The 144,179-nt window shown below is 37.7% G+C and overlaps 3 protein-coding genes across 4 annotated transcripts; 1 reads left to right on the top strand and 2 right to left on the bottom strand.

Moving 5' to 3' along the window:
• Positions 1 to 23,112: 23,112 nt before the first annotated feature.
• On the bottom strand, positions 23,113 to 32,377 carry LOC100890913. 2 transcript variants are annotated; one of them, XM_030991665.1, is made up of 4 exons: positions 32,255 to 32,377; positions 30,957 to 31,056; positions 28,497 to 30,595; positions 23,113 to 27,798 (listed from the first exon to the last, which is right to left on the bottom strand). In XM_030991665.1, the coding sequence occupies exons 3-4, from the start codon at positions 30,385 to 30,387 to the stop codon at positions 24,662 to 24,664; spliced, it is 5,028 nt and encodes a 1,675-aa protein (XP_030847525.1). In that variant the 5' UTR covers positions 30,388 to 30,595; positions 30,957 to 31,056; positions 32,255 to 32,377; the 3' UTR covers positions 23,113 to 24,661. The 2 variants fall into 2 exon arrangements, with proteins under 2 accessions (XP_030847525.1, XP_003725679.2); XM_003725631.3 differs by having other exon boundaries at positions 28,497 to 30,568.
• An 8,057-nt stretch (positions 32,378 to 40,434) lies between these two features.
• LOC752218 (transmembrane protein 132E) lies at positions 40,435 to 94,423 on the bottom strand. Its single transcript, XM_030991664.1, has 11 exons — positions 93,957 to 94,423; positions 64,533 to 65,418; positions 52,256 to 52,405; positions 47,424 to 47,622; positions 46,830 to 46,973; positions 46,125 to 46,330; positions 44,932 to 45,062; positions 44,136 to 44,296; positions 43,167 to 43,361; positions 42,298 to 42,435; positions 40,435 to 41,731 (listed from the first exon to the last, which is right to left on the bottom strand). The coding sequence occupies exons 1-11, from the start codon at positions 94,018 to 94,020 to the stop codon at positions 40,520 to 40,522; spliced, it is 3,486 nt and encodes a 1,161-aa protein (XP_030847524.1). The 5' UTR covers positions 94,021 to 94,423; the 3' UTR covers positions 40,435 to 40,519.
• Positions 94,424 to 102,441: 8,018 nt separating this feature from the next.
• On the top strand, positions 102,442 to 120,558 carry LOC590598 (acetoacetyl-CoA synthetase). The gene is made up of 18 exons (XM_790196.5): positions 102,442 to 102,627; positions 104,745 to 104,848; positions 106,408 to 106,525; positions 107,209 to 107,322; positions 108,132 to 108,229; positions 108,967 to 109,163; positions 109,719 to 109,872; positions 110,419 to 110,499; positions 110,948 to 111,072; positions 112,017 to 112,081; positions 112,516 to 112,638; positions 113,059 to 113,172; positions 114,072 to 114,197; positions 114,944 to 115,013; positions 115,194 to 115,252; positions 116,032 to 116,234; positions 116,701 to 116,830; positions 117,766 to 120,558. Exons 1-18 carry the CDS (start codon positions 102,522 to 102,524, stop codon positions 117,888 to 117,890), a joined length of 2,112 nt encoding a protein of 703 aa, XP_795289.2. The 5' UTR covers positions 102,442 to 102,521; the 3' UTR covers positions 117,891 to 120,558.
• Positions 120,559 to 144,179: the final 23,621 nt, after the last annotated feature.

The following is a 144,179-nucleotide window of genomic DNA, read 5'->3' as shown; positions in this document are numbered from 1 at the left end:
ACGACTCCACCCAACAACCCCCTTCTCTCTTTTACTCCCACTCCTCCTCTCTCAGACTCTTTCCTCCCCTCTCTCTCCACTCTTTCATCCCCGTTTCTTTTGTTTCCCTTTCACATTTCTTTCTTCTTTTTTCTTTTTTTTCCTTTTCTTTCTTTTCTTTCTTTTCTTTCTTTTCCTTTCTTTCCTCTCCTCCCTCTTTTTCTTTTTTCTCTTTCTTTCTTCTCTTTTCTTTCCTTTCTTTCCTTTCTTTTCCTTTCTTTCTTTTCTTTTCCTTTTCTTTTTTTCTTTTCTTTCCCTTTCCCTCTCTTTTTTCCCTTTCTTTTTTCCCCTCTCTTTTTTTTCCCTCCCCCTTTTCTCTTTTTCTCTTTTCCCTCCCCCTTTTCTCTTTTTCCCGACGGCAGCGCAATTTTACCGACAATATCCTGACAGGTGGGGGGGGGTGTCGCACCCCCCCCCCACACCCCCCTTTGGCGACGCCCCTGTACATATGGCGCTAGGGTGGTGAAAAGTTATCGTAGGGTGGTGAAGAGTTACTTTATCCATAGACAATGTACATGACGCTAGGCTGGTGAAAAGTTAGCGTAGGGTGGTGAAGAATACTCCAGGTTATCCATAGATAATGTACATGACGCTAGGGTGGTGAAAAGTTATCGTATAGGGTGGTGAAGAATAAATATTCCACTTTATCCATCGACAATGTACATGACGCTGATGTGGTAAAGAGTTGAGATCGTGAAAAATTATATCCATAGAAAATATGTACATGACAGTGACATAATGGTGAATAGTTTCTGCGTGTACCACCTTTCAAATATATAACATATGACAAATAACATTCATGCATGACTTATAATTATGGTGCGGGGATATATTGCAATTCAAAAGAAGATAATAACTTTTTAATTTCTAACATACATGAGGTGAGGTCTTAGTATAATTCTTTGATTTGCCCCTAAGTACTGCGCTTTAACCCCCCCCCCCCCCCCCCCCCCCCCCCCCCTCCATCATCTACTCTCATTATATCCGATCACCATGCCTATTTTAATTGGTAGCCAGCCATCGTTGCACTGATAATGCCTGGCGGATACAATACACAAAGAATATATTGCGTGTGTGTAGTATAGCGGTTGTACGTGTACAATGCGATCCTTACACTTATCAAATTGGCAATTTTTACACATTGGATGGGCTACCTTCATCTCCGATTAGGTGTGTGAAGAAAAGCTTCACCCGATCTGAACTTGCCAGGTTATTCTCGCATTCTTGACGTTATATTTATGTCATAATCTGCCATGGAAGACATTACGCAAACAACGCTTCCTGATCCATTGCAGGTATGTAAATGAAAAATTTGAAATAAAAAAACGTTTTATCATATGTCTCACAGATAGTAGATAGATGTAGACTAGTCCCACATGTGGATTTTTTGTAGTGTAACTGTACTATAGTGTAAGACGATGAAATCACCCAAGAAATCTCCAAAGAAAGTGGAGGGATCAACCAAGAGAGAGAGAGAGAGAGAGATGATAATGTCAAAGGTTATGAAGGGGTCAAAAGGTCATATTACTTGTTTTATTGATCGCAAAATCAGGCGAGACCTGTGGTTCGCGAACCACCTTGGTTTTTTTTTTTCATATTCAGAGAGTATGGTGTACAAGATGTATTTACAGGGTTGAAAAGAACCAGAAAGAGATCTACCATGTCATGTCTTACATTTGGTTAACAATGAACACAGAAAAAAACCAAGCCTGAGCAAATAATCAAATAATAACTTCCTGAATTGTAGATGTTGTTCTCTCCTGTGAAGAATACTGTACTTTAAATACAGTATGCAGTGCATTTGTTGTCCAATGTAATGTTTTCTAAATTGGGTAGTGATATATAATTATTAAATTATTGAATTTGACTGGAGAGGGCCAAGCCATCCTGATGGCATCAGGATGGCTTGGCCCTCTCCAGTCATCTGAGCCCACAGCTGAGGATGTGCCCGAGCCTGATGTAGATGAGCCCGAGCCTGATGTAGATGAGCCAATGTCTAGTAGCCATCTTGATGACCATGCTTCAATCGAAGATCCTCAACACCTTGTCTATTAATGATTGGATACAGATGTAGCAAACAAGTAAGTATAATACAGTTTTATTTCATTTTCAGCATATTCCATTTTATATCTAGTTTGTAAATGAATGTCGCCAAGGCGCACATTTCAGCACTCCCTGCTTACAGTAGTAAACAAGTGGATACTGCCATCAACAAAAGTTGACGATGTGTGCTCCTCTTATGTTATATGTTTTTGGACATATTTCTTACCATTGTTATTATAACATTTAAGGGCTAACATGTTTACAGAGAAAAATTATAATTGAAACAAAACTCAAGCAAAATAGAATTGAGTTGTATTTACATCTTGTTTGTAGATACCTCTTTGACAGTGGCCAGTCACTTTAAATTAATGAAGGAAAGTGTAAAATGCTAGTTAACTGATAGTGAGTATGTAACCAAATAGAACTGTTATGTGAGATTTTGTCTTACTAGGTAATTTTTCTTGCTTTTTGTTTTCAGCTCCACAGAGAGGCAACAGGATTTTGGAGGATGTCCATCATATGTTCGTTTAAAAACAGACAGTGCCCTTGTATCAGCAATCCGAATGTTTGGCAGGTATAGCGGAGTAAATCTTGCTAAAAAGGAAGGTGAAGTCGAAGGTAGGAGTCTCGGGTGGACTGCTACAGTCATCTGGCCCCAGCATCCCTGTTCAGCCCTCTGCCATATCACGCCGTCGACTGAAACTCGGAGGGAGGAGGAAACTAAATAAGGGACGTCCAACCAAACAGTCTGCCATGAAAGAGCAAGCCTTTTCTAGACCTTCTTCATCAGCCATAATTCCATCCAAGAAAAAGCGTGTTGCTGCACCACATTCCCTTGGACATGCAGTGACTATGTGCCAATCTTTAGGGAAGACTCATAGTGCAAAATAATTGAGTATGCTCAACCAAACACCTTCATCTTCAGGCGAAGATACCAGAAGATTATATACCAGAAGCCGTGGCCCGCTGCATGAATAAGGCACAGCGGGATTATATGCCAGATATACTGATCCTCTATAATTCTTCCAATGACTTAGGAGGGGATTAGTACATCCGGTATAAAATGCTGTTTTGCGGTTTTCCCGCAGTGGGCCGCAGCTTTATCTTTTGGTAAGTCACCTAGGCTGTCATTATGCACTGGATGTGTCCCAAAAAAGTATTATTTGGACTATATTTGGGATAGTTATGACTTTTGTTTTTCAATTCTGCTGATGTCATATCTTTGCAAACAAATTACCACCTTGAAAGCTATTTCTTATTTGCTAACAATTGCCTGATTTTGTGATACTTTTTCCCTTTTTAGTCTCACTTTCATGATAATCAACATCCATAAAAAAATACAAATTAAAAGGTTTAAATGCTAATGAACCTTACCTAATAACAAGGCATAGCGATGTTGTGTCTCGACCACTTGTGAAAATGACTAGAAATATCGCGATCTCCCTTGCCATCCATGAGAATTGTATATGAGAGTCATACAGGTAAACTTTAAACGTTTTACCTGAAATGACTATGACTTCACCATGTGACCTCTGAAGGCACGAATATATCCTAAATTTTGTTTGCCATTGCAGCAACATGTGCAGAGTTATTTATTTTGATTTATTTATTTATTCATATATTCATATTCCACAAATCATCAAAGTACATTTCATAATAAAACATTTCCATTGAAAAAAATACATCAACTGCATAACATATGCAGATTTGAAACGTACCAATAAAATGAAAAAATGTGGAGGGGCCTACTGAAAAGCATAGCTTGTAAGATGTAGACCCCCTATCGAGATTTTATACAAGGGTTATATGATATAAATTTAGCAAAATAATCAGCAAAATTCTATAAATTTATATAGATATAAACATTGTAACATGAATGTATATAAACTATATACAAAATTATGTAGATATTGACTTTAAAATAATCAACACTACCGTGGATAAGTATAAAGTTCACGAGATATTTGATTAAATCAATAAGAATTCAGAAGAAATTTTTTGATGAGTATTCTAAATCGGTTCAGATTTTGGGTCCTGTGAAAAATACAGTTTTGCTAGAAAATACTGTTCTGCTTTTAGGTATTAAGTGATAGTCATTTGATTGTCTAGTATTATAGGAATGCAAAGTATTATTTCTCATAAATTTTATTTTGTAGGACATAAGGTATACTATCTGTATCTAGCTGATACATGAATTGGAATAGTTGAAGAGGTCACTGACTTTAAGGATACGTTTCTGACGAAACTATTCATCCGTATGAGCTCTAAAGGGCTTATTGCATATCATTCTCAGTACTTTTTTCTGAAGTAGAATGACTTTGTTGAGTCTCGTGTGAGAGGCATTTCCCATGCCAGAATCTCATAATTAAGATATGGTAAATTTATTGCACAATACCACATGGATAGTGCCTGTGCTGGAAGAAAGCTTTTAAGCTTGTTGATGACTCCAATATTTCTTGCCACAAGAGAGTCTTGCAGGTAAATTTTAACATATGACCTCAAACGACCTTTGAACTCACCATGTGACCTCTGACAGCACTGCAACATGGTGTTATCCCTATTACAGGGAAACTGAAACATTGTGAGAAAATAAGTACTTGTTTTGCTACTTAGTAACATAATAATTACGGTATGCATTGAGTAGTGAATTAGTGGGCCTATATCATAAGACTACACTGCTCAGAATGTTGCATTATGGATTAGTAACCGGGCCAGATTTGAGTAGTTGAGGAATTGAGGTGGTGCTATACAAGGCTGCTGGTTCGTATTGGGTTTAAAAGGCGACGTACAGAAATTAGAGCCAATCCTAGATGAGATCTGTAATCTCGAAGATTAGATAATCAGATTTGTGTAAAATGTTATGTTTATATTATTCAGTTGAGCTACTCACCGTTCATGGGCATGTGTATTGGGGTTAATTCATTAATTGATGTAACTTGATTGTTATGCCATGCTACTGTACTTTGTGCAGAAAATGGACTCAGTAACTCAGCTTGCAAGCGTCCTAATATATATATATATATTGATTGCTCTTGCATGAAACTGCCAGTAGCCATGATCAACTGAAGTATTCCATCTTCACAGGATATATATATATATATTTTTTTTAAATCTAAATCACTTAATACTAATGTATCTTGTTCAGATATTCTATGTACTATTTGGCAAAATTGTTTGAAAGGTTCATGTCTTAAACCATGTTAAAGTTGCTTGAAACTTTGAGAAAACAACTTGTGAAATTGTGTGATAAGGCCATTGCACAATGCATAACTATTGTGCAAAACATTGATGATCAATGGTCGAACCCCCCTCCGTCAGTTACAATAGGGTTAAAATATGCATGCATTTACTACGTTTTTTTTGTTTTTTGTTTTTGTTTGTTTTTGGTATTGAGTCTAAGTTCTGATTATAAGATGTTGAAAAGTCTGTCATACATTTTGAGATGAGATTGTGTGTCCGCGTAAATAAAAATTGAGGTTCAATGAAGTGAGTTTCTGTTGATAAATCATTTGCTGGTTTCATCTCTTTTTTTTCATTTTGTCACTGTTAATTCAGATTGTGCTGTTCCTATAAAAGCACTGTCCTTGATTTTTGTGTGTATATTTTAGGCAATAATTTACAGGGTTATTGTGTATCATGGCACCGTGACATTGTATAGTTTCATGAACTCTACATGCATGCCAAATATGAAGATAATAAAAGGACTTAGTGAGGGGGACACTGTGAAGCCAAATATATGTCCCCCCCCCCCCCCCCCCTTCTTTGGGCCTGTGAATGGACAAAATGCCTTGGGCTGAATATAGTTAATTACTCACAAATAAATACATGCAATTGAAAACTTGTGAAAGGAGTTAAGAGCACTGTGTTTTTCATGTGATAATTTCTTTGTTTTTTCTACCCTGATATGATATAACAGGGTTCTTGGAATAATAACAATTTACATAATAATATAATCATAAATTTAGAAATTATGGTTAAGATATAGATCAACATTACTCAGAATATAAATTCCGAGTTGGTATGAGCTGTAGCCTTTATGACTAGACTATTAGCAAAACAGTTTTTGATCTCATAAATGTACATGCTTAATATAAGATGACAAAAAGGGCTGGGGTCACTTCTTGTATAATATGGGAAAATCATTGATTGTTTTTTTTAATATACCTGGCTGAATGAAGTTTTATGATTTTATGGTCAGTTATTCAGAAATAACTCGCCCTAAAATTATAAAACTTCATTCAGCCTGGTATTTACTTTTTACCATCCTTAATTTGCAACAAAAAAAGTGTTATAACAAAAGCTAGAGAATGAACTTTTGTGATTGCTATTTCCATTGTGATCCATAGTTTGCGTATATTAGATGTGAAGTAACTGGATTTTTGGGGGACACCCTGAATGTTATACGGAAAATAATACAGAACAGGCACGTCAATCAAAATATTAACATTCCGGTTAAATGTCAATTGTGTATGAATTCAATTAACATGTATATGTGCACTTTGTGTACTTGGCAATTCCGATGTAATGTGGGCTAGATATTGATTATTTCAGTCATTTAAAGACCATGTGCAACCAATAACAAGTTAACTGCTTTTGAACCATATGATCGTCCACATTTGTAACATTCTGAATGTAATAAAGGAATTATACATTTATTCAGTGATTTGCAAAGTTGATATATGTGTGTCGCTTATTGTGGAATTGCCATGTACTATTTGTGAATGTTACGATTGTGTCATAGATGCTTGCTTTTGTTTGCAAACTCATTTATTTAGGGGGAGGGGGTGGGGTACTCAGATTTGTCACCAATGGGGTGTATGGAGCCTCTCAACCCATACGATTTTATTAAGACTCAGTTGCCCCCCCCCCCCCTCCCCCCCCCCCCCCCCCAAAAAAAAGTAGGCCTAACATTTATTAGGGATTCTAGATCATATTTACAAATAGAAATTTACAGATTTTTACATAAAAACAAAAATGTGGAAAATGGGGGGCATGTTTTTTGTGTGCGTGCTTTCGTGTGTGTGTGAGGGTGTGTGTGTGTGTGGTTGTCGGCCAATATGTGCCAAATTGCAATACCAATTAAATATTTTGACAGCCACACTGTCACAGATCAAAAAGAGACTATGAATGATATCATTAATAGCCTCACACACCGCCCCCACCATGCACCCCTCCAAATGCAGAATAGTAATTTTCTAGGGTTTTTTTTTTGTTGTATATTTTTTATCTTATTTTTTTTTTCTTTCTTTTGAGCAGCTAGTTGGGTATACAGCGTCGATATCTACACACACACACACAAGAAAACTGGAGAGAAAAAAAAAACGGCTTCGTATTTAGGGTGGGGGTCGATCTCCCCTTTATTATTCTTAATATTTTGGTTAGATGGGCTGCTATTGCCACCCCCACTCCCCTCCCCCTTCCCATGCAAGCCCCAAAACAAAAATAAGGAAGTAATTATTTCGTCTTAGCTCTGTGTGATTATTGTGCTCCTTTTATATATTATCCGTAAACTGATCATATTTACTGTTTGAAAGTTTAGTTTGAAAGTTTATTTATTTACTTATCGACAACCCATTCTGGGTATCGGAGTCCATTACAAATACATTAGAATAATTTACATAACAGCATTTGAATAATACATATTCAAACAAGCAAATCGAAAGTACATTAAAAAAAGCAATATGTACAAAATAACATTAAATAAACAAATTATTTGAGTGATATAAAATTAAGAAAAAAAGGAAAGAAAGAAAGAATGAAGTATGGAAATATATTACAAGAAAGGAAATTTGAAGGGAGTGAGAGTGAAGGTGGTGGGGTGAAATGTGACTCTTGATTGTAAGTCCATATATCTGATGTTCACATTATGTCAATTGTTATGACATGGCAGGAAATAAATGAATGAAATAAAATAATAATAATGAAGAATAATCTCTGCGTACCGAAAAATATAACAGTAGTGGCGCATGCGCAAAGCTATCTTCCGCATGTCCATAGTGACGCAGCTTGGATTACAGGCGCACGCCACAACGCCCAGTTGTACATGTAGTCTTTGCTGCAGCCCGGTTTTACTCACTTATCGTAAAAATGACGGAACTACAGTGTAAAACGTAAAGTCGCCCCCCGGACAACTATCCTAGGGGTAGTTGTATGGGGGTAGTTGTCTGAGGTGTAGTTGCCCGGGGGAAGTTGTCCTAGGGGGTAGTTACCCGGGGAGTAGTTGTCCGGGGGTGGACGCTTCTAATTTATAAATTGTATGATTTTAATATACTTTGCACAATATTTTGTCAGAATGGGGAGGGGAGACAAACTTTTTCCTTATTACTGTATCATAATTACTCAACCCGCATACAATTCAAGAGAATGTTGAGTTTTGTTAAAATTGGAAACTAATTTGTGAGTTTTCATATTCTTTTCATGCCAATCTGGAACAGAAATCCTAGAAGAAAAGTCTCCTGAAAAGGATGGCTTAACGAAAGTGGGATATTTAGGGGAGGAGGGGAATTTCGTGTGCAGGGTAGTTGGGTGTGCTTGTGCATGTAGAACTGTGTGTGTCGATCTTAATGTCTTTTCAATGCACGTGACAGAAAACGAGCGATGTCAAGGTACATCAATTTATGATATTCACTCTGTTATTTCATTTTAAGTTACAAGTTACAAATATGATACAGTAAATATAAGATGTAGACTTTGAAAGTGTGCGTGCAAAGACATCATGAGCGGGTGATAATTCTTTTTTTTTTAAAGGTTCATCGTTTGTCTAGATAATCTTTATCAAGCAGATGAAGTAGGTCATCAGTGGCGTTTCTGGATCTTGGCGTCAGGGAGGGGGTGATTAAGGGCGAATGAGATTCGTAGCCTGTAAGCGCTTGTCGGTTGTATCTGGCAAAGCACTTTATCATTATTTTTAATAGCAGTAGTATATAGTAGTAGACAGAAGTAGCAGTAAAAGTATTAGTAGAATTAATCATTAATTGTATTTCTCAATGTCTTTCAACGCAAGTTACAGGAAGCGCGAGATGTCAAGGTACATCAATTTATGATGTTCAATATATATATCAAACTAAGTTATAAGTTATAAATATGATACAGTAAATATAAGATGTAGACTTTGGAGGTGTGCGTGCAAAGACGCCACGGTCGGATGATAATGAAAGAACGTTCATCGTTTGTCTGGATAATCTTTATCAAGCAGGTGAGGTAGGTGATCAGTGGAGTATCTGGATACATTTAAGCATCAGGGGGGGGGGGGGGGATGAGAGCGAAGGAGTTTCGTTAATCCTGTTTACGCTTTCGGGTTGTAGCTGGCAAATAACTTTATCATTATTGTTTATAGCAGTAGTATAGTAGTGGTAGTGGCAGTAGTAGTATTCATGGTAGTAGTATTCATGGTAGTAGTAGAAGTAGTAGTAGTAGTAGTAATAGTAGTGGTAATAGTAGTAGTAGTAGTAGTAGTAGTAGTAGTAGTAGTAGTAGTAGTAGTAGAAGTAGTAGTAGTAGTAGTAGTAGTAGTAGTAGTAGTAGTAGTAGTAGTAGTAGGAGTAGTAGTTGTGAAGATGTTAGTATTAGTAGTAGTTTTGTAGTAGATTTAGTAAAGGAGTGAGAGGGGGGTAGGGAGGAGAGTAGAAGGGAGTAAAAGGAGGGCAAGGAGGCAAGCAGAGTGTCAGGAATGACATGAAGGGTGAGGGAAGGGGTGATTGGCAGAGGGGAAATGGGGCGGGAGGGGAAATGAATTGGAGTGAGTGGGAGCGAGAAAGAGAGGGAGGTAATGAAGGGTGAGGGAGGGGGGGGGAGAAGATTGATGGTACATTGCGCGTTTGAGGTAGGAATCCAACTTTGTCCTAACAAAGCCTTCTCTACCATACTCGCTAATTGGGGATGCGGGTAGTTGAAAGAAAACATAACCCCGTACCCTGGGGTTTTGTTTCCTTTACTCCTATTCCCTTTTTCTTCTTTTCTAAAATTGGGGCGGCATCCATTTCACTATTTTGTTAGATGGGTCAGATCAAACCATAAGGTCCTATAATTACTAATATTACAAAACTGTTCTCATTTTTTCTTAATGGTACTCGCCCCTTTTCTGACATCCTACACTGAGTACATAACCACATGTAAATGTGATTAATATACGCTTAAAGCGCCGGGTCTTGTATACCAAACTAGAACGAAGTCTTAATCTAAAATCTCTCCCAAACGACCAATATTTATCATGTCGTAAAGTGTCAGTGATTGGAAGTTCTGGACCTCTATCATCGTCAAATAGGTCTTTGATATATTCTTCCCATCTTTGTTTAATATCATTCTTTTCAAAGAGGGAAGATGTTCCATCCTTGTTCTTGATACATCCGCTTGCTGTCTTGTTTTTCTTCTTCTTAAAATGCTTGATTTCTCTGTGCATTTCATTTGTTTGGTTTGTCTTGGAGAAATGCTCAATTCTAACACATTTTTGAGTTAGCCATTCTCCTTTTGCTCTTTTACATTCATTATCAATTTCCTTATTGATGTCTCTGTATGATTTGGAGTTTCTAACTTGCTTTTGCCTCTCCTGCATCAAGTTCAGAATCTTTTCTGTCATCCATGGTTGTTTTGCTGGTTTCTTTTTAGTTGGTAGTGTCTTATTTATATGCTGAATGCTTTTTTTCAAGCAATTCCATTCCACTTCTAGTTTCTCAATGTTATTTACCTCATTATTTGTTTGTTCTATTTCTTCGGTGACTAGACAATTATACCTATTTCTAACTTCCATAAGATATTTTCCTGCTATGTCTGTTTTATTTAGAGCTGTGACATCCGGAAGAGGGTTTCTTTTTGTTCTGGGGAGTGTATTCTTTAGCTTCATTTCAACTTCTGCAATCACCGGTTTGTGATCAGAATCTATGTCAGCCCCTGAGCATGTCTTTACCTGCTTGATACAATTCTTGAACCTGTTCTATATTAAAATGTAGTCGATTTGATTTATATTTACATCTCCTGGGCTTTTCCAGTTGTAGGTTCTTCTTTTATGTTGTTGGTAAAAGGGGTTGGTTATCACTCGATCATGTTCCTTAAAGAACTGAGTCGATCACCCCGTTCATTACGATGGCCTAGTACATATTATCCAACAATCTTTCCATCCTGACCTTCTCCGACTTTAGCATTCCAATCACCTATCACGATAACAACTCCTGTTGATTTACAATGCTTTAGCATTTCATCTATTTGATCGTAATATTTTCCTACTTGTTCATCACTGTAATCACTGGTTGGGGCATACACTTGAATTACTGCTAGTTTAAACGGTTTAGCTTTCAGCTTCATTAACATCATTCTGTCATTTAATGTCCAGTAACCTAGAATGTGTTTCTCGAGATTGTTCTTGATTAACATTCCAACACCATGTTGGTGTTTTTCTCCTCCAGAGTATATAAAGGTGTAATCATCTCTCTTCACACATCCATTATCAGTCCACCTAGTTTCCGCAATACCTATAATATCTAGTTTCATCCTATTAGCCTCTTGAATGAGGCAATCTAATTTCTCTGCCTTAAACAACGTTCTAACGTTCCATGTCGCAATGCGCAGTCGCTTTCCTCTTGTTTTCAGGGACAGAGCATCACAACCTAATCTTCCCGAAGGCTTTGAATGTACCTTATTTGCAAAAGGCAGCAACTCTTCCCGAAGGCTACTTACAGCAGGACTAATTGTTCGGGGACCAGTCAGCCTTGCATCTCGTTTTTCTTTATGTTTGTACTTGTTCATGATGTACGCTCTTCCTGATAATTAATACTTTAGGCCCCCCCCCCCCCCATACACACACACTTTGAAAAACGTTCCGCGGGATTGCACTATAGTATACAAGAGTGGTAGTGATGGGGATTTTTTTCCTTCTGCCCCCCCCCAATCTTTTTACACATAACGCTACTGGTCCCTCGCATTTCGTCCCCTCTCCCCCCCCCCCCCTCCCCCGGTCATGAAAAGAAATTGACGCCCCTGGATACAACGTACAACTATTTATGATATTTACTCTGCAATCTTGTTTCCTGATTAGGTTATTTGATCTTTTGTTTTTTCTTGTCTGCTGTACTTCATTAACTTAATGACACTATATGATTCTATTCTCTACGTCAGGCCTTCTCAACTTCTAAATAAATAAATAAATAAATAAATAAATAAATAAATAAATAAATATAAAACAATAACAAAAATTATATTTTGAAATAAAAAACTCGGCAAAATCAAATAGTCGCAATCGAAGTTGAGCCCAAAATGTAAGCAAGCCATTTTGTTTGTTTGATTTTCACTTCATTCTGACATTTTCCGTGTTTATTGCACCAAAATAACTACATATAAATTAACTTCCAGAGTAGATTTTAGCCAGGAATTGTACTAATTATTTCACATCAATATGAAATTATGATTGATGTTTTATGGAACAAAAAGGTGTTAAAAATGCCACATCTGGGCCTTAAAAAAGCCCTAAAATCCACTAGCTTCCGGGGGCTTTGCCCCCTGGACCCCACCCGGTATCGGCTCGGTCGCTACGCTCACTCGCAACACAGTCACCAAACATACAGGTTGGCACGTCAACCTCAATAAATTTTTGTTTTGGCGCTTCTAATAAACTAGTTGAGAAGGCCTGCTCTAGGTCATGTTACAAGAATTGTGTCTTATCAGAGCCTTCCCTCTTTACCCATTTCCTCTGGCAAAGAACTTTATCATCATTGTTATTAATAGCAGTAGTAGTATATTTGTAGTAGTAGCTGTTATTATAGTAGTAGTCATAGTAGTCGTAGTAGTAGTTTTATTAGTAGTTTAGTATTAATTAAGGGAGTGCAAGGAGAGTGAGCAGGGAGGAGTAGGAGGAGGAAAGGCGGGGCCGGGAGAAATCAAGTGGAGGGGAATGGGAATGAGGAAGAGAGGGAAGGTAGGAGGGGGAGCATTGGAGTGTGCGGAACTGAAGCCGAGTTGGTCAATCTATGCGTATAATTGAACCTGTACAAGCTTATATGAATTGGAAAATGAGTTTTGGTATTTTGCAACACTTTCCAATACTTGGATTCCTGAAAACATTTTGCATTCATCATACTACAGGTATAACAGTTGAAAGTGTGTATGTTGCAACAAGTGGGGTGTTCATTCCTCTTTTCATGAAATGACGGAAATATAAGTCAATCTACAGCTTTATTGCCATTTGAGAAGGTTTTGAGAGCTCATAGAACAAACACATAAAAATAAATGCATCTTAAAAGCTATGGTTAAGACATAAAATGGTACGCCAGCATTACAACAAATATTAACGTTATTAGGCTCATTTCCATGGCGGGCTAAACGTATCATAAACATGACAACATCCGTACGTCGAATGGCTGTATAGATTTAACTAATCAGAACACAGGAATCCCCCCTCTCCACCCCGCTCAGTCGCTTCGATCGCTCACTCGCAATGTCTTACTCTCACCTCTGGCTCAAAGTTGGCAACCCTAGGAACCCCCCTACCTTAACAAACTGTTACGGGCTTGTATGAATTACGCCCTTACCAAAAGATAGCAGTGGCGGTGTCTGTAAAATACCCTACCTTTAATTTAAAATACAAATGTTTTATCAATATACGTAAATACCATGTAAAAGAGTCATCTATTTTTTAATAAGACAGTGGTTAAATTAAAGGCTTAGTTATACTAGGGTGATCACAATGCCTGTGCACAAAGTATGCCCCATGCACACACACACACACAACAGCAGTCAGTTGGTAGAAATAGCAATTTTTTTAAAAAATTTATTTAAAAAAAACTGAACAATATTTTACAAAATTATTTCACAAAATTTCAAGCATACCTTTAACTACAATTCTGTGTAGTTTCAATATAATAGGCATGTGGGAAATATGTTCAATTATTTAATTAGAATATTGTCTTTTCAGCCATGTGTGACATGGCCCGCTGATCGCCCATTCACTCGCATTGTTATTCTGCGTGGTGAAAATGCACCTCAATGTATAAAACTCCCCTACAAAAAATGCAATATCCTCATATGTTTCACTCATTGAATCAAATTGTTGTTTAAACTCAAGGTAGTCACAACTGTACTGGGGTCATCAAATTTTTTGTTATTCTAAAATTCAGTCCCTGGAGAATGTTATGGCCTGTTGAATGGTTTCTCGGAAAATCGTCATAAATCCTCAAATCTGACATATTTAAAAAAAAAAATATATACTGTGATTTAGCTGAAAGTCTGCAAATTCTTATCATATGATCGGTTTTTCTGAATAACTTGTGAAACACATGAGGAAATAGTTGTGACGGTGATCCAAGTAATTTCCATCGCGATATTGTATTGGCATTGCAAAAATATTTGGAATTTAAGGTTAATATTTGGTGTAAATATGATCTATGAATATATGATTTTAAAAATGCCCCAAAAATGAACGGTTTGACTTTCCTAATTTGCATAATGAGTGCGCGAATATATATTTAGCTGAAATGACCTAATTTGCATACTGATGAATATTCATGATTTTTTTGATTTATTTAATAAAATATATATTTCCATACCTGTCTGATATACATAGGTTTCACTGATATATCATGTTCGGTATTGATTTGATTACATATGCGCATATTAATTAGGCGGACTTAGTTATTTTCACAACTTTTTCATATCTGCAGATTCGCAAAAATGGCAAAAATGACTTTTTTTGTTGGCTTCTGTTTTCAAACGGTAATAGGTATATGAATTTTCTTTTTGTATATTTTACCAAAAAGATGATATTTTAGTGTCTGATAATTTAATTTATTATTTGTGTCCAAGAAAGTGATGAATTAAGTTGTCAACTTTGTCGAATTTTGCCATTTTTGCCAATTTGACCATTTCTGGCAGGTTTTTCGGTAATTTTGCGATATCAAAAAAATGATATAAAATCACAACGCATTGACCGATTCCAATTCTGTATTTTGTTTTTTGAAGCTTTCATAAAGCTTGATCATTTGCAATCATCACATAACATGTGTTTGTTGTACTTATTTTTGGTGTGCTATACCTAGTTATACTACATTCCAAATGGTTTATGTCAGGCGCGCCGGAAGCAGTTTGGAATTTGGGGGGGGGGGGGGGTGGGGGGGGGGGAGGCAAACATTCCAGGGGGCTCACCTTCCAGTAGCAGTGGAGTATAGCAAAAACGTTGGGGGGGGGAAGAAAAAATCTGCATCACCACCACTCTTACAAGTCATGTTACATGCAGGCCCCGCGGAACGTTTTTCAAAGTGAAGTATTGACGATCAGGTAGAGCGTAGCGAGTGAAGCGTAAATTTGCGTGGGGTCCAAGGGATTTGCTCAGGCGGGGGTGAAAGGACTGAGCCCCGGAAGCTCAGGGTTTTTAAGAATTAAATTACGGTCAGATGAGCATCCAGGGGCCGCCTTTGGGTCGTTGTTGGGGTCCAGGGGCAGAGCCCCTGGAAGCCAAGAGGTTTTAGGTATTTTATTACGGTCAGATGAGCATCCAAGAGCCCGCCTAAGGGCCGTTGGTGGGGTCCAGGGGGTAAAGCCCCCGAAAGCTCAGGGGTTTTAGGTTTTAATTACGGTCAGATGAGCATTCAGGACCCCGCCTTAGGGCCCTAGGTTGGGTCCAGGGGCGGAGCCCCCGTAAGCTCTGGGGTTTTAGGCAAATAATAACGGTCGGATGAGCATATTTTGATACATCATTCGTGATATTGGCATGTCACTTATTTTTTCTCTCTCTCTTTAACATTCTTTTTCAAAAAAGTGAGGGGGCCCAAGCCCCCGAGCCCCGCCGTTATGCAGGCCATGACATGAAGGCTTCTCAATATAAAGCATATTATTTCGCCCGACTGTAAATTTGGAAAATTTCTAATTTTCCAACCAACGCCTTAATAAAAGTATAATTTACAACAACAAAAATGAGAAAAAATACCGGAAAAGCATGTCATTCCAGTAACATTTGTAAATCACTGCTATCGAATTAGAATGACGGTCGGATGAGCATCCAGGGGCCGCCTTTGGGTCGTTATTGGGGTCCAGTGGCAGAGCCCCCGGAAGCCAGAGGTTTTAGGTATTTAATTACGGTCAGATGAGCATCCAAGAGCCCGCCTAAGGTAACATTTGTAAATCACTGCTATCGAATTAGAATTACTTGCCCCCCTCCCCCATCAGTACGCCCGTGTTCAGAGGCTGATGTCTTCTCACCCCTATAATAAAAAACACACACACGCTTTCCCATTCTCTCACAATATTTCCGCGATATATGCGCGTATCGCTATTATAAAAACCTTCATTGATAGATGTAGGGGCATGCGGAATATTTAGGAAATTCAATTCCTGTTAACCTTCCTTTTCTTTGAATGTAATATAATTTATATGTGAGTCAATTCAGGTTTTATTTTATTTTTCATGTTCTTTTTGGTTAAAAAATACAAACCATCTTTACTCCTTTACTTTTTGGGGGGCAAAAATGCATGTGTACTTGTCATAATCAGTTTACAAAAGGATAGAAATATGACCAGTTTTTGGTCTTTATTTTAACATTTTCATACTCACTGCGTATTTCACTAAGAACTGCAAACAAAATCGATTCCCGCGGTTGTCACTTTCCTCACTTCGAATCCTTGTTTTATGTTAAACCACTAACGCTTATAGGCAAAAATGCATGCTAATCATGAATGATCCTTCATGAAAATTTAAATTTATCAATCTTTCACAAGCAGACAAAGTCGGAGATTAGCAAACAGTCCGTCGACAAAGAGACTAAGTTTACGGTCTAATGGTGGTCAAAGCGGTCCGTTGGATAGCATTCCATAAGAACTTCAATTACTTGCGCTTCGTAAAGTCAGCGAGGTACCTGAGACGAATTGGGATAGCGCGGCTGTGGAATAGTTAATGTTTAACTGATTATTTACTCTGTAAATTCATTTCTGTAAACTATTGTTAGAGCAAAGTGCATAAAAACTGAATACTGAATAAACATAGATATTAACTATATACTTGAGTTTAGTGGCGTCAATCCCGCGAAGATGGGGGTATACATCTCTCGCCAATTTCGAGGGATGGGATGGCCTACAATATGTCCTCCCCACTTTTCAACGAAAACAAATAAAATCAATTAGTTGTTGAAAATCTTGACAAAATTTATAGGAGTCTTATAATCGTGAAAATCTATCTTTCAAAATAAAAGATTAAAATGCTCTCAGAGAGTTTAGAACTACCTACAATCATTTAAAAAAAAGCACCAATAGTTTGTTTTGCCCAATTTGTGAGAAAAAATTCCAGTCGGTGAATAAGCGGGAGTGGAGGGGGGGGGGGGAGAAACACAATTTGTTTGCAAAGGGGGGCCGCTTTATGTTTGTTCTTATAAAAAAAGGTACAATATACGTTACCATCTTTTTTTATTTACCCGTTTTGGAGGCTAGGGGCCCGCCGCCCCCCCCCCCCCCCCCCCCCCCCCGTGGATCCGCGTCTGCGTAGGATTGTATGGCGCAATAGTCTCAACCGGGAGCTTGACTATGATTGAGTGATATTAAGTTTGTATGCCCATGTATATTTGTTGATACAATGTATTTGTTTTTGTATGTGTTTGCACTTTAGAACCTGAAGAAGGCCTCACAAGCCGAAAGCTCGTAATAAAATTGTAAAGTACAGCTACGTCTCACGTTCCTAGACCATTTTCTTTACGCCTATATATATACAAATATATACAGTATATATAAAACTAACATTAAGAACAATATTAGAGTATAAATCCTAAATCATGTTTACAAAATATGACAGTACAAGTCAATGCGATATATGTATACGACTGGATAAAAATGACGTCTCAGAATGCTAATCGTACGTACGCATCTTCTTAAATATTAAACTCCAGTCACGTTTACAATAGTCACCTGTCTTTTAAAACTACGGTGTGTTACTGAAAAGAATAAACCTAAGTTTATACATGAATTAAACATGAATTAAAAATGACATCATTAGAAAGCTCATTTCATCCGCATGACATCAAACATGTCAAAAACTAGTGAAGTTGTAAAGCCACTTTGGTCCGTCCTAGAAAATTATCTATCTTTAAAACTTTAAAAAGAAGTTATTTTCTCGGATTTTAAGGAATGTTTGGTTGTTCCAAGGACTACCAAAATTCAATATGTATAAACTTCTTCTTATTGTGTACCAGATTCTACATACACTGCTGCAAATTTAAAAAAGAGAAACCAAACTTTCATGGTCTTATATCTTTGATAAAAATTAAGTCTAAATGTGAATATGTAATTGACTAGTTAAGCCTCCTTAAACAAAAATTGTATTTGAGTTGTAGTGGACTACATGATGTTATTGTCATTTCATATTCCTGTACATGATTGTAAATAGCCAGTTGGCTTTTATGTTATCCTTGAGAACCCAATAAAAAATTAAAATTAAAAAATGTAAAAAACTATGCATGATCAATGATTCGCACATGAGTCTGATTTCAGACAGTCTGAAGCGTTTCTGCCGAATTAATTGTTGAAATAAGATAAACATATTTTGATTTATTATTTATAAATAGAAGAATTAATTCAGAATTATTGGAAAAAAGAATCATCGTTGACCTCGTATTCTCATTTTTTTATGAGACAAAATCAAACCACACTTTATTTGATCAGTGAATAGTATAGTATTAATGACTGCTTTGAGAGAAATAGTTGTTTTATTACGCTCAAGGGAAGGTTAGAATTGTGCTATTCCCCGAGGCTTGCCGAGGGGAATAGCCCAATTGTAACCTTCCCGAGAGCGTATGAAAACAACTATTTCTCGAATATTAAAGCAGTCATTAATACTTTTATATGCCGAAAAAAAATAGACTAAAAAATGAAAAATTAAAAATATTTATCACTTTTGTCGAAGACGGGATTCGAACTCTTGCGTACAACAAGAGGTGTACTACAAACCAACGCTTAGACCACTCGGCTATGGCCCGCCGTTAACATGTCTGGCAGTTTTCTTCAATATATACATTAAAATGGATTGAAACCGGCTTCGCGTGTGATGAATGCTTCGCAAAAGCTCCATATACGGACTCTTCTTTTACTTTTGCAATGCATATTGGCACGAACTTAGATCAAGATCTATCCGCAGATGTTGTTTTTAATACTAGCAGTCATTAATACTTTTATATGCCGAAAAAAATAGACTAAAAAATGAAAAATTAAAAATATTTATCAATTTTGTCGAAGACGGGATTCGAACTCTTGCGTACAACAAAAGGTGTACCGAAAACCAACGCTTAGACCACTCGGCTATGGCCCGCCGTTAACATGCTTGGCAGTTTTCTCCAATATATACATTAAAATGGATTGAAACCGGCTTCGCGTGTGATGAATGCTTCGCAAAAGCTCCATATACGGACTCTTCTTTTACTTTTGCAATGCATATTGGCACGAACTTAGATCAAGATCTATCGGCAGATGTTGTTTTTTTGTTTTTGGAAGTTTATTTTCGTCTTCATGTCAACAATGCAAGATAAAATTGTCGGTAAGATCGATCGAGATTCAATTGTATTGAAATTACCGACCAATCCTTCGCACACATACGGCATCCTCCATCGCTCAAATCATTTTTTAACATGTAAACCTATGGGGTAACCATGGACGCTGACCAACTTTTTTTAATAACCATGGTTATTAAAAATATTGAAATGTTTTATGCATGGTTACCGAGAATTTTACAGGAACAGTTGAAGTTTATGAATGCAATTCGACCAATCAGATGGCTGGATTTCTTAAGTGAGGTATATAAAAATCGATACAAGTCATGGGAGTATTCTCTTCGCATGTACGTTTATACTGGCTTATAAAATTATGCCGAAAGGGTGGGTAGCATCGCGTCGCGGCGCGTTGACTTTAACGCGACCATTCGTCCAAAGCCCCCCCCCCCCCCACCCCCGTTTGGCCGAAAGGGTGCGTTGGGAGTGTCGCGTCGAACGCGACTATTCGTCCAAAGCCCCCCCCCCCCCCCCCACCCCCCGGTTTGGCCGAAAGGGTGCGTGACTAGTCTTCAACATCAGTCGTTTATAATAGAACTTACGGAATAGTTTAAGTCGTTTAAATTCAAATAATCAAAATAGAAACAGATTAAAAATTAAATCAAACTAGTTTTTACGTAGTCCTGCAGATCAGGCGTTTATAAGAATTAAATCAATAAATAACAAGAAACACAATCAAATAATTTACTATGATATCTAAAATGTCTAATAAAGGTGTTTACCTAGTCTTGCATATCAGTCATTTGGACGAATAGTCGCGTTCAAGTCAACGCGCCGCGACGCGACGCTGCCCACTCTTTCGGCATAAGCCAGTATAAACGTACATGCGAAGAGAATACTCCCATGACTTGTGTCGATTTCTATTCACTGATCAAATTAAGTGTGGTTTGATTTTGTCTCATAAAAAAATGAGAATGTGGATTACTGACCTGTGACACACTTGACCGCACATCCCTTATTACACTTCCACATATATCACATCAACTGAATAAACACACCGACATCCCAACGCACAAGCAAGGTAAAACATTTTGAATTTGCATAATCATTTCTAAGTTTATTCCGAAAGTATTTCTCGTACTAATTTTAGCTATGTTCATGATGCTTGACTATGATTGAGTGATATTAAGTTTGTATGCCATGTATATTTGTTCATAATATAATGTATTTGTTTTTGTACGTGTTTGCACTTCAGAACCTGAAGAAGGCCTCACAAGTCGAAAGCTCGTAATAAAATTGTAAAGTACAGCTACGTCTCACGTTCCTAGACCATTTTCTTTACGCCTATATATATACATTTATATACAGTATATATAAAACTAACATTAAGAACAATATTAGAGTACAAATCCTAAATCATGTTTACAAAATATGACAGTACAAGTCAATGCGATAAATGTATACGACTGGATAGAAATGACGTCTCAGAATGCTAATCGTACGTACGCATCTTCTTAAATATTAAACTCCAGTCACGTTTACAATAGTCACCTGTCTTTTAAAACTACGGTGTGTTACTGAAAAGAATAAACCTAAGTTTATACATGAATTAAACATGAATTAAAAATGACATCATTAGAAAGCTCATTTCATCCGCATGACATCAAACATGTCAAAAACTAGTGAAGTTGTAAAGCCACTTTGGTCCGTCCTAGAAAATTATCTATCTTCAAAACTTTAAAAAGAAGTTATTTTCTCGGATTTTAAGGAATGTTTGGTTGTCCCAAGGACTACCAAAATTCAATATGTATAAACTTCTTCTTATTGTGTACCAGATTCTACATACACTGCTGCAAATTTAAAAAAGAGAAACCAAACTTTCATGGTCTTATATCTTTGATAAAAATTAAGTCTAAATGTGAATATGTAATTGACTAGTTAAGCCTCCTTAAACAAAAATTGTATTTGAGTTGTAGTGGACTACATGATGTTATTGTCATTTCATATTCCTGTACATGATTGTAAATAGCCAGTTGGCTTTTATGTTATCCTTGAGAACCCAATAAAAAAATAAAATTAAACCATTTTCTTCACGCCTACATATTCTGGAACACCCGTTGTCATGTCAGAGTTGAGAATTGTCGCACTTATATATACATATATATATATATATATAAAGTGCGTATAATAGACTATGTGACCTTGAATCAATGGTAAAGGGTAACTCGTCTTGTACCAAGTTTAGGCGGAAGTAATGAATGGGGGTCAACAATCGTTTTATGTGTTTTATCTTTTCCAGCAATTACTCACTTTTTTACTTGGACTATTAGGCAGTTGAAAAGAAAAGGTGTTAATATCAACTCAAACTCAATTAAATGCTTATTATAAGTAAGATTTATGATATTCACTTCGTTATGATGATTACAATCTTGACTTCAGTCGCACCCTTGTTTAAGGTAACCCTTCTCATTGATTGAATAATACTAAATGGATCATTTTTTTAACTCGGTTGCTTTTTTTTGTTTTCAAATGAAAGTCTGCTGTCGATTTCTTTGAGACTAAAACATGTGTTCTTTCTTGCATGTAGGATTAGTAACCTTGGTTTTTCATTCGCTATTCGAGATAAACACCGTATAGTATGCTCCTTACGCGTGTGAAATGGCACAACGGACAAGTGAGCAGAGAGAACTTGGATATCATGACACAAGAAGTTAATTAGGCTGTTCAAAATAATTAAGGTTATCCTATGGATTGAAACAAGGTTCTGTGAATGCGTAGATACATTGCATCATTTAAAACAATGAAGCACTGAAGCACAAGGCATAATTAAACTTTTAAAATGATTTAAGACCAAAGAAGCACATGCATAATTATGGCCTGACCCACATTCGTTCCATCAGCCCAAACTTAGTACAAAGCAATGTTAACACTTTTAAAAGACCCTGGTACTCAGTCACCCGTGGCACAAATATTATGAATAGGGTATCATTGGACAGAAAACATATTAATCTACTTCCAAAGTCATATTGGTTATGACTTTATCATTAGGAGCTACCGAAGTTTGGTACAATTTTTTGATACACACTGTATATCTTCGATCATTTTATTTCAAAATATTTCATGAAAGCGGTTGTCTTTACTGAATAATGATGATGTAAGGATGATAAAGCTATTTAATGATGATGTACATAAAGCTGGTGATGATGATAACGATAATGGTGATGTGATACTGGCAGAGGTTCAGGTGATGTGAGGATGATAAAGCTTTGATGATAATGACTATCATGATGATGATGACAATGACGACGTCGTTGGTGATGATGATTGTGATGTGTCTTTGGTTTGTCCTCGTCGCCAATATGATATTTGGAGCTAAATAAATTACACGATGACATTTAAAGATGTCCAGTGACTGCTCTGATGCAGCACATTTTTTATTTGTGTATTAACTGTTTACAACGCAACTGTCTCTGTGTATTGTGTGTGAGTATACTATTAAAGCCAAATGGCGATACGTACTACAATAATCATGATGGCGCAGATGATGAAAGTAATGAAGATTCCGGTGAAGACAATGATGACAAAGCTGCTGATGATGATGATGAAAGAGGTGATGATGACAACCTTCATCTTCATTATTTCAAATACAAGGACAACTGATACAATTTTTAAAACAACTGATACAGTAACAACGGAGATGTTTTTATCATATATAATTCAGGAATTGTACGGTTATAGGGAAATTCAATCTTAATAGTAAAATACATGTACTCTACAAGTATGCAGATATAACAAAGAAGCAGATTGGTGAAAGTAGAGAAAAAAATCAATGACAATTTTTTGCAATCACTATACGTATGGGCACTTTAAATTGGCTGAATCGGCAGTGTCAATGTAACAAAGTGCCAGACAACCTTCCTAATAGTTCCAACACAAAAAATTACCCAAAAAATAGATTTTTCAAAATTCATTACTCAGGAGGGTCTTTTCTTTATATAGAACCTTTGATGATATATGGAAACCACAATAAATTTTGAGACAAAACAGAAGTCTATATTTTGAACACGATAAACAAGAGAGTTGTCCGCGAATTACGTCTGAATCCAGTGACCAAATTGTCAATTCGTGATTCAGAATAAAAAATAGTGATCTCGTATTTCAAATGCTCATAACTTTCTTATTATTGGTTCGATTTACTTCAAACTTTCGCCATTCTGTTTCTCTTATCTTTCCCTTCTCATACAAATGAAATAATTAAAAAAGGTTGGATTGCCCTTTAAGAAAAGAGAGTATGCCACAACGATCCAGACTCCAATAATTTGGAATTACAATTCATTGAACCTAATGTAAATTTGAAAGAAAGTAAGGCTCATCTAAAATCATATCGATTCCTTTACAAAGAAACCCTCTTGCCTTGAACATTTTATGCTCTTGAAACATTTAATTGAGTTCCAAACAGGCCGTAATTGTGCATTAAAATTAAAAGAAACCCCCCGTTTTATTCCCAAATTCAGTACAGTTCTTGCTGAAATGAATCACAAACTACATGAACATGAACATGTACTTCAAATAATGCAGATATCCATGGCAATTTATACACCAATACAGTGAAGAAAAAACCTGCCTCATTTATTATTATGATTCACGTGGTCCTATTACAACTGGAGACAAATAAAATGACCACCAAAACCAAGGTATAAACCTAACTGCACCTGTCATCACGTTTGCAGATACCCGAGACATTCAATCAGCTTCATGATGTGAAGTTTGATGACCCTACCCCTGCCGTAAACCAGCCCTTCCCCAACTGCCCTTGTCCCATTGAAAATAAAAAGGAAGATGAAGAAACTTTTAAACTAATAAAGCCAAGCACAAACTATCTTGGATAAATTTCACCATTCGGGTAAGAGCATTCCCAAGTTTAATTCAATTACATCCTCTGTTAAATACCCCCAATTCAGCTTGCCAAATTGCTATTGACAGTTGTGAAATTCAACTGCATAGAGGTGGAAGAGCAAACACGTGACATGTGCATGAAATGTCCTAGAAATACAACATCCATGTACCTTTACATTTACATGAAATACAGCACTGTGCAAGCATACACATTAGTTTTTGGTACGAGATGGATCAGCATGTTCAGTTACCGACACAGCCTGCTAATGACATTAGTAGGTCTGTAGCTCCATCCTCATCTGACAGATTGTCCATCATTTCTATTCCTTCCAAGGGTAATACATTCGAAGAAACATTAGAAGGTACATTTTCCTGAGCAGCGACAGTGAGGGCAGCAGAGGCAGCAAGGTCGGTAGGGGAAGAACTCTTGTAGGAGCATTTGGATCTGTTCGAGACACGAGATGGATGTCTATGTGTCATGTGTTTTGAGGATTTGCCAGTACTAAGAGGATCACCACAGTCATCATTTGTGTCGAGATGTTCTATCAAAAGGTCCATCTTTTCAAAGGTTAGACCACACTTCTTGCAGGTACAATGTCTCCTAGAGTGACGTTCCAACTGCCAGGGTGCTTGGAAACGCTTTGGGCAGACACTGCACTTGTAATAAAGCTGCTCTGGGTGTTCATGAGTGTTTCTCAAGTGATTCCCATAATCTTCATAGGACGGCAACAGGGCATCACATTTTCCACATTGGAATGCAACTCCTTTGTGTCGTCCCTCATGACTAATCTTTAACTTCACTGACCTAAAATATGTCTTGCAGAAAACACACTTGTGCATCAATCTTGATTTTCTCTTGTGTTTCCTTTGGCGCTTGTCTCCTTTGGGCTGCTGCAGAACAGATCCTCTCTCAGTAATGTTTGTGTCTAGGTGAGTAGTATCCTTTGGCTGTGATGATGTAAGATTCTCTGGCTCAATGAAGGTGCTATTCATATGGGCACGCTTTTTATGAAGGTCAAGCTGGGACTGTTGTTTGAACCAGCATCCACACTGCTTACAGGTAAATACATCTTGGTGTGTCAAAACATGCAGCCTGAGATAGCTAGCGCTCTTCAGTTTCATACCACAGTGGTCACACAGGTAGTCACTGTTGTTTTCAGGATCATATGGGGTATGGACATTCTGAATATGCAACAGGTACTTGTATTTGAAGTGAAATGTCTTGCCACACTCACCACATTCATAACTGTCCTTCTCTCCTACATGGTGCTTGGTGATTTTGTGGCGTTTGAGGTTCTGTAGATTGCCGATGGTCACATGACAAATGTCACATTGCAGCTCCTTCTTATGTTGCAGCACATGGTTCAGCCATGAGTTGGTGTTATAGAATGTCTTTCCGCATTCATCACAGGGAAGGGGTCCGCAGTTATGACTGTGGACATGCATGGAGAGAGCTGTAAACGAAGAGAAATCCTGGTGGCACATCCGACAAACATATTCGGTATGGCATGATGGGTGCTTATCAAAATGCATTCTGTATCGGAAGCCATCACCACAGACTACGCATTCAAAGTAATGTTCAATCTTTTCAGCTCCGCCCTTTTTCTTGAATCCCCTACTAAGGATGTCTTCCTTTACAGCTGTAATCTCCTCCAGAATGCTCCTGTACTTTTCTTCTGCAGGAGTGGATGCATACTGTGCACATTTCTGGCACTTCAGGCTACTTACGCCACAGTGCTTTCCACTGATGTGCTTATCTAATTGGAAGGCACTGTTGAAGATTTCAGAACACTCAGAGCACTGGAATGGTGAAGCCTTTTCGAGGTGACTTTGATCTTGATTTTTACGCCTCCTTTGTTCTTGGTTTGCTTTTTGCACTCTTTTCCTTTTTTGGACATTTTGCTTTACACTGCTTAACTTAACATCCTTTGACCGCAGATTCCTTAGATTATGTTTCATCTTCTGTGGAGAGGGCTCTTCAAGACTTGCTGCTTCATCATCTACTACTGTACTAATATCATCATGTAGTTTATGCCTTCTTAACTCCCCATCACCTGTCTCATCTTTGGTGGGTCCATGTAACTGCTCTGATGCCTTCTCCTTATTACAAAAAGTGCTATTGTGTCTTCTCTCTCCACTTTTTGAGGAGCCTACAGTCATAGGGCTTTTAGGACTTTGATCCTGATTTTTACGTTTCCTTTGTTCCTGGTTTGCTTTTTGCACTCTTTTCCTTTTATGGACCACCTTTTGCTTTACACTGCTTAACTTGACATCCTTTGACCGCAGATTCCTTAGATTATGTTTCATCTTCTGTGGAGAGGGCTCTTCAAGACTTGCTGCTTCATCATCTACTACTGTACTAATATCATCATGTAGTTTCTGCCTTCTTAACTCCCCATCACCTGTCCCATCTTTGGTGGGTCCATGTAACTGCTCTGATGCCTTCTCCTTATTAGAAAAAGTGCTTTTGTGTCTTCTTTCTCCACTTTTTGAGGAGCCTACAGTCATAGGGCTTTTAGGACTTTGATCCTGATTTTTACGTTTCCTTTGTTCCTGGTTTCCTTTTTGCACTCTTTTCCTTTTTTGGACCACCTTTTGCTTTACACTGCTTAACTTGACATCCTTTGACCGCAGGTTCCTTAGATTATGTTTCATCTTCTTTGGAGAGGGCTCTTCAAGATTTGCTGCTCCATCATCTACTACTGTACCAATATCATCAGGTAGTCTCTGCCTTCTTAACTCCCCATCACCTGTCTCATCTTTGGTGGGTCCATGTAACTGCTCTGATGCCTTCTCCTTATTTGAAGAAGTGCTTTTGTGTCTTCTCTCTCCACTTGTTGTGGCACTTTCATTCAGGGTGTGCTCTCCTAAAAGCCCTTTGTCTGTAGGCTCCTCAAGATGTTCATTTACCTGATACATATTCTTAAGTTGATCAAGTGTTGTTTGGTGTGAGCCTAGCACCTCTTCCCACTTCTCTTCATCTTCTGCATGCTTGTTAATCATATGTCTCCCACAATCCCTGAAAGATGGAAAACGTTCAGGACAGACAAAACAATGATACATCAATGATGTTGGCTCCGTCGACAGTTCATCATTGTTATGTAGTGCGTCCTCGGGATTTACTTCTGATGAAACTGAATCATCAACGTGATCTATGGCTTCAAAATCTTCCTCAGCTGCACACTGTAAATCTCTCAAGCAACCTGTAGCACTATCTCCTACTATGCTATCACCTGTCACTTGACCATCTGTTTCCGAGCCATCATCATCATCATCTGTCTGTTCGTTAGATTTGTACCTTGCCAGGATAATTTGAGTCAGTTTCAGTAAGAGGTCCATTGTTATCTCTCTGTCATGCTCCTCTCTCTTCATGAGTTGAACTGCATGATAAGAAATTGTAATGAAAATCAAAAAAACAAAATTAAAGACAAAGTTAATTAAAGGAACCAACCGAATGTGTGATTAACACTATTTTTTCCATAAGTCATCGGTAAGAAAAAATTCCATAGACTCACAACTTTTACATGGATGATATTTTTGTGACTTTCGTAAGACTCTTCAAGATGTACAAAATATATTTTTTCAAAACAATACGTACATATTTTCACAACTTGATAACACTGATAGATGAATAATGTGGAAATTCATTATCAAGATATAGCGAGGTCATTATCATGGTCCCAATATCCTTATTACAACAAGTTTCTACTAAACTGCGATTTAAGCTTTATGATCATGGCACTGTGGTGACCACCACTGATTCTTTCCATAACCAATTGAAACAAATTCCTGATTATGAAGCGAAAATAGTGACTTTGATCAAATCAAAAAGTATTTTTTTAAATTAAAGTTATAGTTAACTAAACAAATTCGGATAAACTTTGATACTTCTCACAAGCACATTGGAATGTAATGTTTGAGTATAACATCTGTATCTTATTCACTACCACATTATTTTCTCACAAATTTTCCCAATTAAACGATAGAGACTATTCAAATCTGATATAATATTTTAAACATTAAAAAACTATAAAAACATTTTTAAAAGAACTGCTATTCTTAAGTTCTCAGTTATTACCTTTTCCTAAACCATTCCAAGTGCTTTCATCGATCTGTTCATCTCTCTCTGTTCCCCTGGCGTCAGTCTCTGAACTACATTGTGGAAGGTGCTCCTCCTTAATATGCTTGCTGCAGTATCGTAAAGACAAAAACTGGTCTCCACAAAGTGAACAAATGAAGATACGCTTGGGGCCATTCCTGGAACATGTGTCAGAAACTTTGGGCAAGATAGCGAAAGAGAAAGATTGCTCTATCTGCTTCACATTGGAATCCTGCAGTGCTGCAGGCAGCATAGGTGTTTTCTTATGTTTAGTTCTCATATGAAGGCTGCAAGTGTCAAAAGATGCAAAATTCAATTCACATAGTTCACAAAGATACCGAAGATCATTTTGTATGGAAACCAAGCTGTCTGAAAATTGCCTACGTCCTTTATCATCTCTCCTGCAACTGATTGCACTTGATGTCCTGGTGTTGGAATCCATCCTGACGTTACTACCGCATCCATCTTTCTCCCAAGTACCACCAGAAGAGACATATCTATCGTTAGTAATGGTATGGGCATTAATTGTTGCAATGCCTGTATAAACATCATCAACACTGTTGGAATGTGGACCATGCGCATAGTCATCAGGATTAGAAGTCAAGTAAGTACCAACAGTAGCTAGATGTGTGACATCACATGTTCTGGTAGTGGGATGTTCATCATTCACAGTTTTCATGGTAAGTACCTGATCCTCTTTATCAGCAAGGTCTGCAGAAGGAGACCCTCTTAGAAATTTGTCAATGTCATTAAAGTCAGGAAGAAAGAAAGTTGCCTTGCCACTCACACTCGGAAGTTCAATCAAATCAGAAATTGGACATTCCTGGTCATCTTCTCCATGATTCTCCTGCCTATACTCATTTGAGGACCATCTGTAATGTGTGATCTTAATGTGCTTTGATACTTCTATCCTTGATGAGAAACTGGCATTACATATTCCACACCTACAGCATGGCATCGGTAACATAGAATCATCCAGTTCAGTTATCAATGCATCTTCCCTGCTTTGTTTAGATGATGAATATCGAAGAGAAGCACTCTCTGCAGCTGTACTTGGGTTTGTGTTTGTATCATCAAATGTCATGTCTGTAATCCTTTCTAAGACAGAAACTGGACTTTCTTTAGTAGACTCTTGATGAGTCTCTTGCAATTTTCTACACATCCCTACCCCATCAGTTTCCGACATCCGATCCTTTGGCAGGATGGCCTCACCATCGAGAGGACCAGTATCACTGGTGGCATGGCAATTTGGTTCATTTGAAGCTACATCGTAAGAAGCAGGATTAATGTCCCTGATGACCGTGGGTATGAAAGGTTTAGGCAGAAAGGGTTGCGGCTGTATCTTATCATTGGATAGCACTGGCTCAGGGTTCGACCCATCAGTCCTTCTAGAAAGCATCACAGGCTTTTGGATAGCAAGGGGTGAATTCATGATACTATCACCCAGCTTACATGCATTGTTTGCTCCATGCATGCTGGTTAATGTCGCACTGTCCACACCGCCTATAGGTTTTTTCACACTCTTTAAGTAGGAATCATCATTTCTAACCAATTCAACAACCTTCCGTGACTGCTGTGACGGTCTTTCCTTCTTGTGTGTCTTTACATGTGATTTTATGTCCTCTGCAGAAGTAAATAATGCACTGCAGCTCAGGCATTTGAAAGACCGCACCATGAAGAAAGATGTTGCTTGCTGGCAGTTTGTATTCGAAAGATCAAAGGTTGACTTTGTATTTAAAGAATTTAGATTTAATGTTATTGCGTTTTCAGTACGACCTCCAAAGTTGAAATGGACTGTAGATACATTTTGTTCTTTCTTTCCACCCTCATTATGTTGGCTCTCCGCGATTGGATCAGTTTCACCTTCCATGCTGCCTGGTGTTACCTCTTCACTTTGAAAATGGAAACTTGTGATACAGCTCAGTTGCTCAAACTTTCTATGGCACGTGGGGTTTCCAAGATCCTATTGCAACCTGTTTCGTCATTGTCATGGGTTTGGGTTTGAATGTCGCATGAATATCTCAGGACATAAGATGTACTTGTGAAGTATCCTGGAGTGTTAAAGATAAAGGTGAGTTCTGGTTAAAAAAAAAGAAAATGAATTCTCACAGAATCAAACGAAACTTACACTGAATGTTCAAGATTACAAATAAATGTCATTTGCCACACAATTTTAGTAGAAGGTGTATACTGGCTGAGTAATGAGCACAGAAAGATTAGGAAATCAAGGTTAGTAGCCCAACACCATTTATGTAGTCCCATATACATCTTTCTGTAAATGGTGCTTGTTACTTTACCAAGACTGGGCCAAATTTATTATTATTTTGATGACTCCAGAACCTTGCAGTACACACCAATACTTACATGCTACATGACCAACTTTTTCTGATCCATTCCACACCTTTTCTTTCACAATGCAATCGGATGACCAGAACTCACCTTTATCTTTAAGTGTCCTAATGGAAGCCAAGAGAAACAGTCTATGTTGGCTTTGTCATTTCTTGGCTAATCACTTCCTGTATGGCCATAATTCAGTGAACTGAAAGAAAGTAAGAAAAAGTGATAGGTGTATTGATGTATTGAGGTTAGGGAGAATGGTTAACCCACTTATCCAATGTAATTTTGTAATCCTATGTGAGAGCTTTAGAAGTACAATTTTATCAAAGCAAAGTGGTTGTAACGATGTCTTACTTTACCATTCCATTCTTTTAGATATTAATCTATACATTCTATTTTCAATACTTTAAATTCATGGAATGAACAAAAAAAATAATTTACATTTAAGCATTATATTATAATTTGTCATTTGAATTTGAATGCAATTTTTAATTGTACAGCGAATGTTATATGATGATAGAGAAATTGTTGTGAACATGTGCAATTCAGCATTTGGCTGCAAGGCGTGCAAGCATAGTCAAATAACACAATTACAGAATTGAAATGAAAATAATGTTATAACAGAGTTGCCAATTTCTGTTTGATTGATCCCAATTTTTTCGGAAAAACATTGATATTAGTATACACATTTTCACAGGTTTCACGGCAAACCGCTGCACAATACAAGTGCATGCTGATGGTCGGTTGCGGGCGAGCGCGCACCTGTGTGAAGTTATCTACCATAATGAGGATCTGAGACATTACTGTAGATAACTTCACACAGGCGTGCGCTCGCCCGCAACCCACCATCAGTATAGTGCAGTGGTTTGCCGTGAAACCTGTGAAAATGTAATAGCAACGTTTTTCAAAAAAATACCCCCCAAATAACAAGAAAATTGACACGAAACAGGTAATAAACATAACAAATTTTGATTTATGATCTTTATTTAAACATTTGATGAATATTTACTTCCTTTTGGGTATGTTTTAGTGGGGCATCTCCACGCCGGAGTTAAATTTTGGATAGGTTTCTGAACAATTAGCGCCAAATAATTTAGTTTTGACTGCATTTTATTTTATTGATTGTCACTAAAGTAGTAAGTTCGATTACCGTATGAGTGAAATTTGTTAAGTTCTATACACTAAGACATATTTATCGGTCTAACTTTTTAGGAAGAACTCGGTTATCCTAGACCCGTCGACAAAACAATAAAAGAGCGATTTGATTTGATCCCATCAACATACACAAAAGTTAAGGAATGGGACAATACAAAAAATTGAACAGCGCACTTTCTGCAGGAGAGATAAAAAATCTTGAGATATCCAAGACAAATCATGGCTTAAATTCATCGAATACTTACAATCATGGCTTAAAATGTCCTGGACGTTCTCAAAATAAGCTATGAATGCCGTGTTCTAGATGAAAAATTATCATTCTAACAGCGACGAAAAATAGTTCATGGTGTCTTTACACAAGCAACTAAATAAGAAAAAATATACTTCTATTTCTACTTCTACGACGTTCAGGATGTATAGTGCTGAGGAATCAACTTAGGTGCTCATTTGCAGTGCATGCTTGTTAGTGCATTTAAAATGTATAACGTTAACGACGTGGACTGTCCATGCAGCTATGACGGGAGCTATGACAACCCACTTTTCCAATATTGTCTGGGATTCCCAAAATACATGTACTGATGTAGATTATTATGTAGGCCAGTGGCGGATCCATGCAGGGGCCAGTTTTTCGAAACCGTCATGTAAAGTCTAACTTCTTAGACACCCTATTGAAACATGTGTTATAGAATTAACACACGTTTCTATGGGATGTTCACGATTTTTTTATTTTTGCTCAGGGGGGGGGGGGGGGGGGGGGGGGGGGGGGGGGGGGGGGGGGGGGGGGGGGGGGGGGGGGGGGGTTGAATAAAAAATCATCATGGCAGACAAAGTTTCTGTTCGGCTTAGAGCCCAAAACGTGTCTCTAAAATGGGCGCTAGATCAAACGATCGAACTGAAGGTATACTAAAAGTGTCAAACAAATACTATAACAATTTATCTACATGACTGTCGTTTCGTACAAGTACAACTACGGTTCCCCTTCCTTTTCCTTTTCTTTCAATCCGGGCTTTCCACCTCCCCGTATTTATATACATATACTCCACCGTATCCACCTTTCGCCCCCCCCCCCCTCTCTCTCCCCCTCTCCCCCCCCCCCCCCTCTCTCTCTTTCTCTTTCTCTCTCTAACTATCTCTCCATCCGAGTCCCCCTCTCTCTCTCTCTCTCTCTCCCTGTCTCTCTCTCCCTCTCTCTCTCTCTGTCTCTCTATCTATCTCTCTCCCCTCCCCAGTCTCCCTCTGTCCTCTCTGTGTGTCGATCTCTCTCTCCTCTTAATATTTCGCTCTTCAATCTTATCTCCTTTCGACCTCTTTCTCTCTTCTCAATCTTTAAATGTCGACTCCTTTCTTAGAATTTCTCTATTATTACGTAATTTATATTTATGCTTTTTTCGAATGTCACTACTCTCGTGTGAATTTATGTACATTTTGTGACGTATACACCTAAGTGTTTATCAATTGAGGCCAATTTTCTATATTTTGAAAATGGATCAATAAAATAATCTATTTATCTATCTATCTATAATATAACAAATTTTGTATAAGACGTAAAATCAATATGCAGATTAAATGACTTTTTCAATATTTTTATAAAGCCTATGGACTTATTGGTCGACAAAGAAAAACGTATATCTTGCCTTTAGGTTTATTTGCAAAAATTGAATAACAACTTCCATTCGGGAAGAAAACAGATTTTTGTAAAGATATTACGTATATCTTTCATTAGACGTCAAAATAAAGGAAAGCATGAATTATTAGGAAATTCTCAGTAAGATTAAAAAACTGTTGAACTGTTGGAACCCCCCCCCCCCCCCCCCACTCCGAGAACGGACGGACCCCATGCGTGTACCACAATGTCCGGTAAAGGGGTACTTTTCGTGCGACAAAGTCCGGCCCCAGAATTGTAAAAAAAAAAAGGGGTGTTTTTTCACCCGGATATTTCTTTAAAAAGGAGGAGTTTTTTTTTTCTTTCTCATCTCTTCGGACTCCTGAGAAATTATTCCGAATTTAGGGGTGTATATTGAGCATTTTTCATGATTTAGGGGGGTCTCCAAGGCAGGAAAAGCCCGCGAAAAGCCCGCGAAAGGGGGGGGGGGGGGTTGGAAATGTTGGCAGTCCCCAGATAGGAGCTGCTTTCAAAAAGAGGGAACAAGCATATGCGTACCCTAAATAATACTGAGTTGGGGGGGGGGGGGGGTGGAAACAACGTGATCTAACCTTAGTGTGGAAAATTCATTTATTAAAGGTATTTGCACTATCTAAATTGCACTATGTTTGTTCAGTCATTTTAGTGTTCCGGAAAGGGTGTTTCAAGAAGTTGAAGTATCCTGTTTTAACTTTTTATGGAAAGGGAGGGATAAATTAAAATTACGACGATGTATCAAGAATACGAGAAAGGGGGACTCGAAATAATGAATTTCAAGCTAGGCGTGAAAGTACAATGAGTCATGTGGATTAAAAGACTTGTGACAGGGGATCAAAGTATGAAATGGAAGCAATATTTTAGATTCTTAATGAGACCATTTGGAGGTAGTCTTATGTTATTGCCATTATAACCCAAATTTCATTAAGTTAGTATTACCTAAATACTATAAAGATATGTTCTTACTTTGGTTGGATATGGACAATTTTAGGGGAAAAGATGAGTATTACAAAGTTAACGATTTTTTTTTATTAACAAATATATTATGTAGGCCTATAATGGGACAACTTTCTTTGATGAGAACTTGTTTTTGAACAATATATATAAAATTCACCATATCGTGGATAGTGATGGTAATTTGAAGCCAAACAAATATTTTGAAACTTCACAAAAGGGACAGAAAAGGATAGGCTCGTTATCTCCCGGCCAGCCGTACGCCTAGTCATTTTAACTTTTCTATTGTTCTCATGCTGAAAGTGAAATAAAATGAATAAATGGATGTGACACGAAGAATTTAATTTCCTCCTTCTATACTTTCACATGCGTTTTCAGAAATGTTCATACAAATTCTCAACTCTTTATTCGACATTACAGAAATGGGAAATATCTCCTTTTTTTTACATCACGAACTCGAGCATTTAGATTAAGTTGAGTTCTGGTCATGCGATTGCATTGTGAAAGTAACGGTGTGGAATCGATCAGCAAAGGTTGATCATCTAGCATATAAAATATAAGTATTGGTGTTAACTGGAAGGTTCTGGAATCATCAAATTGATAAGAAATTTTACCTAGTCTTGCTCAATTTACGAGCACTGTACACAGATTATGTATAATATTGGACTGCACGAACATGTGGCGTAAAAATCCGTCCCGATTGTTATGCCGTTACATGCCATATTGAGAATATTAAGGCATTTGAAGAGCCATGCTTTTCAGGGAACATTTTTTAACTGATGTTTTTCCACACTTGCATAGCTAACAACGATAACGCTCACAAATTATGTTTCACCTCTTCCCAGAACTTAACCTTCTCTTTAAGATCATAAAAAGTGTTTGGATGGGGTCATGAATTTGGTTCAAATGAACATATTTCCCGTTTAGGAAATTATATATCACAACTATTGTGAGATTTTCATGATCGCAGCTATCATTGTACGGCCGTATGCGCTATTTGAAATTTTATATTCAATTTATCTCAAAAACAGAAGTGTGTCAGGGTCTAGATTTTTTAGTGCTTATATTACATCTACAGGGGCATCCAAATTTATTCGAATTATAAAGAATCACTATCCACCCACATTTCAGAATTTCCCCAAACTTTGTATTACCTTTAATACTCGATGCACCAGCGATGAATAATATGTATATTTTTGCACTATATTTCGTTCATTCCTTTCTTCTCAGGGGCGGCCGAGCGACTTCCAAAGTGGGGGGGGGGGGGGCACCAACAAAAAAGGGCACTTTCTGGATAAAAAGGGCACCTACAGTGGGAAATCTCAAAGCGAAAATATACAATTTTTTAGACATTGGCATATACCCCTACATTGTGATTACATTATCAGGGATGATTTCAATATTTGTTTCTCTTCATACATCATACAAGATATCGCTTAAGCATCATACTTTACAGTTGGGTGTGATGTCTGAATATGCATTTACGAGCGAGCGAAGCGAGCGAGAAAAATTTTAAAGATCTGTGAGGTCGCAGTGCGAAAAATTACATCTTATAAAGAGGAAAAAAGCCAATCGTGATGGGGTTATAAGCACATTCTCATAACGGAAGACTGAAAAGACCTTTGATAAGTAACATAATTATATCATCTATAAATGCGAGCGAGCGCAGCGAGTGAACTTTGGGGGAAATTGCTCTTAGTCGCTTTAAATAAGGGGCACGTTTAATGATTACATGAAAAGGGGACAATCATCGAAAGGGAGTATTAGACACTTATTAGAAAAGAAAAGGAGCACGTGTCAAATTACAAAGGATAATTATAAGAGGTGAAAATGAGGCATTTTTTCACCTGAAAAGAGGTACTCACCAGTGATTAAAAAGAGGCGTTTATGAAAATGGGAAAAAGGCATTTGTTGACGGAAAAGGGGCACCCATCAGATTTTGATAGGGGCATTTATAAGAGGTGAAAAGTGGATAGGTCCCTTATTAGAAAGGAAAAGGGGCACTTATCATTATTAAAAGGGGAATTATCAGAGTTGAAAAGGGGCACTGACCAGATATGAAAAGGGGCACTTATGAAAATGTAAAAGGGGCACTTATAATAAAGGAAATATGCATTTGTTGAATGAAAAGGGGGCACCGTTCAGAGTTTTAAAAGGGGCAGTTATGAGAAGGGGAAGGAGCTCTTTCTTTTTAATGGGGGCACTTATCATAAGGAAAAGGGGCACTTATTAGAAAGGGAAAGGGGTAGTTATGAGAAGGGGAAGGAGCTCTCTCTTTTTAATGGAGGCACTTATCATAAGGAAAAGGGGCACTTATTAGAAAATAAGAGGGGCACATGTTAAAATGAAAGGTGTGCTCATCCGAGTTTAAAAAAGGGGTAGTTATTAAAAGGATAAGGGCACTTCTTACAAAGGAAAAAAGGGGAAGTTGTCAAAGTAAAAGGAGCACCTCTCAGTTTTGAAAAGGGCAATTATCAGAGGTGAAGGGGGCACTTATTAAAAGTGAAAAGGGGCACTTCTCGTACCTGAAAAGAGGCACTTACTAGAGAATAAAAAGGGCACTTATTCAAGATAATTTCAAGATTTATGAGAATGGAACATGGATACTTATTGCAAAGGAAAATGGGAACACGTCGAAGGAAAAGGGGCACGTGTCAAAAATAAAAAGGGTACTCGTCAGAGGTGAAAAGGGGGAAGGGGCACTTGTCAAAGTAAAAGAGGAACTTCTTACAAAATAAAAGGGGCACTTTTTCTATGTAAAAAGGGGCACTTTTGGGGTATCTGAAAAAGTGGGGGACACTGTGCCCCCTGCCCCCCCCCCCCCGGGAGGGCCGCCTCTGTTTCTTCTTAAATTTAATAAAGATTGTGTAATTGGTGAGAAATGTATCCCAACACCTTCACCTCTCTCGCTTTTTTTCTTCTGTCTGCCTGCAACTATCTCCCTTTCTGTCTCTAATTTTCTTCCGCATCTCAAGATTTTCTCAATCTCTCTCGCTCTCGGCCACAGTCTGTACTTTTTCCCCTTACACTTACCGTACTCCCCTTCTCAAAAATCGTTTAATTCTCATGCTTGAGAATTGTCACAATTCCTTTCTCTCAATCAATTTGTTAACATTTTGGTCAAGTTTTCACTTGTTCTTTTAGGATGATGAAATTAGTCAATATTTAACCTCCCCCTGTCTCTCTCTCTCTCTCTCACCCCATTTTTTCTCCCCTCACTATTTCTTCTATTGACCTCTTCCCCTTTTGCTGTCTATCTTTCTCTCCTACACTCTCTTACTCAAATGATCCCTTTCTGTCCATCTCTCTCTCTCTCTCTCTGTCTCTCCCTCATTTTTGACGCTCCATTCATTAATGATACTGGTAAGCTTATAGTTTCATAGTTTTATTTCATATTCCATTTTCTCTCCGTTAAGAGATACAATATGGTGGATAAGTCATCTTTATCATTCTTGATAATATATAAAGTTTAGATTGGCAATATGTATCTACATTTACGCAATAGTCCTGTACAAATAACTTTACGTGGGCGTAAATAAAAACAATACATTTACATCTTCTCTTCCCATGAGCGAAAACAAACAAAACACACACACACATGCCCCCCAAAAGCAAAAATACATTTCTTGCTACTGTGTGCATTTCATGTTGACACTTCATATAGTTCATACAGTGCTTAATTACACAGAAAACAAATTAATAAATTGACTTGTCACATTGGTCTTTTCAAGACTGCGTTATCAATAAAATTCATGTTTTTAAACAAATATTATGAATATTAATACCATTTGAAGGAAAAATTGTTGTAGTTCGAATAATTTAACACAAAACAGCTATGCACAAAAGCCTGAATCATTTGTACATAATATTGAAGTACATAATGGTACATGTATTTGTCATAGGAAAACAGTGACGTGATTAATTAAGAGTAATTTCAGATTGAAGAATTCATGGAGAAAAAAATGTCTGCTTACAAACAAGTTACATTAATCTGGTATGATTTCATAATACATGTAGCATGGTATCGATAAAATCCAAAGCACATTCTGCAGTTTGGAATTCCTGTCATTACCTCATCTAAAGAATGTCTAGTAGATATACATGAAGAAGCTGGAAATACATGAACAAAGTTATTCTTATTTCGTTATGTCAGTATATGAGACTGCAGATTTTGAAAAAATTCACTTGTTTTCGTACCAAGCGAGTTACAGAAAAAATATATACCCTTGAACATTCTCATTTTTTAAACATATAGGGTGGTATTCTCGAAAGCGGAATAACTTTAGTCCATGGTTTAATCCACCGACTAAGTATGGAATGCCAAGTGTCAATATGAATATATTTTTTATTAATTTGATATGTCCCTAAATTACCATGATTACATAATTATATCATAGTTATATTGTTGTTTATTAATTATTTTCTTACATTTTATTTTAATTTAGTGAAAGATTAAATTATTCAAAAACATATACATATGAACACTTGGCATTCCATACTTAGTCAGTGGATTACACCATGGACCAAAGTTAGTCCACTTTCAAGAATACCACCCATACATACTGTATTAAAAAACAAGGCTCTATTCTGATGTTCAAGTTCTTCCACCTTCTATACAATTTATCAATGAGTAAAAATATGATTAGAAAAAAAGAAAATCATCTGAATTGGCTCTTGAATTTGAAGACTCTAGCATGATCCATCTTTTCACAAGTGTTGTCATTACACCCATTAAATTATTATTTCAATTAAAAAAAATCATTCATCGGTGGGAATGTCCATCGGCATAAATAGAGATGAAAATAAATACTGCTCTTTATACATACATAGGTGGTGGTTAGCTATTATGTTTACATGTACATTATCAAGTGAAATGTAGCACACTAGAATGAAATATAGCCTTATAATTTGCATAGTATAATAAAGGTTCCAAACTGTCAATGTCCATGAAGGGTCGTCCAGATTTAAATCTATGTATTCTTGAAGCACGTATAAAAAGCCACAAACTTCCCGCATGCCTATCTAATGCTTTTCATGGGATTAATGTATATTTTGTTATTAATTTGGCATTCAGAAAAATCACAATAACTGAGATGATGTTCACATTGCCTCTCTAAACAAGTTGCCTCAATAACTTTTCTAGGTTGAGCAATCTATATCATATTATATTTTACAGGATGCCAAGGAAAAACTGGCTAGAGGCAGCATTCATCTCAACATTTAGACAAAAGAGGGGGTATCTAAATTACAAATTCAGAATGAAAAAGTTAGGTGAATAAAACGACAAAACAAATGCACTAGGTGCTGAATACAAAATATACATATATCTTTGTTTTATCACAGAAAAATGATAAATATAGATTTCGGTCGATCACATCACATGTATTGTTTGAGACTCGACTGCATTGGCAAATATGTGTATGTTACACTTTCTTTTTAGTTTATGACATTTCATGAAATCTTAATGTACAATGTATGACACAGAGAGTCCTGCACACGTGGCTTACTGTACCCATAAAATGTACATATGAACATACAACACACAGACACACATGCGCACACATACACACTGACACATACAAACATGAATATGATAATGTCTGTGAAAAGCAAAAGCAATGAAATCTTCCAATTCTTTCTCAATGAACATTATGCGTAGATGTCTATTATCAGAATGTCGTTATTTTATCCTGTCACTTTTATTTAAGTACATTGGTGCTCTTTTTCACTCCTTCCTCTCCTGTTTCATTACTAACACCCAAAGACAACATATTAGGTGGGTTGAATTTTTACAGGGCTCGTAATTTTACAAATTCAATCTCATCTTGTGGCTTTTAGGTGTTTGTTGCTTTGAGAAATGACAAGGATGTATGGATCATTGCTTTCAGCTAACGCGACATTACCATTAACACAAGTGCTACGTGCAACTCTCTTTCAAGTTATCAAGATAATTTAAGATCTGACTAATTTCCATCCCTTCTAATCCGGATTTGAGCTGCATGCTGTCATCCGATGGGTTCAGAGTTATTCTCACATCACAAGAACTGTTCGACTGGTTGGTGTTTAACGGCGGCGAAGTGTCCCTTGGCATGGGTTCTAAATTATTTTCGAATGCATTTGCAGCGACTGTGTTTGTATCATCACTGGTATTGGTATTTTCACTACTTGCTGAAGTGGATTCTTCTTTTGAAGACTCCCCTGCATTTTGAGATGCCTCTTCGAGCCCCTCCAATGAATCTTCCTCATTATCATCACCATCCATCACCACACCGCAATCCACATCCTGCGACTCGCTGCTGGCGCGATGTTCCCGCGGGACTTGCATCAGCGACGTCTCCTCCGTGCCGCGGCTGCGTAACCTGTGGCCTTCCTCCGAGCTGTGTCTCTCAATGCTGACCTCGCTCTCTGTGCCGATGGCTTCATCGCGGCTGCTTCCTTCCTCTTCGTCCTTGTGTCTTAGAGGGATGTTCTCAGCAGGGTCCATGGGGTAGCGAGGGTGTTCTTCCTGCATGCCAAACATGACCCAGTTCTGAGGGTACGGAACCGGCTGATGTGTCTTCGGCATCCTCTTAGCCCTGCGGTACCTTGCCATGAACATCACACAGTTCACCATGAAGGCGAGAATAGCTAAACTAAACACACTTAGCAGCACATACATCCCGATCTCTATGCCTGACAACGGATCACTGTCATCGCTCAACCCGCCATCATTTCCTCCATCAAGTGGAGCTTCTGTCGAGGCCTCTGCCTTGTCGTTTCGATGTCCGCCCTGTCCCATAGGATATATATTATTGAAATCAATGTCCAGCGGAATTGAAGATATCACGCTTGAATCTTTCTTCCCATTGTTGATATCCACAAGGTCAAAGTTCACCCTTACAATCCCATAATCCACCATACCCGGCGCTCTGGTTAGACTCCTCCAAAGGCTGCCGGTGCCGGATGGCAAAGAGGCAGGATCGGTATTAATCAGACCTGCGTACTTGGGATTATTGAAGGTCACATTGACAGGGATGAGGTCGTAAACGATGGCGTTGCTACGACGGCGCTTCATGCAAGGCTTCGGCAGAGAAACCTCTAGCATGATGGATGTGCTGCCCTCTCCCATGGCGATTAAACCAGGATATGCCTGTAAAGATAACATAAAAAGACAGAGATTTGTCTAAGCTTCTTTATTTTCAACTACCCCTTCAGCTTTTGCAAGTGCTTCCAGATATATTATGTTATAAAATATAAATGGACTCCCTTTAATCAGACTATTATTTTTATTCAATTTAAAGTAATATTTGTAAGATTTTTATTAAAGTACCCTAAAATCATTCAATTCTCCTCTTTAAGCAAACCAGTTCAAAACCATTTTTGATTAATACAATATTTTCAAGTTACATCCATGCCATTCATGTATATTTCCTAAGTGTATATTTATGTCAACTTATTTTTAATTTGTATGGACTGTTTTGTTCTTACTAATATTGTTTGTTTACTCTGCACTGCAATTTGCATCTAAATTATAGTTTACATATTTGAGATACACTCTCAGGCCCACAAGCACTTCTGCGGAATGGATAAGGTGCTTTACACATACTCCTTATTATTATAATCATTATTACCATTTTAATTACTATCATTATCATCATTATTATTATCATTATACTGCAATCAGAAGTCGAATTATGATAGAAATTCCTTCCTTACCTGCATGGAATCTGGGCTTTCTAGGATGATCTGCGGATCTAGGGTTGTCAAAGCAACGGTATAATCATTAACATCAACATCCTGAAGAGCAAGGCTTGTTCCATCGTCAAAGATCATCATCGCATCCAGCACAGCTTCCTAAATATCCACAAAAAAACAAAATTGTTACTCATAAAAACAATTTTTGTTGGGGTTGCGGGGGTTTACTCATGTTTCTATGCGATTCCGCTGTTTTTATGGGTTTACAACAAAACAAAAACGATATTAATTTTTTTTTTTTTTTGGTGAACAAAAAAGATGAAAAATCTTATTTTCAGATTTTAAGATCGTATTTCACTCTTAATATCGTAATAAATATGATTTAATCGTACTGGTTGGCATCTCTGTTAATCTCATAAAAACTACCATAATTGTGAAAGTACATGAGCAAACAAAATCAGTAACAATGAAATCCCATTTCATGCCTGTATTCATTACATCAATCAAATTTGTTACAGTATTTACAGTCATCTGCACAGGTTGCAATTGATTGGAGGACTTGCAATCAATTTATATTAATCACAAGTCTTTAAAAGATAGGGCTACGATTTTATTTTGTCCATCTTTATGGATAAAGATGGACTTGTCGTCTCCAATATATTTACAAGAGATTGTGGAAAACTTAGCACCGGCAATTAATTTCTACAGTACGCCCTACCGGTAATTCCAGTTGGTAATTCACAGGTGCTTGGCTAATAATCTGGAGCAGAATAATGGCAAGAATTAATCTTTTTTTTCTTTCTTATCTCCTTAGAATGTATATTGTCCCCCCCCCCCCCCCCCCACAAAAAAGTAAAAACATTAAATTGACATTAGAACTTCAATTTTACCTGGTGTTCAACAAAGAGGTCACTCAGTGCAGTGATGCTTGCCATTTTTACATTTGACCCTTGACCTATGACATCGTGAACTGCAAGGGCCATACCAGATACCAGGGTGACCTGCATGTTGGCGATGTTGACCTTGTCTGCTGCCACCATCAGAGGAGATTCACCAAGGACCTCTTTCGTTCTTGGGTTCGTCACCTGCATCAAGAAGTGAAGGTGCGATTATATACCAAGGCGATGAACCAGTTTGTAGATGCATGTACGATTTGCACATTTGCAGATAAAGGTCATTTGTACAAAGATTGTAAAACCCACAGACACATTGAAAATTCTGGATACATGCTCATGAAGGTTTGTAATTATCATTCATTTATGCACCAAAAGTACATTCCATGAGACACAGGTAGAAGTATTCTTTTCAAAAAGGGGAATCAAAAGCTATTCAACGAACCACCCCCATCATTTCTGTAGCTGAGGTATATGCAAAGTGGGACCTCTCCATATTTAAAAGATCAGTAGGAATGTGGGGTCTATAAAATGTGCTGCTGATGTACTATATCTATAACTACATCTATATCTAGGACTTCTGATTCAATGATAACTGGTCTCTCATTGTCTCTGCATCAACAATGACAAGAAGGAGACAGTGATCAACTCTTCAATGTCCTGTATGATCTACCACTGTACCCATTTCTTATCTTGGAACGAGTCATGTTCAGAAGCTATGTCCCCCTGTTACCCTGTTGTAGCACTAATGTCCTTTGGCAAGACATTGATCTACATTAGCCACACTTGACCCAGCTCTGATCAATTTTTACCTGGCAGAAAATAATACTTTTAAATGCTTGAGTATTGTACTGGCGGCGTAATGTAAAATCTCATCAATCCATTCATCATGACATCAGTGCTTAAAATGACACGTACTTCATCATTAATAAAATTCAGCTGCAACAGCTACAATAAAAACTTTACCTGAATATGTGTATTTCCCGGAGACTTTGCAATGATCTTGGTCCCCTCTAATCTAGCAATGGAGCGATCCACCACGGTGATTTGATTCTTCACTAGGTTGGTAATGGACTGTTCCATTTCTTCCCCAAATAGGTAAATCCTCTTGCCGTCAGGTCGGGACACTGTCAAAAAAATGTTATTAAGAGTGAGAATAATGTTGGATATTTTTCTTCCACTGTAACATTTGTTTATGTATTTAAAAATGATACACTATGAAACTTTTAGCATTTTTCCCCTTATGCTGTGGGGTTGGATATTTCCTTTTCCTTCCTGTCTTCCGCATCCAATTCGGTGGGGCCTGAGATGTTTTCATGTCTTCTTCTAGCGTCTCCTTCTAGGCTGACAGCCTGGACATTCAATGCTTGCTAAAGCCAATGGCTTTTCTCTCCCTAACCACAAGACCATACCAATCTACTCGATCAACTTGATCTACCCATCATTATCTCCTGTGAGAGTTATGAAAACAAAATTCTGTGATTTTTCCCTGACAGAGCTTCAAATTCCAGGAGGCATTTTAAACTCTAAAATGCCATTACAGCCAATTGTCCTTTGGATACGCTGTTAGGAAACAAGACAAAATACATGACATTACCTACATTTTTTGGAGCCAGTAAAACACCCTTATTTCTCCCTCATTTAGGTGATTTTTCTCAAACATTCCTTGACCTCTCCCCTGACTGATAGAAAAAAAGAGACTCATTTTCCTGATTTCTAAGAGAGCTGGGAACCCTGAAGAGATTAAAAGTTGTCTACTTACTTGAGTTTGCATTGGGTGCATAGAACCTGGTATAGATGGCTATCTTGGCTTGTTGGTATCTGAGATGACAGGCGTTCTTCTTACTGGTCTCCCCATCTCCATTCAGCATCTGCTCTGGCTCCAGAATCCCTCTGATTGATGAGTAAATGAAGTACAAATTAAAAAACGTGTTCAAAAATAAAATTCACTTCTTTTTCTTGCAATTACAACTGAGGAAAATAGAATTTTTGTATTTGTAAAGTAATTGGGAAAAGTTGATTTTGTAGTACATGAGAATTGGTGTATGTACTGTAAGGTTTTGGAAACATCAAATTAAAAAAAAAAATGGTCTCGGTCTTGGTTTAATTCACATGCACTGCACAAGGGAATTAGTATATGGGACTACGCACACACATATGGGATGGTCATTGGACTAAACTTTTCTGCTTTTTCTCATCATTTTTAGAATATGAGGGCATTTTAAGAGCAATCCTGATCAGGAGACATTTTTGTTCGGATTTTCTTCCAAAGTGATATAAAAGGAATGAGAAAGTTCACAATTTGTGGGAAGGGAGGAGAGGGAAAGGGAGGGGAAGGGAGGAGAGGGAAGGGAGGGGAAGGGAGGAGAGGGAAGGGAGGGGAAGGGAGGAGAGGGAAGGGAGGGGAAGGGAGGCGAGGGAAGGGAGGGGAAGGGAGGAGAGGGAAAGGGAGGGGAAGGGAGGAGAGGGAAGGGAGGGGAAGGGAGGAGAGGGAAGGGAGGAAAGGGAAGGGAGGAGAGGGAAGGGAGGAGAGGGAAGGGAGGGGAAGGGAGGAGAGGGAAGGGAGGGGAAAGGAGGAGAGGGAAGGGAGGGGAAGGGAGGAGAGGGAAGGGAGGGGAAGGGAGGAAAGGGAAGGGAGGGGAAGGGAGGAGAGGGAAGGGAGGGGAAGGGAGGAGAGGGAAGGGAGGAGAGGGAAGGGAGGAGAGGGAAGGGAGGGGAAGGGAGGAGAGTGAAGGGAGGAGATTGAGTGTGAGGGATAGAGATGAAGAGGAAAGGGGACAGTAAGAGGAAGGAGGATGGAGAGGGTGAAGGGATAGGGAGGTAAAGGACGAAAAAGGAAAAAGTGGGGAAGGGAAAGAGGGACGAAGGAGGAGGGGAGGGGGAAGGGAAACTGAAAGGGAAGGGGAAGGGAAGAGGAAGGGGACGGCGGAGGGAAAAGGGGGGGGGGTTACTTACCCATCCTGTCTGCCTCCCGCAACTTTCCATCCTCTGATGGTGCTAAGCTTGCTGTCAGAGATGTCCAATCTAATGGGTAGTTCTGGGACCCAGACGCTGAACATGATGGTCGCTTCGTGATCCTGCAGGCTGACATGAACACTGGTGCTCTCTGAACCAGAGGTCTCTGTGCCATCTACGTACACATTGGCGCAGCTTCGACGGACCTGTTAACAAACCAAACGTTATCAGCGTTATATTGAGTTTAACAGTACATGTGAGACAATCCAATTGACACTATAACCATTCTTAACTTTTTTTTCTAGCAAATTACTTAATCATTTCATTGCATTATGTTTTCTCAGGTTTTCAAAATGTTTAAATGACAACAAATTTGCTCAATCCTGCTATAAAAAAAACAGACAATAAAATGCACTGCACACAGATATAGATACATACATGGCACAACATGCACACGTGGAATCGAAATGTTGTCCCAAGTTTTCAGCTACGTTTGGTAATATATTTCATGAGCAGTAATTTTCATGGAGCAATAATAGTATAAGTTCTTCTCCATGAAAGAAGAAAAGAAAAGAAAAAAAAAAGAAGAAAAAGAAAAAAAAAAAAAAAAGGAATGGGAAAGCTGTTTTTCACCTTTATAAGAGGTCAATCAAAAGCATTCAGATAAATATACTAAAAATGAAGAACAGGTTGAATTGTTGATACCTTGAGGATATCTGTGTCTGTACTTCGACATCTGGCAAGGCCTGCAGCATCCATCACATCACCCAGAAAGGTCACGACCCCGATGTCAAGGGTCATTGTGACCTCTTGACCTGTGAGGAAGGCAGTGTTCATGATACTCCTCCCCTGAGACACCAGAAAACGTAAAGAATTGTGAGTGAGAGCAAGAGAGAGGGGGAGAGAAAGAAAAGTAGGGGGAAGAGAGGGGAGGGAGAGAGAGAGAGTGGAAGAGAGAGGGGAAAAGGAGGTAGGAAGAGAGAGAAAGAGAGGGGTATAGTGGGAGTAATGTGAACAAAGTAAGTTAATCATCAAAACCAATTTTGAATAAATGTGTCTTAAGATAAGTTTTTTATTGGTTGACACTTGACAGTCAGACAGTTTTTGTTCCAAAGTTCATTAGAAGCTTTGCAAAAAGAGCAATAAAAGAAAGAGTCAACACCAAAGAAAATAAAGAGGTTTAATTGCAAAGATGACCGTATTGCATGAGGGTTTGTATTCCTGCAATGCTAGTGGACACTAATTTTCTGTGTTGTTTAAACTATGAATCGAGAATCTGAATCTGAATAAACTTTATACCTTTGAAACAGGCACAATAGCTTGTATCCAGTTGTCCGATATAGTGATGTCGGTGCTGAAGCGGGAAGCTCTTGCATCGCCACGGAGACTACAGTCCACTCTCCAGTTGATGACAAGGTGCGTGGCCGGGTTCGTGGCCGCGTCCGTGTCGTTCAGCACTTCAAACTCCATCACAAACACTAGAGGGTTCTCCTCAGGGCTGCAGAGAGAGAGTGAGAGTGAGAGATTGTCAGCGAGATACACATGTAAAGAGATAGAGGGACAAACACACACGCACATGCGTATATACACATACACAGAAAAAGAGAGAGACAGACAGGGAGAGTGAGAGACAGAGTGACAGAGAGGGAGGTGGAGAAAGAGAAAAGACAGAGACAGATAAAGGAAGTGACACATATAAATGTACACAGAGAGAAAAGTTCAAGAGAAATACAACAAGATAGATAAAGATATGATATAGAGATAGAGAAAGAGAGAGAGATAGATTGAGGTAGAGGGAGGAAGGGAGAGAGGGGGGTAAATGAAACACACAAGGGTGGAGAGTTCGATTAAACAAACTCGATTCAGAGCTTGACTATCAGACATGCGAGTAATGGGGTTGTATGAACTTTGTAAGGAACTTTCCCACTGACTAGATTACCACTGTATTATTAGGTCTCCACTTCCCAGCCCCTATTGATATCCCACATCCAACAAGTTCAACATAAGCCAATGTCTTATGAACGTAGCTGCGAGAGAACAGAACTCAATCACATATTGCTGCTTTTAATGCTTGACGAGAAACAGTATGCCATAGCTGGCAATGTGAGTTTAAATGATGAAGCCTGAAAGAACCCATAAAACACCCCAGATATATACATGTAGATGTGAACGTTGAGTTGTGTAGGAATATTTGTGCGTTCACTCGATTCTTGGGCATTCGCATTCCCTCTTGTTTTCTATTTCATCACCCGACACTTAGCAACAGATGGTGGCTGATCTTTTTCTCTTTCTCCTCAGTCAAGAGGATAGGTGTCTACCTGAACTGCAGCCCTTTCACACGAGGGAAAAATTTGTACAAAGAAACATCACTGAAAGAAATATTTAACAGCGGTGAAGCAATAAAGAGACATACAAGCAAGATTAATTTTGCATCAACTTTGTAAAAAAGGACACTCGTTTTTGGAGGGATGTGCAAGGTAGTTTACACAGTTCACTCACACAACAATCAGTATGACATTCATGTGAGTCTAGCTCATTCTACAGCAAGTTTTTATTTAAAATGGTGCCAAAAAAATCTGTTTCATTTTATGTTTTGCGACTTGGTATTCCTGGCCTACCATGTTCACACTAAAAAGTGGATTACCTGTCATATACAGGCAGCAACATGTTGTGTAGATTATTGAACCAAAGACAAGTTTTTTTCTCTTGTCTGACTATTCATATGATCTTATAATCATAACAAATAATCATCATCAAATGATTATTATACCTTATGGATGGTAGATAATATCAAATGTGCATTTAGACTATATTAGACTAACTGATTATTAGACTTAATGAATAATAGACCAAAAGATTATTACACTATGTGGATAGTAGACGGGCTGGGTGTAGACCAAATGGGAATAGGCTAATTGGGTAGTATACCTACTTGTAGACCAAACGGCAATTCACCCTCAATTCTCATCCTCTATCTAAAAACGCATCACAATGCCTGGTTCCCCATAATCCCTTCTCCTCCTGTGACCTTTAATATCTTTCTGAAAGTTCAGTCTCCCTATACTACAAGTTCAGCAAATCAGGAACAGTGCTTCTAGATCTATGACTGACCCAACTCTAACCCCCCCCCCCCCCCCTAACATCAGAAAATAACGACCAAATTCCAAAGTAAATTACTGTAACCACTGCTGCAACTGGAGTCCACAATCAGGTAATTTGTATGACCCCCTTATTTGAGTCAAGTCCTTCAGTCAGAGCATGCAGAACCATCAAATATCCTTTCACTCTGCACCTTGGCAGTGAGTGGAAATGAGAAAACAACAGACTGGGAACTACGAAGGGAAAAGGGGGCAAACTGGTGTATGTCACTATGTGTGTGGGTACGGTATGTGAATCTAAGCGACGGAAAAAGGAAGGAAATAGAAAGTTCAGCTCTTTAATCCCGAACATCATTCAAATAATAGATGAAAGGTACAAAAGATATGAGATTAACAGGAAAAGAGAATTACTTGGTGGGAGAGGGATGGCAAACGAGTGAGAGAATGGAGTGAGAGAAAACAGTAAGAGAGGAGAAAGAGGGAGAGAGAGAGAGAGAGAGAAAGATGGAGAGGTTGGAGAAGGAAATCGAAAAGCAGAGGGGGGGGGGGGACTGACACTAACAGGCACATGTATGAAACTTGCTCCTGCGAACTTGCTCTGCACCAATTTCCTACACTATCCAAATTCCTAACTTCAGTGGTGGATCAAACACATGTATACCTAACCCTAACCTTAAACCTAACACCCATTTGCAACCCTATTAACCCTAACACTATACCTTTGGCAAAATAAAGCTCAGAAATTGGACATAGCAAATGTCTTGATATGTCCAAAGACTGATACGTGGAGACTGGGAGTGAAGAAAGATGGGGAAATTGCAAGGTTCATGGCATTGGACTAGGTCCATGACTAAACCATGCTGTGAGGTCAAGAGTCTCGGGTCAATGTGCGCTCTCTCTCTCTCTCTCTCTCTCTCTCACTCTCTCTCTCTTTTTCTCTCACTCTCTCCGCAGGCTTACATTTAACGAAGGATATACTGACGCAATCTAACCATTTCTCCCCCTTTTCTACCATTGAAAATTTGAAATTATAAATCTCATTTCTTCATATCATATCTTCCCCCATTCCCCAAAATGGGTTCCTACTTCTTAGACATTGGTTTTGTATCAAGACGAAAGTGGTCTCATCCTCCTTTTCCAACTTTCCCTCCTTAATCATCTCTGCATTTAATATGTGGATGTACAATGTACACATAGGTCTTTTATTCCCTCCTTGTTCTTCCCACTCTCTGAATTTTGCACTCTCTCTATCTCTCTCTCTTCCAATCAACTCCCCCCCCTTTCTCTCTCTCTCTCTCTCTCTCTCTCTCTCTCCTTCTCATTCTCTTTCTTCTCACAATGTCCCATTCCTCATCTCCTCTTTCTTCCTTCTTCTTTCCCCTCCATTCCTTCCCTCCTCCATCCTTCCTCCCTGCACTCTCATCCAACCATCTCGTCCCCTCCTCACCCCTCCCCTTTCCCTTCTCACTCCTCTCCTCCTCACCCCTCCTTACCTCACCTTCACCACATCTCCCTCCCCCTCTCTTCTCTCCTCATCTCTCTCATCTCCCAACGGTCATCTTTGATACTGCCTCACAAGCATGGCTCACATGACTCCAATTACGTTCCACTGATTGCGGGGACTTGGGTTACGCCACAGGGAGAAAGCGAGATTTTCCACCTCTTTCTTCTCGGCCTGCTCAGGTCGGCTCGCTATTACTCAAACCCTTCATGGATACAGGTATTTGGTGCGCTTTTGGCAACAAAATAACCACACGACCCCCGTAGTCTGCCAAAACTAGCCCTTTACATTCATTGTGCTCACATCAATCAGCAAACTACAAAAAGCCGGATGAAAAATATTTTACATATTACCTAAAGAGAGAATCACATACGTTTTCAAATAAAAAGCAAATTAGTGAGCAGAAAATTCATAAGCACATACAGTCTAGCCAAGATATATCTTCTTGTTTCTGATACAGTTGCCAATTCAAGAGATACAGCTGGAAGTTTCAGTCATTTTGCATCATGATTGTACAACAAATGTTGTAAGTAGACTGAAATTTTTGTGGTACTGACTGTGACTGGAAGTGGAAGCCCTTCCTTCAAAACAAAATCTACACTTGTAGGAGACTGCACTCAAATTGAGAGTCACTCTACAGCAGAGTTTTTAAGGAAACAAACTTTAACGTTAAATTAATCTTGTACTCGTCAAGTCAATGGTACATCCATTATGGATATGATGATCCTAGAACCAAGTCTAGCGACACGTCTCTTGTCAGGGACTCTCTCCCTCTACGCACTTGGAGACATATGGTTTCAGTTGGGTGTCATTCAGTTTCCAATCTCGTCTTTTTCTTTGCTCCCCATCAAAAAAAAAAGAAATTCAATTTAGGGGCTCAATCGAGAGCTTGGCACACCTTCTCCTTGTCACCCGACCGACCGACCAAGCTGGACTTCTCAGCGGAATCAAGGCAGGATTGATTTCTCTCATTCTGTATCTAATCGTCTGTTCGGACTAGAGGAAATTTCTTAGTATCAACTGAGATGACGGCTGGCCAATCGTCAGTGTGCGTTCATGACAAGCCCTGCCCATTTATTCAGATTTCGTAGGATATGCCCCTTCAAAATAGCAGTGGATCCCGATTCTTTATCCTTAGAAACGATGCTTGAACATCAGTGTAGCTATATGTTTCATTACACAACGTTTCGTTATATGGTGTTTAGAACTGCAGTATGGAAAACAATAAAGTACTCATCATATAGGCCTATAGCTTTGTAGTTTTTGTATAGCAAGAAAACAAATTTTCCTAGCCTGAACAGGGAAAATAGAATCTCAAAGATGTATTCCTCTCACCTTTGCAACTGTCAAAAGCAAATGATGGGGGGGGGGGGGGGTGGGATGTGTAGCAGGGAGGTTTTTTGTTGTAACGTTTCACAGATGCTACTACAATGTCCATGTATACCGATTCCAAACAGACCAGAGGAGGACAACATCCTCTCAGATTTGTTCCACAATATATTCCATTCCTTAAAAGGCAATCAAACCCTTACCTGTCAGTGGTGGAGGCATCTGCAGCGGATCTCAAACCCTCGGCCGTTACCATGGCGAAAGATTCCTGCTTGACCATAGACAGCGTGTTCCACTCTTCCTGATCGGTAGACCTCACTGATACTGCAGCAATGCCCTCTCTAGCTTTAGCTCTGTAAAACAAAATGTAAAAGCACATTAGTAGTAGTAGCAGTAGAAGTAGTAGTAGTAGTAGTAGTAGTAGTAGTAGTAGTAGAAGTAGTAGAAGTAGTAGTAGTATTAGTAATAGTAGTAGAAGTAGTAGAAGTAGTAACATTTAGTAGTAGTAGCGCATAATACTGAATACCGGTACCATCTCTAAGATAAGATTACAGATATTATAACCCCGGTCATAGGATTCATCCACGCACAATTTCCACTCCCTGGGGATTATTTCTACCATATCGTCACCGTGAGGGCATATAGGGTACGTTTATGCTCAAATTTTTCGGGCCAGAATGAGGCATTTGTTACGCGTTTAGTTCAAAACACGGTTGCGTCCTTTCTCATTTTTGTAGAATCACAGAAAAACGCAGATCGAAAACTCAGAAAAAGGTGCGTTTTGGATCGGCAATTCTAGAGAAGCATAAACGCACAATCGTTTGTAAACGTGTTTAAATGGGATCAACGTAGCATGCGCAGTGCAGGTTTGCGAATCCACCTGCAGACTCTGCACTGCCCTGCACTTCTCTGGCTCCTCCAGGCATGATTGTGGCTCTGAGCCAGAATCATGCCTATAGGAGCCAGAATCATGCCTGGAGGAGCCAGAGAAGTGAGCATAAACAGTACACCATGGAACTGCGATTACGATGAGCGTTTCAAATCGCTCATTCTGCCTTCAAAATTGAGCATAAACATACCCAAGTCAGTTCAGAGCCAGAAGGGCATTAACTCTGTTCTGGCTTCAAACAGACGATATGAGGAAACCCTTTATCCATTTTCAATGTGGAAGGAAGTGAAAGTTCCCTGCTTCCAATTGCATTTTACAAGCCATTCATCATCCAACCAAGAAATGAGACATTTTCCCAAAGAATCATGACGGATGCAAAAAACAGGAAATAGAATTTAAATTGCACTTGAAGCTGGAGTGCACCATGTCAGGGTAGATAGATGTAACCTAGTTTATGTGATTGAAATGTATTTTTTTATATCTTTCTTTCTCTCCCTCATATAATATGGTGGAACATATTACCTTATTAATACAGAGATTTAAATATACAGTGTAACACCCTTCTCATTCTGCCTCCGAATAGACAACAAATTTTCTCGTGTTTTTTTTTTTTTTTTTTTGGGGGGGGGGGGGGGGGGCGGGGGTTAGGAGGGTCAGTTGAATAGTGTTCTCTTGTGCATTTTCATGTAATTTCATATCTATGAACCATGTTTCATTGTTTCTTCATATTTAGTCTCGTCTTTTATGGTCCTATAAATGTACATCCCCCTCCCTCCCTCCCTAAATGACAGACTAAACAGGATTAAATTTAGAATGTGAACATATCCCTGAACTCTCCTTCATGTGCTGGCTAATGAGACGTTCAAATGAGGACAAGACTCCGCCTTCGTGTTGGGGTATTCGATCTTCACCACATAATGATCATTCACATTCCGCATGTAACACTGTGCTAATCAGCGTATCACTGCGAGCATTTATTATTATTTCCAGGAAAACTTGGCACCCTTTCAGACAAGAGGAAACATTGTATAAAGAAACATTCTTAAATAATAAGGAAATATCAAAGGGGCATACAAAGAATATCATAAGAAATGTTGTATCCATACATGTAGATAAGCAACTTGGGATATTGTTTTTTAGTGATGTGATTAGGTTGTCGATTGCTTGTCAGTTGCTGGCGTCTACCCATGCAATGTTCTCTTCAATCATTAGGTATTCATGATAAGCCACACCCATTTATACTGTCATTATCATGTGATAAGATGTTCATACAAGTTTTTGTTATCGCTATTAATAGAGTAATGATACATGACATGATCTGAGCAGAAGCAGCAGCAGCAAACTCATTTGATTGGCCTGTTTGGGACTCTCATAATACAGGGACTGCTGGTGTGACCAGCTTTTAACATTTATTTGTTGATGGCTGAACTGGCTATTGTTTCCAATTGCACAGTATACCAGGTATAAAACAAACATTTTCTTGTCTGAATTGGGGGGGGGGGGGGAAGAGGGAGAGGAGGGTGCATGGGCCATCAGACAGGAACATGATGAGTTTGGTAAGAGGATGAGGTGCGGTGGGGATGGTGTGTGTAACCATCTCCTCACACAGAGAACCAAATCTGATTTGATCTGCGGTCAGCTCAAATTGTGTCCCCATATTTTCAAAAATACTCGCTATCTTGCCTGAGAAGAAAGTACAATATACCATGGTGTTGTTATTCACTGCTCCTTTAAGATTTTGACTTTACTAAGAATAATTGATAGATACCAAATAAGGATGATAATAGCTAGTAGCTACTGAATAAAACAGACAATGGAATTACATCCGTGCTATGGTTTTTCACACCACTTGGCCAACAAAAGCACCATGTGCAACGACCAGACAGGGGTCAACTTCTTACAGGGGACGTTCTTTCTCTCGACACGGCTCCACTCATTCTGCAACAATGTGACAAACACATAATGTACAGGTCAAGTCCAGTCTCCCTGGCTATGATGAATTGATGGGACTGAGGCAGAGGGGTGGAAGAGGGGGACATGGAGGGGTGCGGGAGGGCACAGCAGGTCCCCTCCGTGCACCTGCCGTCCCGTGTTAAGGGGCGAGAGAACCAAATCTGATTTGATCTGCGGTCAGCTCAAATTGTGTCCCCATATTTTCAAAAATACTCGCTATCTTGCCTGAGAAGAAAGTACAATATACCATGGTGTTGTTATTCACTGCTCCTTTAAGATTTTGACTTTACTAAGAATAATTGATAGATACCAAATAAGGATGATAATAGCTAGTAGCTACTGAATAAAACAGACAATGGAATTACATCCGTGCTATGGTTTTTCACACCACTTGGCCAACAAAAGCACCATGTGCAACGACCAGACAGGGGTCAACTTCTTACAGGGGACGTTCTTTCTCTCGACACGGCTCCACTCATTCTGCAACAATGTGACAAACACATAATGTACAGGTCAAGTCCAGTCTCCCTGGCTATGATGAATTGATGGGACTGAGGCAGAGGGGTGGAAGAGGGGGACATGGAGGGGTGCGGGAGGGCACAGCAGGTCCCCTCCGTGCACCTGCCGTCCCGTGTTAAGGGGCGAGCTAGCACCCAGCAGAGGCGGTAAGTGGGTTCCAAATTGGGCGAGGAGCTGCCTCGGTGACAAGTCAAGAAGGAAACAAGAGTTTGAAGCGATGTCCCTTTCTCTGGAAAATCCCATGTCGTTCATGTCACCACAAGGAGTTTATAAGATTAATACAAATGTTTTTTATGTACACTTTAAAATAAATGTAGGTGGCAAATGTTTCTCTTCTCTGATAAAGGGTACTTTTAGAATTTTGATTTACCGGTGAGGTCTACTTGAATAAACTATATGTATCAATAAACATAATGTCTTGTCCAATATGAACAAGATTACTGTTGCAGTAGAAAGTATGTATTACCGGTATTTCATGGATTCTCGGCCTGTAATAATTCATTTCTTTCTTCTCCACCTTATGCTGCTGTATGTTGATCCATTATTACGTTCATTTCTCTATTTCTTACACTCAACTTTTAGTATTACTGGGTTGATAGATTTCTGCTAAATAAAAAGATCATATTAATCTGTAAAAAATAAATGCAATGAAAATGCCTGGCAGTACTTGTAATTTCCAAGAGACGAGAAAGAAAAAAAAAAGAGGATAAAATGCTTTCTCTTAAAGGGATCGTTTAACAATGTTAAATCTGAGATACACGGCCCTACGTGTTATCAGTGTCTGTGATATGGTGTAATATTGAAGCCCTAAAAAAATTGCGCTTCAAAATGATCAAAAAGTGCCTCAAAAAAGCAAAAATCTTTGAGTGACCGGTTTTACCATACTCGTTTTCCCCAATAGACTGTAGTGTTATGAAAACCGTCAGGCGAACGGTTTTCAAAATTTGTAATTCCAATCATAAATATCTTGATAATCAGACAGGCGATCGGCTTGTAAAAGTCATGGGGCTCCTGACTGACCTTAAGGTTTATAATTATCATTGCATCATGAGCTAAATCCAGAATTTTATTTCAGAATCTGAGACAAAGTTACCGGATCCCTTTAAGGACATAGCATCAGTGGAGATTACAACCTTCGACCTATCTGAAGGTCAAGCAATAAATACACCACACCATAGTGTTCCAAATCAAGTCTGCATTTTAAATATTGTTTTTCATTATTGTATTCGTTGGAGGTTTTTAATTTTAAAAATGAACTAAAAGTGCAGTTAGTTGGTGATAAAAGGTACTAAATAGAACAACCAAATATGTACAGTTGTGGTGTATAATAGGAAAAGGCAGCTCAAATAAAGAAGAAACTGAGAGAGAGAGAGAGAACCAAACAAACAGCATGATGCATAAATCATGCTCAAATTAAGAATAAGAGAAGACAGAAAGAGAGCATAAAACTAAAACAAGAGGAGGAAAAAAGAAGAAAAAACCTGAGTTGTTTTCACAAAATTGTGGGATCTGGTAAAATGTCACAGAAGGTTAATTCAGTTTAGGGATTTAGGCTTCAGCTATTTGTTAGCCACAATTGCTGCAGTTGTTACACTGACAAACACGTCTCTAACTTGTTTTTAAATTGCCAGAGTGTGTTGGGTTTGGAAATTTATGTATCTCCCCCCCCCCCCCACCTTCTCAACCCCCCCCCCCCCTCCACACACACACACACCAATCCCCTCCTTCTCCTCCTTTTCCTCCATTCCTAGTTAAAAGGCAATCCAAATCTTGTATTAATCCCATTTAAATGAAAGAAGAACAATTAGAGGACCAGAATGGCAAAAGTATGTAATAAATCGGACCAATTATAATAAAATTATGAGTGTTTGAAATATGAGATCACTAAATTTATGCAAATCGCAAATTGACAATCTGGTCACTGAAGGTATTCACAGACCCCTTTTCCGTTTATCTTTTTCAAAAATTTATCATAATTTTTCTGTTTTTTTCCTTAGTGCTTTCTCCCTGGGGGCACGTCTCAAAATATATTGTGGGTAGCACTAGCATATTATTAAAGGTTCTCTAAAGTGAGAATACCCGCCAGAGTTCTACATTTTGAAAAATTTACATTTTAGTACCAGTAATTTTGTGTGCTCGTAACAAATGGGAAAGTTGCCTGGTACTTCCTCACAGCAACCCTGTCAACTTAAAGTGCCCATAGGTATTATGATAACAACAACTTTCTCAATTTGTTTTGACCAATTTCGTTCAAACTTTCACAAATCTGCTTTTCTGTTTTTTTGTTGCTTTCTATTAGACTTCACTTCTAAGGTTAGAATTCCCTTTAAACTTTCCCCAATAACTACAGTTAGTGATGCGATTTCATAAACAGTACCGCAAAAAAGAGTTTAAGAGACATCTCAATATATCTACAGATGTTTCGTCAGGGCTGAGCGCTGTCACTGTATTCTTTGAAAATTATACACACCAACACACTTTCCTCAATCCCTCCCAAACAATTAGCTAAATCTACAGTATATATATACTATCCTGCATGCATGGTCCTTTTGATATATACATATAGTAAGTTTCTTTTCACATTTCTTAATCTTCCCCTCCAGTTATAAAGCTGATATATTTAGAAGATTGGGAAGGGCTATACAACATTATATACTTTTCATTCATAGTAGTCCTATTTGGATTTTAGATTTTCTGAGTCCCCTCCCCTCGCCCCCGCACCCTGATATAATGTCCTCTCCGAGGGACCTGGTAATGAGGGTTAATGCCTTACCAATGGGCACTATCGCATCGACTTGGTTTCGAACCCGGGTCACAGGATCACGAGACCACTGCTCTACCAACTGAGCTATCGCTCCTCCTTTTAAATCATACATTTTAGAAATGCTAAAGAATTTGTTCATTCATTCAAATGTAGTCCTGCAAATGTAATTATCAAACTTACTACCCAGTTATTCAAATTAAAAAGAACACTGATACTAGCAAGTACATGCATGTTTGCAGAGACCTTCAAAAGAAGAAACATTAAGTGTGTTCAATCATCACGTAAGTTGAAACAATAATCATGATTAGTCTTTGTCCTTGCATTTCTAACGTGTCCATTCTTGAACGAAGACCCCACCCTTACCATCCATCCCCCCTCTCCCCCCCCCCCCCTCGGATCACACAAACAAATCACTCCACTAGAGCATCGCGAGGACCCCATACTGCAACCAAATTGGCAATATTTGTTGAGTATGCGCGATTCGTTAGAAGCTAAATTGCAACAGTTTCAATCTCGCATCGCAGCAGCCCACACAGAGAGCTCTGGCCCGGCAGGGAGCCCTCGGTGAAGTTCAAACAAAGAGATACTCTTGGCTACCCTAATGGATTTAAAAGAAAGCATTAAATTCAACTTAATAATAAAAAGCCACATTAAAGATACACGGTGCAATACTGAAGACAGGTCTACCAACTGGCAATGAAATAATGTTTCTATGGAAAACTTCATATTGTCTGTTTGGAGCCAGGACGTTAACTCATGAATTTTGACAAGGAGTGAGCACCCTTCTGGCTCCAAACAGACGATATATTATGTTTGATCACATACATGTATACTTGTGTATTCTGCAAGTAAATACTATCGATTTTTGTCTTCAAAATCTCACAGATTAAACACTTCAACAAAAAGGCTCCAATTTTTAAACCTGGAACTAGCCATTACAAATTGTATATTTATTGTCTCAATAATACTAAAAAAACAATCTATATACAATATCTGAATTAATTATACCATTGTTAATTGTAAAGGAAGGACAATCTTTAGTCGATCTTTCACTAGAGATCTTCAGTATTTGCAGAAAAACAAATGCAGAACTCTCTCTTTAAACATGTTCCCAGAAAGAAATCAATGCTTTTTTGAAAATCCCAACTTAAAATTTAATCAATCAATTTACTTTTTTGGGGTGGAAAATTGAATCTAAATGCTTCATAAATGTTTTAGAATGCCACATGTTCAAATGTTGAACGAGCTAAAATGTCAATAGTGTTTGTGTGCGTGTGTGTGCGTGAGTGTGCGTGTGTGTGTGCATGTGAGATAATGAAAATATCTTATCATATAGTCACACTTTTAGAAAATTTCCTCCTTGAAAAAGTTAAAACAAATTTAGACTTGATGAATATAAGATGTTCTGAACTTAGAAACAAATAAAACCCCAGGAATTGTGCAAGAATTTTCTAAAAACATTGTACTGAAGCATAAAATATGCTTACTACTTGAGAATGGCAGATTACAAATTATCAGCGGAACTTATAGTGTGTCTACAAAATCGCAAAGGTATTGAAGGGGCAATTTCTTGTGGGAATGTATATTGCTACATGCTGTAGCGAGAATCACAGGGACATATCAGTGTAAACAAATAATTACCTTTAGAAGTTTAGATCATAGGAGCTCAGTTTTGATTGGCTACTGTAAAAGTAAAATTATTTTTGTTTCTTGTTCAAGTTTAAATTTGTCCAAAGCAATTATGGAACATCTCTTGAGAGCTCAAATCTCTTTACCTTAGGAAGTGTTATTAAAATGACAATGACACGATACCTAAGAAAGAAAAGAAAATGAAAAATTGAAATAAAAAGCACAGATATATGGAATGGTGTGAAATCTTGTTGATACAGTAAGTCTCTTCTGCAAGTCTCTGAAATTTACCCCCAAAACAAATATTTGCTTTAAAACTTAGCTCTTATAAAAAGATACAAAGAGCATCCTTTGCACAATGAGGCTTCACAAAATTACTGCATGTGTATTAAACAAAAATTGGCAAAATCCTGCACTGTCTGAATTATACATTTCAAATGAATAGAGTGAGCATGTGGTTTTAAAATTTCTTGTTTGTTAAAAGATGAAAAAGCATGCCAGAGCTACATAGCTTCTGAATAGATTGTGATAAAAATCTGCCACCAAGGATTGGCCCTATTAACGCTGGCTTGTGAAAGGATGGAGCCAAATACATGTTTGATTTTTGTAATGCACACAATAATGATACCACAACAAGTAGAAAAGGAGAGGGCGAGAGAGAGAATAGCCCGAAAGCCTACCAAATGTAGAACGACCCCCCCCCTTCCTTTTTGGATATTCAAAGAGATGCTTATCAATGAAATGGTGTATCCCTTATCTGTTTAATCAGACCTATAGGACGACTGGTTTCTGAAAGCTCCATTCATTTCTCCAAAGCTTTGTGTCTGCCCGCTCTTGTTCATAAACACTTAATGTGATTATCCCATCAAAGCGATAAATTAACAAAAGCAACAAAGCTTTTCAACAAAAAATTATGAGCGCACTGCCGAGCGGTGCGTGACACTGCCACATCCAAGGCCAATGAGCAAGACTGTTTATAGTGAGGCAGCCTTACGATTGCAAGGCTGATATAGTTAGCGGAAATCGCAGGAAAAAAGAGCAGTATTAAATAATTCCCCCCTCTCTTTCTCTCTCTCTCTCTCTTCATCCTGTTTTAATCTCAATGACGTTTTGTTATTTCATCAGTTATCTCTCGGTCTCATCTCTCCTGCCCAGGAGCGCTAAACTGCAATGTAGAGGGGTACCGCGGCTGGCTTTTAGCTTCGCCCAGGGCACGAGGGCGATAATTACTGTCACTGCGCGCTCCTCCATGTGCAAAGCTCCCTCGCTTGTAACTGGATTAACAGGCGGGCGTAATTCACCGAGCCAGGTGTATTACTTATCGGAGGTGGATCTGGCTATCTACACCGGTAATACTGCACAATTACATGCTCTACACCGTTGCAGGATGGGAAATGGAGTTTAATACTGTGACAAAACTACCACTTTAATATTACCCGAGAGGACTTTAGGCACAGAGATAATTGAGAGGAAAAAGAAAGTGATACTCTACTCTTTATCAGGGTATGGAGAGATGAAATTACCATCCGTTGTGATACATAAACTAGTAATGGTAGAGTACACATACCTAACACATACTTTCGTAGAGCATCATCATCATTTATTTTTTAAAAAGGTAAATGAACCGAGACTAGAGGCTCATACTTTTGAGCTTGATGGAGAACTGTGTTTAACTCTTTACATGCCACACAAATAATTTTCCTGTGTCACAATGAATTCATAATGAAATAGACATACCACAGGTTTCAAGATTATTGAACTACTTCCAGTGCAAGACTAATGTTATTACTTGAAAGGAATGTCATGGAGCTAATCCAGACCAGAAATTTGTAATTTTGCATTTTAGTTGTTGTTTTGCATAAGGCAATCCTTCCCTCTATTTGAGCCTATTATTTTGTGCAAAAATGCTTGTATAGCAAATGCCCGACCTTGCAGAAAGGCGAGGAAAGCAACTGAAAAGTTAAACTACTGTAAATGTATCATGTGTATATAAAGCGATAAGCATGAGGGAAAATTTATGAGCCGAAAATCCCCAAATGTTCCTCCAGGCCAAGTCACCATATTTCAGATCCATGATCAAACAAACCAATGCTAACAATATTTTTAATATCTGAATGCTATATTTTGGATTCTTTCAATGCAATGAATTTTTTGAACTTTACAATCCACATTGATTAATTTTCATCCAATAAAATAGGAGAGTCAACAATTGATTGTGGAATGCAAACATTTATTTTGATCCTCACAGACTCACAGTTAAACAAAAATGATTATCTCCCATAAAAGTCTGGACTGGAGGCTAGCATAGAAGCTGATTGTCTCACGTGCATGATTCAATTTTGGCGTGCGCCGCGGCAGACTTTCAAGTCTGCGTTCGGCAAGCCGTCTGATCTCGAATGAGACGATACCGCCAGATTTAGGTCGGCCAGAACCAAGCCAATTGTGATCGGGTTCACAGAGGGATCTTTTCATGTTTATTCCATTATAGGTGGGCCTCCAAGTCAAAGCATAGCTAATTAGGCCATAATACTGCATTGCAGGGTAATACAACAAAGCGATAGCATTATTTTATGAATGCCTTTTATACAAGTGCAGTGTATCAATTCATCAAATGATATATGCATGTGCACAGCAATGTCATTGAAAGAGACACAGGAAGAAAAGGTAAAACAGTAGATCATGTTAAGCACTTTAATAAGCTCATTGTTTTTGTTATTTATAAATAAAGATATTCAGTGAGTAAAAGTCACGAAGGATGAGGTAATACGTAAATTAACAAAATGGCAGACATACATGTACATGTACTGTACATGTAAATATAATTGTTGACTTGTATCCCTCCCTTACATCTGTATCATTTTTCATGTGTTATTCCACTATAGTTTCTCTTAAAATTAGGAAAGACCTATTTTCTAATTTATATTTTAAAAGTCAGAAATCCTCATTGTGGGGCTTTAAGTTTAGATAAAATCATACAGAATTTAACCTCTTTAGAATTGTACACATGGAGTGTATCATACAAGAGCACCAATATAGCTAGCACAATGTGTGCACTTCAACAGGAGCACAAAACAAGCAATTTCAAACAGCATTAACAAATTAGGCCATTATTCCTTTATTGAATCTTTGCCCCTAAGGAATGCTAACAAAAGCAGAGGTTTTACGATGCATTGTCTTAAGCCCAGATGAGTGTTACTAGGAGCAAAGGTCGTCTCAAAGTCAACACTACGGTCATTTGGTGATATCTGGGTAACAAAGGCATTTCATGAAGAAAATATCAACAAAAAACAAAGTCAGACTTCAGTTGGAATGTATAGCAACCAGAAAATGTGGCATTGTTTGAATGATATACATGTATGTATGACCCATATGTTACTAAAAAGTATAGGCATTTTTTGGTTTGTAAAGTCTGTATTTTGTCGCCTGGCTGGCAGAAGGGCGTTAGCTCGAACTTCAGGTAAAAAAATGAAGCGTTAAGCAGAAGGGCGTTAGCACTAAATCGCCTCAAACTTTTGTAAAACTGACTTATTTCCACAAAAAAATTGTGGCCGTGTTCTACTTTAACATTTCTAATAGTCTTTTAAATTTTGAATCAATTTTCGGGACAGAAAGCAGTTTAAATATAAAACAAATCTTTAAATGCGAATAATTCAAAAAGTAGTTTTGGAGTCGCTCGTGCGCTAACGCCCTTCTGCCAGCCGGCTGACGATTTCTCAGAACTAAAACAATGCCGACAATTAATTAACCTGCTTGATAAAGTAGGTCTGCAATGTTTTATTGGGGACAACTCTACCATTATTCTAAGCACCTTTTCCCTATAAGCTGTATTTAAGATGTATTTTAATACATCATTTTAGAAATGTACAGACCAAAGAGCATTACTAGTTTAATAACTTTAAAAAAGAATGTTCTTCAATTGGTAGAGTTACCGTATTTGCCGGCGTAAAGGCCGCACCCCCGCATAGGCCGCACCCCTGATTTTGACATTTAAAAAAAAAAAAAAAAAAAAAAAAAAAAAAAAATCTTTTTTGTTTTGTTTTGTTGTTGTTGTTTTGCTGCCGAAAACCCACGCGTGGAAGGACCTTCATTTAACATCGAGGTGCAGTTAAAGGCGCTGATTTGTGCTTGTAAACTTGTCACAAATAAAAGTAACAATGTCGTTTTTAGAAGAATGTGTAAGATCATTAATGTGAATTAAAAAACAATAAAGTACCTATGGTACCAGTGGTGTACCTTGTGGTACACCATTTTTGTTATAGAAAAAAATTTGAGGAAATATTATTATAAACTACATATTGAGATCTATTAGAAAGATTACTTTCAAACCAAGATGACAGTCAAATTTTAGTGTTGTTGTAGTTTCCGAGTGGTGAGTCAACACACTGATTACTGAGCTGGGAGACATTGCCAGGCATAGCGCCATAAATCGAAACTAAAAAAAAAAAAAAAAAAAAAAAAAAAAAAAAAAAAAACTTTTTTTACTCTTTCGCCGCATAGGCCGCACCCCGACTTTTTGATATTTTCTCTTCCAAAAATACTGCGGCCTATACGCCGGCAAATACGGTACTGTATCTCACACTACATCACAATGACATTACTGATTCGCTGATCGCTAATTAATCGCTACTTTGAAATTTGTTACGCATTCTAACCTATTAACAATTTATTACAAAGGTTGAACTGTCCTGAAAGAGAAAGAAATTCAAACTATAAAAGCACAACTTACTTGATTGTACATACTCCGTCAGTGTACATATATTTCTTGTTGATGGTGATCGGGATGACGAAGTGCTCACCGATTCCTAATCTTCTGCTAGGAACATGGAGTCCTACGTACTGGTCCTCTTCTATCAGGTCCATCTGGCCTTCCCAGGACAGGATGGTCACTCTGCCAACCTCTTGCGAGTCAACCATAGAGGGCAGTCCCGCTGCTTTGGGAGTCCTTTCTCTCGACGAGATGGAGTTATCCGCCTGAGGTTCACAAGAGCCCACGCTCGTCGCTGGGAACACCACGTAGGAGATGGCAATGTCGTTGACTGAACCCGTTCGGCTGCGTTCATGCCATGACATAGGGATGGGCACCTTGGCGACACAATGCTCCGATTCTCCCTGCAGAGTGCATGAGCCTACAGATTCTTCGTCACCGAACAGCGCAGCAGCTCTGAAGCAAGGCTGGACATTTCTTGAATTCCCTCGATTTGTCCTGCCGCCGCTGCTGCTAAATAAATTGTCATTCCTAGAGCTAAATAAGACACTAATGCTGCTTGCAAATGGAGGGATTTCTTGCTGTAATAGATGGGCCTGAATGCTCATTTCGTTGAACGGCTCCGGCAGGGTCGGAAAGAGTTCTTTCTGAACCCAAAATGGACCGCTCCCGGCTTTGAACAATGTTCTTCGGACATCAGGGGTCCCTATGACCTGTTCCGCAAACAAACTGTCCCAATGGGTGTGGTTGCTGATAGATTGGCTCTGTGAATTGGCAATGCTGTTGTCTTTTAATAAAAATACATCTGGATTTGCGTAGAATGTGTAGTTGAGGGCATCCCATTGGATGTCTTCGATGGTGGCTTCTCTCCGATGGCGATGCTTGGTGAATTTAGAATTTGCCTCACCTACAAGATAAAAGAAAAAGAAAAACTTTATTTAATGACGAGATGCAATGGGAAAAAAGGCTTTCGTCAGCTTAATAGCAAGAGCTTGATAACTTCTATACTTCCACACTGATCAAGGATATTAGGAAAATTGCTAGAAAACAGTGCTAAATTCAAAATGGAGGTTTTCAATAAACATAAACAAGAAGTGCATTTTGCAGGTTCATATGCACTTGGAAACCTGCATATCTTTTGATTATCCTTTTTCCTTGGGCTACAAGTTTGATGAGTAAGTTCTTTCCTGACAGTCACAGATTATTACTGTTGAAATGTACATATCTGTCACACTAGTAACATTCATATAACACTAGTGTTAGTGTTACACAATATAGGAACATACTGCTTGCTGTATTGAACATACAGGCGTATACACAACAACAACAAAAAAAGGAAAAAAAGAAAAGAGAAATGGAATATCCACAAGACTATTAGAGTAGTGAATGCTCGATTTCATGATTTTGCTTGGGTTTTATCACTTTCATTACAGATCTCTCCATACTAAACAGTCATATAATGTCAAGTTTCACCTCAACCCTATTTTGCCTAGATATGCATTCCAAACATGGTTGAAATAACAAGACCAAACGATCTCTCCCTCCATCCCCTATTCCCTGTGATACTAAACCAAAGCTACATACATGTATCGACACACTCTAGATGCGCTTGGCCCCCAAGTTCAAGAGTGTTTACACAGGGGCAATTAGGTTTGATACATGCAACATCTCAACTGATAAATCTATCTGGTGTAAACACTTCACTTGGCTCGAGTCAAGCTAGGAACAAAGACACACCTTTCATACGATTGTCGTGTCAACTAATTACCGCGGTTCACGATTAATGGAAATACCTTCATGTACATGGGGGCAGTGACTAGATAATCATGTCGAAAGCTACAGCCTGCAATTAAATTGTGAACTGATCACATTCATGACTACTTCAGAATGATTGAATTGAAAGAAGCCTCATATCATAAAACAGTTAAAAAGGATGGTCATTATCATCATATTTTTGTTTTATGCAGTCACATGTCAATTTCATTTCATGTTCACGAAGCTAGGTTGATTGAGCACAATAAGGAGAGACAAAACAAACAACAACAAAAAAAAAACAAGGGAAACGCTCTCGGCGGTCTCGCCTGCATAACGCAATTCAATATGATAAACCAGAACGCCAATGACGTTGCGCTCATCCGCATCTCACAACAAATATCGTAAATTTTATGTGGTACACATTTGAACTGGTCAAAAAATAGAAATTTGATGCCCTGGAAGGGACATAATTTCATTTCATTTGCATAAAGTACCATAAATAATCAATGGAGCAAAATCTCACAATTCTGTGTAGAAGTTTATTGTTCCAAATTTAGCTCTACCAGATAAGGCAAAATCGGTCAGAAATGAGAGAAAAGAAGCAATTTTTGTTATTTTTGGAATAAATTTGCATAAATTACCATAATTCATTAATGGAGAACAATTTCAAATTCTGTGTAGAAGTTTAGTGTACCAAAGTTAGCTCTACGATATAAAGCAAACCAAATCAAAATCGGTCGAGAAATAAAGGAGAAGAAGCCTTTTTTGTGATTTCGAATAAATTTGCATAAATTAGCATAGATAATGAATTTCACGATTCTGTGTAGAAATTTTAAATCCCCTCCTAGCCCTATCATATGAAACAATCAGAATCAAAATCGGTTGAAAAATAACGAAGAAGCATTTTGAAAATCTTAATGTTGATGCCACAACAAAGTCTAAGTTTGTTGACCTGAAATGACCTTTGACCTTAACTTAGTGATCTGAAATTCTACTCACATGATTGGGGATACTTGATTACCCTATAGTCAAAGTTTCATTGACTTAGAACTTATACTTTAAAAATTATACCAAAAATTCAAAAACTTAACCTTAGGTTAAGTTTTTGATGTTGACGCCGTCGCCGTCGCCGTCGCCGTCGCCGTCACCGTCGCCGCCGCCGTCACCGGAAAAGCGGCGCCTATGTCTCGCTTTTTGCTACGCAGGCGAGACAAAAATGAAAAAAATTATGAAATGACCTTTCTGAGGCGGGACTGATTGTATACTATACCATGAATAAATAGTTAGATACATACAGTATGTTTGGATAATTCTGGTAAATTAAATGAATGCCTCCTGGGGAGCAGCACCCGAGATCAAACAACAATAACAACAACAACAATGTGACAAGAACATGCTTCCACACCCTCCCTGCCTTTGAGTATGGATGCCACTTCACGGTGGCCATTGTGCTGCTACGGCCATAAAGACTTCCAGAGGAATCTCTCAGAGTATACACCCCAAAAACCCTCCTCTGTGAGGAGGATAGGTGTCAAAGGTCGTTAGCTGTATACAGCTGGTGGGGGTCGTAGGGTCAAGTATCCTTCCCACATGGCCGTGCATGATAGCCCTCTTTCAAGCTTGGCGGAAAGTGTGAAAGACAGATTCAAGTCAAGTGCACTACCAAGTGCATTAGGCCTGTTTTCATCAGCCTGAACTAGTTGCAATTAGCGGGATATTTGATCGGGATAATCATCCCAAGATATTTTGGGATAGTTTGCAAAATATCCCGCTATTTGTCCGGTGCGTCTTCACCAGCCCGAAGACTAGCACTGAGCAAAATATTTCTAGCTAATTCCTCAAGGTCAAGTTTCAAGTTTTGAGGTCGAATCTCGAGCTGAAGAAGACGTGATTTGTAACTGGGATTATTTCCCAAAACAGAAATAGCGGGCTATTTGGCAATCTCGAGCTGATGAAGACACGCCTATTGACACCTTATCCTAAACTTAGGTTTAATTGTATGCAAAAATTTAAAAGGTAAAATAAATAGAGAAAATTAGAGGTCCTAGGGGCCTACAGCATGTGCTCTACTTCTCTAGCATCAATCTATCTGCAGCTACATTCATACGTACCCGAACAAAGTCCCTAACTAAATCCTGACGTAACAACCACAACCTAACCCTAAACCTAACCTTCTTAAACCAAATCGGATCAGAACCCTTACAAAATCAACCACAGGGCGATAGTTAGACGGGACGAATGTAGGCTCACTAGTTGAAGTTCTACAGCCACAAGCAATGTATTTAGATGGAAATTCTTATACAGCTATCATTTGGACTCGCAATAACTGGATAAGGAAATGGTAGATGAGCAATAAACTTAATACCCACCTGCCCCACATCCAGGGCAGCCAAACTGTCTGAATGGCTGACGGACGAGCTACAATTCGTATTTAGATTTACAATTGTAAGCTACGCAATACTTGTTATTATTCTTTTTCTATTTAGTTATTTTACATCATCCCAATACAAACCAATATCAAAAGGTAAAATACACTTAGAGCGGACATACATGAACGTGTATATTGAATAAATGTAGTTAGCCAATTCAAATCAAATAAATTTGCCAACAAACATTTACAATGTAATTGACAATATGAATCATCGCATAGAAATGTGATTAATAGTTCAATCCATTTCTCAACAAAATGTCACGAATTATTGCTAAAGGAAGATCACCTGTAGATCAAATATGATGTCCTAGTCTACATCCAGCCTCTTCAACAAGTAGGTAAACAACACCTCTGCACATATGATAGGCATACACACACACTGAAACAAAATCTCATTGCAAAAGCCTGTATGCACAAGACTAGCGATCTGGTAGCATGTCAGCTAGCTTTCCCCCTCCACTTCACGTTGTTTACATTCATAAGCCAGAATCAACATCACGCTGCTTCACCCGCAAAAAAGTGTAAAGAAATGAAATATTCTGTCACGAATGTTTGCTCCCCAGTGTGGGCAAAATGGTATCATATCACTCATAAATTTGCTCTCAATGTAACATTTACTGGGCGTCTGTTTGTAAAGAGTAAGCAATGGAATAAGTGTTCTCACTGCGCTTTTTGCAAAGTGTTGTATTGCTGTCATGTTTGCTATGTTAGGATTTGACGTAAATGGTGTATTTTCTGTTCTCTTTTTTCCCCTTCCCCTCTCTCTTTTTCCCTACCCTCTTTATTGATTAAACATCAAATTTGAGAGGTAGTGACGAAGCAATTTCTATGACATTCTGGTGTCATTCGAAGACTTTATTTGTGCCTGTACTTAAAAAATAGGAAAGTCACTTTGGTACATTGTGGGATGGTAAAAGTGAACTACCACTGGGAATCAATTACCTGTACGCGGTAAAATGCACGTACACTATTCACAATTCTTTTTTCTTGATGCAATTAGAATTTGATCTTGTTTTAAAAAACACAAAGGACCTATATTGTCAATATATCAATAATATTTGTTTCAGAATATTGCTAGTTCAACATCTTATGATTAAAAACTAATGTAAACACTACGGCAAAACATGTTATACATTATTATCTCAGTGCCCCCCCCCCCTCTCTCTCTCTCTCTCATTTTCCCTTTCCTTTTAGCCATCAGTCTCTCTTCATGTAATTTACTTTGTGTTTTCATGATCTCCTTTTCTCTCTTTCTCTCTCTCTCTCTCCCCCTCTCTCTTTCTCCCTCTCTCTCTCTCTCTCTCATCCAGTATTCATGGCCATAGACTTCATATAACTACATAAGCCACTTACTCATCGCCCCCTCAAGACACAGGTGTGAATGATGATATCATGTTCTCGCTAACAACTCAATCCAATCCCCTCCCCCCATTCAAAGCCCAAATCCTCTCCCACTAAAAATCCCCACAAACTCTGCCAAACACATTTTCATACAAACAGGGACACGCAGCAAAGTCCCTTCTTTCCGATTTGCAAGCTCGCTCCTTATTTCCTGATCTATATTGCTTTTTATCTTGGTTGCATATTGGCCCTTCTTTCAACCTTCCATCATTTTTCTTGTTAATCATCCTCTTGTTCAATCTGTTTCATTCTCTCCCCCCCCCCCCCCTCTCTCTCTCTCTTTTTTCTCTTTCTCTCTTCTCTAATCATCATATTTTTCGCATTTGCTCCCTTCTCTCTCTCTCTCTCTCTCTCTCTCTCTCTCTCTCTTTCTCTCTCTCTTTCTCCAGCTCCTCTTCTCAACCCAACGTCACTGCTCTAGCTTCTCTATTATTCCATCTTCTTCCCAACATCCTCCTGACCTATTTCTCCACCTTGCTCTAAGTGCAGAGTACATACCCTCCCAATCATGCTTCGGAATACATTCTCGTATCTAAGCATCCTCATTCTCTACTTTCCTTGACAGCGTCTCGGCAACCCTTGGCCAATTCCCTCTCTTCCGCTTTTGACCCATCTCCATCTCTACTACAAGGTAGTACAAAGCGCCAGCCCCCCAAATCATCTACATGTGCATGTACTCCAAGTAGGTAAAGTTGGAAAGTACAGCTAGCCTACTACAGCATGTATGTGTGACTAGTCAGGTTCCTACTGCTGCTAAGTTCTAGAAAGAATGGTCTTCTAAGACTGAGAGTCAAAAAGACTTTAACATCTACACATGACCAATTCAGCCGTTGGGCTGCGACACATGTTTTTAATAAACCTTGAATTGATTGATTGATTGATTGATTGACATCCTTCAAACACTCAACAGAAGAGCATGGGACTGTTAGGCATACCATGTACGCAACCATGGAAACAAATGCGCAAATCTGTGTCTGTTCACTGCCAGGAAGATGTACAACTCTGTGTTCAGGTATTAACGCCATTCTGGCTCCAACAGACAATGTGATACACTCTAGCTGTGGTTAGTGTGAAAGGTAGCATGATTTTAGGTGAGGATAAAGGGGGTAGGTCTCCCTCTGGGCCAAGTACTCGGCCTGTACTCAATTCTCTTATTAAAGCAAGGAATGAAACGGTATAATATGAACAGGGTTGTGAGTCCTTCCTCTAGCATTCCATCTCCATCTCATCCTTTAGGAGAATGAGCCTCAAAGACCGGAGACAAATCCCCATCTTCCCCTTCCTGCCCTAGTTTGTTCTTCCTCTAAGTCCAATCATCATCAAACGTGGATGTCATAATATTCCTTTCATGCCATTTAAATCACAACTTTTATCCAACTAATGTCTTCCTCTTCCTTTTCTGTCACTGCATCTCCCCATCTTCTCCATCAATATATCCCTGCCTCTCCCCGCCCCCTCCCCCTCCCTCTCTCTCTCTCTCTCTCTCTCTTTCTCTCTCCTTCTCTCTCTTACCCACTCCCTTACTTTGCCAATGTCAATGCAGCTGATATCAAAACGAGAATAAAGACAGACAATGTAGGATTTATACGTATAACAAAACTTGTTCAAAGTATCAAATAGGTCTTTATGAGTGATTCACTTGCTGTGAGTGTATATATTGCATATATATGCAATCACTGTACGATCTTTCAGTGCTGGAAATCGCAGAATTCGCTCTTTCTCTGTATGGAGAGCTCCTGGGTATGTTCTTGGCTTATACATCAATCTCTATCCATGTTACAAATCAACCCGCAATCAATCAACACACTTTTGGCATTCCCATTTTCTTTCTTAAAATGGACTTACTGCCAGGCTCTCTCCTTTTTCTTTGGTTCTTTTGTTCTTTTTGTTCTTGCTCCAATACTACTCTAATTCTTGTGAAGTTACAAACACATCCATCATCCATACATAATCGTTAAGGGTAAATCTAACTTTAATAGACAACTTCTCTAAAAGAGAGCATAACAATCATAGAATCATGAAAATTTCAATGGGAAAAAAAAGAAAGATATGAGTTTTTTAAAAGCAATAATCACTATAATTACAGGCACTTCAAATTCCCTGAATTGGTAATGCAACTGTGACGTACTGACAGGCAACTTTATCAATTGTTCGATTACACAAAATGAATACAAATTTGACCCCCCCCCCCTCCCTTCCTCTCTTATTTCCTCCTTGCACCCTTTCTTGTAACCTCCATCATCCCTCTCTCTCTCTCTTTCTCTCCTCTCACTCTTTGATTTTCCTGTCCAATCCTCCATCTTCTCCCTCCTTCCCTCCCTCCCTCTGTCTCTCTCTCCCTCTCTGCCTGTCGGCCTCTTTCTCTCTCAGTCATCTCTCTCTCTCTCTCTCGTTTTCTCTCCTACTTTCTGATTTTCCTGTCCAATCCTCCTTCCTCTCCCCCCCCCCCCCTCTCTCTCTCTCTCTCTCGCTCTCTCAGTCTCTCTCTCTCTCTCTCTCTCTCTCGCTCTCTCAGTCTCTCTCTCTCTCTGTGAGTATTAGCCTGGTAATCATGGCCATCAGGCTTGAGCTTGGCCGTCTAAAGCAGGGGTTGCCTGCCTGCCTGCCGAACAATGGCTTCTCAATCGGGATGAAAACCGGTCAAGTTACAAAGCATTAGCCATTCAATGCACTGGGTAATAAGCCCTTTCCAGACGACCAAAGCAAGAAAACAACCGCACAAATTACAAGTTGGCATGCTCTCCTTTCCCCCTTGACATCCCAAGTATTCTCTGATAACGCTAAGCAGAGGAAAAAAGAAAAAAGGAAGAACTTCTCCAGTACATTATTCCTTGCTAAAGCCATTTCCCCCTGAAATTTCTTTAAATCTTCACATTTTAAAAGAAAATCTTAAAGAGAAGGTTGAGTTCTGGGGAGAGGTGAAAAATAATTTGTGAGCGTTATCATTGTTATTATGTAAGTGTGGAGAATGTCAGATAAAAAATCTTCCATGAAAAGCCTTTAAATTGTAAGCCTTTTAATTCGCGCTGCACGCAATTCAGCCCGTTCAAAACATGCATAATAACTCATGCTTATAAATTTGTGGGTTTTTATAAATCCGCGGAAACCAAATTTAGCGCAAAATCTGTGAATATTACCACGTTTACACTATACATGTACATGTATGCAGAGTGCATGAGCACATCATACTGATCACGAAACCACCCCAAAATTTGCACAAAATTATAAAGCCCCTCACTCTAGGTAACACCATGGAATGGATTTGACTAGTAAAATCCATGGCAACGCCACAAGCCTGTGGATCCAAAGCACCAACAAAATACAACACATCGGCTGCTGTGAGCAAGAAGGCAGATAACTAATATATTTCAACATTGAATTACTGCCTTTCTGACACTTAACAGACGATGTCCACTGTTGATCCTGAATATCTATGTGCACCTTTAAATAATTTTAATGGTCTCTTCAATTCCTGACAAAAAAACCTCTGTTCAAGCTACGCATCATTTTTATTTCTTTCGGCCTTTGTCCCGTTTTATTGAACTTTGTCAGCAAGTCAAACATTGCAAGAGGGTGACTATACAAGATAAGGGTGGTTAAATGACTGCAGAGTTATGTAACAACATTTGCTCAACTTTAAAATATTGCAATCTACTGGTTCTGTGAGGTAAAGCAGGGTTTCAGTCATAATGTACTGTATATGAATAGGAGTAATTGTAGAGGTGTCATGATATAGTGGTTCAATCACTCGAGGTTCTCAATTCGAAGGTTGATGGTTCTAAGCATGGCACGAACACCATTTGGCAAGACATTAATCCTGGTCATGTGATGCTTTGTGATGGAAACTATCTACATGTATCTGGAAGCTATTGGGAAAAGGTTGATTACGTTTACGTGATATCTAAGAAATTATATTCACTGCAAGCTTTAAACACAACAAATAATATACAGAACTACATACATAACTACATGTATGCCATGAAAATCTGATCCAAACGTATCAGGTATATCTTGTCATATTTCACATGTGAGGGAATTTAAAGAGCAATTGTTTCAATGTAATATTAATATTCCTAGTTCCCGACTGACATGATGAAAAAGAATTAGAAATGTTGCAATTTAACTGTCCCCTTTACAAGAACTCAACCTTCTCTTTAAACAATCCACTGGTTTTACACAGCAGCTCACAAACCACCTGTAGGCCGTACATGCTATTGCATGCAGAGATCACTGCACTTTTCGTCATTGCCATATACATGTATACACTGTCTTACATCATTACACCAAAACAAAGCCAGAATCATCTCCTTATTTACAGTTACACCTAGCACAGATAAAAGATCTTTCTTCCCCTCTCCATCATTCTTCATTCTCCTCTCCTACCCAGTAAATTTTATGGTAACATCGCTGGCGCCAGTCGACCAAGGAATCGATCATCGCTATCCTTTTCCTTGTCTGCATCGCTTTGATAGTTTTTTTTCCCTCTCCATCATCTTCTTGCTTTTGTTACTTTTCATCAAGCACGGTTTGCTCTATGTACAGTACAGTAGCAACAGGGAGGAGAATCCCTTCCCAACTTTCTCTCTCTCTCTCTCCATATCTTCCCGCTTTCATTAGTTTTCATCAGGCACTGTTGCTCTTCATAGCAAAGGGGTCCCCCCCCCCCTCCCTCCCCCCCCCCCTCTCTCTCTCTCTCTCTCTCTCTCTCTCTTTGTCTCCCTCACTCATCATCTTTTCCCTGCTTTCCTTAGCCGGTTTTAGAGCACTGCTGTTCTACATGTATGTAGGCCTACATCTACATGTAGCAACAGCAGATATTATCCCCCTCCCTCCTTCCCTCTCCATCATCTTCCTGCTTCCATTTGTTTCATCATGCCCTCCCCCCCCCCCCCACCCCTCTTCTCTTTCTCTTTCTCTCTCTCTCTTTCTCTTCTCTCTCTCTCTCTCTCTCTCTCTCTCTCTCTCTCTTTGGGTGCGTTCAATCAACATTTTTTTCACCTTAGAAACACGTTTTTCAAAGCTTTTAGTTTAAAACATGATTGCGTTTGACAAGCGATTTCAAGGGATTTTTGTTATTGGACGTAAAAATAAACGTGTATAAAAAGCAAACACGAAACGCTGATAAAGATCCGTTTTGATTTGTGATTCTAGCTTCTAAAAATCGCTTGAACGCATCCCCCCCCCCCTCTCTCTCTCTCTCTCTCTCTCTCGCTTTTCTGACATTCACTGAATACCTCCACAAAAATCCAAAAAGTCGCAGCTACATGTACATTTGCATATATGACAGGCAATTCATTTTTCTTGTCTGAAAGTCGTTTCACAAAATGATTTGGGGCATATATATCACTGCAAAACCTAGTTGCACTTGATGCAACAAAATGAAAAAATTGATGGTCACTATCACAAAGATTCTCATAATGATGTTACTTTGAATGCACCCAAGATATAGGCTACATTATTGCTTTTCCGAGCAGTCAAGCCCTGGAGCATGAATATACCATGGCAGAAAAATATATGATCTGCCTGGGGAGTGCTAAAAGGTAGCATCTCCATTATGGTGTTTCCGTGTTTGCATGTAAATACTTATTTTGTGTATGCATGGTATAGGTACATGTTAGTTAGTACAGTACATGTACATGTACACGTAAAGTGCTTGTTGAATAAATGTTTAAGTCTGTATATTTGTATTTCCAATGCCACTTTCAAAAGAGGATGTTATTGAAATCTAACACTATAATTCCTCATGTATGTATTACCGGTAATTTTTTCATTTTGTTGTCTATCAGTATCAAGCTTCTGTACAGGTACTTTCACCTATCAATAATCAGGGGCTTTTGTACATATACGGGTACATAAACCAAAAAAATGTTGTGAATTCATTATAGTTTCATACAATACAAAGTAAGAAATAAATGAATTACAACAAAGAATTTGGCAATTTGTGAGTGTCTCATACAACAAAAACAGCTGCCATTGAGAGTGACACTAACTGCTTGCAACTAACATTAATCATAATGGGGTGGGTCCAACATACAGCCTTTTCACACACAGCTAAAATTCATCGTATCTAGAGATGATTAGTTTAAACGTGTTTAACTCAACAATTTTAAACATGTTTAAACAAAATTTTGCCTGTGTGAACATCGTTTATACGATGTTCGGATAGATACGAAGTCGTGATTCATACGCCCCTAAAAGCAGGCTGCAGATACGAAGTTCGTATCTAGAGAGCTTGACATTTTGAGTGTGAACGGTTATTCGTGTTTAAACGTGTTTAAACTGGATGGAGCGCATTTTAAGAGCAGTAGTTAATCACGAAACGATTAACGAAAGCACCGAAATTTCTGGGTGTGAATGATGTCGTATGTACAGCTGATTAGTTTAAAGCCCTTTAAACTAATCATGTTTATAGAATTTTAGCTGTGTGTGAAAACTGAAAAGGCTGTAAGACCACAGACCTTATAGTTTGTCTCTTTGGAGCTACATGTAGAAGGCTGTTTAAGGTAAAGACCAGTAATGGTCATGCGATTGCATTGTGAAAGAAACGTTGTGGAATCGATCAGAAAAGGTTGATCATCTAGCATCTAGCATCTGCAAGGTTCTGGAATCATCAAAATGATAAGAAATTTGGCCCATTCTTCGTAAAGTTACAAGCACTATACACAGAAAGATGTATATGGGACTACCCTATCTCTCTCACACGACCATGAGAGAAATAAATTTACCAAATATATGAATTAGTAGGCGGTTTCCCGGCAAATTTTTTATCATCATGTATTAGTCAAAACATATTCTTTCACATGATTGGTAATGAGAGCTTCCATTTCATTTTTTGAAATTGGGGCGTTACCAATACTGGTCTTTACCTTTAACTCATATTTCCACACAGAGTGAACTCAATGGCATTCTGGCTTTGTTTGAACAGAGGACTCTTCTTGTCCTACTGGTTCTGACTTTATGGAAGGGTCATAATTTAAGACCATTGTTTATGTTAGATTGTCATTAAAAACCAAAATCCATTCTCATAAATAACCAGGGAATATATCGTTGGGTCTGGGAAGAATTATGGGTAATGTATGTGTCACTTTCAATAATAGTCTTGGAACACAGACTCTTGACATGAACAGTATCTCTGATTGCTTCTGCAATCTGCATAAAACTAAAAGGCCTATACAATGAAAAAAATGTCACATGGTTTAAGAATGTAGCATGTGTAAATTACACATTTGAAATACAAGAATTAAAAGATTGGGGGGGGGGGGGGGGGGGGGGCAGGAAAGTGGTTCAACATAATACCCGTTTTTCGTGTTTACCTATTTAGTGACAATTTTGATAATATCATTTGATCCAGAATTCTAGTAATTACACATTGTACATATGCACAAAAAAAGGCAAAATTCACAGAAAATTCTGTGTCCATTTTTACTGCAGTACATTGTGCTGTTCATGAATAAGAAAAATTTAAGAGTACATTATGTAATCATTACAATCTCTAAACTGGCAATGCAATGTGAAATCTATAATCATAATTTTGTGTACAAATTGGCAGTTTTTTTTGTTGTTGAAGTTAATAATAATGTGTCTAATGTCTTTCATTCTTTCTTCTCTTTTTTTTTAGATGGGGAGGGATAACTGATGAAGTCTGAATCTGAAGACTACTCTGACCCCTAGGGGTTACTCTGTGTCAAGCCATCAAACCCATTACGAGCTTCACAAGGATATGGAAACTAAACAAAAGCCAGTTTATGACTTTTTGTCTCAGAAAATTCATTTACAGTATTTACTTTAGAAGCTCCATTCCAGTTTTATGACATTAGAGTACAATATGCAGGAGAGAATGAAAACCCTGCAAGACGCTCTGGAGATAAAAATCAATGATGATTGGTTTATAAGAAATTCATGCAGCCCCACGTTCAGCCAACCAGAATTTATCATATAGGGATAAAACAATCTTATACATGTAGCTCCACAGAATATAATTACTTTTTCTCTAGTCTGAACGTCAAATAAAGAAGCGTCATATAGTGTAACGCAGGTAAGAGAACGTTTTGAAAGACGATTTGATCAAGAAGCAGGGTCCCATTCTCATCCAAACATCTCCTTGATCATACGAGAAAGGCGCATGTAACTAGGCGGTGCTTGTCGTGAGCGCATACTGATGATAATTGGCCAGCAGAGCTGTCATGTCAATCAACGTCTTCAAAACTTTTTTCTTATTAATACACTGTTTCTTAATTTACACGATACTGTTTCTTGGTCTGTATGCCCCGCAGGCCGCACTATACACATTTCTTTTTAAGAGCTTCATACTTTCTTCATATCAATTCGTTATAGTCTAAACAGGCTTTGCAACTACTCTACTTCACAGATGTGCCAAACTACTTCAGAAAAGATATAAAAATATATGATCAGGGCCCTGCAGAGTTGTGATTGAATCAATCGCAACTCTAAATCAATCAGAAGAGTGTACTTAAGAGATAGGAGTTGTGATTAATTTGAAATAGCAATTGTTTCCATTTAAAGATAAACTTTAATACTGGTAATGCGATTGCATTGTGAAAGAAAAGGTGTGGAATGGATCAGAAAAGTTGATCATGTAGCATGTATTGGTGTGCACTGCAAGGTTCTGGAGTCATCAAAATCATAATAAATTTGACCGAGTCTTGGTAAAGTAACAAGCACTCACATAGAAAGCTAAATATGGGACAACACACATGGTGTCGGGGCTAGTACTACCTTGATTTCCTTGTCTTTCTATGCTCATTATTCAGCCAGTATACATTTTCTTCCAAAATTGTTTGGCACATGTCATTTATTTGTAATCTTGAACATTCAGTGTAAGTTTCGTTTGATTCTGTGAAAATTTTTTTTTTTTTTTTTACCAGTACTGGAGTTTATCTTTAATCGCAACTCTTTATAAAATGTTTTATTTGATACCCTCTGAAAAGGTTCCTTATCGCATTTAACATCTTTTTCCTTCCTGTTTCGTTAAATGTACAGTGTACATCACCATGCACATGTAAATTATTAGCACCAATCTTGAAATCGAAATATTTATCAGAGGAATGTCAGTTATTCAAATTGCAGAGGACACAAAGTTGATTATGGGCAGAGATTAAAGTTATTAGCTGGTGAGTTTTTATGGTTTCATGGAGCCAGCCAGCCAGAGCGCCAGTGCTGCAATGATTCACAAAATTCTTGGGGTTTTTATGATTAAATTTCCTGCCTTGGATCCCTGGTGGGGGCAGTGCTTGCAAAGCAAGCAAACAGAGTCGTAAAACACTGGCCAGAGGAGAAGGCTACCGTAATAATAAAAAAACAGAGTGCTTGGGACTTCACAATGGCTGTATTCATATGTTTCCGTATTTGAAGTTTGTAATGAGATTGAAAAGTAACGCATGAAGGAGTCATGGGGAGGGGAGGGGGGGGGGGGGGGGGGGGGGGGGGGGGGGGGGGGGGGGGGGTGAACATTTTTTGAATTCACAACTCTGGAAATGGAAGATGTATACAGTACATACAGTTGTGTACATGTGTAAAACTAGTGCACAATATTTACCATATTCACACCAACTGTCAATGTTCATGATGTAGATTACTACACTCATCCATTTGTGATACCTACCGTACATTATCTTAATTTTACTTCAATCCTCTTTTAATCCCCCTCTCTCTCTCTCTCTCTCTCTCTCACTCACCCCCCCCCCCCCCCCTCTCCCTCTCTCTCTCTACATGGATGCTACTTCATTCATTCATTCTGTAAGTGTCCTTTATTAATTTTGCCCTTTGCTACATCACTATCCATTCCTATACATGCCTATACGTTTGTTACCATATGCATACATGTAGTATAGGCAGAAATATACATTTGTTAAACCTCCCGAGTCTGAGAAGCAAAAAAAAAGGAATGACTTATGAATACCAAATAGAGAAACACCGCCCACAATAGGGTTTTCCTATGCCCTATTCACCAGCCTCCTTCTCATTATATTGATAGCCTTGCTTTACAACCACAACAATATCAAGAGGAGTCTCAATAGGGGTACCCCTCTCCCCTCCTATACAAAGCCCCAAGATTGCCTGGCATTGTTCCCCTCGGCCCTTTGGTAGCGCCTCCCTTTCAGCGGGGACCCCAAGTATTTAAAGAAGGGGATTAGCGAGGGATGATAGCCCTTGAGAGCTGGCCGTCTTATTATAGCCAAGATTGGGTGGTAGACATCATCATGAATGGAGATGGTAGCTGGAACTGTTACAAGGAGAATAAATACGCAACATGCTCTTTTATGAAGTCAAGTAATTTGTAAACTCCTTCCTTCCTCCTCACATACTTGTACAAGCCAAACCGCCAATGTAGGTGCACTATATGTCGGCCTACAACTAACCTTCGACATACATTTTATAATTACATGTACATGACTACATGTAGTATCACAGATACATCATTTTCATATTTTTTTCTTCTTCTCTTAAAGGCCCACTACACTACTGGTAGCTACTTGCGCCCTCTATATAACAAACAATGCCTAATCGGTGACTATTGGTCCCCCATGATCCTCTTTTTCTTATGTTAACTGAGAGCTGAGTTGATGAGATAACCACCTGTCCAGTGACCTTGCTGAGCAGTCTAATCCCTCCTGTAAACTACGGCAGATACGCTTTAAATCATTTCTTTACAGTAAGCCTAATTTGTGACAAAATGTTGAATGCTCAATACTAGTGCACAAAATTCATATTTTTGCAGTCAACTGTCATAATTCTTTCCAAAATAGGCTTTACTGAAGCTTCAGAAATATCAAGACTTTCAGAAAGAAGAAAAAATAAGAAAAAAAGACAACACAGGAAGTCCTACAGAATTTACAGATTCAGACATTTTGCTGTAAAATGTCTTGCCTTGCCAAATCTGGCCTGACTGAATGACGAGAAGCAATGATGCTACAACTGTCCTTACAATGTATGTGTCAGCCTAGAGTGTACATGTAGATCCTACAAATAATGTACATAAACATGTACATGTAGGCTATGTACTCCCTGAAGAGAGTTTTCAGAGACAGACCTTTGCAAAAGTGACGTACATGTAGTGTGAAGAGCACCTTCCTCTAGATGTGTACAGGGTATGTCATTTAAACCACACATACAACTGTACATGTAGGGCCTATACAAAATAAATGAAATATGAGTATCGACCAATTCTAGAGCTGTATGTACGAAGAATTCTACCGCAATCAATCCTGTTCATATCATCAAAGTGCATGCAATATTGAATATAGTCAGGCCTACACTGTACGTGTACTTTATACATTATTAAAGTGAAATGCATGTACTGTATCTCAAATATTTGTAATAAAAATCATGGGGGCCCACACATTGAGTATGTCAAGTCGAGTGAATACAAATCAATAGACGACTGTAGACAAGCATTGTTGAATTATCACTTCTGCATAACAACAAATCAATGAATTATTCATTTTGCCAGCTCCGTCTATTGTGGAGGACTGCGGCCTGCTAACACCTTGCATTGTGAGGAGCTGACAAGAATTAGGCTATCAGCTGGCGAGCTCTAATCAGCCTCAAACTTATACCCCATTCACAGTGGCCTCAAACACCGCGACAGCAGCGGGACTGTCCCGCTGCTGTCGCGGTGTTGTCTTCAGTGTGAAGGCTCGGACCCGTTATAAACTATCGCGGGATAACACCGCCTAGCGATAACGCCGACATAAACTATCGCTAGGCACGCCTAGCTACAGCAGCGGGACAGTCCCGCTGCTGTCGCGGTGTTTACTCAGTGTGAAGGCTCTCCGCTATAACACCGCGACAAACACGTGTGATTTGTTTACTTACCTATCACTGACCTCTGTTCTCCAGCAATGGGGAACATAAAGTGAAATAGAAATAAAGTAACCAGTGGATTCAAATTGATTTTATTATTATGTAGATATTATAATTATCCAAATAAAAATATTTCACACTTCAAAAAATTAAAACATTCTGATTGGAAGCAATAAAAATGCTAGTTTTTTAAAAAGTAATATGATCGAGGATACAAAAAGCAACTTGACATGTTTACGAAAACCCCGCGCTGAAGTATTTCCGGTCATATCGGGGTCACTCGCGGGTCATGAGCCATGCATACACGTGTTTGTTACGGAGGTAATAAAAATCACCCGCTGCAGCGTGAATGGGTACATGATATTTATCCCGCTGCTGCAGCGGGATAACTTTTCTACTGTGAATGCATTTGTAGCGGTGTTATGGCGGTGTCGCCGCTCCGCTACAACGCCGCTACAAATTTTAAAACCACTGTGAATGGGGTATTAGATTGAAAGCGAGACTAATCCCTTCATAAATGAGTCAGCTTTCAGAGAATGATTTCCACTTTGTCTGAAATCTAGCTACCTTCCCCTGCCCGCACACACAACAGAAAATAAGCTGGATACTTGGTGTTTTTGGTGCTTTTTATTCTTCTTTTTCTTCATAACATGGAGCATCCATATAATGAGAACCAATATCTTGAAGTAAATGTATACATGTACATGTCAGGGGTGATAGTGAGCACTAAAAAAAAAAAAGGTTTTTGTTTTCCCCTTAATCACACCCCCCTTAGGGAAGAAAAAAAAAGAAGAGGATTCGCGGGGAAAAAATGGCATCTAACAACATTCCCCCCTTTCGAGTAAGATTAAGAAAATTGGGACAAAAATGGGAAAATTGGGGTAAAAATAGGGCAAAATAGGAAAGAATAGAGAAAATAAGAGGGAAATCAGGTAAATCAGGATAAAATATGAAAGAAGAAAAAAAATTGGTAAAAAAAAAAAAAAAAAAAATCTGGATTTTTTTTTTTTTTTTATAAATCGGGAAAAATCAGGAAAAATATAAAAAAATCGGGAAACCGATTTAAATCGGGTTTTTAATCAGGCCTGACATGTACATATGTAGCAATGTGTAACTAAGGAAAGGACAGCAAAAACAACAACAGATCATTCATGAGCGTGGATAAATTTCATTCTCATTATTCAATACCATTGAAATTTAAACATTTTCTGATCAGATAAAAGGTATCATGCAATACAATACTGTTACGGTATATAAAGTCAGGCAGCAGTAGGCCTACAATTTACAATTTTACACCATTTGCTGAGAACTAGAATTACTTGAACATTCAATGCCATCCTCGTTTTCATCACAAATATGTATCATGTAATGTTTACAAAATTGTGAATAAAGTATTAAGTCAATTTTTTTAAATAAATGAATTAATAGAAACTAATGATATGTTATTAAGTGAAGAATTAGCAATTTATATCAATCTTCTATAAATTTACTTCAATGATCAATTCATTGAAATTTCATATGCGTTTTCAAGTATGTGTGAATAAATTTATAAAGAGGTAATACTAATAACAAATCTTTCTCCAAACATCTTACACCAAGGTGTACATGTACATGTAGGCTGATGGGAAAGAAATGGTAGAACTAAGCAGGGGCGTACGTGTACAGTAGGCCTACAATGTACAGTTGTATGTGAGCCTACACATCACATGAGGTTTTAATTTTTGAAGGCTATACACAATATTATGGAGGGATTTTCATTGTTTTATATATCGAAGGGCTTGACTATACTTTCAACCTTTCATTTTGTTTTAATCATATCGATTCCAAAATAATCTATGCTGATAGGAGTGATAGCTGATGCCACCAAAATACAGTAAAAGCAAGCACAGGGGTAATGGGAAGGAGAGAGAGAGAGAGAGAGAGAGAGAGAGAGGGATCACAACAAAACTGTAAAGCGTGGAGAAAAAAAAGGGCGGCATACAGCGGCCCACATCAAAGGTATCACGCAGACAAGGTAGAAATATTTTATTGCCTTCAGTTTCTACTTTATGAAGCCACTTCACCAGTAAGAAGGCTGAAGTGGTAAAGAGCTGTGAAGAGATCATTGAGTAAATGGATTTAAAGGGATTATACAATAAAAGGTTGAATTCGCAGTGAAGTGCTCTTCTTATTGTTGCTTCTGATTGCCTCATAGCATTTCATTGATGGCTAGGTTTATTCCTCTCTCCTTCTCTCTTCCTACCATCTTCTCTCTTTCTCTCTCTCTCTCTATTCTCAACCTATCACTCTTCCTCTCTCCCTCTCCTCTCATTCTTTACCTTCCTTCTCTCCCATTGGATCGTAAAAAAAAGGTCTCATCATTTAATTGTTAAAAAAAAGTTTCATTATTTGATTCATTCCGTGACAACCTCATCAAGCCCTCAGTCATAAAATCAGCCAGGCTCATTTTTGTCAACAGCATTCACATAATAAGCATGGTATCTGTGCAAGCACGGCACAGCCAACCATGATTCCCTCGTAACAATATTCACATTATTTCTTGATTTGTCAAGGTCCGTGAAGAACTAAAAGGATGAGAAAAGGTTGAATCACCTGTATAGCAGGCTGCAAATACAGTACAGTGTATGTAGGCCCTACCTCTATCATATACATGTACATGTACAGTACATGTAACATCTCTTTATTTGTTTATTGTGCTGTGTTCTTTGTTAACTTGTTTTTCTAGAGTTTTCTGCTTCTGAGAAAATGCATTAGTGTGACATAATTAAGAAGTGGATATTTTGCTCAATAAAAAGTTAACAATAGAACCATTTACACTGTAAAATGTAATTTCAATATTTCACAGCATGAAAGCATTGAACACCTGTACAGTACATTCCATGCATGCAAAGTTTCTGATTTTACAGTCAACAGTACATTTTACACAAACGAGGCATGCAGCACCATGCAAGGGTGGACTTAATGTACCTGTACTGCAATTCTGCCTCATGTTCTCTTATCTTCATCCTTAAGAAATTGAATTTGAGACTCAGAACATTGGAACTTGAAAGGAGAAAATAGGAAATATAAGAAAGAAAAAAGAAAGAATGAGGAGCTTAAAACTTATTTGACCCAACACACACAAAACAAGTTTAGTCCCTAGTATCCCTACCCATGAAAACCATGGAAATCTTATCTCGGGGATACAAGCTTTTTGCAACGTGATATGCACCTAATTTCACACAGCTTAGCCATACTTACCCCCCCCCCCTTTCTCTCTCTCTCTCTCTCACACACACTCTCTCTCTCTCTCTAACACACACACTCTCTCTCTCTAACACACACACTCTCTCTCTCTCTATCCCCAAAAATCTGTCTTTATTCATCAGTCTCTCTCAATCCCTTTTTTTAAAATCCGAGTTACACCTCCTGCTGTACATGTAGGCTTCAATAATTCTTTCTCCCTTGATCTCTTTTCTAGTCTACATCTACATTGTACATGTATCCAGATATTGGTATCTACTTCTTTATCTACAGCACATCTTCTCATCCTCTCTTTCCTTCAAATGAACCCCCCCCCCCCCCCCCTCACACAAGCCTCTCTCTCTCTTTCTTTCTCTCTCTCTCTCTCTCTCTCTCTCCCAATCTCTATCCTTCGCTCCCCCACTACATCATCTCCGGGCAGATCTGTTGCCAGCGAACCTGAAAAGTTGAGTAGACATGTCATCAAGCACTTACACGTACCTGACCCTTCACAGCGCGGCGTAGCCATAGCGGAAAGCAATGGAAACCCTTCAGAGTAAGGACTAGATGAGCCAGAGCCAGAAACCAAGGTGAAATACGTGTAATACCGATGATAAAAAGTGGAGGGGGCAAGCCAATTTTCAATTCAAATTGAAAAGAAGGCTAAGATACACCTGTACATATGTCATACCCCAATCACAACGACGAGTCTGACACCAGACTGACAACAAACCGAGCAACATTACAGATTACATTATCCCCTGAATGGCCAAGAATCGTCGGTTTGGAGTCGGTGTGACAGGTACATGTATTAGTACATGCACTAATTGAACATAATGTACATGTACATGTATACAGTGTATGTTCATGTTTAGTTGTAATCATTCCCCTCCCCAATTCCATGCGTCCCCACATCTACCTCTTCTACCTCTTTCTCTTTCTCTCTCTCTCTCTCTCTCTCTCTTTCTCAACCTTGTTTATATCTTGGCCGTAATTCTTTTGCTTTTCAAATTAACTTCAATGAAACCCCACCCCCCCCCCCCAAAAAAAAACCCCAGCAATAATAGAGTTTAGATTCGAGTCTACATGTACTGAGCTGTCCTCAAATTCCACAAACCTTGGATGCCAATGTTGATATGAGAATCCATTTGTGTAAATCAGAAAACTATAATTCAGATATTTGAGCTGCAAAATAACAAACCATAAACAATGTCATTATTCATACATGTATCATATGTGCCAGAATCATGTAAACAGACCCTGCACGCTTTGGTATGTTAACTACACCTCACAACCATTCAAAGAAATACAACAAACAAAGGCTTTCTGCTTCTCAATAAATTAATAAAACCATTAAATTACTTTGTGATACATCTACAAAGTACCACAAATGAAACAGTGAATTAAATTACAAAACAATTAGCTTGTAACAAATCTTTAAGCATTTTTTAAAAAAATTGTAATTCCAACCTTGCAAGAATACAATTCAATCTTCACATCATCTAGAATGCAGAATGGTAATTCAATTCAATCATTAATTCCCCAATTTTCTGAACAAAGCTGATAATACCTGCTTAGACCGAGAGTTGAGTAGACTGATGCCTTTTAGATTGCACCAAATGAGCCTTCAGAAAAAGAAAAAAAGAAATCATATGGTTCATATCAGAGTCAAGAAAGTGACCTCTGTGGTGTATTTGTGACTAGCAGATAATGCTGTATTTAATAAAGAGAAAATGGATAGTATTGGACTATTGGTATAATATTTCACTTAAAGATGGATTTTCTACATAATTCCTCCTCTCGCTCTAGCTGAAAACCAGTAATAATTCTGGAATTCTGACCATGGATTTCCCTAAGGATAACAGGGAAAATGAAAACACATGGTGTGGCCCTCGTGTGTAAACTCCTTGTTCTTTAAAAAGTAAGCAGTGACCAATGTACAATTACATTATCATCCACCATTTTGATTGTTCATTCATGACTCTCATCTGCTTACATTGGTACTTGCATCTATTTTGATTTCTGTTGTTCCTGAGACCTGGTCACTACAACCTCTAAACACCTCCCTACCCTCTGTAAGTCCCACAATGTAATGGGAGGGGGGGGGGTAGCCCCGCTAACCCCCATCCCACCCCCACGCCCTATCCCCAACCATCCTCCACCCCTCACAATCACAGGGGGTGGTAGGGAAATGAGACCTGACCTCTGAGTGCCAAGAGCTGACCTCAATTTTGCAGCAAAAACTGATACAGTTGTGAATCATCTCAAGAAGCGAACAAACTTGACAGCTCATTGGCTGGAGAGTAGAAAGATCCCCATTATTCTTCCGCTAGACCACCACATGGCTGGTAGTATCAAAGCGCTCTGGTAAGATGGCCAATAAATTACCCAAGGAATTGGCCCACTTTGTTTTCGTTTTGGAAAATGTGTAGATTATAAATCTTTTTAACTAGCAATTAAATTTTGATAACAGAACATGCCAAACGAGTTACATTGCAGATAAATATCTAATATCATTTTGCTGCTTGTATGTACATCTATTTACTCAGTCACATTTACAGTGTATAAGTATGATTATAGTGTATTATGACTTTGTGTTGACTAAAGTGGGTGGGGGTGCATGTTTTGGTGTTTTTTTTACAAGTCCAAGATGAAAGAAATATATATCTACACAGTTTTTCAGGCCTACATGACTACATCTACATTGTACAATACATGTAAAGTACATGCATGCATACATCAGACCTACATACATGTATGTACAGTATGTGATGCCTTTCAGAATAAGGAAAAGAAAAACAAAGTTTTTAAAATATCAGCAGTCAAACTATCATTTCTGGAAAGAGAAAGAATAATCACTTTTCAAATGGAAATTGATTTTTGCCTCAAAATAGAGGCTTGAGGATGAATAATCAAGCGCATCCTACTCTTCATTCATACAGTAATCTAAGCCCTGGAAATGTATGTACACATGTACTCCTGCAATAACCATGAATGATTTACTTTCTTAAATGACAATTTCACCAATTAGCATACAGGTCCTACCTGTATACCTGTACAACCATGATACCTCCTTCAAACCGTGTAAAAGGTTTGAAAGGAAGGATGATTGGTACAATGTTGTGTCTGGTAGCCAAGCATTCCCATGTAATATAATCCTTCAATCTAAATACAATGATGTAATAAGGCCTTGGAAAAGGAAACCTATCTGCTTCTAATCCTGGGGCAAGGACTAGAGCTAGACATGTACATGTACATGTACTATGTTCACATGGCACCTTTCAACAACAAAAAAGTTTTCAAAACCTCAAAGTTTTTGTTTAAATGACCCAGTCACAAGGTTTACAAGTCAATTAAAGGCACTGACACAAAAACTTGTTGGAGATTTAAACAAAAGTGACATGAGTGAGAAATCTTAAAACTAAATATTCTTCAAAAAGTAAAGATCTAGAACAAACAGACAAATACATTTTCTAAAAAGACTTTCCCATTCAGCCTTTGACTACATTCTTCATACGATGAGACTGTGGTTTTGACTGGGGAAAAGTAGGCTTCAGGCAACAATATTGTTTTGCACAATATAGATTATAGACTTTCCATTTTTATATACATGTAGCTATGAGTGAGTGACTGAATTTCAAGACTATTGAAAGACTAGTTAAAAAGATTCAAAACAATACATTTGCAGACAGCGAAAAACATGCAATCCCGTTTGTGGTGTGCCGATTGTGCACTTGAGATTACCGCACAATACCGCATCACTGACTGGAACTTTGTTTGATCCCAGCTCTATGTGGATGTTTGCAATCATCGTGAGAGTATTGACAAAGCATTGTAAAGAATCAAAAGTTACAAATTACTCAAGAGTGAACAACTGTTTTTTTTCATTTTCAAGCTTGAATATTGTTATTAAACCCTCAATCTGTACAAACAGGCTGCACAGTGCACGCACCATCATAAATGTTTGTACATGTACATGTACAGGAACAATGTCCACTTGTAACTTACCGATTTGACAATACATGTTTATGAAATAAAAATCTTTACAACTTCACTTATGCCGAATTATCTACCATATTGGCACTAAAAAGCCAACCATTCAGTCAAAGAGATCAGTGAAAAGAAGCGATTGGATGTGGAGTTATCTCGCTATTCAATCAGAACTGAGTGCCGGTATCAATACACATTGCCCTACGGCATTGCTCTTTTTCTGCCACCCAGCTAGATATTGTTGGTTGCGTTGCTTATCTGTAATTAAATCTGGTTGTCATAAAGATTTTTTTCTTTGTAAACTGGAAGATCGATATTGATATTTAAATATAATTTGATGTGATTAAACATTGCAAATAAAGCTTCTCTCTGGTATATGCAGCAACAGCAGCATAATGATGCACATTTATAAGCCTATCAAATTTAGATAGACCCGTAAGACCATTTATGATTCCATACGATACTTAAAGGGATCGTTTAACAATGTTAAATCTGAGATACACGGTCCTACATGTTACCAGTGTCTGTAATATGGTGTAATATTGAAGCCCTAAAAAAACGCGCAACAAAATGATCAAGAAGTGCCTAAAAAAAGTAAAAATCTTTGAGTGACCGGTTTTACCATACTCGCTTTCCCCAATAGACTGTAGTGTCATGAAAACCGTTCAGTGAACGGTTTTCAAAATTCGTAATTCCAATCATTAATATCTTGATAATCAGACAGGCGATCGGCTTTTAAAAGTCATGGAGTTCCTGACTGACCTAAAGGTTTGTAATTATCATTGCAGCATGAGCTAAATCAAGGATTATTTCTAAAGGATCTAAGACAAAGTTACCGGATCCCTTTAAGTACATGTATTCTTTCTTCAATCTTCATTAACTGAGAGCATCAGTTTTTTTAAATTTCTACTTCAATTGGTATCCTTTTTTTTAATTACACCTATTTCATAATTTCAATCATTTAGAAATATAAATTGTAGGTTTGGGGTTGGCACTGATTTGATAAAGTTTAGGATTATCATTGCAGATTATGATTAAGATATTTTTGTAAATACTCGTATCTTGAAATTCTTTCACAACACATGTACAGTGTACAATGCAGTTCGTCATTTATAACTGATCCAATATTCTGTTCTAATTGATACATAAATGTACGTATATGTAGACACAAACTTAACAAGTGGTGAATAGTAATTATGCTTGTTTTTTGTAAAATTTAGTTTTTATTTGCGCATCCAACTGATCCAAGTGGTCTAAAATGGGTCAAATTAACAAAAGAGGTTTATTGAATCTAACCCATGGTCTATAGTCTATACCATGGTGTAATCCTCTCCCTTGATCTATAATAAGCAAACACCAGAGGGCAAATATATTGCCCTCATGTACATGTACATGTGCATGTAAGGAAATAACAATAATCCGGATTCATGTACCTGTACTAGTGCCTATAATACTGTTTGTAAGCTCTTTACAGATAGTATTACCCTGGTCAGTGAATTCATTCACAAACAATTCATGTGCACCCTCTCCACTCCCTAGTGAGTATTCCTACCATATATGGTTACCTAGGGAAAACTGTCTTACAGTACAAGTTTGCATTCCATTGAAAACATTCTATTGAAAACTCGTTTATTGTAATTAATAAGCATTAAAAAGCGATGTCAGCAAACTTATATTTCAACAGTTTTATGAAAAATGCAGTGGTTAATAATTAATATTGACAACATACAAAATAGTAAAAGCTTATTTGTGAATCAGTGAACATGAAACACAATCAGCAACAGGAAACATGCCACTTTCAATGACAACAAAACCTCTCATAAATTTAATAGTAATTCATCATTGCAATATAGCAGAGAAGCCCGTTTCAAATCGGGCAAAGCTAGTTTAGTACTAGTTTTCCATGCAATCGAAACCTGGCTGACCAGATTAAACTTATAAAAAGCAGAAACACAAAGTTGCAAACCATCCAGAGACTTCTAATAAATTGTGTTAGGGCCTAGACATCTACTGACTAATAGGCCTTATCGCAAATAGCCTTTGTCGCTGGGTGGCGCCCTTCGCGCAAAGGCCTCTGGGATAGAAAAGGGAGCAAACACGATCTCGGCTTTCGGGAAGCCATACAACGTCACACGTTTTGTATAGTACTACTCGAAGTCGAAGCTATTTTTAATCAAATTTACTGCTCTTTCAGCCGCAGTTTGTAACCAATTTGATACTTGTACCCAGAGCTAAAGAACTAATCTTTGTTTTGTGGTACTACACTGCAATTATGGCAGCTCGGAGCATGTAGGTTTTTACAGTTTTCAGCCACTGAACTCTAGAAGTTTTTGAGGAATCGGCGCGTACCAGTCAATGGTGAAAAGCACGCTGAACTTGCTGAAAAAGCCTATTGGACAGAAAAGCTGAGATAAGAAAGCTGAGCACTGAGGAGGTTTTATAGTGTCAGCAGGAAAAGTTGATACTTGATGATGGAAGATGGGTAGTCCCAGAAATCAACAATATTCATAATTTAAATCTCCATTTCCGAAAATGAATAGGAAGTTTGTTATCTCGTATGAAGCAAATACATGTCCTTAGTTTTTATGATCTGTAAATTTGTTTACATGATACTGATTGCTTTTTATAATGTATACGATGAGAAATAAAGTAAATGTTCAATATAAGACAACTATCTTTCATGGCCTTGTATCTATTCATTTCTACTGTGTATGGACAGTTTTGTAATTTATGGAAGAGATAAAATGAGAAAATATCTTGATTACCGGCAATTGTACTTTTTTTGTAAGGATTAATAGCGATTTCAACATTTAATAAAGCTATCGCAATGAGCGACGATTAAAAAAAATTGATTCAGATATACTACTTGTTTAGTACTGAATATAAAGAGGGAAGTGATGCAAGTGTTGAGCTACTATAGTCTATAGAGGAGTTGAGAAAAGTGTAGAAGAGAGGAGGAAAAGATGTACTTTTTAAGAAAAGCATAGAGGAGTGAAGAGATCGATGTACGTGTTGAGAAGAGGAGTGAAGAGATGTACTTGTTGAGAAAAGTATAGAAGAGAGGAGGAAGAGATATATTGCCAAGAAAACTTATGGGAATGCCCCAGCTCACCCCCCCCCCCCACCACCTCATCCACTTTGGCTACAACATTGCTAGCTGCAGTATCTTAATGATCATCGATTACACAACTTTTTATCTCTGAATATTTAATCACATTCTCTTTCACATTTTTATCCTCCATCTCATACATATACTGCTTGTAATGTAGCATGTGTTTCTTTTATCTTTTTATATTTTGCCAGCTCTCCTTTCACATTCTTCAGACCTTCGCCCTTGTGTAAATGACTTATTCTCTTATCTTTTTCCATCTCTGCAAATCTCAAATCTAAATAAAAAGACACACAAAATATTTAGGTGCAATTGCATGTATGTGGATGTCTTCGCTATGATAAAAATATTATAGGATTGAAGAAAAAAAAACGCCTGGTCCACTGGGCGTATAGTTCCGAGGATCTGTGCACTTGTGAAACTTTAGTTGTGGTTCTTCACAACATATCTGTGGGGAGAAAAAAAAGAAGACACAAATTAGATCAACAATCATCTGAATCATCATGTATACGATTTAAAATTGTCAATTGAACTTATTTTCTCATTTCGTTCAACTAATTTTCGCAGAAAACTTCCCCCAGCTATTCCGAATTCCAGACAAAAATGTTGATGATTGATTTCAATGTATTGATAAGGCAATTTTCTTTCAAAAAAGGAAAATCACAGGGGCAATCAAATAAATTAAACCAGGTAGATGAAAAGCATTAAGAATGGCAAGGTCAGATTTAGCGCCTGTTGTTGGCAACAACGAACGCCGTAGCTGTCCCGAAACGATTCCCTTCGCCAATCGCTCGTAACACTGTTTCGATTAGATTTAGAGGCATGCAGTGCCTCCCACTTTGTCATCACAAAACTCGAAAGTAAAACATCAAAATCATTCTTATCTTTCTGGATATCTTCGGTTATTGTTGCATCCATAGACAGCACATCTGTCTCCACCACCCATCATGTAGAATCAATGTAATCAGTGAGTTTGCAAGACAAAATATCACGAGATGTTTGATCGGTATAGGAGCTGAAAGTAGAATAAGCCAACGTTCGATGTACGTAGTATAGTACGTACGTGTGTAGTGTACACAGAGCGCGTCGGCTGCTAGCGTTTCGCATCGTCGCGATCAGACGTTTGCGGCGCTCTTGCTCCCTTTTCAATCCCATCGTCCCTTGCGTGAGGCTATTTGCGATAAGGCCTATTAATTATATCATTACAAATCTTTATTTTCAGTTTTCTTACGGAGTGATTATCTTATAAAACTGAAGATATAGCGTATATATTCAATACTGAATGCATGAACGCCATTAAACTATTACCAACAACAACATTACAATTTAGGAAACCTCATCTTGTAGATTATAATTTTACAAATGGGTCAAAAGTAAAAAGTTAAAGAAATATCTTTTTCACCAACAAACATGATGTAGATCTAGGTCTACTGTACATGCAGTGATCACTGACCAATAAAAATCTACATCCTACACATTCCCAGCCAGTCTCGGACAAGAGCAAAAGCAAGCAATGTTGCCTGCCACTAAATGATGCCTGCTGCCAGCCAAACAACAAATTAACACGATGAACAAGGCCAAGGCGCAAGGCCTTGCAAGGCAATGGTGAATGTGATGAATTAGATGATCAAAGGGGAGAGCTAGTCACATACGCATGCATCATCATACATCATACATGTAGATATCAGTCACAATTACAATTACAAGCCCTTACCTTGCAACGATCCTATGCACTGTATCACTGCCACAGTGACAACGAAATACAGTATCTTCGCCATTTTTGCCTAGCTTGACTCTCTGTAGAGAAACCACTCTAGATGCGGTGCCGTGTGATCGGTCACCTCCTCCAGCACTGGGCAGCCCTTGTCCACTGGTCCGGCATGGAATTATCACACCGTCGCACTGCGGGGAGTAGTCAGCCCACTACTGATAAAGTCCACGACAAGGTATTATTCCGATCAAGATTTCACCTTAAATTTGGCCTAATAATTGCTTCGGTTTAACAAAATTCCGTGAAGCATGTTAGACAGCTACAGTAAAATCACACCAATAAGTTTGTAAGGTAGAATACAGCTGATGGAGCTTCGACTCTTCTTGTAGTATTTTTGTTTTCCACGATCCACAGCATTAGGCACTATTCGCGTACGTACAGCTAGCTGGAATCTATATGAGCGCGGCTATGCTTTTGTTGCGGCGGCGGCACGGCCGCGATCGGAAACTCGTACACAGTATACACACACTATATTCTCTGCATGCATAGACCCACAACACATCGTAGATGGTCCATGGTTTGACTGTAGCTTATCAGGATAGTTCTAAAATTCAGTCGCAAATTATCAATTTACAAATACCGTGTAGAATTCCTGCTAACTACTGAACAAAAAATAAGTGATATTTCGTCACTGTTTTAATTCATTCTTTATTAAGCTCAGAAAAATTGAATTCACGTATGATAAATCTGCTTTTAGAGATAATTAACTAATCTATTTGCACCGTTGTAACAAAACGGCTAGGATAAAGGACTAATAATCCGCCCACAAAGCTCTCTGAAAGCGCACTCGGCCAATAATGGTGTGCCCTCTCACCGATCTTTTCACGTTCAGCCTTTGTAATGCGATCACTTTGTATTTTTGGTAGAAATGCCGACAAGAAATAAGTTATTAAGTATTCATTATAGCGATACTTCCGAGGGCAAAAGGAGATCTTCCGGGTGCGTGAGGTCATGGCAGATTATTGCAATTTGGCGTAATCAAGTTTAGGGCGAGACCGTAGTTTGGGGAAAAGGGGGCGGTCGAAATACCCCCCCCCCCCCTAACCACCACCGCCACCACAGTACATCGTGTGTGGGGTATACATAATTTATATTATACTTCTTTATTATTATTTCACTTTTAGCCTCAGGTCTACTTTAGACAATTGCAATGGTCCGGATACCATTTCCAAGCGATGTATTATAAAAGAAAAAACTTTTGCGTGCATAAAAAACATATTCGCGAACTCGACTGGTTCAGATTCGCGACAGTTTTATAATTAAAGCCCCATACCCATTATATCTGAACATAACTTTTTTTCTCTAATTAAGTTTTGATAGTGCCACGAATTCCTTTTGCTCCATAGTTCCGCATTCACTTTTCTTGAAATAACCAATTTTCCAATTCGACTTCTATATGCCTAGGTTATTATGATTCATGGTTTTGTTCTCTTTTTCGGGGGATGATAGAGGGTATAGGGGGTAGGAGGACTGCCTCATTCAAACAACAATACGGTATATACCTTTATTCATTTACTCTTTAGCCAACCCCTGTTATTGTCCTTTTATTAAGACTGACCAATAGGCCTACTTTAGAGGATTAATCGATTGGTTTCAATTCAGAGGTAATGAAAGCGAGACGAGTGTTTAGAAGTAAGCTTGGAGGACTTTGAATAGGAAAGAGCATGTAAAAGGAAGAGAGTGGAAAACTGTGCTCTTGAGGGTGGTCTGGTCCGGGAAACTTGTGAGAAATTGAGTTGAGTCATTAATTGCGGCTGCCGATATAGGCCTAAAAAGGCCGAGTCTTATGAGAAGCCTTTGTTTCTTTCTCTTTCTTCTTCTGTGTCGTTTTTATTCGTCTTCTGGCTTTTCTTCTTTTTCTTCTTCTTCTTCTTCTTCTTCTTCTTCTTCTTCTTCTTCTTCTTCTTCTTCTTCTTCTTTTCTTCTGCTTGTTCTTATTCTCCTTCTTCTCCTTCTTGTCCTTCTCCTCCTCCTCCTCCTCCTCGATCCTCCTCCATTTTTAAAATTCTTCTTCTACCCATCCTCCTCATCCTTCTTGTTATTATACTTGTTCTTCTTCTTCTTCTGTGTATATTTTTTCGACTTTTTTTTTTCTTCTTCATTTTCTCTCTGTCTGTCAGTCAGTTTGTCTTCCTTTCTTTTAGTTTTTCTTCTTTATGTAAACGAACTAACCACGCAGGCCCTTCGCCCCTGTAAACATGAACATATTGAAAATTCAGTCAGGCTAAGACCACTCGAAAAATAATGTGCTTTAAATATTATGCAGAAAAACAGGAGAAACAGAACAAAACAATCTTAGTAAAATCGAATAACTAATAAGGAAGTTATGATTTTGTTTAAAGTATGAACAACTTATATGAAACTTAGAAAATCTCTACACAAATTGCCAATTTGGTTATCAGTTTGTGACGTCATTGCCCTCACTCTTTATCAATAACAATAGACCTACTTTTATTCCAATAATTTCCCTTTTTATCCACAAAAAATTGATTTACCCATACCTTTGCCCAGGTTATTTGTATCAAATTGCGTGCAAATCATTTCACAAAATCTTATACGAACTTTGAAAAATAATCCCACTATTTTCTGAATATTATATTCATAATCATTAATTTTTATATATATATAGTTTATCGAAATTCACATTTGTTCATGACTTAACTGAAAAACTTGTGCACCCACACAAAAACTTATTAGGCCTACTTCAAATATAACTTGGATGCTGGTGTGAGGATATATGATTTAGTAAGTTGCTAATTTGTCTTGTGATTTTCAAACTTTTTCATGTCATTAAATTAAAAATTCATAACTTTCTTATTAGTTACCCGATTTTGCTCACACTTGATTGGTTTGTCTGATTTTCTGCTTCTATTGAAAGTAAGTTATTTTTGGAGTAGACTTGCCCTTTATTTTAAATCAGTGTGGGTATACATGGACATTGAGGGTCACAGGTGTATATTTACTGAAATCGAATTAAGCCACCGGGTGGATGAACGTGTGAAATAATAACACAATGATGAGGGAGTATGAGGGCAGTTGCGCTTCCAGGTGTGGCCAAAGCGGCTCCTCCCTCCTTGGCAGCCTATACCATACAGAAGAACGGGGAAAGGGAAAGAGAAGAAGGTAGGTAAAGAGAGAGAGAGAGAGAGATAGATAGAGAGAGAGAGAGAGAGGTGTATATTTACTGAAATCGAATTAAGCCACCGGGTGGATGAACGTGTGAAATAATAACACAATGATGAGGGAGTATGAGGGCAGTTGCGCTTCCAGGTGTGGCCAAAGCGGCTCCTCCCTCCTTGGCAGCCTATACCATACAGAAGAACGGGGAAAGGGAAAGAGAAGAAGGTAGGTAAAGAGAGAGAGAGAGAGAGATAGATAGAGAGAGAGAGAGAGAGAGAGAGAGAGAGAGAGAGAGGGAGAGAGAGAAAGAGAAAAATAAAGGAAACAAATTGCTACCCGGAGTAACGGATCAGCAATGTATTGGATGCGATTGAGTCGTACATAAAATGGTAAAAAACGATAAACTACCCCCTTTCTTCCTGTTTGTTAAGCAGGCATTTTAGGCTCAAATTCGACTCTCTCTCTCTCTCTCTCTCTCTCACTCTCTCTCTCTCTCTCTGTTGTTGTCCCTCCGCCTTTCGGAGATCAGCGAGTTTATCGCATTCGAAGTAGTAAGGCTGCTGTAAATATGTTATAAAATCCTTAGTTGGAGGGTATAAAGTGCATGCGATGGGCATGAATTTTGTAAAGATAGTGAAGTGTCATCTTTAAAATAGAATCATTGACAGTGTAGGGAAGGGAAGAATCATATGGCAAGAGAATAGCGCAAGTCAGATGGGAGGGGTCCTGGCTGTTGCGCAATGGTGTATTTGGTGCAGAGTCGAGGACATTATGCAGGAGTCTACTGGCTCTGTCGATATGGTCTTCCAGTATGGTTGACAGTAGTCGAGCAGGCAGCCACATCATGTGCTACTGTATCCTCTTCAAGATTGCAGAGAGGACACTTTGTGTTGGTTGCTTTCTTAATCTGCAACTTCTTGATTTAGCTGAGTATTTAATTCTGAAATATATATTTTCTTTCTTTCTCTGTGTTTTTTTGTTTTTGTTTTGTTGTTGCAACAGTCGCGCGCCCCTCCGACTGACCGCAAGCGCCACAAGTGGCGCGCGCGCCGCCAGTTTATGTAGGTAGTCTACAGTTGAGAAGGCGGTATACGATCTCGATGGTGTAGTCGTATGTCGCCCTCTAACGTAATAAGCATGACAGTTTGTTAGTATACCCAACGAACTCAAACTTACTTGGATACGATGGTATAACCAGGGAAGTCTCCTATAAGGTCTCTACGTTAAAAAAAATAAATAATAGAGATCAGTGTGTTTTCCGCATGAATAGTGTAACTGACAGATGGGTACGAATGTTAAAGTGGTTGGATAAAAACATGCAAGTCCTATCCATGTATTATTTTATTTCCAATCAAAGAAACCCCTGTTCATTGAGGTGTTTTTTTTTAGGTACCTCATCCAGCCTTCACCCATATCTGTGAACGTAACGTTTCTCCCGCATCACTCCTCTCTTTATTTCTCTCTCTTCTCATTCTCTCTCTCTCTCTCTCTCTCTCTCGCTCTCTCTCCCCCTCTCTCTCTCTCTCTCTCCTCTCATTCTCTCTTTCTTTCTCTCTCTCTCTCTCTCTCTCCTCTCATTCTATCTCAGTACCATCATTTATGAAAATGAATTTGCTTCCCAAAGTCGTATAACCAGAATAAAGAGTTATTTTGTCTAGAACTCCTATATTATTATGTTTTAGGATCTAATTGCCAATTTAGCATGTCGCCCTCTATTGACAAAGAGCATTGTAGTTTTCTTTCTTCGTTCTTACCCATTACAAAGGGACAAATTAAAATCAAATGAAAAACAATGCACAAAATGGGCGGGGGAGGGGGGGGGGGGGTGTAGTGAGCACTATTTTTTGTTTGCACTCGAAAATTTAAAAATCGCACCCCCCCCCCCCCCCCGAGCACCAGGGGAGGGGGCCCGTCTCCAAATAAAGGTGAAATTAACGTGTTTTTACCTTTTTTTTTAACCAGGGTTGCCCCCCCCCCCCCCCCTGGATCCGCCTCTGGTTAGTAATACCTGCTAACAAATACGCATGTTATTGTCATTCCTACAAGCAAACTTTGCATACGTTTTTCAAACAGAAGTATACAAAGGAAGAAATTAAAATCAAATGAGAAACAATGCCAAATTAAATACGGATGTCTATTCACGAAATTGAATGCCCGAATTATAGCACCGTCTGTCCGGCGCGAATTTGATTGCTCTTTGCATGCTTTTCTAAAGCCTCGATCACAAATACCATTACGAACTGCTACGAACGCCGTACGAACGATTTTCAGACAAAGGAAATTCGGGAAGACAATGGAAAAACAGGGAGATTCGAACGAACGATGCGTTCGTACCATATAGAGATATATACTTAATTATATCTCTATGGTTTGTACGAACCTTTGTGACCGTAGCTTAAATTGAATGCTCGTTTTGCACGACTCCGTGACAAGAGTGTGAAATCTCATGCTACTAAATCAAATTGCTAAGTTTACGAAATCGGGCGGGAAAACCTCTATTACAACAACAAAAAAGTTCTTCGTATCATTTGCCTTTCTCATTTTCGCTCTCATACGGATCCTATTTTCTGTACAAAAATAAAATATTAAAAGTTAAAGATCTGGGCCTGTGTATGTGTACTTATAATAGTAACATGCTTCCTTTCGTTTTTGATGATAATGTTCACCCTAATAATCCTCCCATAAGTACCCAACTCGTCATTGTAATGACTTTCATTTACCTTTGCTGAGAATCTTTCTATCTCAAAACACGTTTATTTATACAGCCCCCAAATTTTGGATCTATCTTCATGATGACATTCAACTTGCCCCCTCCCTTAAGATGAAATTGAAATTATTTCTTATACTTCCTTACAATACAAATCAATTTCACTGCATTGACAAAACATGTTTTGTCTTCCTTAAATCCATCCCGTCACGTCTTTTTTTTACCGTATGTATTTTACTGGTCACTACCCCTGCAGTATGCACACCGTGTGCTCTCTCCCACTCTCCTTTCTTCTCCTCTCTTTTTCTATACTCTTCACATTTACAGCAACATTTTCGATTCTTCCATTTCTCTCTTTCCTTGCTTTATTTTCTGTTCTATTATACATTTTGTTTATTATTATTATACATTAATCTGTTAGTCGTCATTGTCTCTTTTGACCTTTCCAGTTTTCACTATTTTAATATAAACGTGTCTGTCGTAACAAGTTTTCAAATTACGGATTTATAATTGTTTTATTATTCTGCCATTTTTTTGTAATCTATGCACATTTTTTTTTCTTCAAGTCAATATATTTACAGGTTTCAAAAATTATGTTTGTCATTATTTTGAGGGATCCACTTTCTACAAGCTTTGCTTTTCAGTCGATCCCTCCATTTCCACAGGTTTATCTTGACAAAACTTAAAAAAGAACATTATACGGGATATAAATGTATACTTTCTATTTCATAACTTGAAGCCATGTAAAATGTATTTTATTATTGAATTGTATATCTGATTTCTTGTCAAAATTACTGTTCTGATGGAAATGAAAAATAACTAAAACTAAAACTGTAACTGAAAGAGCTCCTATAGTCATTTAAGCATGTCGCCCTCTATGGGCAAAGAGCATTGTAGTAGTTTTCTCTCTTCGTTCTAATTACCATTTCTTGAAAGCGTGCAAGTTCGCCCCCCCCCCCCCCCCCTCCGGCTCTCCCCCAGTCACTCCCTCCCCACCTCTCTCTCTCTCTCTCTCTCTCTCTCTCTCTCTCTCTTTCTCTCTCTCTCTCTCTCTCTCTCTCTCTCTCTCTCTCCATTTCCTTTTGTAACACAAAAATTCCCAAGAATATAGATTGAATTAGAACAAATTTGACATATTCCTCTAATGTCAATATAGGCGTGTTCCCAAATGATATTTCAGATTCAGTATCAATTCATAATCAAATTTCCTTATTATTTTATGAAGACCTTCATATAAACTCAAATTTACTCAATCAAGAAATAGTAGATGTATACAATTTTAATTGAATAGCAACAGCTTGTGTTGGAGCTTTCACACAATGAAACAGATAGATTCAAATCATAGAGATATATACTACTAACAATTAAGTATATATCTATGATTCAAATACAAAGAAATAATACTTATGTGGAAAAAAAGGGATATGGCCCATTTCATAAGAAAATCTCGTGGATATTAAATCAGTATTATTATTCTCATTATTATCACTTGCCCCATCATGCCAGTGTTTCAGAATAATCTTGCCACTCTTTGAACTGATATCTTTGAACACTCTCTATGTACAAATACAAAACAGTTATCTTACCAAGTTTGTTTGAAAACATGTTTACCCTCATCTGTGCATTCTCATTATACTCGTCAATGTTATGTTTCATCAACCTGAAGTTTCTTTTTTTATGTTTTCGTATATAATGTATAAAATTGTGGAATAGTCTACTCCGAAGTATTAAACATTAAGTTCATTTACTCTCTCTAAATTTAAAGTTCGCAACAAAAAAAATATTCTAAAGAGTTTGCTATATTGTCAATGCATAAGTATAATCATATACAAAATGTACTTTTGTTTCAAACTTTAAACTCTCTCTCTCTCTCTCTCTCTCTCTCCCTCTCTCTCTCTTTTTTTCATTCTTTCTTTTTGTATTGTATTTATTTCCAATCATATTAAAAAGACAAATAACATATGACATAAAACGAAATGAAACATAACAGAATTAAAAAAAATAAATTACATGTGTATATAGATTGCTTAAAAATGATTGGCTGGATTGCCCGTTCAGTGTCATAAAAATATATGACACTGTTCTTCCTGGAGGTCACTCCCCATCCTCATCCCTTTTCTCTACCATCCCGTCTCTTTCTTCCCACATGCAACATACGTATAAGTTTATCATCCCGAGCGATGATTGGTCGGTGATGGGTAACGCCTTCGACACACCTCCAAGGCACAGGTACGTCGCATTGTACACAAAATAAGGCGAACATCGTGCGATCTGCTCGTCGACCAATGAACTGCAGGGTTCCGTTCGACGTAATTTACGGATCTATTATAGCGCCTATGATTAGAGATAAAAATAAAATGAATCTAAAATATGTCATTTATATTTATTGATGTAATAAAAATATAATTTTAACGGTTTTGGGGAAGAAGTGTAGATAAAATGATATTATAATTCGAGATGAAAATTCAATATTGTGGACAAATATATTGACTGTTATCGCGCCTTCAGCATATCTTATCGTCGGAGTCTATGCGTTGTAATATTGAGAATTGGTCTCAGTCTGAGGTAGGCGTGGCCTAATGCTTGCAGACTACGTATATTTCACAATTACTGCAGACTCGGACTCGAAGTGGTCGAGACGATACTATCTTTCTCTAAATTTTGACTAAAATATCGTTAAAATGACTGCAGAAGGTTCAAAGGTTATGTGGCATCCGGATCCAAATAGAAAAACAAAGATGGATGAGTTCAGAGGGATCATTAACAGCTCTTATAACCTGAAAATCGGTATGTATTATCGTCGCCAAGGCAAAGGCCAAGTGCCACGAGCCGCATACATGCGAAGTTGGGTCATGGCACCGCACCGGCAACTCAGAGCAGCGCCGTGCCCCGACCTAGCCCACTGGAGGTTGACTGGCCTAGGCCTGCGCTGCCTTGGCATTCACCTGCCGATGGCTATGTAGAGAGCCATTACAAACAAAAACTCAGTGATAGCTCTAGCATGATTACTAGCTAGTGACTTGAGCTGAATTCTGAAAATGAAATGGCTTCACTTAAAGTTAAAGACCAGTATTGGAAATGCCTCAATTTCAAAAAATGAAATGGAAGCTCTTATTACCAATCATGTGAAAGAATGTTTTGACTAATACATGATGATAACAATTTTGCCGCGAAACCGCCTACTAATTGATATATTTGGTTAATTAGTTTATCTATTGGTGTGTGAGAGATAAATGCATGTGTCGCGCATGTGTGCGTAGTCCCATATACATCTGTCTGTGTACAGTGCTTGTAACTTTACGAAGACTGGGCCAAATTTCTTTTCATTTTGATGATTCCAGATTCCAGAACCTTGCAGTACACCCCAATACTTATAGATAAACAACCTTTTCTGATCGATTCCACAACGTTTCTTTCACAATGCAATCGCATGACCATAACTGGTCTTTATCTTTAATTTGGTGATATGGGATGAAGGCTTTAACTTCAGTTTAACAAGTTTGTGGAAGAATGCTGTCATCTCAGCACTCGGGCTTCCAGTTCTTCTTCTAGGTCTCATTGCTGCTCATTGATTGGCTTAATTGGATCATTCTTTCTATTTTTTCTTCACGCTGTTTTCTCTCTCTCACTCTTTCTTTCTGGCTCCCCTGTTCAGTGCCTTAATTCTTTGCAGCAGTCTAGTTACATTTATCAGAAGATTTGGTTTACCCTTATTTAGTGAAGTCTGATCTTGAATGCATTAACATAGGGAGCAGTGACTACTTCCTCGGACAGAGAGTCAGAGATTTTCAGTCATTGATGATTTGTGGATTAAAACTACCTTATTTTGGCTTTTCATCATGACAATAAGCATTTGTATTGTGATAACATGAAATACGATGATATCCCAAGCCTTAATTGGCATCCAAATACCTGTAAGAGTTATGTGAACATGACAACATGTTTTTGTTATCACCCATTCCGCACTCTAAAATCGGTCCAGGAGTCTTCTTTCTACTTGTGCAAAGCATTTTGAAAATGAGTCAAGAATTTATCCAAAAAATGTGTTCGTACCTGCATTTATCATCAGTTGTATCAATAAATGCTTTCCATTTGGTGATAAAAATTTTGAATACTTCCATTCTTCTGGAATGTGCTGGTACGTTCGGAAGCGTGTTTTGAAGGATTATCAAAACTGCCTCTATGAAGTGGCATCAACTGCCGGTATAAATTATTGTGCTTTGCTGTTATTGAATTTGGAATTATGTTTAGAAAGTAAAAAAAATGATTCTGGACCATAATGTCAGTGACTTTCATTAATAAAGTAACAAAATAAACCTAGTGGACTTTTGATGGTGAAGACTAATTATTGTGTTCACAAAATTATTATTTCTCTCTTTTTATGTCCTTAACAAAATTATTGTGTTCTCGCTTCATATTTACAAACAAAAAATTGATATTTCTTTTGTTTTTTTGTCAGAGTTTTTTTCTCTTTTTTTGCTCATGCACACAGTTTCCTTCCTTTGTTTTGACATCAATCTGATGCTCTTGATTTACCAAAAAAAACATGTGCAGCTCGAGAAAAGTGGGTTTAAAATTGTAAGACTTTATATTTTTCAGTGTCCAATTTACTGTCATTATTTTTCACAGGTCATTGGATTATTGTTTGACAACTTTAGTAATGTCCCTGTGAATATCAAAACAAGTGATATTACTTTAACGAGCATCCCAGTAAAATGTTATTCCTTTCATGACAATGTTGATTAATATTATGATAAAAAGTAACCATGATTATTATTATCATCACTATGATTGTTATTGTTGTTGTTGTTGTTAATATTATTATTATTACTATTATTGACTTGTAATTGTTATTTTATCTTTCAATTAATATTTGATTTCTTTGTTTTTGTTCTCCTTTGCAGAGTCATATGATGACCTGTGGCAGTGGTCCGTGGATCATTATCCTGAATTCTGGGGAGAATGTTGGAAATTTTTTGATATTGTTCATTCTCAGATGTATAGCAGGGTAAGTAATATTGTGTAGTATCAAACAAAGTTTGGATAATCACTGTAAAACCAGACATTTTCATGTACATAAAACTTTCGCGAAATGTCACCAGTGGTAAGATTTGCGATTGTTGCATGCTACATCTGTTTAATAATGAATCCCTTCTAAACAATATAAATTTTGGAACTGGGAATCGGACTACCTGAATATGCCAGGACAAACTGGTGAAATGTCATGGAGTCGTAATTATATATTTCAGTGATGGATTCATACCGTAGTTCACTTTTACATAATTTGGGAAATTCACAAAAATGTCATGCCACAAAAGTAGCTGTCATTATTAAATTATTTGCACAAAAAATTGTGTCGCAACGGCAATGGTAACTTGAAGTCTTCCAACCATCTACTCGAAAACTTGGCCAACTGAACTATTATGTTTGAATGAGTCATGAGTGCAAAGAAAGTCAATTAGGATCCTGTTTTTGACACATCTGTAGTATATTAAAGCCATCCATACACAGAGTTTGGCCAACTTGGATTTTTGTTACATGACCTGTATTTTCTTTTGTTTTGTGCTTGCATGGACAACAAAGCAATATTTACCATGTTGTGCCCAAACTAGAACTGCGTTGGCCAAACTCTGTAATATAGATAGCTCTGAGTTGATCCATATTAATGATCAAAACACTGTTGCTGCTTTAGGGGGGGGGGGGGTGGGAAAGAATGCACTGGAATTATATAGTGTACATTGTCTATGTGTAGAAAATGTCTAGATACATGTACATCTTGAGATTATTCAAAAACAAATGGTAACCATCAACTCACACTGGGGATATTTTTTACGTCATAGTGATTAGTAACCCACCTTGTAATACTTGTAGTCTACCGCTTTATGTTTACTGCAAATATGATTGAGTACACATTACCATATGACGAGAATCAATAGGAGTGTGGCTCTAGTTATTGATTTTGGTTTATTATTAGCAAGCCTACACAGAGCTTTGCTGTGTTAAAGAGTATACCGTACATGTCATACTGGGTTTACATGTATATTAAACTCCTGAAAATAGACAAGGCCACTTTAAATTAAAGGCTAGATTCTCATCAGGACCTTTAGAAAATGAAAAGCTGATCCCTTTCTTTTTTTTGTTGTTGATATTCTTCCTACTCATACAAATCCTATATGGTCAATATAAATGCAAGTTGTTTGAATAAATATTTATCACTTTACTTTTAAAATTTCCCCCAATTAAAAAAAAACAAAAAATGTTGTCAAGGGGAAAATATCAAATATAAAAGGAGGTGGGCTAAGAAAAAGGAAAGAGATATGGTCCAGTAGGCGGTATCATTAAAAACACCCTCAGATACAACTCATTTGTGTCTCATTCATAACATTTTCTATGTAGCAGTGATTATTAGATTTTCACTACTTTGTGAGTTCTTGATGTCACAATTTCTATGTGCAACAATTCTTTTTCAGATTAGCTTTGATTAGTACCACTTCATAATGTCATGATTTCCTCTTGTCACAAATCTTTCACTAAATGTCTAGGTGTCACAACTTTTATCTGTTACAGGTGGTTGATCCAAGTAAAGGGATAGACGAAGTGCCGGTGTGGTTTGAGGGCAGCAGACTCAACTTCGCTGAAAATCTTCTGAGATACCGAGATGATAGGGTCGCACTCTTTGCTGCAGGTATACATGTAACTCATCAGTGTGAAAAGTACCTTTTCTGTTTTGGAAAAAAGTGTGATTTTCTCACAGTGATAATTAAGTATTTTATTTGATGTTTTATTACGAAAGCTCATTTTCAGTTTTTCAGTTATTTACCAGTGTTATTTTTTAGCTTTCCAGAGCTAAATCGATCACTTTTCATTATTATTTGTAAAGGATTTTGAGCCAACCAGAAAAATCAGTACCTCTATGTCTTTTACTTTTGGCGAAAGTGCATGCCCAGATAACCATGCACTTGTGCATGAATGAATACACATTGAAGTATGGACAGGCTAAAACAATTGATGTACATGCAAGCTGTCTTTGAAAAATAATTTTAAGGTAAAATAGGTTGGTTTATTTTTGCTGGGAGTTTAATGTGCAATTTAATACAAAAACATAAGGATGCAATGTTGAAAGTTGAGATAACAGGTTTAATACAATTATTAACAATAAGATCAAATGGCTTAAATTCTTTCGTGGGACATAAGGGTATATTGCACAATCTTCTAGAATATTTCGATCATTGTGCCGACTCGTGAAATATGCTCATCGATCAGCTCATGAGATGTACCCTTGTATGTCAAGGCCATTCAGTAATATATAAGTGTTCGAATTGGATAGCAAAATGGCATATTTTCCCCCTTTTTTAATTTTTTGCTCAGTGGAAGGAAACAAAGAAATTGAGAGGATAACGTATGCTGAGCTGCACAGGGTTGTTGGGCAATTTGCTGCAGCTTTGAAGAAGATGGGGGTCAAAGCAGGAGACAGAGTAGTAGGTAAGTATTTTTTGAATTAGTTATCTTTGTCTCAGATTCTAAACAAAATCCTGGATTTAGCTTATACTGCAATCATAATTATAAACCTTTACGTCAGTCAGGAATCCCATGACGTTTACAAGCGGAACGCCAGTCTGATTATCAAGATATTTATGATTGGAATTCAAAATTTCAAAAACCGTTTTCCCAACAGTTTTTATAAATGTACAGTCTATTGGGGAAAATTAGTATGGTAAAACCGGTCACTCAACCATTTTTACTTTTTTGAGGCACTTCATGATCATTTTGAAGCACATTTTTTTAGGGCTTCAATATTACACCATGTCACAGATGCTGATAACATGTATTGTTAATCAATGCCTTTAAAAAGATGTTTGATAATCCAAATGTGAAAGGTGGCATCAATGAGAGAGACATGCCAAGACCTTTTCATCTTGCACTTATTAGAGTACACTGCAAGAAAGCCGGTTATTTGGGGGGCACTTTGTCCCTTGAGTTTTAGTTTATTTTTGTGTGATTTAGACTTTCTTGCCATTCTTGTGGTTTACGTTGATGAATGCAAGATGAATATCTTCAGTACGTCTCTCTTCAATGCTATTTTGATCGGTCAATCATTTCATGGAGCTCCAAATAGATCCTGCCCTTTGAGATTGCCCATGGGATGAAACTATTTAGAGCTCCAATCGGATGTTACCTATCACTGCATACTACATGTATGCGCATGTTACAACTCTCTTTCACTCTCACAATCATGTTTGTATCCATTGCTTAATAGTTTTTGGTGTTATTGGTATTTGTCTCGTTTTCAGGCTATATTCCCAACTGTGCTGTAGCAATAGAGGCCATGTTAGCAGCAGCAAGTATAGGAGCCGTCTGGAGCTCAACATCACCAGATTTTGGAGTAACCGTAAGTAAATGATCTATGACTAATTAGACCCAAAATCAGTCTCTATTGAGGGATATCATCTTTTTTATTTTAAACACTTCAAATATGTATTTGTTAGATTGTTTGCTATATGTTCTGTTTTGGTTAACAGATAACATGTAAATGAATGTCTTTGACAGATCGTTTATTTGGGAAAGGTCTGTGAATGAAACTTCTCACAATTAGGAATTATTCCCAAACTGTGTGCTGATTAATGACTTGGGTATTATGGGAACTACTGCCATCAACCATTCAAGGCTTTTAATTGATTGACCTCAGTCTGCTATCTACGTAACTATCTGTGGCTCATGGTCAAATACTGTACTTGGCCAAAGTACTTACCATAACTGAATATCAGAGTTGACGATTAAAGACCGTCTGCACTAGTTTGGCCAGGGGGATTAGACCTCCCCGCAAGGTCACTGACAGGTGGTTATCTCATCAAATGAGCTCTCAATTAACATAAGAAAAAGGGGTTCATTGGGGGGGGGGGGGGGGCAACGGGTACCGCTTAGGCATTGTTGGCTATATAGAGGGCAAAAGTAGATCAAGTAGTGCAGTCCCGCTTTAAAGTACATGTGCATGACTTTCATCTAGGCCCATGCAGTACTGAGTAAGGTAATGGTAATTCTGACTTCAATATTGAATTGAATACTGGGCATGATTAAGAAATAAATCTCTTATCTTATTTTATCATTCTCTCTTTCGATTATTCTCAGGGTGTGTTGGACAGGTTCAAACAGATCAAGCCCAAGGTCATCTTCTCCGTGGACGCTGTGGTCTATAACGGCAAGACCCATGACCACCTGGCCAAGCTGAAGCAGGTCGTAGAGGGCCTCCCAGAGCTGGAGAAGGTCGTTGTCATTCCCTACGTCAGAGCCCCAGCTGAACTTGACCTCTCAGACATTCCAAACAGGTGAGGTCATCCTTTTTGGTTGTGACAGCTAGTGTAAGGTCTGAACCACCTGGTGCATAGACTACTCCATATGAGCAATGTGAAAAGATGCGTGTGTGTGTGTGTGTGTAATCGGGTTTTTACAGACGTGTATCAATCAGATATGATTATTTACGTCTGGGGACTGACTTTTTAACGTCACCATCCGAAAAACTTGACTCAGTTTCGAACCTGCGCCATCGGCTGAATCAGTTTATAACTTCCATTGTTAGCTGGATTACAGGCGCATATGCCACAACACCCCGTCTTATGGTCACTATGTAGGCTTGAAGCAAGTCACCTTATATTTGTTGAAGCATCAAGATAGAGTCTATGCTTGATACTTAAAGTAGATTACCTGTTTTCACCTTACATGTATAACTCTTTATCTGCAAGTCAAACAATAAGAAGGATACAAAGGTGAGAGAGAGAGAGAGAAAGAGGATAACGATATGGATATTCGCATATTCAAAATTCAGACAGTGATTTATACACTTTTGAATTTATTCTTGCAGTCTGAATTTTTACTTTTTGCAGCGCATTTACCTCCGAATTCTTAAAGTCCGGTCAGGAGATGGATGGGTCCTATCCTCTGCTGGAGTTTGAACAGCTACCCTTCAACCACCCTCTCTTCATCATGTATTCATCCGGAACCACAGGGGCGCCAAAGTGCATGGTCCACTCCTCAGGGGTAAGTTTTGACCACACCCTTTATTTATCAAATCGTTTTGAGGACTGTGATATTTTTAAAATTTTTGTTGGGGGGGGGGGGGTTATAATTCAAATCTGTTTAGTGATACGTTTGCAAAACAGAGTATCAGTGGCAAAAAATTGTTTAATCAGAAAGTATTTCCTCATTTTTTTTTTCGATAAAAATAGTTGTGCTTTTCTTGTATTTATTAAATTGTGGAGCAGAGAATTAGTGAAGACAGGACAAGCTTTGTTGAAAATGCAAGATCAAAGGTATATTGGCAAGATAAGTTTATATTTCAACAGATCTATTGTAAAAGATGTGCTTTCTTGTAATACAAATTGTTTAGACAGAATGTTGCATATGGTTTTCTCATTTTTGTTGGCGATGTGGGGTCAATGCACTTGTCCTTCTGGTATCAGTTTGTAAAGACTATTGCAGCAAATATGATATAGATGAAGAGGAAAGTTTTGTTATTGATTTTTGTCATGGTTTATTTTATCCACAATTTCAACTAGTAATGATACATTTTTCTTGTTAATTTAGGGCACTCTCATTCAGCATCTGAAGGAGCACATTCTCCATGGTAACATGAGGAGAGAAGACAACATCATCTATTATAGTACGGTAAGACAACCGGTAGCCATTTCTCAAAACCGTTGTAAATCTAACTTCTTGGACATCCCATTGAGTAAGAGAGTTAATGGAGGGAGGGAGGGAGGGAGGGCATGAAAGGGATGAAAAGTATCGGGAAGGAAGAAGAGAATGGAAAAGGAACAAAGACAACATTTGTATATGTATAAAAATATAAAACCATACACATCTTTTTCATGAGTGCATAAACAGCAAACATTTTAATGGGGTCGACACTAACAAGTGCTTGGAATACATAGGTGCCCGGAATACAAAACAACAAGTGCCCAAAATCTAAGTCTAGGGTGGACCCAAAATATTTCAAAATGTGAACAAAGAGCTCATGCAAACGGCCTCTAAAAAGTTCAATCTGGATCTCTTCCAAAAAGATTTAAAGTTAAAAACCCTTTAATATTCTATGAATATTTTGTTCTTGTCTCAGACTGGTTGGATGATGTGGAACTGGCTAGTCTCTGGGTTGGCTGTAGGCAGCGGTATAGTCCTGTACGATGGTTCCCCATTAGTTCCAGGACCCAATGTCCTTTGGGACCTGATAGACATGTTAGAGTAAGTATGTTAGACTTGTTTTGAAACTGCATTTTAAAAATTACATAGATTGTGTGATGTATGATTTGTTTCTGTTTTGCTTTCCATAATTTGTGTCATTTAAAAATGACCACGTAAAACAAGAGTAAAACCTTGTAAGTCGTTGAGTAGTATAAAGCCTCGTTCATATTTGGCACGGCATATCTGACATATAAGTGTTATAAACTTCACATTTTTGTCTTATAAAACAGAGCTAAGTGAATATGAATAGGACCTTTGTTGTGCACAGTTACTGTTCATTTGCGCGTTAAGAAACCACCTTTTTTTTTCTAGTGGCAGTTTACTGCATCATATTTGAACGAGCCCTTAAGGATCATGGTATATCTATGGCGGAAGTGAGATGATTCACTGGGATAATTTACATGTCCTAGCATTCCGTGCACAGTATTATCAATGTCATTCATATCTCATTAACCCCATTTGCATCCGTTGTTCAATCTTTATACTTTTTGTCTCATCAATTTTTATCTATTCTCATTTTTCTCCCTTTATTTCCCTTCCATTTTATCATCTTCCCCTTTCTCAATCTCAATCTTTATTTCCTTTCTGTTTCCTTCTCTCTGTTTCTTTATTTCTCTGTCTCTCTCTACTGCAATCTCTTCTTTTGCTCTCGTATCTTAATTTTCCTCTCAACTTCCCTTTTTTCGCCCCTTCTCTTTTTTCGCCCCTTCTCTTTCTTATGCTCTCTCTCTTCTTCATTCATTATCTCTCTTTGACTCTCTCTCTCTCTCTCTCTCTCCCTCTCTGGCCCTCTTAATCTTGTTTTCCTCTCAATCTGATCCTTTCTGTTCCTTTCTGTCTTTTTCTCTCTCTCTTTCCCTCTATTTTCTTTGTCATTCCCTCCATTTACCTCTCCCTCTTACTCTCATCTTCTCCCACCCCTTCCCCCTACATTAACCCTGCAGTATCTCCATCTTAGGAACCGGTGCCAAATGGCTGTCTGTACTGGAAGATTTAGGAGTACATCCAAGTAGGTTTATATATATCATTATCCTTACATTTATTAGATCAATGGAGGTGTCTATTTCACCGGGCATCGTTTCATTAAACCGTCATAAGTACAAGTTCACAGACAACCCATTGAAATTTGTGTATAATTAAGATTTAAATGCATTTCAAGGAGTTGTGGGCTGATGCTACATGAAGAATCGGTTTCCATATGTTTACAGGTTGTACAGTCTGAAGATGTGATTGATGGTTGAAAGTATATGTTTATGAATAGGGTCTGATGAAGAAGTTGGGGTGATATTGTTCTGTGCTTTGAAACAAGCATGTAGTGACGAGTATCTTGAATACCACACGTTTCTGTCAGGGCAACCATTGGATTATGTCTGACTACCATATTTAGAGAAGGAAAAACACTAGGCGTTATTGAATGTGTTTGACTTTTTGTCTTTGTAACAGGAAAAACACACAGACTTGAGAAGCTTCATACGATATTGTCAACCGGTTCACCTTTAACCCCTGCATCGTATGACTATGTGTACTCATGCGTGAAGGATGATATTCTGCTGGGCTCAATAACAGGTATTAATCCCTTTTGATTGATGCTATCTTGTACAGTAATATTTAGTGATTTTACACGAGTGATAATGGACCAATTTTCCTAAAATGATAATTTTTGGACCAATGTGAGCTATCAAATAAGAACAAAATAAATACACTTTAAGACTTTTTTGACAGATGAGATTTGATAGCTCGTTAACACATGATGTGGGAATTATACTGCAGCATTGTGGGACCTGTAAGCGAATGGAAAGTGGTGGTGACGAAATAAAGAAGCTGTCTGCAACAGATGTCCTACACGTTCTCATGCACAGATCTGTGTTATATGAGAACTTTCAACGATGTTACCGAGTCACTTTAAGATCATTATAAAAAAAAAGAAAACAGGGCAGTTTACCATGTTTCAAGTTATCGATCCTTTACTTTGCTTATTCTTTATAGGTGGGACTGATCTGATCTCATGCTTTGCCGGTCAGAACTGGACTGTTCCGGTTTACAGAGGAGAGATCCAAGCCAGGAATCTAGGCATGGCTATTGAATCTTGGAGTGAAGAAGGTATATAGAAACCTGAAGCTAAGCACACACTACTTGATCCTCCTGTGGTTATATTAGATATGGAAATCTTATTAACCACCATCCTCCTGATTTAGGCTCTAAATAACGAAGCGATTAATATTCAGATCCTCAATCAATAAGATTTTGATACTTCGTATTAAAGGCCATTGAAAATTCTTCAAAAATGTTATCATAGTCAGATCATATAGTGTGCAGTTGGATTCAGATAACAATTGTTTGTCTCTTTGATATATTTTGTAGCATTGATGTTATATTGTTTCATTTCTTGGAAAGTAATTTGATACATTGTAATAATCTATATACCGAGTTTGCATTTGTAAAACCTAGGGATTGAAAAATATTTGTTATGCTACTTGGTAGTGATATTGTTGTTATCATTATTATTATTACTTGTAGTAGTGGTAGTGGTAGTGATAGTAGTAGTGTGGTGGTGGTGGTGGTGGTGGTGCTATCCACCGTGGGTGGTTATACCACTGCACATTTACATGAATGATTATATCATTAGTGGTGCTTAGGATTGCCATTTTAAGACCATGTGTACAGTATTTTTTTAGGCTCATTCAGCATATGAAGCACTTGCCATGTATTTTACACATTAAAAAAAATGTGGCATTTTTTTGCGGCGGATTACTGCACCATATCTGAACAAGCCTTTATGCAGGGGAAAACATACTTTAAAAATTTGGGGGGCTACTTTTCAAGCTTGCTTGCATGAAAATAACACTCTTTAATTTGTTTGCATTGAACTCTATGCACATTTTTTGGGGCTCTTTTATGACTTTCGGGGGCTCTTTTTAGCATTTCAGCGGCTAATTTGCCCCGAGTCCCCGTGTATTTGTGTCACTGTCTTTATGCCATGTTTCTATTCACTCCCTTAGGCAAACTTGTATATGGAGAAAGTGGAGAACTGGTCTGTACCAAACCATTCCCATGCATGCCAACTCACTTCTGGAATGATGCTGATGGATTCAAATACAAAAAGGCTTACTTTGCCAAATTCAGTGGTAAGTTGGTAGCAAAATTATTGACTTCTGTGCTTAAAGCGATACTGAACTGATGAGCTTTTTGCCTAGCGTACTGTTTATTGCACAGCACCATCTCATGGCCAAGTTGCCAACAATGCGTAACCAATAGGTAATTCCCACTTAACAGACAGAGAATTTGATACAAGATCAACAGCGCAGCTAGGGAAGCAGCGACTTACAGAACCATACTGCTACAGCTGACCTGAGATGGTGCTAGAGGGGATTTTGCAGTAGTGCTTCTAGTACAGTATGGCTTTAGGGTAATTATATTGGGATATATAAATTAAAATTGGGGAAGATGAAGAAGGTGGTAATGATGGAGTTAAAGGTGTACAGGTGCAAGAAAGAGAACAAGAGAGGGACAATATGTACAGATACAAAATGGATAAATTATTTGGGAGGGGAGAGGGAGGGAGATAGAGAGAGAGAGTGAGTAGGACATGGAGTTGGAGGGGGAAAGAAAAAAATGAAAGATACATGGAGAGAACAGGCTTGGGGAAGGCAAACAGACGGAGAAGAGGACAAAGAGAGACCAAAATGGAAAGATAGACAGACAGAGAGACAAAGCTCTCAAAAGATATAGAACGACAGGGGAATAAGTTAGAAGGATGCCTTTCTCTGGAAATCGGATAGACACAGAAGTGGCACAGTTCATACAAAAATTAGATTGTCTGGAATATAGCCATAATTCTCTTATAACTCTTGTTTTCTCCTGTATATTTTAGGCGTGTGGGCCCATGGTGATTTCTGTACGATCAACCCTAAGACAAAAGGCATCTACATGCAGGGAAGGAGGTAAGACTGAGACATCACTTTGAAATGTTTGTTTTTAATCATAAATGCAAATCTGGAAATGCAATGTACTGGATCAAGTGTGAGCATGGATAAGTGAAAGTAGAATTTAGAGTTTAGGGATTGCTTAGGTTCTTGCACTAAAAAATTTATATTTGTATTTTATTTTTTCCTTACTTACAGTGACGGGACTCTGAATCCCAATGGTGTTCGATTTGGAAGTTCAGATATATACAATATTGGTAAGTTACAGGCACAGCATTTTTAGTTTCAGTTTTCTCTTTGATCGGTTGATAATCTTACAAATAAAAACATTTGACAAGTGTATTTGTATTTAATTTCCCTGCATATTGACACAAAAACATATGATATACAATATATGCCAGTGTTGACTGCACTTCCTTAAAACTAAAGGTCTTCAGTAATCTGGGGTCTATAGTGTGCTCCGAGAGGTTTTTTGTTTGTCTGTAGGATAGCACAGTGTATTATCTCATGGTGATGTTTTCATTCTTTACCCATCAAAAGATGGCAGCTTAAGCTACTACCTGTATAGAAAGACCACCTGACTGTAAAGATCAGAATATATTGTACCCCTTGAAGATAAACTTCCAAGAAAATGTCTATAAAAGTAAGCTGTACATGAAGACCAGCTGTCAGTAGAGACCACCAATCTCGTCTCCTATGAGAAGTTTTTGTATAGTGGTTTCACTGTGTTCTTCTTTTTCATCATCTTCAATTCTTTCTCCTCCTTCTTTGTCATTCTCCTTCTCCTCCTCCTCCTCCTTCTCCTCCTCCTTCTCCTCTTTTTCTTCTTCTCCTCCTCTTTTTCTTCTTCTCCTTCCTTTTCTTCTTCTTCTTCTTCTCCTGCTTCTTTTTCTTCTTCTTCTTCTCCTGCTTCTTTTTCTTCTTTTTCTCCTTCTCCTCCTACTCCTTCTTTACTTTCTACTTTTTCTTTGTCTCCTATTTTTTTCTTCATTTCTCTTTTTTTCTTCTTCTTCTACTTCTTCTTCTTTTGCATCAGTTGAACATCTGAAGGAGATCCAGGACAGTCTGTGTGTGCCTCAGAGGAATGCTCTCAATGAGGAGAGGGTCATTCTCTTCCTTAAGATGGCACCAGGAATGACCTTTGACCCGCAACTGGTCAAGCGGGTCAAAGTTGAGATCAGGTCCGAACTGTCGGCCCGCCATGTGCCTGCCCTTATCTTGGAGACCAAAGACATTCCAGTGAGTTCAACATACTTCTTAATATGGTAGTTCTGTCAGAAGGGACCAATCTCTCAGAAACAATTAACTTGATATGTTTGGGATGCCATACTGGTATATCATTTTTTCAATTTATCAGCTTCAAATTTTATTTCTGTAAAGAGATATTGCATGTTAAAAACACTCCAGATGAAGGTAAAATTGATTTGTGTAGACTACGTAGTGGAGTAGACTCGTATAAGCTTGCACTAGTTCAGAGATGCTGACTCTCAACGTGCTTTTTGTGCAGGCCTTAATATGAAAGAATCCCCCCCATGTTCCCTGTCTTGTTTGCTTTTGTATTTTACAGCACTTCTCATGTAGGTGATATTAATAATATTCCGCTTTTATATAGTGCTTAATACAAATGTCTCTAAGCGCTTTACAGATATATACTATTTACAACAATACTGATATTGTTGAATTTCTTTTCTATTTTCTGTTCTAGTACACCATCAGCGGTAAGAAAGTGGAGGTTGCTGTTAAGAGGATCATTGCCGGTCAGAAGATTGTCCAGAGGGGGGCATTCTCGAATCCTGACTCACTCGATCTATACCAAGATATACCAGAACTCCAAGGTATTTATATTTTAAAACCGAAAAGAACCTTTGCGCACTCCGGGAAACTTTCACAAATTTTGCAAGTGGTCCAGATTCGCAAGAGTTTCATTCTGTAAAATGAGTGAACTTGATCTCAACACTGAATATTTGCAATTGTGGAAAAAATATGCCATAAATATAATATCAAATGTATTAGTTAATTAGTAAAGAATTAATGTAAATTAGTAGCACAAAAAATGTATCATAACATTTTTTCCAACACGCTCATTTGGAAGTGTAAAATATAAAGGAAATCATGTCAAGGAGAAAGTTGCCTCTTTTAATGTTTTCTGAGTGCTTTTTGTAAATAAATTCAGGGAAAATGTTCAAGAAAAGCCTAAATTTAATGTTTCATGGCCTGAGTACTTTAATAGCTTATGTGAACAGCCCCATCAGTTTGAAAATATGGCGTGTTAATAGTTGGAGGGATTTCAGTGTTGAGTTAGATCATTTGCCCCTACCTCACAACAGAATATTTCAAAATCAAATTTAAGACACAAATCAGATCTCAATCTTTCATTTAAATATTCTACCTGCAATACCACCCACATCTCACCATAACTACGGTATATGAAGTTAAATGAGTTCATTAAATGAGTTCGCAGATTCTTAACACCCAGGTTGCTTATTTCGGCAATTGCTGGCAAAAAGCATGTTAGACAGACACTGCGCATACACTTATCTTTGTAAACACTGACAAACACTGGCCACATTATTCTAAAGTGATGTTTTTTATCATTGAATTTCTCCTCATCTTTCTTGTTTTTGTTGTTGTTGTCTTTTTTCTTTCTTTTTTTTCCTTCTTATTTCTCTATGTAACTTATTCTAATTCTATATCCCTCTGCGCCTCAGAATAGTTTACTAGATCGATGGCGCATAACTAATGCTGTATTATCATTATTATTATTACCAAGGTTATGCAAAACCAGTCAAGAACCCTGGTCCTCCTATGTGTGGTGAAATCAAGGCCAAGAAATCGATGGTTCTCCAGAGCAGCACATCCACTTCCAGCATCGACTCTACCTCACCAGAAAACTGAACAGTCGGTATTCAAACCAACGTGCCGTTATTAAACCTCAAAGTCTATATTGAGTGATAATTTCTGGCATTTAACACTTGATATATTAAGAACAGTGCATGCATCCATTTCCAGCATTGCATGAACCGACCTCACCAGAAAACTGAATTGTCTGTATTCAAACCAGCGTGCCGAGTTGCGATAGATCCAGATGTTTGTGAGCGCTGCTTCCTAGTAACTTGTAACAGATATAGCACAAAATGCCCATGGACATGTTACTAAATGTTAACAGTTTAACACGTCTGTGCTCTTGGAGGCTCAACGAATCTAGTTAAGATATTTACAGAAGCTTATAATCATATACTCTCAAGTCTAAACTTGGGTCATGTCTGTTTGTTGTAAACCAATTGGATTAAATGTTTCCTGCGAAACATGTTACATTTTCTGTGGAGGGAAATGCCCATGTATTTTTTGCATACCTTCTCATCATGGTCCAATATTCATATTGTTGAGAACTTGTGATAGCTGCAATGTGTTAACAATTATTTATTTCTTATTCAGTTGATTCAGTGTTAAGCAATATCTTGTTTTATGAAAAATGTATATACTGAGAGGAAGTTCAGGTAAATGTAGTGTTCTAGAAATGTGTGTAGAAGGCTGATAGTTTTTGTCATGTAGGTGATTTTTGTTTGGCTTTATTATCTCTGTGGTATTAACATTCTTCATAAAACCATTTTGAATGTGTGCTGTAAGTCCTTTAGTACAGTTTTGATTGTCAATTTATGATTTGTGGAAACTTACATGTATTCTCCTCTTGTACATAAACTACCAGATGATGTTTTATTTTATTCTGTCCATGTACATATGCATTATCTTTAAGACAAATTGCAAAGGCAAACTAAAAATGTATGGCTTATAGAATCCCTTTGCTATGGCTTTTTAAATGGTATGTGTAAAAAAAGAACAAATTCTTCATTCATAAAGTAGATTTTTGAATTGTTACATGTGTAGAGTAGTTTCCTGTTCTTATATGTTCTTTCAGAGGCCAACTTCTAATTTTTGCATAATTCCTATGCAACTGTTTGATAAGCCTTATAGCATTGAAATTGATTTGCAATTTCTGCTTCAAATCTCTGCTGCCTCTGTAATCTCATATGTTCAGATTTCATATCGGTACAATTATTATCATCAATTTGGAAACAATATATATATATATGTATATAGGACCAGCAAAGAATTCTACTCACTATAATTTGTGTGTCTTTGAGACTTTGAGGTACAAGACCAACTATTTATGTCCATAAGATCAAATATTTTTGTCAGGAAGTCTAAATGTTTCAGTCTTGTGGGCATTGTGTGTGATGAACACTTAGAAAAGTTGAGGATTTATCTTTTGAATCCTTCCGTCATTTAGGCTCTCAGCAGTAGGTTTGCAATATTGATGGAGAAAGTGTGTGAAATTCTTTTTCTTTGTCTGGTAATCTCCACAGGGCTATGCAGCCTATCATGGGGATAATAGCTGAAGATTGCAAGCGGTGAGGCATTAGATGCCTGAGGAGTAGTTTGTGGCTGTTCTCAGAAAAATAGAAAACAATCAGTAAGAAATTTGAGAAGATATATATATGGTTATGTATGTGATCTTATTGTATTACCTGTTTATTTTGTGGAAGCCTATAGAGACCATTCTCGTCTTATTTTTTTGAATATTCCCTAAGTTTTTTCGCCAATCACATGCAGCTTTTACTTCTGTGTCTCAGCTGAATACCGGTATGCTGTATATTACAAGATGATTTCCCAATGATTTGTCAGAAATGCAATTCAAATTTACACAAAGCAGCTAATTTTCTCTCTCTACATTCAGTAGCAAATAGAATATGAACAAATATATGATAATGGAGGAGAATACAATGCAGATTAATATGTGTATTCATTAACAAGGAAAGTCATTCAGATGTATACTTCTACACAGTGTGTGTGTGTGTATGACTGTGTTTATGTCTCAGTATTACTGTTTTGATGATGTCTTTAGATGAAGAATGAACATATCAAAATTAGATTTTTTTTTTTTCTTCATGAAATTTATTTTACATGGGTTTCCTGAATGCTTTCATTAAAAAGTTTTCTATTCATTTTCTTATGCCTTTCTATCTTTCTCTTCTATGTGTTTCTGTCCATCTCTCTGTCTGTCTCCCTCTCTATCTCTATTTACCCCCCCCCCTTCCCTCCCTCCCTCCCTCCCTCCCTCTCTCTCTTTCCCCCTCCAACCCCAACCCCTACCCCAAGTCCTGAGTGATATGCATCTAATTATCCATCTTAAAATGCCCATTGGTCTATTATTTGGGTATTTATTATGAATTTCAGATGATAGATTCATGAAAGGTTACATGATTATTAAAGGAAAGATAAGATCATTTCTTTCTTCCACATTTCTTCAGTAACTGATTGGGCCGAGGAAAATAATATGATATCTATGTGATATAGTTTATGTTTCTGAAATAATGTGTGATTATTGTTGTAGCATGCATGTCATATAGGTAGTTTGATGAATTAATATTATCTTTTGTTTCACCATATATTACTAATGTCTTTAGTAAGAAAACATTGAAGAGATGAATATTATTTTTAATAAGTATTTTTCTCCAAGATGTATTGCATTCAGCTGAATAAATATAATGTGAACTACTGAAAACCGTATGTGTATTTGGTGTCTCTTTTTTGTTGTAAATGTCTGTTGTTTTAGATATAGGGTTATAGGTAGGAACAAAATCTTGGGTTAGATTTATTGAAATTGAAATTAAAATTGAAAATGAATAGAGAGAGAGAGAGAGAGAGAAATGAGTTGTCAAGAAGAGGCAGGAGCCTGCAATATAAATTGTTCATAATCTTAACTCTTCCAAGTTTGAATTAAAGGTTGGGTTATTTTTTATTTCCTATAATCTGTGCTGATCTTCCTTCAAATATGAAGAATCTCAATCACAAAAATCTGGCCCTAACGTGCCCAATGTACACTTCGAACCATGCACTGACTTATTATCTTTTATGTTAATTACTATAGTAACTTAGGTAGAGGTATATCAGGGAGAAAATGAAAGTCGGCTCCCTGCATGGGTATATATATATTCCCCCAGCTATAGGGAATTGTAAATTGTAGCTAGAACAATTCCCAGTGTTCAATGTTTTTACATATCAGTAGAAATCAGGAAATTAGGACAGGAAAAATATTGCTCAATTAATTTGTCATAAAAAAATTGACACAACTTCCCACTGACACAAACATGGGCGCATGTGCCATGCCTGTCAGCTAGGCTTTGGGAGGGTATGGGCAACGCCCTTTATGTTAAAGGGCGGATTGAAAACAATATCGTCTTCATAATTATGAAACGAGATAGAAAGGTAAAATCTTTGCTGCACCAGATGACGGGACCACATCAAAACCCGAATGTAAAATTATGTATATATATATATATATATATATATATATATATATATATAATCTATCAATCTATATCTAGGGTCTATTTAACACAAAGAGCAGACATACACCGGTAATGCACCTCCGATATTATAACGTTTGCAGGTAGCCTAGATCCTGGCCCCCGGGCCTGGCCGTGCCTGGATCACGCTAAAGTTGAAAACAAAATGCACGTGCAATTTTCGGATAAACAATTTGCGTGCGAGAGCAAACAGTGCAGTGCGTGCGATCAAGAAGTTGCTAGCGGTACCGTACCCTGCCCAGTTACCGCCCCCCTGTTACCAGTGGCTTATTAGACACAACGGCCGTCTTCCATCGCCCGAGTTTCTACGGTGCGCAATGAAGGCGTGCGACTAACTTGCCTATAGCAGCATACACGTTGTAAGGAACATGTGCACGAAATATGGTACACTGTCGATCGCCCATTTAACGGAGATACGCGAATGACGTCACTGTGCAGCAGTCAGCTATGCGCTTATTTAGGTGTGAATCAACCTTTTTAAAAAAACATCAAGTTCCTATTCAAAACGATCAGAAAAAAAATATGGTGGAAATTTTACTTTTGTTTAAAGAGATATGGAAGTTTAAATTCCTGATGTTTTACCTGAGCAAATTTCTTGCGAAAATTATTATTTATAAAAAAGTTATCGAGGCTTGAACTCGGCCATGTCGCCCTGTGATGCCCCTGCCCTATTTCCGCCCACTCAAACACACGCGCTAGTTCAGTGTATGTACCGTGCGTTGTTTATGCTCTAACAGAGAAAAGGTTATCTGCCCGTGTTTTTTAGTCTATTTGTGTGTTTTTAGGTCTGCGGTTGGTTTTTTGAAAGTGCACACTTCATTGTCTTTTTTCCATGATAAAACACTCGGTTTACTCCATAAAATCGCAACTCGAGAGTATGAAGAAGGTGAAGAATACACAAATACTATAAAACTACATTCGACCTATAAACAGTTTGTAAATTGGGAATTCACCCCCCCCCCCCCCGTATATGTTGACCTACATTTTGCAAATAAAAGAAAGATCATAAATGAGATAACATGGTCACCAGGCATAAAACTCTTTACTGGGATTACAGCCATGCAGTTGTCAAAATCTGCCAGACGGAATGTTGTTTCACTTTTTGATGAGCAATCATAACCGCTTTACTGGGATTACAGCCATGCAGTTGTCAAAATCTGCCAGACGGAATGTTGTTTCACTTTTTGATGAGCAATCATAACCGTGCTACTAAACTTAACATTTTGCAGGCTCACTTGCATGGTCTACAAAATAATCATTTAGAGGTGGCCATTCATTTTTTGTTGAGTTTACAACCAGAAAATAAGATTCAGTGTAAATTGAGTAGCTGTTTATTTATTGCCCTTTGAAGGTTCTAGGTCAATTACCCCTTGGGCATGTCACCCCCGGCCAATTAGCGGTACAATAATTAACCCAAGGACGATTACCCCCCCCCCCGAGGACAACCACCCCGAGGAAGTTACTCCCCCCGAAAAATTACCCTCTAGGACAATTATTACCCCCCCCCCCCCGTGGACAATTAAACCCCCAGAGGACAATTACCACCCCCTGAAATTAATGATCTCCCCCTAAAAATTACCCAACTAATTATCGAGGTTGACTTCCCCCTGTTCATACTGAACAGGGGGTAGTCCTCGGGGCGGTTGTCCTTGGTTGTCCCAGGGGGCATTGTCCTATGTAGGGGTTAAGTTTCAGGGGGTGGGGGGGGGGGGGGACTCTTTTCCGGGGGTAGCTCGTCGAGGCACGGTAATTGTCCTTAGGGGTAATTATCTTTGGGGGTAGTTTTCCGGGGGGTAATGGTAGGCGAATAAGGTGGGAGGCTGAGATTGAACCCCCCCCCCCCCGAAGAATGTTGCAATGATGTTTGGCCGTTCGTTCGATCGAGCAACCGACAATTTCTGGTAACGATGTGGTAATGTGATAATCATGCAGTTAAATTTTGTGACACAATTATATATGATTGATTAATGTTGCAAAAAATGCTTGAAGTTCGGTTCTCCAAAAGTGATCCCGATGACAACTAAGTCCGGCTTTTAAAAAAGTTGCCAGGTTTGGTAGATTTGCAAAAAGTTTGTATTTATGTTCTATGTCGCTGAAGCTTGTGTCGCCTTTCAATCCAGCGTCGTGGCTTTGTAGCGAAAAGAGTGCTTGTTTCTGATACGATACAGGATGCAGGCAGAGGATTGATGTATTAGTTTTTGTTTTAATTAATTTAGTTTAATTTATTCCCTCAATTTTCTTCGATTACACCCCTCCTTTCCCCGATTTTTCTTTTAGTCTCCCTCTTCACTTTTACATCCTTTTTCTTAGTGCTTCTATACATTAGGCTATAATATCTTTTTTCAAATGTTTGTGTGTTATATATTTTTGCCAACACGGACCATGACATTTTCGCTGCTATCAAATTTCCGTCAGCTGACTGTGAATAAAATAAATGTTGTTTTATGTGAAATAAACCTATATGAATGGCTATCGAAAGAGTAGTATAAAACTATAAATGATACATTTCACAAGGGCCTATACGCCTGTCAGCCTTTCAAATGGCTAGGGTAATTCTTATATACGTTGTTAGTTTGCTAAAGTTTTATGGCGAATAAAAGGTGAACATTTTTTTATCTCTATCCATCACATTAATATCTCTCGGCAATAAAATGAATGAATATTGAATGAATAAATAAATAGATGAATTATGTAGAAGATGTGGGGGAGGGGGTATAGTGCCAAATTTAGAGAAGGGCAATACATTGCAGGACATGATTTGAGTTGTTCTCGGTAATGTCAACAAAATACTTATACAATAGCTTTCAACCCTCTTTGGATGTTGAAGTGGCAAAAACGTGACTGGTGACCCCCCCCCCCCCCCCCTACCACCACTCCTTTTGCATTAATTATTATACTACATTATTTTGCAAACAAAAAACACTGACTTTCTATGGAAGTGAATCGACAACTTCGTTTTTAAGATCATTTCGGAAAGTTTTGTCTTTCAAGTTGGCTATAATTATTATTGAATGCATTATCAAAATATAATACTGCATAATTTAGAACAAGTGGAAAACAAAAAACACAACAACTTGAAGTCTTAAACAAATAATCAAAAAGGAAACCACATTTGCGTTATAGACCTATATACCCTAAAATTGTAATGATGATGATTTAGACGATGTCGGCGATGATGATAATTCTAATGACAATATTGCTAGATGCTTTTTCCAACCAATTATTATGCCTAAGAATATACGCTAATTTATTTTTGAATCAAGATTTGAGAGATGTCGAGAATAGTTTGCATTTAAAAATAAATAAAAATGAAGCACCATTACTTTCTTTTACAATATGTTCACTTTGATAGTGGTTATAGTTTTTTTTTAAATTAAATTCTTTCACCCTAGTGGTTAATTTAAAAATGATTGGCGATATGTTAAGTGACTTTAGTCAGATTTGTCTGATTACCATTATTAAAACATTAAAGACAAGTCACAGGATTTTCCCGGAAAGGCAGTTACAGAATTTTCCCAGATCAGAAAGTGGTGAATAACAGTGAACAGACATTATTAGTAGGCCTACAGAGGCAAAAGAAGAAATAAAGAAAGAAATATCAATTATCAAAATATCATAGATCAAATTCTACTGGGAAGCAATTTTATTTGGCCTAACGTTTACCCGAGATGTCTCCCTTTTCTATACTTTTGATGCGCGTCCACCATCGGGACGAATTAGGGCAGGTCTAGGCGGAAATAGGCAAGGAAAATGCCTCACGCAGACGGCGCACTACGGACAATTGCTTACGATTTCAGGCATAAGAATGGCATGGTTGGATTCGCTAGAATTTCGGCTACAAATTGATATACATTAGCGCCTGTATAATTCATTTTCAGAAAAGTTATCTAAGAAAAACTGCCTATCGGGCGGATACCGGGCAGGGTACGGTACTGTAACGGACACGGTTTGCCACCTTGACTTGACACGGAATATTTGTCAGGATGCCCCGTGTCGGCCTGGCGCTCTCCGTCCGTTTGGACAAAATATATGCCCGTAGCTTAATGGCTGGAGTTATTAACTGCTCACACGTATCTCAACAATCATTCGTCCATCGACTACAATCGGTCACCTAAACGTCTCGTTCACAGCATCAATCTATTGAGCATCCTTCGAACAATCAATTTCCCTTGTCAACACTTGTCACAGGTTCTCGTCCCTTGGTTTCACTGCTCCAAGAAATCAAACCAATCATGATGTGTAGGTTGAAAGTCTTTATTGCGATCCATTCAACAATCGGGTAAACTCAGTACAAGTACAGTGTAAACTATGTGAGACTTAGGCCAGGCCAACTATCAGGCCAGCCTCGGTGAGGCTGGCCTGTATCGGATACAGTGCAGTGGAAAGCCCTAGATGCACAACCCTGGCCATCCTAAAAATTCCCCTATACATAAACGTGTAAAAGAACAATTATGTCCTCGTTAGTAAAACAACACTTCACACAACATTTCTGCTAATCCCATAAAATCTTCACGTATAACCTTCAGTATAACCCCTTATTCCTGATTAGATCACTACTATACAAGTAATATCCCCAAAAGAAACATGATAATTGCACCAACATGATCAAAATATGTAATTTATGCTCATTTTCCTTCAGTTTGGTAATTGCTAAATCAACGATGCACCATATTTGCTATAGCGCATGCTCGTACAACAGAAAATGCTTAACCTTCGTCCAATACTAAAACCCTGATTTGTTACAGTACTGTAGCTGCTGCTGCTCCTATAGTATTAAATACAACCCACTGATCTCTACGGAAAAATCATGTTGTTGTTGTTGTTGTTTTAGTTTTAAGGGCGTGTGTCATTCAATTATGAATATTTACGAATCTTCTGATTCTTGTCCTAAAATCATATATAATTGATGGTTTTTAAAACGGTATCATTTGAATTTCCATTTCCAAGCATTATTTTGAACTGTCCCGAAACTGTTTTCCTTTCTTGAAATCAGACTACAGCCCCAGCCTATTCTTTTCTTATGCATGGGGATATTGAAAGGCCTTGTCCTCCCAGACAAGGATAAATAGCTTATTCAGTATGCTACCTTTAGAGACAATACTTTAAAATAATGCTGTCATTGTTGCAATGTCAGGAATGCTATTATTACCTCTTTGGTAATCCACGTATTTGCCAAAAGTATTCGCTCAATGAAGGGAGGGTCGGATTTGTTTTCTTCAATTCATTAATTGATGCCATATCTGAAAGAGCTGAGTAGTTTGTTACGTAACTATTCAAAAATTGCAGGTGCAAGCTATTGAAAAGCCAAGCTTCCTTTATTCATTGGTGCCCTTTTATAGAATTCGTAGCGTATACTAAATTAATAGACCCGTGTTCTATTCATCATGCTATGTCAGGGCAGTAACCTATTGTCATATCACTTTAAGTTAAAGTCAGTAGTTTGCAGAATAAATGAAAATAACATAAAACATCCCTAATATATCAGTAACTGAAAGAAAAAAATTAGGGGCAATCTTGACAACATCGGACTACAAAAATAATAATAAATATGCCTCCCGAAAGCGTGAAATCAGTAAATTGGCATATTTTGTAAAGTCATTAACATGCAGAAAGTGTTAACAACAAACGAACCAGAGAATGGCACTGAGGCAAAGTGGTCTTGTGGATAAGACTGATCGCATCACAATGTAATGTATCCGGTTCGACTCCCAGCTTCTCCTTTATTTTTTTTATTATTATTTTTCTTCACCCCATGATACTGACTTTCCATCTCATTTTTAAAGGGGTCACCCCCCACCTTCTAAACAAAGGAGTAAATAACATGTGATACTCTTTTCTTTTTTTTTAAGGGCGACTTTTTGAATTACTTAGTCGTTAGAATACATCTTTTGCTACATCTACAACAATAAGTATCAATATGAAAAAATACATAGAGATTGGCAGTGTGACACATTTAATTTAGTCTAGTGGATAGGCGATTGCCTGGTAACTGGAAGGTATCGGGTTCGACACACAGCAAGTGCTTTAAAAAAAAATCTTTGTAATAGAAAAACTTATGTTAAACCCCTTTTTTTTAATCTCACTCAAAGTCCATACTTATTGCTATTCTTTTAATTGATTGATACAATTTTTTTAATTTTTTTTTTATTTTTTTTTTGGGGGGGGGGCCGGGGGGGGGGGGGGGTAGCTGGCGGTCGGTAGCGGTAGCCACAGAGCCATGTTCATTTTTAAAACAAGATTCAAGAGCCTAGCTCTTATTGCCAGGTCAACAACGTTTTTTTACATTTTCAATCCTAATTTCCTCGTTTAAATCACTCTCTACTGTCCCGTACTATCCTTTTCCAGTCTGTATACAACTTATTTGTAGCATGCATGCTATGAACGGTGTTTTACTCCTCCTATAAATTTAATAAAAGCGCCCTAATCTTGCACGAGGTGAGACAAAGGGCCTTTTACATTTGAAAGCATTCACCCCACCTCGCCTGTATACCCGAGCAAAATTAAATAGTGCTCAACAATAAAAACCCCCAGTCTTGGGTCAAGAGGTCTATATTTGTTTGTTTATTTAGTTATTTGTTTTAATTGACAGTGTACTATTACATATCAGGTATATTAGATACTCTGTTTTAAATACAATCAATTAGACTGTCGAGCAATGAATTATCTTCTGATTCTTGTCCTAAAATCATATCTAATTACTGGTTTTTAAAACGGTATCATTTGAATTTCCATTTCCCAGCATTATTTTGAACTGTCCCGAAATTGTTTTCCTTTCTTGAAATCAGACTACAGCCCCAGCCTATTCTTTTCTTATGCATGGGGATATTGAAAGGCCTTGTCCTCTCAGACAAGGATAAATAGCTTATTCAGCAGGCTACCTTTAGGGACAATACTTTAAAATAATGCTGTCATTGTTGCAATGTCAGGAATGCTATTATTACCTCTTTGGTAATCCACGTATTTGCCAAAAGTATTCGCTCAATGAAGGGAGGGTCGGATTTTTTTTCTTCAATTCATTAATTGATGCCATGTCTGAAAGAGCTGAGTAGTTTGTTACGTAACTATTCAAAAATTGCAGGTGCAAGCTATTGAAAAGCCAAGCTTCCTTTATTCATTGGTGCCCTTTTATAGAATTCGTAGCGTATACTAAATTGAATAGACCCGTGTTCTATTCATTATGCAATGTCAGGGCAGTAACCTATTGTCATATCACTTTAAGTTAAAGTCAGTAGTTTGCAGAATAAATGAAAATAACATAAAACCTCCCTAATATATCAGTAACTGAAAGAAAAAAATTAGGGGCAATCTTGACAACATCGGACTACAAAAATAATAATAAATATGCCTCCCGAAGGCGTGAAATCAGTAAATCGGCATATTTTGTAAAGTCATTAACATGCAGAAAGTGTTAACAACAACAACAAACGAACCAGAGAATAGAACTGAGGCAACGCGGTGTTGTGGATTAGACTGATCGCATCACAATGCAATGTATCCGGTTCGACTCCCAGCTTCTCCTTTATTTATTTATTTTTTTCTTCACCCCATGATATTGACTTTCCATCTCTTTTTTAAAGGGGACACCCCCCCCCCCCCCCACCTTCTAAACAAAGGATTAAATAACATGTAATACTCTTCTTTTCTTCTTTTTTAAGAGCGCGCGACTTTTTGAATTACTTAGTCGTTAGAATACATCTTTTGCTACATCTACAACAATAAGTATCAATATGAAAAAATACATAGAGATTGGCAGTGTGACGCATTTAGTCTAGTGGATAGGCAATTGCCTGGTAACTGTAAGGTATCGGGTTCGACACCCAGCTAGTGTTTTTTTTTTTTAATCTTTGAAAAAGAAAAACGTCTTTTGCTACATCTACACAATAAGTATCAACATGAAAAAATACATAGAGATTGGCAGTGTGACACATTAGTCTAGTGGATAGGCAATTGCCTGGTAACTGTAAGGTATCGGGTTCGACACCCAGCTAGTGTTTTTTTTTTTTAATCTTTGAAAAAGAAAAACGTCTTTTGCTACATCTACACAATAAGTATCAACATGAAAAAATACATAGAGATTGGCAGTGTGACACATTAGTCTAGTGGATAGGCAATCGCCTGGTAACTGGAAGGTATCGGGTTCGACACACAGCAAGTGCTTTTTAAAAAAATATCTTTGTAATAGAAAAACTTATGTTAAACCCCTTTTTATCTCACTCAAAGTCCATATTTATTGCTATTCTTTTAATTGATTGATACAATTTTTTTTAATTTTTTTTTTTTTTGGGGGGGGGGGGGGGGGACCGCCAGCTAGCTGGCGGTCGTCAGCTAGCTGGCAACATTTTCTGAGGTAACATTTTGTGTACAAACTGAACCCGACATAAAAAAAAATACAAAATTACCTACTTAATCATTTTCCCTATGGCAAAATCGGTCAGACATCTTAAGTGGATTTTTCTAAAATTTTCCCAATTTCTAAAGTGACATATTATGAAAATATGAACTATTTTACGACACAAATCATACAAATAACAAGTTGCGATTGTTTTTGTGGCAATAAAATGTAAATCATAGCTTGAAGAGTGTTGTATGTCCATTTGTTTCTCTAAATGTATAGACCTACCAAATATACTAAAAAAAGCCAGAAGAGTACATGTCTAACACTTTTAATCACTTATAGTCAGGATTACATATTTGTGTGTATTTATAAGACTGCTGTCAATGGACCACACACATTTCTTTTTCATATTTTTAGGCATGACTGTATGGAAGACCGACTCTTATACATTATTACCCGTATCAGACATTCTGAGCTGGTCATTTACAAAACCGTATTGCCCTAGTTTTCACTAGCAGTGCACTGAGGGGTATATTCTTTGTATTTTCCTTGGTCTCCCTGCGCGTATTGACTTTGCGTGTAGAGACGAGTGAAAATATACCTTGGTATTTTCCACGGTCTCGCATTTTCATTGCGCATCTATTAATATTATGCGTACGAGAACCTGCGCACTTTGCGCGCACTGTATTGTGACGTAATAATCAAACCAAATACACACTGTTTGTAGTGTATCAAAAATTTTGTCAAGCACTGGATGCAAAGTGTTGGTTTGACAAAGTTTGTTCAGTTCTTGAGATTGTCATGGTGGATGTCTGTATTTGCTCTAGATGTCTGATTTGGATAACAATAAAAATATTGACTGGCTTTACTTTCGGGGGATATCAGAAATATTGACCGCGCTAAGACCATATTGCCCTCGTCTTTCGACTCGGGGCAATATGATCTGAGCTTGGTCAATATTTCTGATATACCCCTCAAGGCCAGTCAATATTATATAAATATTGTATTCAACGAGCGTCATTCCTCCTTCGTAAGGCTTCGACTCGAGCGCACGGCACTGCTGTGGCGTAATACCTTTGTGGAATACGTCAACATTGAAATCTCGCGAAAATATAGGCTAAGTTTTATGCACAGATTTCGTTAATAATCAATCGTAAAACAGCTAGGGTCGGAGTAGTACCGTCTCAAAATGATCGGAAAACTCTGAACTTTCTATTTTTTTTCAACTCACCTCGCAAAAACTTGGGGCCAAAACTTGGCACGATCTGCGCTGCGCATGCTGGGTACAATACCGACAGCTCGTAGGCTACTAGTCTCGTTTCCAGACTTGAGGCTGGCCTTTCAGGCACGTATACTGCGAATACTCACGCAACTAGTTATGTGTAGGAGACTAGTAGACTACTCGAAAACGATCTCGTGAAATCTCGAAATCAGTTTCGCTGGAGAAAAGTTCGGTGACCTCAGGACGATCACTCTGCGAGTGCATGAGTGACCGGAATAAAAATTAAATAGTTGTTTTGAAACGCACGATTTCGACATGATTTCGACATATTTTCGACGCGACCGGTAGTGGCTTCGATGTCACATCACCTGAACAAACAAGGCGACCGATTGGATTCGATGTCACATGACCAGAAAAAACAAATTACTCGTCAAAGCTTCACACATTTCATCAATTTGTATAGTAAAACTTCACCCAATGAAGAAAAACGAACGTTAGGACTTCACTACAACAACAAATAGGTCAGGGTCAGGCTTAGGCGTCGAGTCGACGTCGATATTAGTGGCGACCTCTGAGGAGGGTGGGTCCAGGCCACAGAGTGACCCTTGCATAAAGAGGTCCATTATTTGTTTGTTTATTTAGTTATTTTATTTAATTGACATTGTACAGTACTATTAAATATCGGGTATATTGGATGCTCTGTTTTAAATACAGTCAAGATTGCCGAGCAATGAATTACATCCTGCTTCTTGTCCTCAAACCATATCTTTCTGTTTTTTAAAACGGTATCATTTGAATTTCCATTTCCAAGCATTATTTTGAACTGTCCCGAAATTGTTTTCCTTTCTTGAAATCAGACTACAGCCCCATGCAGTCTAAAGTGCTTGTCCTCCCATACAAGGACAAAGAGCCTCTTCGGTAGGTTTAGGGACAATGCATCAAAATAACGCGGTCATTGTTGCAATGTCAGGAATGCTATTATTACCTCCTCTTTGGTAATCCTCGCATTTGACCAAACAAAAGTCACTCAATGAAGGGAGGGTCAGGTTTGTTTTCAATTCACTAATATTATTGATGCCATGTCAGAAAGAGCTGAGTAGTTTGTTACGTAACTATTCAAAAATTGCAGGTGCAAGCTATTGAAAACAGAATCGAATAGCCAAGCTTCCCTATTCATTGGTGCCCTGTTATAGAATTCGTAGCATATACTGAATTGAATAGACCCGTGTTCTATTCATTATACTATGTGAGGGCAGTGGCCTCTTGTCATATCACTTTAAGTTTAAGTCAGCAGTTTGCAAATTAAATGAAATAAACATAAAACCTCACTATTATATCAGTAATATCAGTAACTGAAAGAAAAAAAATACGGGCAATCTTCACAACATCGGACTACAAAAATGATGATAATAATGCATCCCGAAAGCGTCAAATCAGTAAATCGGCACATTTTGTAAAGTCATTAGCATGCAGAAAGTGTTAACAACAAAAAGCGAACCAGTTATCACGGTGAGGAAAAATGGTCTTGTGGATAAAAGTGATCACTTCACAATGCAATGTACTCGGTTCGAGTCTCAGTTTCTCCTTTATATAAACCCATGTTATTTTTTTTTCTTCACTCCATAATATTGACTTGTCATCTCTTTTTTAAAGGGGACCCCCCCCCCCCCCCTCAACAAAGAAAAAATAGCATGTAATACTCTTTCTTTAACAAGCGACTCTCTGAATTAGTCAGAAAACATCTTTTGCTACATCTACAACAATTAGTGTAAGTATGAAGAATACATGAAGATTAGCAATGTGACACTTTAGTCTAGTGGGTAGGCAATCGTCTGATAACTGGAAGGTATCGGGTTCGACCCCCAGCTGTTGCGTTTTTTTCTTTTGCTACATCTACAACAATAAGTATAAGTATGAAGAAAAAAAACATGGAGATTAGCAATGTGACACTTTAGTCTAGTGGGTAGGCAATCGCCTGGTAACTGGAAGGTATCGGGTTCGACACCCAGCTGTTGCTTTTTTTTTAATCTTTGAAAAAGAAAAACTGATGTCAAACCCATTTTGATCTCACTCAAAGTCCATATTTATTGCTATTCTCTTAATTGATCTATACAATGAGCTTGCAATTAACTTGTAAGCAAGGTAAAGTATTATATTTACGAAGTACAAGAAGGGCAGGAATCCTGTTTTATCTATTTATCAAACATTATTACATTCAATACTTTTTCAGTCCCAATGAGAGAGAGAGAGAGAGAGAGAGAGAGAGAGAAAGAGAAAGAGAGCCAGAAAGAGACAAGTGAAGAGAACCCAATACACCTCATCAGTGTAATAAAGTCTGATGATCTTAATCTACATACTTACTTCAAATATTTTGCCGGGCAGATATTATTATTTATAAAAACAAACCAATTTTGGAGTTTTATAATAAATATTATTGTTGTTGTTGTTGTTGATGTAAAACAATGAGAAAATAGGGACCTTTTGCGGGGGGGGGGGAGCAATGTAGAAAAAAACTACAGGGGAGCCTTGGGATTTTTATTTTAGGGGGGGGGGGGATGGGTATCGGCGCGGATTCAGGATTTCTTAGGGGGGCCCAAACTTGAAATCAATTTGAAATTTAATGTGCTGAAATAAAAAAAGAGGGGGGGGGGGGGGTAGAGAGCACTATTTTTTTGTTTGGCCCTCGAAAATTTGAAAAATCCCCCCCCCCCCCCCCCCCACATTAATCGCCAGGGGGGTCCCATCTAGACAGCTAGCTGGCAATCGACAGCTAGCTGGCAATCGACAGCTAGCTGGCAATCGACAGCTGGTAGCCTGGCGGCGGTAGCGGGTAGCCCCAAAGCCATGTCCATTTAAAAACTGCATTGAAGAGCCTCTTATTGCTAGGTTTACAACGTTGTTTTACATTTGCAATTATAATTTCCTAGTTTTATTCACTCTCTACAGTCCCGTACTATCCCTTTTTCAGTCTGTAAACAACTTTGCAACACGAAAACAATGATGAACAGGGTTTTACTTCTCGTATAAATTTATTAGAAGTGCCCTATGTCATTTTGCACGAAGTGATACAAAGGGCCTTTCAAATTTAAGTCTATTGAAAGCATTCCCCCACCTAGCCTGTATGACCGAGCAGAATCATTTAGTGCTCAACAATAAAAATCCACAGTCTTGGCTAAAGAGGTCCATTATTTGTTTGTTTATTTAGTTATTTTATTTAATTGACATTGTACAGTACTATTAAATATCAGGTATATTGGATGCTCTGTTTTAAATACAGTCAAGATTGCCGAGCAATGAATTACATCCTGCTTCTTGTCCTCAAACCATATCTTTCTGGTTTTTAAAACGGTATCATTTGAATTTCCATTTCCAAGCATTATTTTGAACTGTCCCGAAATTGTTTTCCTTTCTTGAAATCAGACTACAGCCCCAGTCTAAAGTGCTTGTCCTCCCATACAAGGACAAAGAGCCTCTTCGGTAGGTTTAGGGACAATGCATCAAAATAACGCGGTCATTGTTGCAATGTCAGGAATGCTATTATTACCTCCTCTTTGGTAATCCTCGCATTTGACCAAACAAAAGTCACTCAATGAAGGGAGGGTCAGGTTTGTTTTCAATTCACTAATATTATTGATGCCATGTCAGAAAGAGCTGAGTAGTTTGTTACGTAACTATTCAAAAATTGCAGGTGCAAGCTATTGAAAACAGAATCGAATAGCCAAGCTTCCCTATTCATTGGTGCCCTGTTATAGAATTCGTAGCATATACTGAATTGAATAGACCCGTGTTCTATTCATTATACTATGTGAGGGCAGTGGCCTCTTGTCATATCACTTTAAGTTTAAGTCAGCAGTTTGCAAATTAAATGAAATAAACATAAAACCTCACTATTATATCAGTAATATCAGTAACTGAAAGAAAAAAAATACGGGCAATCTTCACAACATCGGACTACAAAAATGATGATAATAATGCATCCCGAAAGCGTCAAATCAGTAAATCGGCACATTTTGTAAAGTCATTAGCATGCAGAAAGTGTTAACAACAAAAAGCGAACCAGTTATCACGGTGAGGCAAAATGGTCTTGTGGATAAAAGTGATCACTTCACAATGCAATGTACTCGGTTCGAGTCTCAGTTTCTCCTTTATATAAACCCATGTTATTTTTTTTTCTTCACTCCATAATATTGACTTGTCATCTCTTTTTTAAAGGGGACACCCCCCCCCCTCAACAAAGAAAAAATAGCATGTAATACTCTTTCTTTAACAAGCGACTCTCTGAATTAGTCAGAAAACATCTTTTGCTACATCTACAACAATTAGTATAAGTATGAAGAATACATGAAGATTAGCAATGTGACACTTTAGTCTAGTGGGTAGGCAATCGTCTGATAACTGGAAGGTATCGGGTTCGACCCCCAGCTGTTGCGTTTTTTTCTTTTGCTACATCTACAACAATAAGTATAAGTATGAAAAAAAAACATGGAGATTAGCAATGTGACACTTTAGTCTAGTGGGTAGGCAATCGCCTGGTAACTGGAAGGTATCGGGTTCGACCCCCAGCTGTTGCGTTTTTTTCTTTTGCTACATCTACAACAATAAGTATAAGTATGAAGAAAAAAAACATGGAGATTAGCAATGTGACACTTTAGTCTAGTGGGTAGGCAATCGCCTGGTAACTGGAAGGTATCGGGTTCGACACCCAGCTGTTGCTTTTTTTTTAATCTTTGAAAAAGAAAAACTGATGTCAAACCCATTTTGATCTCACTCAAAGTCCATATTTATTGCTATTCTCTTAATTGATCTATACAATGAGCTTGCAATTAACTTGTAAGCAAGGTAAAGTATTATATTTACGAAGTACAAGAAGGGCAGGAATCCTGTTTTATCTATGTATCAAACATTATTACATTCAATACTTTTTCAGTCCCAATGAGAGAGAGAGAGAGAGAGAAAGAGAAAGAGAGCCAGAAAGAGACAAGTGAAGAGAACCCAATACACCTCATCAGTGTAATAAAGTCTGATGATCTTAATCTACATACTTACTTCAAATATTTTGCCGGGCAGATATTATTATTTATAAAAACAAACCAATTTTGGAGTTTTATAATAAATATTATTGTTGTTGTTGTTGTTGATGTAAAACAATGAGAAAATAGGGACCTTTTGCGGGGGGGGGGGGGAGCAATGTAGAAAAAAACTACAGGGGAGCCTTGGGATTTTTATTTTAGGGGGGGGGATGGGTATCGGCGCGGATTCAGGATTTCTTAGGGGGGCCCAAACTTGAAATCAATTTGAAATTTAATGTGCTGAAATAAAAAAAGAGGGGGGGGGGGGGGGGGTAGAGAGCACTATTTTTTTGTTTGGCCCTCGAAAATTTGAAAAATCACCCCCCCCCCCCCCCCCACATTAATCGCCAGGGGGGTCCCATCTAGACAGCTAGCTGGCAATCGACAGCTAGCTGGCAATCGACAGCTAGCTGGCAATCGACAGCTAGCTGGCAATCGACAGCTAGCTGGCAATCGACAGCTAGCTGGCAATCGACAGCTAGCTGGCAATCGACAGCTAGCTGGCAATCGACAGCTAGCTGGCAATCGACAGCTAGCTGGCAATCGACAGCTAGCTGGCAATCGACAGCTAGCTGGCAATCGACAGCTAGCTGGCAATCGACAGCTAGCTGGCAATCGACAGCGTAGCCTGGCGGCGGTAGCGGGTAGCCCCAAAGCCATGTCCATTTAAAAACTGCATTGAAGAGCCTCTTATTGCTAGGTTTACAACGTTGTTTTACATTTGCAATTATAATTTCCTAGTTTTATTCACTCTCTACAGTCCCGTACTATCCCTTTTTCAGTCTGTAAACAACTTTGCAACACGAAAACAATGATGAACAGGGTTTTACTTCTCGTATAAATTTATTAGAAGTGCCCTATGTCATTTTGCACGAAGTGATACAAAGGGCCTTTCAAATTTAAGTCTATTGAAAGCATTCCCCCACCTAGCCTGTATGACCGAGCAGAATCATTTAGTGCTCAACAATAAAAATCCACAGTCTTGGCTAAAGAGGTCCATTATTTGTTTGTTTATTTAGTTATTTTATTTAATTGACATTGTACAGTACTATTAAATATCAGGTATATTGGATGCTCTGTTTTAAATACAGTCAAGATTGCCGAGCAATGAATTACATCCTGCTTCTTGTCCTCAAACCATATCTTTCTGGTTTTTAAAACGGTATCATTTGAATTTCCATTTCCAAGCATTATTTTGAACTGTCCCGAAATTGTTTTCCTTTCTTGAAATCAGACTACAGCCCCAGTCTAAAGTGCTTGTCCTCCCATACAAGGACAAAGAGCCTCTTCGGTAGGTTTAGGGACAATGCATCAAAATAACGCGGTCATTGTTGCAATGTCAGGAATGCTATTATTACCTCCTCTTTGGTAATCCTCGCATTTGACCAAACAAAAGTCACTCAATGAAGGGAGGGTCAGGTTTGTTTTCAATTCACTAATATTATTGATGCCATGTCAGAAAGAGCTGAGTAGTTTGTTACGTAACTATTCAAAAATTGCAGGTGCAAGCTATTGAAAACAGAATCGAATAGCCAAGCTTCCCTATTCATTGGTGCCCTGTTATAGAATTCGTAGCATATACTGAATTGAATAGACCCGTGTTCTATTCATTATACTATGTGAGGGCAGTGGCCTCTTGTCATATCACTTTAAGTTTAAGTCAGCAGTTTGCAAATTAAATGAAATAAACATAAAACCTCACTATTATATCAGTAATATCAGTAACTGAAAGAAAAAAAATACGGGCAATCTTCACAACATCGGACTACAAAAATGATGATAATAATGCATCCCGAAAGCGTCAAATCAGTAAATCGGCACATTTTGTAAAGTCATTAGCATGCAGAAAGTGTTAACAACAAAAAGCGAACCAGTTATCACGGTGAGGCAAAATGGTCTTGTGGATAAAAGTGATCACTTCACAATGCAATGTACTCGGTTCGAGTCTCAGTTTCTCCTTTATATAAACCCATGTTATTTTTTTTCTTCACTCCATAATATTGACTTGTCATCTCTTTTTTAAAGGGGACACCCCCCCCCCCTCAACAAAGAAAAAATAGCATGTAATACTCTTTCTTTAACAAGCGACTCTCTGAATTAGTCAGAAAACATCTTTTGCTACATCTACAACAATTAGTATAAGTATGAAGAATACATGAAGATTAGCAATGTGACACTTTAGTCTAGTGGGTAGGCAATCGTCTGATAACTGGAAGGTATCGGGTTCGACCCCCAGCTGTTGCGTTTTTTTCTTTTGCTACATCTACAACAATAAGTATAAGTATGAACAAAAAACATGGAGATTAGCAATGTGACACTTTAGTCTAGTGGGTAGGCAATCGCCTGGTAACTGGAAGGTATCGGGTTCGACCCCCAGCTGTTGCGTTTTTTTCTTTTGCTACATCTACAACAATAAGTATAAGTATGAAGAAAAAAAACATGGAGATTAGCAATGTGACACTTTAGTCTAGTGGGTAGGCAATCGCCTGGTAACTGGAAGGTATCGGGTTCGACACCCAGCTGTTGCTTTTTTTTTAATCTTTGAAAAAGAAAAACTGATGTCAAACCCATTTTGATCTCACTCAAAGTCCATATTTATTGCTATTCTCTTAATTGATCTATACAATGAGCTTGCAATTAACTTGTAAGCAAGGTAAAGTATTATATTTACGAAGTACAAGAAGGGCAGGAATCCTGTTTTATCTATGTATCAAACATTATTACATTCAATACTTTTTCAGTCCCAATGAGAGAGAGAGAGAGAGAGAGAAAGAGAAAGAGAGCCAGAAAGAGACAAGTGAAGAGAACCCAATACACCTCATCAGTGTAATAAAGTCTGATGATCTTAATCTACATACTTACTTCAAATATTTTGCCGGGCAGATATTATTATTTATAAAAACAAACCAATTTTGGAGTTTTATAATAAATATTATTGTTGTTGTTGTTGTTGATGTAAAACAATGAGAAAATAGGGACCTTTTGCGGGGGGGGGGAGCAATGTAGAAAAAAACTACAGGGGAGCCTTGGGATTTTTATTTTAGGGGGGGGGGGATGGGTATCGGCGCGGATTCAGGATTTCTTAGGGGGGCCCAAACTTGAAATCAATTTGAAATTTAATGTGCTGAAATAAAAAAAGAGGGGGGGGGGGGGGGGGGGTAGAGAGCACTATTTTTTTGTTTGGCCCTCGAAAATTTGAAAAATCACCCCCCCCCCCCCACATTAATCGCCAGGGGGGTCCCATCTAGACAGCTAGCTGGCAATCGACAGCTAGCTGGCAATCGACAGCTAGCTGGCAATCGCTGGCAATCGACAGCTAGCTGGCAATCGCTGGCAATCGACAGCTAGCTGGCAATCGCTGGCAATCGACAGCTAGCTGGCAATCGCTGGCAATCGACAGCTAGCTGGCAATCGCTGGCAATCGACAGCTAGCTGGCAATCGCTGGCAATCGACAGCTAGCTGGCAATCGCTGGCAATCGACAGCTAGCTGGCAATCGCTGGCAATCGACAGCTAGCTGGCAATCGACAGCTAGCTGGCAATCGACAGCTAGCTGGCAATCGACAGCTAGCTGGCAATCGACAGCTAGCTGGCAATCGACAGCTAGCTGGCAATCGACAGCGTAGCCTGGCGGCGGTAGCGGGTAGCCCCAAAGCCATGTCCATTTAAAAACTGCATTGAAGAGCCTCTTATTGCTAGGTTTACAACGTTGTTTTACATTTGCAATTATAATTTCCTAGTTTTATTCACTCTCTACAGTCCCGTACTATCCCTTTTTCAGTCTGTAAACAACTTTGCAACACGAAAACAATGATGAACAGGGTTTTACTTCTCGTATAAATTTATTAGAAGTGCCCTATGTCATTTTGCACGAAGTGATACAAAGGGCCTTTCAAATTTAAGTCTATTGAAAGCATTCCCCCACCTAGCCTGTATGACCGAGCAGAATCATTTAGTGCTCAACAATAAAAATCCACAGTCTTGGCTAAAGAGGTCCATTATTTGTTTGTTTATTTAGTTATTTTATTTAATTGACATTGTACAGTCCCAGCTAACACATAACGTTATCATAACATTTTCAAAAGGTCTTGAGAATGTCTTAAAGAGAACATTTCTTTAAAATGTCATTATAACATTTATAAAACATTATTGCTATTATGTTAAACATTATAAAAACATTTTTTTAATGTACCAATTCCGATGATTTTCGGAAAATGTTTTTAAAACATCTTTTGAACATTATTGTAGAACGTTTAAAAAAGATCTTACAAACAGTCCACATGAAATGTTTTTATAATATCATTACAATGTTTTGAAGGAAGCAAGGAAACGTTTTCACAACATCTTTTAAATGTTATGAATATGATATAACAAAAACATTTTAAAAATGTTGTAAAAATATTGTAATCCTTACATTAAGACGTTGTACAAATGTCACAAAAAACATTTCAAAAATGTTTTTAACAAAACAATTAAAATAACATTTTTTTAATGTTTTTCAAAATGTTTAAAAAACATCTTACAAACAGTCCACATGAAATGTTTTTATAATATCATAACAATGTTTTGAAGGAAGCAAATAAACGTTTTCACAACATCTTTTAAATGTTATAGATATGATATAACACAAACATTTTAAAAATGTTGTAAAAATATTGTAATCCTTACATTTAGACGTTGTACAAATGTCACAAAAAACATTTCAAAAATGTTTTTAACAAAACAATTAAAATAACATTTTTTTAATGTTTTTCAAAATGTTTAAAAAACATCTTACAAACAGTCCACATGTAATGTTTTCGTGATATCATAATAATGTTTTTAAAAAAGAAGAGAAACGTTTTCACAACATCTTTTAAATGTTATAAATATGATATAACAAAAACATTTTAAAAATGTTGTAAAAATATTGTAATCCTTTTATTAAGACGTTGTACAAATGTCACAAAAAAACATTTCAAAAATGTTTTTAACAAAACAATTGAAATAACATTTTTAAAATATTTTTCAAAATGTTTAAAAAACATCTTACAAACAGTCCTAATGTAATGTTTTCGTGATATCATAATAATGTTTTCAAAAAAGAACAGAAACGTTTTAACAACATCTTTTAAATGTTATGAATATGATATAACAAAAACATTTTAAAAATGTTGTAAAAATATTGTAATCCTTACATTTAGACGTTGTACAAATGTCACAAAAAACATTTCAAAAATGTTTTTAACAAAACAATTAAAATAACATTTTTTTAATGTTTTTCAAAATGTTTAAAAAACATCTTACAAACACTCCACATGTAATGTTTTCGTGATATCATAATAATGTTTTCAAAAAAGAAGAGAAACGTTTTCACAACGTCTTTTAAATGTTATAAATATGATATAACAAAAACATTTTAAAAATGTTGTAAAAATATTGTAATCCTTTTATTAAGACGTTGTACAAATGTCACAAAAAACATTTCAAAAATGTTTTTAACAAAACAATTAAACTAACATTTTTTTAAAATGTTTTTCAAAATGTTTAAAAAACATCTTACAAACAGTCCACATGTAATGTTTTCGTGATATCATAATAATGTTTTCAAAAAAAGAAGAGAAACGTTTTTACAACATCTTTAAAATGTAATGGATATGATATGAAAAGAACATTTTAAGAATGTTGTTAAAATATTGTAATCCTTACATTAAGACGTTGTACAAATGTAAAAAACAAACATTTCAAAAAGTTATAAACATAACAATTAAAATAACATTTTTTAACGTTTTTCAAAATGTTTAAAAAAGATCTTACAAACGGTCCAAATGAAATTTTTTCTTTATATCATACAAATGTTTTCAAAGAAGAAAAGAAACGTTTTTACAACATCTTTTAAATGTTATGAATATGATATAACAAAAACATTTTTAAAATGTTGTAAAAATATTGTAATCCTTACATTTAGACGTTGTACAAATGTCACAAAAAACATTTCAAAAATGTTTTTAACAAAACAATTAAAATAACATTTTTTTAATGTTTTTCAAAATGTTTAAAAAACATCATACAAACAGTCCACATGTAATGTTTTCGTGATATCATAATTATGTTTTCAAAAAAGAAGAGAAACGTTTTTACAACATCTTTTAAATGTAATTGATATGATATAAAAAGAACATTTTAAGAATGTTGTTAAAATATTGTAATCCTTACATTAAGACGTTGTACAAATGTCACAAAAAACATTTCAAAAATGTTTTTAACAAAACAATTAAAATAACATTTTTTTAATGTTTTTCAAAATGTTTAAAAAACATCTTACAAACAGTCCACATGTAATGTTTTCGTGATATCATAATAATGTTTTCAAAAAAGAACAGAAACGTTTTTACAACATCTTTTAAATGTAATAGATATGATATAACAAAAACATTTTTAAAATGTTGTAAAGATATTGTAATCCTTACATTTAGACGTCTTACAAATGTCACAAAAAACATTTCAAAAATGTTTTTAACAAAACATTTAAAATAACATTTTTTGAATGTTTTTCAAAATGTTTAAAAAACATCTTACCCATGTAATGTTTTCGTGATATCATAATAATGTTTTCAAAAAAGAACAGAAACGTTTTTACAACATCTTTTAAATGTAATGGATATAATATGAAAAGAACATTTTGAGAATGTTGTTAAAATATTGTAATCCTTACATTAAAGGTACTATGTCCCTTTTGCAGCCAACCTCCAATTCTGTAGAGCTTTGCAGGAATTATGAATATGTCATGTATGTCCTATATGTGAAATTTACACGTTAGCAGTGCCCTCATATTCAAATTATGCAAGGAAACCCGTTTACTTGCTAGACTTCACTGTCAGACACTATTGAGTGACTGACTGGCTTTTTTCTTCTTGGTAATAACATACATGAAAAGAGTTGTAAAGGGTACATGAGCATTTTGTCTACATCAATAACCCACTTCTTGTGATGGCCAAGATTAAACTGATTGAATCTTTGCGCAGCATAAAACATATGACCATCGGTACAATTACCTGAAAATCAAGACTATTACTTTTGGGCTCTATAGCCCTAAAGTCGATTTGACAACTAATAGTCGTTATTTTCCCACTTGAAGACATTTTTAAGCCCCACTTTTTTTAGGGAAGTTCTAAATTAGTATTATCTTTCAAATGCAGTTGGAATGTAACTTTTTCATTTTTTTTGGCCTGCAAATGGGACATAGTACCTTTAAGACGTTGTACAAATGTAAAAAAAAAAAAACATTTCAAAAACGTTATGAACATAACAATTAAAATAACATTATTTAACGTTTTTCAAAATGTTTAAAAAAGAACTTACAAACGGTCCAAATGAAATGTTTTCTTTATATCATACAAATGTTTTCAAAGAAGAAAAGAAACGTTTTTACAACATCTTTTAAATGTAATTGATATGATGTAAAAAGAACATTTTAAGAATGTTGTTAAAATATTGTAATCCTTACATTTAGACGTCTTACAAATGTCACAAAAAACATTTCAAAAATGTTTTTAACAAAACAATTAAAAACATTTTTTGGATGTTTTTCAAAATGTTTAAAAAACATCTTACAAACAGTCCACATGTAATGTGTTCGTGTAATCATAATAATGTTTTTTTTAAAAGAAGAGAAACGTTTTTACAACATCTTTTAAATGTTATAGATATGATATAACAAAAACATTTTTAAAATGTTGTAAAGATATTGTAATCCTTACATTTAGACGTCTTACAAATGTCACAAAAAACATTTCAAAAATGTTATAAACAAAAAAATTGAAATAACAATTTTGAACGTTTTTCAAAATGTTTAAAAAAGATCTTACAAACGGTCCAAATGAAAGGTTTTCTTTATATCATACAAATGTTTTCAAAGAAGAAAAGAAACGTTTTTCTAACATCATTAGAATGTCATTGATATGATATAAGCAGAACATTTTAAGAATGTTGCTAAAATGTTGTAATCCTCACATTAAGACGTTGTACAAATGTCACAAAAACCATTTCAAAAACGTTATAAACAAAACAATTAAAATAACATTTTTGAATGTTTTTCAAAATGTTTACAAAACATCTTACAAACAGTCCACATGTAATGTTTTGTTAATATCATAATAATGTTTTCAAAGAAGAAAAGAAACGTTTTTCTAACATCTTTAAAATGTCATTA

Source organism: Strongylocentrotus purpuratus, unplaced genomic scaffold, assembly GCF_000002235.5.
Source record: "Strongylocentrotus purpuratus isolate Spur 01 unplaced genomic scaffold, Spur_5.0 spur5_scaffold_2, whole genome shotgun sequence".
Taxonomy (NCBI): domain Eukaryota; kingdom Metazoa; phylum Echinodermata; class Echinoidea; order Camarodonta; family Strongylocentrotidae; genus Strongylocentrotus; species Strongylocentrotus purpuratus.
The sequence above is the reverse complement of the archived record's forward strand: the minus strand, read 5'-3'. Positions and strand labels throughout refer to the sequence as shown.

Excerpts from the sequence above, each read along its gene's own strand:
- LOC100890913 (XM_030991665.1), bottom strand. The coding sequence starts at position 30,387 with ATGGAAGGTGAAACTGATCCAATCGCGGAGAGCCAACATAATGAGGGT. Across the intron at positions 27,799-28,496 it reads TTGGAATGGTTTAGGAAAAG|TTCAACTCATGAAGAGAGAG; the intron begins GTAATAACTGAG and ends CTTATCATGCAG.
- LOC752218 (XM_030991664.1), bottom strand. The coding sequence starts at position 94,020 with ATGGCGAAGATACTGTATTTCGTTGTCACTGTGGCAGTGATACAGTGC. Across the intron at positions 65,419-93,956 it reads GTGCATAGGATCGTTGCAAG|GTGAGGCAAATTCTAAATTC; the intron begins GTAAGGGCTTGT and ends TTTATCTTGTAG. Across the intron at positions 46,331-46,829 it reads CAGACACAGATATCCTCAAG|GTCCGTCGAAGCTGCGCCAA; the intron begins GTATCAACAATT and ends GTTTGTTAACAG.
- LOC590598 (XM_790196.5), top strand. The coding sequence starts at position 102,522 with ATGACTGCAGAAGGTTCAAAGGTTATGTGGCATCCGGATCCAAATAGA. Across the intron at positions 102,628-104,744 it reads CTCTTATAACCTGAAAATCG|AGTCATATGATGACCTGTGG; the intron begins GTATGTATTATC and ends TCTCCTTTGCAG. Across the intron at positions 111,073-112,016 it reads GACCTGATAGACATGTTAGA|TATCTCCATCTTAGGAACCG; the intron begins GTAAGTATGTTA and ends TTAACCCTGCAG.